The sequence below is a fragment of the Meriones unguiculatus genome, chromosome 21, assembly GCF_030254825.1.
Source record: "Meriones unguiculatus strain TT.TT164.6M chromosome 21, Bangor_MerUng_6.1, whole genome shotgun sequence".
Lineage (NCBI taxonomy): Eukaryota > Metazoa > Chordata > Mammalia > Rodentia > Muridae > Meriones > Meriones unguiculatus.
This window is the reverse complement of record NC_083368.1, coordinates 35,165,861-35,310,039: the sequence shown is the minus strand read 5'-3', so window position 1 is coordinate 35,310,039 and position 144,179 is coordinate 35,165,861. Positions and strand designations below refer to the sequence as shown.

At 39.6% G+C, this 144,179-nt stretch overlaps 2 protein-coding genes across 14 annotated transcripts; one reads left to right on the top strand and one right to left on the bottom strand.

Moving 5' to 3' along the window:
* Nucleotides 1-46,706: 46,706 nt before the first annotated feature.
* Nucleotides 46,707-59,420, bottom strand: Peg10 (paternally expressed 10). The gene is given in 3 exon segments (XM_060374205.1): nt 46,707-51,294; nt 51,297-52,591; nt 59,170-59,420. Coding segments are annotated over 3 exon segments (3,198 nt in total). The 5' UTR covers nt 59,175-59,420; the 3' UTR covers nt 46,707-49,396.
* Nucleotides 59,421-59,604: 184 nt separating this feature from the next.
* On the top strand, nt 59,605-130,302 carry Sgce (sarcoglycan epsilon). Of its 13 annotated transcripts, XM_060374115.1 has the most exons (13): nt 59,605-59,785; nt 76,050-76,157; nt 86,110-86,232; nt 87,506-87,663; nt 93,043-93,115; nt 98,458-98,656; nt 111,708-111,870; nt 114,361-114,572; nt 115,503-115,529; nt 116,226-116,414; nt 126,990-127,033; nt 127,900-127,934; nt 130,016-130,302. In XM_060374115.1, exons 1-13 carry the CDS (start codon nt 59,677-59,679, stop codon nt 130,064-130,066), a joined length of 1,491 nt encoding a protein of 496 aa, XP_060230098.1. In that variant the 5' UTR covers nt 59,605-59,676; the 3' UTR covers nt 130,067-130,302. The 13 variants fall into 13 exon arrangements, with proteins under 13 accessions (XP_060230098.1, XP_060230099.1, XP_060230101.1 ...); XM_060374116.1 differs by lacking the exon at nt 115,503-115,529; XM_060374122.1 differs by lacking the exon at nt 76,050-76,157 and having other exon boundaries at nt 59,606-59,785; nt 86,164-86,232.
* Nucleotides 130,303-144,179: the final 13,877 nt, after the last annotated feature.

Sequence of the window (144,179 nt, the reverse complement as noted above, 5' to 3'; positions counted from 1 at the left end):
TCTTAAGAACCAATCTTAAACTCATAAAAAAATATAAGAACAAAACTTCTATGTTTTAAATTGTGGTTTTATATATATATATACATATATATATATAATTATGTATTTTTATATATATATAAAACCACAATATAAAGTTATATATATATGTATATATAATTATAAAATTATATATTAGAATTAAAATTATAAACATTAAATTTATGAACATTAAAATTTATAAACATTAAAATTATAAACATCATTATATATATATAAAACCATTTTGAATATATATTTCTGTGACAGTAAACACATTCTTATTGTAGTTTAATGATATCAATCTCAGTCTCAATAACTTTTTCTTTAATTTTCTCCATTTGTATTTGCAGATGGGTTCCAGTTTCTAAAAGACCTTCTCAGTGGATGCTATTTTACTATTTTAAATGACAGTCTAAATGGCTGCCACATTATAGAACAATATCTTGATGTTAATTCTCTTGTAATTAATAATGCTGAACCTCTTTTTTATGTACTTTTTGGCCATTTGTGTATATTTCTTGGAGAAATGTCTGTTCAAATATTTAAATAATTTTTTAACTCAGGTTTTTGCTGCTGAGGAGTATAGTTTTGATATTTTCTGTGTATTACTCCCTTTACTAAACATGTGGTTTGTAAATATTTCTTTTCCCTTTATGGTTGCCATTCTGTTTCTAGTGCCTTTTGATACACTAAAAGTTTTTAAATTTTGATACTAGTCTAATCTATCTGCATGTTTCTTTTACTGCTTTCAATATCTTATCCAAGAAATTATGGTCCAGTCATATATGGGACAAAATTTCCTCCATGTTTTCTTCTGAGAGATTTATGGTTTTTAACTCACGTCTACAGTATTTTTTACTGTGGTGGAAAGAGTCTAGCTTTTCAAAAATACTTGTAGAAAAAGAAAGTATATGCTTCATGAATTTGAGTGTCATGATTTCAGGGGACCATGCTAATTTCTCTATCATTCTAATTTCAGTACTCATGCAGTTAGAATGAAGTTAAAGTGTTATTAGAGATGCCAGAAATATGTTACTTAGATAGATATACAGTTCTTAATTAGATCATGACTAAATAGGACAGTCATTGAAATAATAAACCAAATGATATTATTGTATAGATAAAATGTTACTAAAATTTTCCGTGATTATACATTTAAGAGTAGGTTAGAAGCCTCCAGATGAATGTTAGTGACTGATGGTGCATGCAAAGATCTTACCCAAGTTAAAAAAAAAAAAAGAAAAAAGAAAGAAAAGAAAGAAAGAAAACTGAAAATTTTCTATGAAATGATTGTATTCTCTAGCCCAATAGAAAAGATTGTTTCCCTCCATTTTAACATTGATAATTATCATAATGCTTAATTTCTTCTATTTAGTCATATTATTAAGCAAACCATCCTATTGTCTTTGTGGATATAATGGAAAAACTGTTCTCCTCCAGATGCAGGGACTTTATCTTTAAACAGTTCTTTTAAAAATCACGATAAAGTAAGAAAAAATAAACCCACACTATATATAGTTCATGTATCAGTAAATAAGTAATATTCTTTGTAGCATTGTTTTAATTTGTGACAAGATCTTCTGACGAGGCTGAAAGAGCCACATTTGTATTATCAACAACAAGGTCTAAACACCAGAAAACTCAAGCACAGCAACAAGTATAAAAATGAACTACAAAATACTGTACCTATCACAGTTTCAATGGGTATGTTTAATCACATGCCTATGCTGCAACCTCTACAGTAGATAGTGCAAGCAGAACAATCAAGGCCTGCAGATTCAATGGCCGGACCTCCAAGCCTGACGACATGAGTTCAGTCCCCTGCCTCTGTATAGAGGGAAGAGAGAAACTGCTCCTGAAAGTTGTACTTTAACCCCCATACACATGCTGTGGCATATATGCACAGCTCCGCTCCCCATGTAAATAAATAAGATATAATGAAAAATTAAAGCAAAAAAAAAAAAAGAAGTCAGCTGAGATTTAGGCGCTGATCAAACGTTCAAGGTCATGAAAGGTGCTTTTGCTTTTATTTTGATGGATAACATTTAGTTATGTGTCAATATAGTCATAACTAATGTGTATGTTTTAATGTGTCTACAGTCCTCCCCCCAAATATTTTATTTTAAACATTTTTGTTTTAAACATTTTGACTTTTTGACAAACATTTAAGCATTTCGACTCATACAATTCAAAGAAAATTAAACGCTACTGTTTTGCCAAATAGGAAGAAGTCAGAATTTATCTTTATTCAAACATATTTTGTTACTAAAGTTTTAATTTCAATACTGAACTGAAAGTGCCATTTTAGATATATGTTTACTGTATTCTTGGTTGAAATGTTGATGTAAAGTTTTCCTCTTAAACTTTTTTATTGTTCTGTTTTGAGACAGTGTATCTTGTAGTTCACTCTGGCCTGAATTCTGATGCTGCTGCTTCCATCTGGGATGGCAGGCATGGGTGGCTGTGCCGGGCAACACTTTTTATCAGACAGTTACAGAAAGGTGCATAAAATAATTTTTTAAAAATCTGAAGGGAGCTCATAACTAAAAAATACATTGGAAGATACTGGGTGGTATAGTGATGTAGTTGCTCATTGATACATTGCTTAATGAAAGCTGATAATCCTTTCAGCTGCTTCTTAATTCCTAAGCTTGATAATAGGATTGAATTTCATTGGCGGCTCACCACTAATTTGGATTTGAGTTGCATAAGCTTTAGGTAATAAACAAATTGAATGTCACTAAGTGATGCCTAAAGCAACTGAAGAAAAGGATGGAGAGATGTTGTGGGGAATCGGTCCCATGTAGTCTGTACGGTTGGGGGCAAGAACAATTATGTTATTGATAAAATAAATAGTACAAATATTATATTAAATGTTTTGATAGGAAGAACATTGTGGAAACTTCATTTCTCAAACAGGTTTGTAAGAGTAGTCTTTCTAGAGTTCTGTGTCTTCCTGACATTTCAAATTTAGCTGCCTCCGTTATTGACAATAAGTATTGCAATCATGATCCTAAGCCTTGAGTGCTTATGAATTTATTCAGAAGTATTTATACAGCAGTTAAATTGCTGCTACAATACAGAGGAGATAATGAAGGTTTGGATAAGGCAAAAGGAAAAGTAAAGATTAATTTAAAATGCCTCAAAGATGGATGGGAGTATAAGAAGAAAAATAAGTTTGTAGCATAAAGTAGGAAAGAATAATAACTCTCAAAAGAATATTAAATGGATATGTGTTGAAGGTTGGTCTGATGTGTGTTACAGCCCTCAAGATCTGGTTACATCTATCCTTGTTTTGTAAATCTGCCTAAGACATACCTGATTGGTTGATGAGCATGATTAAGGGTCAAGGGTTTCTGGGACAGGGGAATCATGAGAGATATACAGATGGAAGGAAATGAGGAAGGAAAAAGATACAATGGGTTAGCTCGGAGAAGAAACCACGTGGGCCAAAATAAAGGACTCCAATAATGGCATGGAAAGGCCCAGATGACGAATAAAAGCAAGCACCATGGGATTATGCATGGAAGGTAGACCAGATGAGGAGAATTTAGGTAGATGGCATTGGATGGGGGCTGGGAGATGAATGGTGAGAATATTGAGACAATGTAAGAAAAATATCTGCCTGGCCCAAGGTAAAATAAAGCAATTAAAAATCTAACAGGTGTCTGTGTGTTATTATTTGTGATAGTGAGTTAAATAATACTGCTGTGATAATCGCAGGGCAAATAATAAACATTATATAGCCCAACACTCTTTTTTATATTTACATCAACAGACATGTGTCAAAGACTGGGCCTCGCTCATTGGTGAGGGAGCCATAGATGCTACAGTGATTCAAGTCCGAGTTCAAGAATCCCATTGGTGTGAACAGCAAATACTCCAGAATCAGTGTTCACCAGTTTTCTACCAGTTCATTCTGTGAGAAGTCAGACACCAGTTAACTTCCTCCAGGCAAAGTTAATGCATGATATGGAGAACAGTTGTTGCTGTTAGTTGTTTACAATTTACAAGACTCATGACGGAAATGGCAGAAAACCCAATGGAGTCCGGTACCAGGATAGAGTTTAGACAACTGTCTTGCCACCCACTGAAGATGTTCAATAATCCCTCCTTTGTCTCATTTAAAGGGGAGAAGATACAAGTTTACTTTTTAAAAGTTTGAGCTTAAGTTTCCTCAGAGATTCTATATACAGATGAATGTCCCTTATATTTCACACCTGGTAATTGCCATTTGTTTCTTTCTTTTCTAAGAGAAAACTGTAAACAAGGCTCAGAGAATCTTAAATAGCTTTATCGATCTGTTCCTACCAGAGAGGACACAGTAATACAGTGTTAAAAACAAGTTCTCAAGTCAGACTATCCAGATTCACCAACTAGCTTTGGAATGTATGCAAGTTACTTACTTTTTCTCTAACTCAGTTTCTTCATAGCTAAAATGAGGAAAAATAACAGTACTTAATTTGCAGGAGTGTTGAGAGCATTTCATAAGATAATAAATACCATTTCCTGACATACTATTATGGGTAAACATATCTTATTAGCAATTTGAGAAAATGGATACATATTCCTAGTTATCTTATAAAGACTGTATTTTTGATGTAGGCTTACCTAAATCAACTTTTTTTTTTTTCTGATTACAGCATTTCCTGGGTCTCTGTAATTTTCATCTATATACTCCCTGCCCCATCACTTGAAGAAACAATTGTATAAGCAGAAGCTAAGAGTGCTATCAGGAAGAATAGAGATGAGTAGTGGGAGAAGCTATCACCCTCAAGTAGGTCATCAGCCCACTCCTTATTTGGACCTAAAGGCAATAAAGAAGAAATAGATAAAAGAAGAGCTCTCTGTTTGTTTAAGTAAACACTGTATATAAGTTTAGAAAGTGTCACCTTTATTCTTCACCAGAAAAGAAAAGTTTCTGGAGACTCTACCTTGGTTAGCCAAGAGATAGTCCCAGAGCAGTGCTTACCATACTAATTTAGCCCTTATCTTTATGAATTCTTTCATATATAGTCACCTTCCCACAGTTTGCCATCCTAGAAACTCAGTCCTGTGTCTTGTCATACTTCTAAAATTTATTGTCTTACAGCCTATTGTTTTGGTGCTGTGCAAACAGGGGTATAAAATACCCCTGTTGTCACTCATCATCAAAAGTTCTTGTAAGCACCTTTTACTCATGTTCAGAGACCTTATTCTTTCCATTTCTGTGCCTAATTTCTAAAATCTAAGCCAATGATAATGGGAAGAATAAAAAAAAAGGCTGATGATTCCAAAATATCACCTAGAATTTCCCAACTTTAGCCAGGGAACTCTTACCTCATCTTAACATCTTTCTGGCATACCTCACTCATGATGAAAACTTCAGTGTTGTGTTGGTTTTTTTTTTCTCCTGGTTCTAAGCTTCCAGAATAAAAATACGTGAGACTCAAAATATATTTCCAAATACCTAGGACATATACCTATGTAACTTAACTCATAACCCATTTGTTCTAATCTACATTCTGCCTTGTGGCTGGTTACCTGTGTTCAGGTACCATGTGTCTGTCTTCTTTCATGTCTTCTTCAAATCTCCTGCAACTATCTCTATCCTAGAATTCTCTCTGCCTACCAGATGTCCCACCTTCTATTCTACCTTTTCCTATCAATCATAAATTAAATTTTTTATTGATAAGCAGTGTATCCATGCATATAATATTCTTTATGCACTTTAATACTGTGGCACAGACGATTTTTTTTTTGGTTTCTTTTTATGTAGCTATTATTAATTGGTTAAGTAAATTCCTAAATTATAAAAACACAAAGTGCCAGATAGGGAACACAAACATCTTAGAGAAAAAGTAAGACTGTCTCATCAGGTTATGAATGGCAGACAGCTCAGATAAATTCTATTCCTAAAGAGGAATAATGAAGAAAGCCATTGAATTAAAGATATGTGCAATTCCTTTTAGAGTTGTTACTAAAACCTCCAGCAATCTTTGCCAAGTTAAATGCTTAGAAGCAAACACTTAGCTCATGGATCCATCATATTTACTACGTGTTAATTGCACCTTGTTTTTTCTTCCTTATATTATTTTGAATATATAACTTGCATGGAAGGAATCCAATATCTAATTAAAAATAAGAGCCCAAACTCCCACAAAAAATCATATAAATGCCATTTTAAAGCTTTAAGACACGAGAATGGAAAAGATACAGGAGCAGAAGACAATATAATCCATGCCTCAGTTTAACTTTTTCACTGTTATGCTACTGTATCAGAATAACAAGCACTTTCCTGTGTCATTGATACAGAAAATATTTCTCACATATTGGGAATATACTTCAAGGCTTCTGGAGCACATGGTAACAAAAACAAACAAACAAACAAACAAACAAACAGGCCAGCTGTACAAGAGAAGGGCTTATATTCCCCTGGCAAGTGTCAGATTCTTCTTCCAGCTTTATGCAATAGCACGTGAACACTTCCGCCAAAGCTACTAGATTACTTTCTCTTTGGTTTCCACGGTAATGATATTTTTGGGAGGGAGGGGTCTATGTATACAAAACATAAAATTAAGAATGGAGGCTTTAAGGCTGGGTGTAGTGGCTCACACCTGTAATCCTAGCACTCTGGGAGGCTGAGGCAAGGGGACCTTTGTGAGTTCGAGGCCAGCCTGGTTTACAAAGTGAATACAGGACAACCCAGGCTGTACTAAAAAACCCTGTCTTAAATAAAACAAACAAACAAACAAGAATAAAGGCTTTCACTGAAGAAAACTGTTAAAACGTGTAGTTCTCCGCAATTGATGGCTTCTGGCGGTGGTAAAAGATGCAGAGGCAAGACCCAGTTCTATTTCAAGGGCTGGCCACTCAGTGTTTGACCTTGTTCCAGTTGAGTGTATAGAGAACCTAAATTGGATTTATTTTTTAATTCTTATTTTCATTTTTACTTTTTTTTTGGGGGGTAGAGGGGAGGTCACAAGGGTCAGGGGTAGACTACTGGGACGTGAGCGTGATTGGGATGAAAAATGTGAAATTCCCAGAGAATCAATAAAAATGTCATGTTAAAAAGAAAAAAGAATTGAGACTCTCCCCAACCCCCATCTTTAAGTACGCTCCACAGGTCAGGGATCGTAGGTGAGGAGTGCTCTGTGAATCAGCCTTGACACTAGAGTGACACTTAGGTCTCTTTCTGATAATTGTCATGTTTCACTGAACCAGAAGACAATGCAGAAATGAGAAGAAATGGTCAATGAGGAATTTAAGCTCAAAAAGGTGGCAGTATGCCTCGAGCATGCTGATGGACTTGAGCTAAAGGGCTGTTTATAAAAGTACCTAACTCACAGGGTTTCTTAACGGAAAGGATCCCTTGCCTATGGTAACAGCAGCTTCCTCCATGGCAACAGGAAATGGGGCTTAAGGCAGAGTTCAGGTCACCAGGTCTAGGGTTTTACCTGATTCCTGCTCCCTTTTTCACTAGATCTCTTCGTCTCCTGCTCCTCTCTTTCCATGTTCTAACAAGATTTCTCTTCATCTGGATAACATACATACATTAAAATACGTCACTATCGGTTGCTGGGTTCGTATATATCCACAATACGGAATGTACTCATACCCTCAGGAACATAGTTCCTGAGGTGACATCTAGGGCGTAAAAACAAGTCTGGGTGTCGTGATGTACACGTGGGTCCCAGTACTTGTGGTGCTTCCGCAGGAAGTCTGAAACCAGCCTGAGATGCACAGGAGGACTCATGGTCTGGCCTCCTAAAGCTCTGCTGAGTGGAAATTCCTTCCCTTTGGCTGTCTTTTAAAACCAGAAGGTAAATCTCATAAGAACGATTTGAAGAAGTTTTCCACTTTGGACTGTGTTACAAACAAACATGTAAACAAAATAAACCATTGTAATCATTTTGAAGAGAATGGTTTCGGGCATCAAGTAATTTACTCCTCTGCAGTAAAATCCAGTGTTTTCTTCCTCCATCACAAGCGCTCTGCCTATTAAAGAGCTTTATATCCTTTCCCTAAAGCCCCTGTCACCTAGGACCCTACTCGGTCTCTGTGAATTTGACTAATGTGTATAGTTTATAGAAGTTTATGGAATCATGCAAACAAAATAAAATAAAAATCTCTCAAATTAACCAGACTCAAAGCCTATGGGACGCAATGAATTTCTGTATAGTTAGAATGGACATTCGGGATAGAAGCTGTGAAGCTTCATATTTTACACTTTTTGTGCAAAATTTAAATATTCCACAGATAAGTGTAATCCTCTCCCTTCGTCAAGGAAACGACTCTTTGCCAAAGACTGAGACTCTAACGGAAAACCAACCAAAATGCAAAGTTACGGAGGCCAGTCCCAACGGAAACTGCCATACAATGCCTGCACCAAAGGCTCAGGCCTCATGGCAGAAGGTGGCGGGGGTGGAGGGCAGAAGAGTGTAAGAGCCAGAGAGTTTGCTGTGAGACTATGTCTCCTAGGAATGTCAGAAACGATACCCGTGAAATCTCACCCACATGACTTCATAATCCTGAGCTGAACAAGGATCACTAATAGAAATGCAACTTTGGATCAGTGAAAGTCTATAAAGTCTTAACTACAGGCAACGAAGGAACGTTAATAACAAAGAAATAGCCTACTCCAGGAATGAACACAGTAATGGGTTATCAGATACCAAATATTCAGCCATGGAAACATATACATACAAGCAACCTTACACAGACTAAGCAGGATAAATTTATGTATTTAAAAATATGGTATATAGATATATATACATAAATATTATATATGTACATAGATATATATGTATATCTATATACTATATGTATATAATTATGCAAATATAGTATGTATTTTTATATAAAATATATTGTATATCCAAATGTAAAATTATATTATATAAAAATATATACTATATGACACATTTTATTATATGTTGTATATTATGTTGTATTATATAGTAATAATAAAATATATACTATATAAAATATACAGTATTATGAATATATTGACAAAAAAAGCCATGAATTTGAAAGAGAGGAAGAAGGGTTATATGGGAGGATTTGGATACAGGAAAGGGAAAGGAAAACTATATATTGTAATCTCAAAGAAATAATCAAACAAAAATATCCCTAGACACAAATGAAAATGAAAATGGATCCTATCAGAACCCCTGGAATATAGCCAATTCATTCCTAAGAAGAAATTTTATAGTAATAAATGCTCATATTAAAAATCTGAGATATATAAAATATATAATAACCTAATGTAACCTCAAGCTTCTTTAAGACAATAGGAAGCTAATCCCCAACCCAATAGATATGGCATCACTTTGAGACCCTGGCTGACTTGGACATTACTATATAGAGTAGTAGGTTGGCCTTAAACTCACAGAAATAAACTTACCTCTGCTTTAATCCCAAATGCTGAGATTAAGGGAATGAGCCATGACAGCTAGATCACTTTTAATATTTTTTGAAAAAGAACCTTTGATGGTTAGTCTTCTTTGTCAACCTGATGGGATTTTGAAGCACTGGGGAACTCCACCTCTGAATGTGTCTGTGACAGCGTTTCCAGAAAGATTTAACTGAGGAAGGAAGATCCACCCAGAATTTGGGTGGTATCATCTCATGGGCTGGGGTCCAAGAAAATGTGTTGAGGACCAGCATTGATTTCCTGGTTTTTTGTCTGCGGAGACAAGAGGACCAGCTGCCTCATGCTGCTAGCGCCATGACACCCCACCTTGATGGACTGTGCTTTCAGATCTATGATAAGATAAAGCCTTCCTTCTTTGAGTTTAGGTTGTACTTTTTTTGTCAAGTGGTTTTGTAACAGCAGTGAGTCAAATAATAAAACACAACTGTTTTATTATAACAACTGTTGCCTCTCTCTAGTCTTAATATGTACATACAAGGCTCCAGTATCTTCGGGGGAAAAAATGTGTATGTATGGCATCCTAATTTGTGTGAAATAACACCTCAGCACCATTTAAAAATATACACATGTATGTACATTTATACATGTTTGAGACAAGGTACAGGGTATTGTACATAGTCCTGGCTAACTTAGTAGGTAGCTCACTAGGTAGCTGTGGTTTGCCTTACATTCACGGCAATCCTCCTGTCTCAGCCTCCTGAGTGCTGAGGTTACAGGTATGCAGCATCGCATCTGAGAAAATTTATATTTATATTGGTGCTTTGACATTAAATGAACTGATTTATTAATATTGCATACAACTTCACTGAATCACCATAGCAAATCTTTGCAGCTAGTACAAACCTTGGCAAATAGCGCCAAGGAGTAAGAGAACTCGGTGAGAAATACTCACAGAAAATTATTACATGGAGAGCTACGGATCGCTCCTCAGTTTATGACGTCCTGGAAACACAGAGAAATCCTGACTGCCTTACTCCATTGTTGTTTTTATGCTAATGAGTGATAATTAATTCCTAATGTGGATGCCTCCAAATTTGGGGGAAGAATATACAAACTAATGTTGTATATTTCCACACAATGACCTAGGAATTATTTTCTAAAGTCCTTCAATGAAAATAGAAAGAAAAAGGAAATCATTTTGGACTAACAGTAATTATCGCATAAGGTACATTCTTGATAAAGTTTCCTAAAAATCAAAAAGTATCCTAAATTGATGCCAGAGAAGGATGTGTGTTGAAATATCCTAGGAATTTATAATTTTAATTTAATGGGATTCACAGACTCTGTACCTTTCTACTTACAATGTGTTGTATATACACTCTGTGTTCAAAATTATATAATAACACCCAGGGCATTGGTTTTTTAACTCAGTGGTAGAACCTGGTATGTACAAGGCCCAGGGATTGATCCCAAGTTGTAGCAAAAAAGTGATGTAATAACAACCAAGAAAAGTACCAATGTATAGCAAAACAAGTCAATACAGCACATCACAGTATAATTTTCACAAAGTAAACCAAACATGACTGTTATGCAAATGTAATGCAAACACAAGTAATAGTGTTATTGAACTTATTGGTTATTGAACTGATTCTTTTGTTGAATGTCACTGGCAAAATTACGGTTCTCTCAGGTCTTCTGGCAGGCCTAATTTCTAGTGGTTTTTATACATTTGCTCTGTCTTTATTTAATACTGCCAAGTAGTACCATGCCGGGTGAGGAGGGAATAATTCCTAGCAGTCACATGTTCTATTTCACGGTGATTCTCTCGGACACCTCAGTGATATGTTGTTTTGAAGGTCAGCATTTGGCAGGGAAAAACAAGAGGAGAAAGAATGCGTGAAGCTTTAAATTTAGGATTTTACTGTAGAGTGTGGGCACACACCGTCTTACACTGCTTTGTATATTTACGTTTGTTCGTATTCAACTATATACTTTCAGATTTTCTGTTTTAATTTTGGTATTTTTAACTTGCAATTGCTTCCGTGTGAATCTACGAGCTTGTGTAACCTTTCTGAGTGCTAATAAGTTGAAAGAAAATGAAATCAAACACAGTCACTGTCTTAGAGTTTCTATTGCTGTGGAGAGATACTGGAACCACAGCAGCTCATATAAAGGAAAGTATTTAATCTGGGCTGGCTTACAGTTTCAGAAGTCATTATTGTCATGGTGGAAAACATGGCAGCGGGCAGTCAGACCTGGTGCTCGACAAGGAGGTTAACTCTCCACATCTTGATTCATGGGCCTCAGAGGAGACTGAGTGCCATCATGGGCGTACCACCCAGAGCTTTACCTCTAAACTTCCCTCCCCAGACTTACCGCTTTAACCAGACACGACTCCAGCAGGTACTCTCTGGCCAGGGAAGCAAGGAAGCAAACTATACGTCTTCCCTTCTCCGTCTTCCCTTCTCCCTCCTCTCCTCCAAATCCAGCCCTCCAGTCTCATCGCCCTTTCTGTAGCAAATCACCTGCTATGGCCTCCCACCCGCTCTGTCCCCAGATGCGGAAGATGTTCCCCTCAACCATCTTTGCCCTTCATCTGGTTATCCCAGGCCCCGCCTCTAGCAGGCTTTCTCTAGGTACCCTCCGGGTAAGCCTGACAGAGAAGCAAGTAGGCCAGCAAAGCATGAAGGTGAGCTCCAAATGTTCACTTTTCTCCATGTCTAATGCCCCAGTCTCTCTCACAGCTCTGTAGCAGACTACAAGTGACTTCTCCACGCTCTCTGCCCCGATTCCCAAGGGGATTAGCAGATCCTGGTGGAACGCCCTGCTTTCTTTCCTCTGGTGCATCTTCCGGGTCTCCTAGCCCCCTTCTAGCTCATCTCTATACCTAAGTATCAGTTCCTTACTCTTAGAAGCACATTGTACTCAGAGCCCTTAGTGGCCACACTTTTACAGATTCCCAGAACAATTCCTTACCAGGCAGTACATGGCCATCACGTGCTCCTAAGTTCCATAGAGGGCAACATAATCCAAGGAAAACACCCACCCAACAAAAAACAAGACCAGATACTGGTAACTAGGACTACAATCCTCCCAAACCCAGATGCCTGGACATCAGTGTAAAAAGCCAATCAGTGAGTGGAGAGTCCAAAATGGCAGCGACCAGTGTGCACAGTGTCTGAGGGACACAGGATCTGAAACTCCGAAATTGGGGAGCGGAGGGGCAGCTGAAGCCAGAACACGGACATTGAGGCTTCCTGGGTGAGAGGGGGCAACAGGTGAGCTGGGACAGTTTGGATCCAGGTCACGCGTGGTCATCTCTAGAGACTGAGAGTCATGAATATTCACACACACACACCCCCCGTATTTCTCGTTACCCCAAGCACGGGCCTCCCTGCTCAGCAGAAGACAGCTGGCAGTGGCTGCTTCCCCAAGCACAGGCCTCCCTGCTCTGAAGAGATGGCAGTGGTTGCCCCAAACAGGAACCTGTGTGCTCTGTGACTCTGGCCTTCCAGGTAGGCGGCAGTGGCTAGCCGAAGCAGGAGCCTCCATGCGCAGTGACTGAGACCTCAGAAGAGGCTGCCCCAAGTACAGGTCTCCCTGTCCTGTGGGCAAACAGTGGATACCACTGAGCTGACTGATCTCCTACACTCTCATTTGCCCCTGCAGGCCCAAATCTGAGAGTAGAGAACAGGGGTTTACCCCTGTGCTTTCCACATAGGCCTGTGAACCAGTGAGGATACCTTAAAGTGAGTGCGTGTAGAGTCCCAGATTCAAGACCCCTCTACGGTAGCAGCCAGACATCAGATCCCTCCCACCCACACCCCCACTGTGGGCAACACAGGGATCCTTGGAACACCTTTCTCAACATTGAAACCCCTGTTCCGTGGGTCTACCAGTGGAGTCCAGGCAAACAATTCCTGGAGCACAGACAGATCCGAATGCCTGGAGAACGGTACAACAGGCCTGTAGGTCACGGAGGTATTCAGGGCACCAGAACAGGCACATTTCACCTGTGAATAGTACCAGCACCCCCTCCTGCACTTAAGCTCCACCCCTCTGGGCATCTAGGGTATCTACATACACTAGCATCCTGTCCCTCATGGACAACTTCCACACATGCAACCGTGCTTACCCACATGCGCCTAAAACTTTACTTCCTTAGCTACAGCCTAAAACTCCAATATCCACTCTTCAAACAGTGGACCTCTCTCATATTCTTGAAGAATACTTCAGACACCAGAGACAGACGGACGTGCTGTAACATACAGACTCCAGGAACAAACAGCAAAGATTACAGAGGAACAGATGGCTAGAGGTCACCGTAAGAACATATCTAACAAAAATCAGGACATCACGGCTTTACCAGCAACCCCCAAAATCAATGGATATTTTAATTCATCAGAAACAGGAAAATAATTTTAAAGCAATGCTTATCCAGTTATTAGAGGCACATAAAGAGGAAATGAACAAATTTCTCAAAGAAATAGCTATGCAAACAGAGGCAAAAAAAGAGGAAATGAACAAAGCTCTCAAAGAAATACAGACAAATATAGCCACAAAAATAGAGGTACATAAAAAGGAAAAGAATAAAAAAATAGAGGCCATCGTGGAAAGATAGGAAAACATATTCAAACATATGAAGGAAATGGTGCAAGACATGAAAACTGAATTAGAATCAATAAAGAAAACACAAATAGAGAAAACCATGTAGCTGGAGAACTTAGAGAAAAGATCAGGAACCACAAAGGTAAGCATCACCAACAGAATACAAGAGATGGAAGAGAGAATCTCAGGTACTGAAGATACAGTTGCAGAAATTGGTATATCTCTCAAAGAAAAAGTAAAATCGGAAAAGTTCCAAACACAAAACATCCAAGAAATCAAGAATGCCATGAAAAGATAAAATCTTGGAATAATAGAAGTTGATGAAAAAGAAGATTCTAGGCTCCATGGTCCAGAAAATATTTTCAAGAAAATCATAGAAGAAAATTTTCCCAACTTAAAGAAATAGATGTCAATTAACATACAAGAGGCCTGTAGATCACCAAATAGACCTAAACCAGAAAAGAAACTCCTCATGTCAAATAATAGTCAAAACACTAAATCTACAGAACAAAGAAAAAGTATTAAAAGCAGCAAGGGAAAAAGGCCAAGTAACATATAAAGGTAGACCTATCAGAATCCACACCAGACTTGTCAACAGAAACTATGAAAGCCAGAAGGGCCTGGGCAGATGTCATGCTGACTCTAAGACACCACAGATGCCACCAAGACTACTATAGCCAGCAAAGCTTTCTATCAACATAGATGGAGAAAACAAAATATTTCATGACAAAACTAAACTTAAACAGTATCTACACAACACTACAGAAGATACTAGAAGGAAAACGCCAATCCAATGAAATGACCTACACCTAAAAAAACACAGCATATAGATAACTTTACAACAAAAAATTAAGAGAAAACAAGTATAGAAACTCAGTGGCACCACCAAACCCACAATAAAAGGAACATTCATTGGTACTGTTATTTATCAACATCAAAGTACTCAACTCTCCAATAAAAGGACATGGACTAACAGAATGGTTGCAGAAACAGGATCCAACATTCTGCTGCATTCAAGAAACACACCTCTGCAACAAAAATAAACAGTACCTCAGAGTAAAGAGCTGGAAAAATGTTTTTCAAACAAAGAAACCCAGAAAACAAGCTGGGGTAGCTATCCTAATAGCTAATAAAATAGAGTTTCAACCAAAATTAATCAAAAAAGATAGGAGGGACACTTAATTCTCATTAAAGGAAAAATCCATCAGGAGGACATCACAGTCCTGAACATCTATGCCCCAAATACAAGAGCACCTGCATTTGTAAATGAAATGTTAAAGCTTAAATCACACACCTTAGTAGTGGGAGACCTCAACACTCCACTTTCACCAAGGGACAGATCATCTAGACAGAAGCCAAATAGGGAAATAAAGGCACTTACAGAGGTCCCAAATCAAATGTACCTAATAGATGACTACAGAACTTTTCACCCAAACTCAAAAGAATATACTTCTTTTCAGCACCTCATGGAACCTTCTCAAAAAATGACCATGTAGTCTGACATAAAGGAAGCCTCAACAGATACAAGAAGATCGAAAAAATGTGACAGAATAAAATAAATAATGGTCTAAAACTAGACCTCAACACAAACAGAAATAACAAAAAGCCTACATACACATGGAAACTAAACAACTCTCTACTCAATGATAGCTTGGTCAGGGAAGAAATGAAAAAAAAAAGAGAGACTTCCTAAAATTCAATGAAATAGAGGTACAACTTACACAAACTTATGGGACACAAAAAAAGCACTGCTAAGAGGAAAGTTCATGGCACTAACTGCCTCCAGAAAGATGTTTGGGACATCTCATACAAGAAACTTAAAGGCACACCTAAAGCCCTTGGAAAAAAAAGAAGCAGACATACCCAAGAGGAGTAGATGATTGGAAATAATCAAACTCAGAGCTGAAATCAATGAATTAGAAAAAAAGAAAATGATTCAAAGAATCAATGAGACCAAGAGCTGGTTCTTTGAGAAAATGAACAAGATAGACAAACCCTTAGCCAAACTAACTGAAAGGCAGAGAAAAACTATCCAAATCAGCAAAACCAGAAACGAAAAGGGGAACATAACAACAGACACTGAGGAAATCCAAAGTATCATTAGATATTACTACAAAAGCCTGTGAGACACAAAATTTGAAAACCTAAACAAAACGGACAGTTTTCTTGATAGATTCCATTTACCAAAATTAAATCAAGATCAGGTAAATCAATTAAGTAATCCTATACCCTCAAGGAAAGACAGGCAGTCATCAAAAGTCTCCCTTCCAAAAGAAGCCCAGGGCCAGATGGTTTCAACACAAAATTCTACCAGACCTTCAAAGAAGAGCTAACCCCAATTCTCTTCAAATTATCCCACAAAATAGAAACAGAAGGAACATTACCAAACTCATCCTATGAAGCCACAATCACCTTGATACCTAAACCACACTAAGACCCCACAAAAAAGAGAACTTCAGACCTATTTCTCTTATGAACATTGATGCAAAAATATTCAATAAAATACTTGCAAACCAAATCCACAAACACATAAAAAATATCATCCATGATCAAGTAGGCTTCATCCTAGGCATACAGGGGTGGTTCAATATATAAAAATCCATCAATGTAATCCACCATATAAACAACTGAAGGAGAAAAACCACATGATCATCTTAGATGCTGAGAAAGTATTTGACAAAATGTTTAAAGTCTTAGAGAGATCAGGGATACAAGATACATACCTAAACATCGTGAAGATAATATACAGCAAGCCTATAGCCAACATCAAACTAAATGGAGAGAAACTTAAATCAATCTCACTGAATCAGGGACAAGGCAAGGCTGCCCACTCTCTTGGAAAGGAAGAAGTCAAAGTATTACTATTTGCAGATGATATGATAGTATACATGAGTGACATCAAATATTGAAAACCAGAGAACTCCTTCAGCGGTTAAACACCTTCAGGAAATTGGCTAGATAAAATATTAACTAAAAAAATAAGAATCAGTAGCCCTCATGTATATGAAAGACAAAAGGGCTGAGAAATAAATTAGGGAAACAACATCCTTCACAATAGCCACTAATAACATAAAGTACCTTGGGGTAACTCCAACCAAGCAAGTGAAAGACCTGTTTGAAAAAAAAAAAGAAAGAAACAAAAAACAACAACAAAATAAACAAACAACAACAACAAAAAAACTTCAAGCCTCTGAAGAAAGATATCAAAGAAAATATCAGAAGATGGAAAGATCTCCCATGCTCATAGATCAGTAGGATTAACATAGTGAAAATGGCCATACTGCCAAAAGCAATCTACAGATTTCAATGCAATTTCCAGAAAAATACCAACACAATTCTTTACAGAACTTGAAATAACAATTCTCAATTTCATATGGAAAAACAAAAAACTCAAAATTGCTAAAGCAATCCTGTACAACAATAGATCATCTGGAGGTATCTCCATCCCTGATCTCAAGCTGTACTACAGAGCAATAGTAATAAAAACTGCATGGTACTGGCATAGAAACAGTGTGGTGGATCAATGGAATAGAATAGAAGACCCAGAAATAAACCCACACACCTACAGATACTTGATTTTTGACAAAGAACCCAAAACCATGCAATGGAAAAAGACAGCATCTTCAACAAATAATGCTTGTCTAACTGGATGTCTACATGTAGAAAAATGCAAATAGATCCATATTTATCACCCTGCAGAAAACTAAAGTCCAAGTGTATCAAAGACCTCAACATAAAACCAGACACACTAAATCAGTTAGAAGAAAAAGTGGGGAAGAACCTAGAACTCACTGGCATAGGAGGCAACTTCCTGAACAGAACACCAACAGTACATGCTGTAATAGATTAACAATCAATAAATGGGACTTCATGAAACTGAAAAGCTTCTATAAAGCAGAGGACACTATTGTCAGAACAAAACGACAGCCTACAGACTGGGAAAGGAACTTCATCAACTCTATATATAACAGAGAGCTAATATCCAGAATATATAAAGAACTGAAAAAGTTAAAAAGCAAGAAATCCAATTAAAAAATGGGATACAGAGCTAAACAGAATTCTCAATAGAGGAATATCAAATGGCAGAGAAACACTTAAAGAAATGCTCAATGTCCTTAGTCATCAGGGAAATGTAAATCAAAACAACCTTGAGATTTCACCTTACACCCATCAGAATGGCTGATATTAAAAATATAAGTGATAACACATGCTTGAGCGGATGGAGAGAGAGAGAAACCCTCCTCCATTGCTGGTGGGAATGCAAACTTGTACAACCACTCTGGAAATCAATCTGGCGTCTTCTCAGACAGTTAGGAATAGTGCTACCTCAAGATCCAGCTATACCACTCCTAGTCATATATCCAAAATAATGCTCAAGTATACAATAAGGACATTTGCACAACCATGTTTGTAGCAGCTTCATTTGTAATATCCAGAATCTGGAAACAACCCAGATGTCCCTTAACTGAGGAATGGATATAGAAATTGTGGTACATATACACAATGGAATACTACTCAGCAATTAAAAACAAGGAAATCATGAAATTTTCAGGCAAATAGTGGGATCTAGAAAAATTCATCCTGAGTGAGTTATCCCAGAAGCAAAAAGACACACATGGTATATACTCACTTATAATGGATATTAGACATATAATATAGGATAAACATACTAAAATTTGTACATCTAAAGAAGCTAAGCAAGAAGGAGGACCCTGGGTAAGATGTGCAATCCTCATTCAGAAAGGCAAACAGGACGGACATCGGAAGAGCAAGAAAACAGGGAACAGGACAGGAGCCTACCACAGAAGGCCTTTGAAGACTCTACCCAGCAGTGTATCAAAGCAGATGCTGAGTCTCATAGCCAAACTTTGGGCAGAGTGCGGGGAATCTTAAGAAAGAAGGAGGTGATGAAAGACCTGGAGGGTACAGGAGCTCCATAAGGGGAGCAACAGAATAAAAAAAAATCTGACAACAGGGGTCTTTTATGAGACTTATACTCCAACCAAGGATCATGCATAGAGATAACCTAGAACTGCTGCAAAGATGTAGTCCATGGCAGCTCAGTTTCCAAGTGGGTTCCCTAGTAATGGGAACAGAAACTGTCTCTGACATGGACTCAAGGGCTGGCTCTTTGATTACCTCCTCTTGAGGGGGAGCAGTCTTAACAGGCTACAGAAGAAGACAATGCAGCCAGTCCTGATGAGACCTGATAGGTTAGGGTCAGAGGGAAGGGATGGAGGACCTCTCCTACCAGTGGAGTTGGGAGAGGGGCATGGGAAGAGATGAGGGAGGGAGAGTAGGATTGGGAGAGGTCGAGGGAGGTGGCTACAGCTGGGAATCAAAGTGAACAAACCGTAATTAATAAAAATATAAGTAAAAATTTAAAAAACCCAATCAGTAATAGCCAGGACAATGTGTCTTCACTAGAGACAAGCAATCACACCACATCAGGCCCTGAGTATTATAACATAGCTGAAACACAAGAAAAAAAAAACACCTTAAAATGTCCTTTATGAATATGATAGATGCCTTAAAGAAGAAACAAATAAACAGTGGAATGAAATAAATAAAACCATTCAGGATCTGAAAGTGGAAATCAATAAAGAAAATCCAACCTAAGGGAAATCTGAAATTAAAAAATTCAAGGACTCAGACAGGAACCTCAAAGCCTCACCAAACAGAACAGAAGAGATGGAGATAATCGCAGGCATTAAAGACATGACAGAAGAAATGGATATGTCAGTCAAAGAAAATGTTACATCTATAAAAATTCTGGAGCAAAATATCCAGGAAATCTTGGATACATTGAAAAGAAGAAATCTAAGAATAATAAAGATAGAAAAAAAAAAAAGAAGAAAGCCAGTCAAAATCACAAAAAAATCTTTTCAACAAAATCATAAAAGAAAATGTGCCTAACCTAAACAAGGAGATCTCTATCAAGATACAAGAAGCATACAGAATACCAAACAGACACCCCCAGCACAGAATAATCGAAACACTAAGCTTACAAAACAAAGAAAGGATATGAAGAGCTGCAAGAGAAAATGACCAAGTAACATATAAACACAGACCTATTAAAATCACACCTGACTTTCTCAATGGAGGCTTTAAAAGCTAGAAGAGCCTGGAAAAACATTCTACAGCTTCTAAGAGACCAAAGATGCCAGCATAGACTACTATATCCATCAAAACTTTCAGTTACTATAGATGAAGGAAACAAGATATTCCATGATAAACTAAATTTTAGCAATATCTAACTACAAATCTAGCTTTACAGAAGGTGCTAGAAGGAAAACTCCAAAGTAAAGAGTTTAACCACCCCCAAAAGGAATAAATAATGCAAGAGCATCAAAGGCAGAACACACACACACACCACACAACAACAAATTAACAGGAATCAACATTCATTCAATCTCTCAAAATCAATGGTCTCAATTCCTCAATAAAGGCAGAAACTACTAGAATCGAAGCAAAATTAGGATCCATCCTTATGCTGTATCCAAGAAACATACCTTAACATCAAGGATAGACATTACCTCAGTATATTACAAAAAATGGAAAAATATATTCCTAGGAAATGTCCCAAAGAAACAAGCTGGTATAGCCATTTTTGTATCTGGAAAAAAGAGATTTCAATTCAAAACTAAGCAGAAGAGTTGGGGAAGGCACTATTTACTAATCAAAGGAAAAATCTACCAAAAAGACATTAAAGTTCATAACATCTATATCCCAAAAACAGGGGCACCCACGTTCATAAATGAAACACTACTATAGCTTAAATTATTAATTGATTCTCACACATTGATTGTGAGAGCCTTCAATATTCCATTCTCACCAATAGACATGTCATTCAGACAAAAACTAAACACAGAAATACTGGAGCTATTATAAACTAAACAGACCTAACAGATACTTTCAGAACATTATACCCAAACACAAAAAATATTCTGTCTTTGCAGCATCTCAAGGAAATTTCTCCAAAACTGATCATATACTGAATGCAAAGCAAGTCTCAACAGACACAAGAAAATTACAATAACATCCCTCTCCCTATGTGATCACCATGGATCACAACTGGGTATCAATAACAACAAAAACAACAGAAAGCTTACAACCTCATAGAAATTGAACTCGCTACTGAATGAAAAATGGTCCAAGACAGAACTTAAGAAATGAGTTGAGTATTTTCTGAAACTGAGAGGAAATGAATGCCCAGCATACCCAAACTTATAGGACACAATGAAGATGGGTCTAAGCAGTAAGTTCATAGCAATAAATGATTACGTTAAAAATAAAATAGGGGAAATCAACAAAATGGCTCAACACCTGATGATAGAATTGGAAAAATTGAAGAAAACATAAATGAAGGAAATTGTGGAGAGAAAGAACTTAGGAAAGAAAATAGGAACTACAGAGGTAAGCATAGACTACAAGAGATGGAAGAAAGAATGTCAGGTGTGGAAGATACAATGGAAGAAATCAATGTATCTGTCAAAGAAAATGTTAAATCTAAAAAAATTCCTGACACAGACCGTCCAAGAAATCCAAGGCAACATAAAAAGACAAAACCTAAGAATAATAGGAATAGAGGAAAAAGAAGATTTCCTCCTCCAAGGCCCAGAAAATATTTTCAACAAAATCATTGAAGAAAATGTCCCCAACTTAAAGGAGAGGCCAATAAGAATACAAGAGGCCTACAGAACACCCAAATTAGACCAGAAAAGAAAATCCTCCTGCCACATAATAATCAAAACCATAAGTATACAGAACAAAGAAAAAATACTAGATGGGGGGGCGGAGCCAAGATGGCGACTAGCACACACAGTTTCTGAGCTGTGGAAGAGCTAAACTTCTGAGTTGGTGAATGGAAGGACTTCTGAAGCCAGGGAAACGACAACGGAGAGGCTTTCTAAACAACAGGGAACATCGCAGGAGGTGAAAACTTTGGTCTCGGGTCACCCGGGAACTTGTTTGCGGAAGGTGAGAAACGATCCTTTGATCTTGCGGTACTCCCCTCCCCCAGACCTCCCTCCTCCTCCGCACAGTGGGCTCGTCTTTCTCAGTGCAGACCTAACTTCCTGGGGTATACATCCGCTGAGGCGGAGCTCCAAGCCCTTTAGCGGCAAGTGCCAGCAGTACGTGCCCCGGAGTCCCAGATTCGAGCAGCGGCTGCACCATCCTCCCAGGGCGCGAGTCTGCTAGAGCCATACTAGCTCCGCAGGATCGTGATCACTGACGGTACAGCCCGCCCAATCCCACAGTGACAGAGAATACGCTATATACTCACAAAATCAGGCAGAAACGCCATACAAGCTAGACACACCAGGCGTTGAGCCTCCCAAGCTTGGAGAGCACAGTGAAGAGACCCCAGGACTTCCCAGAAAGCATCTGGACTAGCAACCTAGTCTTCAGTTACAGCGGGACTTTCTAACTTGGCGGCGGAGCAGCACTGAGCTGGCGGGGCACAACAGCCCTCCAGGTTAAGACTAACCAGGGCCAAACCAGGGAACAGAGAGCCTAGTTACCCTGATCCCTACTGATGTGACCAATTTGAAATCTCCAGCTGCAGCAAGACCTCATAACCTGGCAGTGACAGCAGCACGGAGCTTGCGGAGCACATCAAAGAAGCAGGGCCAAACAGAGAGCAGAGAGCCCAGATACCCCGATCTCTGCCAAGTGACCTGCCTTTACAGCTAGTCCTCAGCACACGCTAAGGACACGGGACTTCTCTCAGCTTCCTGAAGAACTCTCCAGACTCCAGAGAGAGACAGTACTAGTCTGATCTGCAGAATCCAAAAACAAACAGGGAAGGTTACGGATAAGCCAATGGGCAGGGGTAGGTGAAAGAACACTTCCAACATAAATCAGGACATCATGACTTCACCAGCATCCCCCCAAATCGATGGATACTCCAATTCATCAGAAGCACAGGAAAATGACTTTAAAACCATGCTTGCCCAATTATTTGAGGCTCATAAGGAGGAAATGAACAAATCTTTCAGAGTTGGCCAGTCAATTGGAGGTAAAGAAAGAAGAAATAGACAAAATCCTTAAAGAAACACAGGCAAACATAGCCAAACAAACAGAGGCACAAGTAGAGAAAAAATCAGTGTCATATAAAAAGGAAATGAACAAAGAAATAGAGACCATCGTAGAGAGACAGGAATCCAAATTCAAACACATGAAAGAAATCGTGCAAGGCATGAAAACAGAATTAGAATCAATAAAGAAAACACAAAATGAGAAAACCCTTGAGCTGGAGAACTTGGAGAAAAGATCAGGAACCACAAAAGTAAGCATCACCAACAGAATACAAGAGATGGAAGAGAGAATCTCTGGAGATGAAGACACACTTGCAGAAATGGATACTTCTCTCAAAGAAAAAGTAAAATCAGAAAAGTTCCAATCACAAAATATCTAAGAAATCAAGGATGCTATGAAAAAGACAAAATCTAAGAATAATAAGAATTGATGAAAAAGAAGACTCCAGGCTCCAAGGTCCAGAAAATATTTTCAAGAAAATCATAGAAGAAAATTTTCCCAACTTAAAGAAAGAGATGTCCATAAATATACAAGAGGCCTATAGAACTCCAAATAGACTAGACCAGAAAAGAAACACATCGCGTCACATCATAGTCAAAACACTAAATCTACAGAACAAAGAAAAGATATTAAAAGCAGCAAGGGAAAAAGGCCAAGTAACATATGAAGGTAGACCTATCAGAATCACATAGGACTTCTCATCAGAAACTATGAAAGCCAGAAGGGCCTGGGCAAGTATCATGGAGATCACAAATGTCAACCCAGACTACTATACCCTGCAAAGCTTTCAATCAACATAGATGGAGAAAACAAAATATTCCATGACAAAACTAAATTTACGCAATATCTACACAGCAAACCAACCCTACAGAAGATACTAGAAGGAAAACTCCAATCCAATGAAAACAAATTCACCCAAGAAAACAGGGCATACAGATAATATCCCAACAAAAATGAAAAGAAAACAAGCAATGAAACAGGGTAAGATCACTGACTCCAATACAAAAGGAACTAACATTCATTGGTCACTATTATCTATCAATATCAATGGCCTCAACTCACCAATAAAAAGACACAGGCTAACAGAATGGTTACGGAAACAGGATCCAACATGCTGTTGCATCCAAGAAACACACCTATGCAGCAAAGATAAACACTACCTCAGAGTAAAGGGCTAGAAAAATGTTTTTCAAGCAAATGGTTCCAGAAAACAAGCTGGAGTAGCCATCCTAATATCTAATAAAATAGACTTTTATCTAAAGTTAATCAAAAAAGATAAGGAGGGCCACTATATTCTCATCAAAGGAAAAATCCACCAAGAGGACATCACAATCTTGAATATCTATGCCACAAGAGCACCGACATTCGTAAATGAAACATTATTAAAGCTTAAATCATACATTGATCTTAATACCTTAATAGTGGGAGACTTCAACACTCCACTCTCACCACGGGACAGATCAACTAGACAGACACCAAATAGGGAAATAAAAGCACTCATAGAATCCCTAAATCAAATGTACCTAATAGATGTCTGCAGATCTTTTCACCCAAACTCAAAAGAGTACACCTTCTTTTCAGCACCACATGGAACCTTCTCCAAAATAGACCATATAGTGGGTCACAAAGCAAGCCTCAACAGATACAAAAGGATTGAAATAATCCCTTGTATACTATCTGACCACCATGAACTAAAGCTAGACATCGACAACAACAGAAACAACAAAAAGCCGACACGCACATGAAAACTGAACAACTTGTTACTCAATGACAGCTGGGTTAAGGAAGAAATAAAGAAAGAAATTAAAGACTGCCTAGAATTCAATGAAAATGAAGGCACAACATACCCAAATTTATGGGACACATTGAAAGCAGTGCTCAGAGGAAAATTTATAGCACTAAGTGCCTGCAAGAAGAAATCCGTAACATCACATACAAACAACTTAATGGCCCAACTGAAAAACCTAGAAAAAAAAAAGAAGCAGATACACCCAAGAGGAGCAGACGGCTGGAAATAATCAAACTAAGGGCTGAAAAAAATCAATTAGAAACAAATAAAACTATCCAAAGAATCAATGAAACAAAAAGCTGGTTCTTTGAGAAAATCAACAAGATAGACAAACCCTTAGCCCAACTAACTAAAAAGCAGAGAGAAACTATCCAAATCAGCAAAATCAGAAATGAAAATGGGGACATAACTACAGACACTGAGGAAATCCAAATGATTATTAGGTCATACTACAAAAGCCTATATGCCACAAAATTTGAAAATCTAAATGAAATGGATAACTTTCTTGACAGATTTCATCTACCAAAATTAAGTCAAGATCAGGTAGAAAGACTGAATAGCCCTATATCTTCCAAGGAAATTGAAGCAGTCATTAACAGTCTCCCCTCCAAAAAAAGCCCTGGACCAGATGGCTTCAGCACAGAATTATACAAGACCTTCAAAGACGTGCTAACACCAATTCTCCTCAAACTATTCCACAAAATAGAAACAGAAGGAACACTACCAAACTCATTCTATGAAGCCACAGTCACCTTGATACCTAAACCACACAAAGATCCAACAAAAAAAGAGAACTTCAGACCTATCTCTCTTATGAACCTTGATGCAAAAATACTCAATAAAATACTTGCAAACCGAATCCAAGAACACATCAAAGATATCATCCACCATGACCAAGTAGGCTTCATCCCAGGCATGCAAGGGTGGTTCAACATATGGAAATCCATCAATGTAATCCACCATATAAACAATCTGAAGGAGAAAAACCACATGATCATCTCCTTAGATGCCGAAAAAGTATTTGACAAAGTCCAACACCCATTCATGTTTAAAGTATTGGAGAGATCAGGGATACAAGGCACATACCTAAAGATAGTAAAGGCAATATACAGCAAGCCTATAGCCAACATCAAACTCAATGGAGAGAAACTTAAATCAATCCCACTGAAATCAGGGACAAGACAAGGCTGCCCATTGTCTCCATATCTCTTCAACATAGTACTTGAAGTCCTAGCCAGAGCAATAAGACAACTAAAGGAGATCAAGGGGATACAAATCGGAAAGGAAGAGGTCAAAGTGTCACTATTTGCAGATGATATGATAGTATACATAAGCGACCCCAAAAATTCAACCAGAGAACTTCTTCAGCTGATAAACACCTTCAGCAAAGTGGCAGGATACAAAATCAACTCAAAAAAATCAGAAGCCCTCCTGTATACCAAAGACAAAAAGGCTGAGAAAGAAATTAGGGAAACAACACCCTTCACAATAGCCACTAATAACATAAAGTACCTTGGTGTGACTCTAACCAAGGAAGTGAAAGACATGTTTGAGAAAAACTTCAAGTCTCTGAAGAAAGAAATCGAAGAAGATATCAGAAGATGGAAAGACCTCCCGTGCTCATGGATTGGTAGGATTAACATTGTGAAAATGGCCATACTGCCAAAAGCAATCTAAAGATTCTATGCAATTCCCATCAAAATACCAACTCAGTTCTTTACAGACCTTGAAAAAAAAGATTCTCAGCGTCATATGGAGAAACAAAAAACCCAGAATCATCAAAACGATCCTGTACAACAACAGATCATCTGGAGGTATCACCATCCCCGATCTCAAGCTGTACTACAGGGCAACAGTAATAAAAACTGCATGGTATTGGCATAGAAACGGAAAGGAGGATCAATGGAACTGCATAGAAGACCCAGAAATAAACTCACACGCCCAAGAATACTCGATATTTGACAAAGAAGCCAAATCCATTCAATGGAAAAAAGACAGCATCTTCAACGAATGGTGCTGGACCAACTGGATATCTACATGCAGAAAAATGAAAATAGGTCCGTATTTATCACTGTGAACAAAACTAAAGTCAAAGTGGATCAAGGACCTCAACATAAAACCAGATACTCTAAATCAGTTGGAAAATAAGTGGGGAACAGCCTAGAACTCATTGGCACAGGAGACAACTTCCTGAACAGAACACCAACAGCACAGGCTCTAAGAGCAACAATCAATAAATGGGACCTCATGAATCTGAAAAGCTTTTGTAAGCAAAAGACACTGTCATCAAAACAAAATGACAGCCTACAGATTGGGAAAGAATCTTCACCAACCCTTTATCTGACAGAGGGCTAATATCCAGTATATATAAAGAACTATAGAAGGTGAAAAGCAACAAACCAAGTATCCCATTAAAAAATGGGGAATGGAGCTAAACAGAGAATTCTTGAAAGAGGAACATCGAATGGCAGAGAAACACTTAAAGAAATGCTCAACCTCATTAGCCATTAGGGAAATGCAGATCAAAATGACCCTGAGATTTCACCTTACACCCTCAGAATGGCCAAGATGAAAAACTGAAGTGACAACACATGCTGGAGAGGTTGTGGAGAAAGGGGAACCCTCCTCCACTGCTGGTGGGAATGTAAACTGGTACAACCACTTTGGAAGTCAATCTGGCACTTTCTCAGACAACTAGGAGTAGTGCTACCTCAAGACCCAGCTATACCCAGTATATACTCCTAGGTATATACCCAAAATTTGCTCAAGTACACAACAAGGACATTTGTTCAACCATGTTTGTAGCAGCTTTATTTGTAATAGCCAGAACTTGGAAACAACCCAGATGTCCATCAACAAAGGAATGGATACAGAAATTGTGGCATTTTTACACAATGGAATACTACTCGGCAATCAAAAAGGAGGAAATCATGTAATTTGCAGGCAAATGGTGGGATCTAGAAAAGATCATTCTGAGTGAATATCCCAGAAGAATAAAGACAAATATGGTATATACTCACTTATATAGATTTACAAGATATGATAAACATAATGAAATCTACACACCTAAAGAAGATAATCAAGAAAGTGGACAAGGGCGGAGATGATCAATCCTCATTTAGAAAGACAAATGGGATGTGCATTGAACGTATAACAGGAGTCTACCGCAGAAGGCATCTGAAAGACTCTACCTAGCAGTGTTTCAAAGCAGACACTAAGATTCATAACCAAACCCTCGGCAGAGTGCAGGGAATCATATGAAAGAAGGGGAATTAGTATGATATGAAAAGGATAGGAGCTCTACAAAGACCAAATATATCCAGGCACAGGGTCTTTTCTGAGACTGACACTCAACCAAGGACCATCTATGGATATAACCTAGAACTTCTGCTTGGATGTGGCCTGTGGTAGCTCAGTAACCAAGTAGTTTTCCAAAGTAAGGGGAACAAGGACTATTTCTAACAGGATCTCAAGGGCAGGCTCTTTGACCCATTTCCCCTCCCAGGGGAGGAGCAGTCCTGTTAGGCCATAGAGAAGGACTTTGCAGCCAGCCCTGAAGATACCTGATAAAACAGGGTCAAATGAAAGGGGAGGAGGTCCTCCCCTATCAGTGGACTTGGAAAGGGGCAGGGAGGAGACCAGGGAGGGAGTGTGGGGTTGGGGAGGGAATGAGGGAATGGGATACAGCTGGGACACAGAGTTAACAAAATGTAACTAAAAATAAAAATTAAAAAAAAAAATACTAAAAGCTGCAAGGGAAAAAGGCCAAGTAACGATAATGGCAAACCCATTAGAATCACACCTGACTTTTCAACAGAGACTATGAAAGCCAGAAGAGCCTAGACGGATATCATGCAGACCCTAAAAGAACACAGATGTCAGCCCAGGCTACTATACCCAGCAAAACTTGCAGTCATCATAGATGGAGAAAACAAGATAGTCAATGACAAAAACAAATTTCAACAATACCTACACACAAATTCAGAATTACAGAAGACACTAGAAGGGAAAATACAACCCAAGAAAATTAGCTACTTTCAAGGAAACAAAGGAAATAATTAACCTCACTACAGTAAAACAATAAGCAACCAAGCATACAACCTTATGACCACAGCCAACATCAAAATCAAAGGATCTAACAACCACTGGTCATTAATCTCTCTCAACATCAATGGACTCAATTCTCCAATAAAAAGACACAGACTAACAGAATGGATGTGTAAACAAGACCCAGCAATCTGTTGCATACAAGAAACACACCTAAGTCACAAAGATAGACATTACCTGAGGACAAAGGGTTGGAAGAGAGCTTTCCAAGCAAATGGACCCAAGAAGCAAGCAGGAGTAGCCATTCTAATATCTGATAAAATAGACTTTCAACCAAAATTAATCAAAAGAGATGGGGAAGGACACTTCATACTCATCAAGGGAAAATTCCACCAGGAAGACATTACAATCCTGAGCATCTATGCTCCAAATACAAGGGCACCCACATTTGTAAAAGAAGCATTGATAAAACTTAAACCACACATAGATCCCCAAACATTAATAGTGGGAGACTTCAAACCCCACTCTCAACAAAGGACAGGTCAACAAAACTGAAATTAAACAAAGAAACAATGTCTCTAACAGAGGTCATGGATCAAATGGACCTAACAGACATTTACAGAACCTTACACACAAACACAAAAGAATTTACCTTCTTCTCAGCACCTCATGGAACCTTCTCCAAAATAGACCATATAGTGGGTCACAAAGCAAGCCTCAACAGATACAAGAACATTGAAATAATCCCTTGTTTCCTATCTGACCACCATGGAATAAGCTGGACCGCAACAACAACAGAAATTGCAAAAAGCCTACACACACAGGGAAACTGAACAACTCGCTACTAAATGACAGCTGGGTCAGGGAAGAAATAAAGAAAGAAATTAAAGTCTTCCTAGGATTCAATGAAAATGAAGGCACAACATACCGAAACTTATGGGACACAATGAAAGCAGTGCTAAGAGGAAAGTTCATACCACTAAGTGCCTTCAAGAAGAAATTCGAAACAGCTCATTCAAGCAACTTAATGGCTCACCTGAAAACCCTAAAAAAAGAAGCAGACACACCAAAAAGGAGTAGATGGCTGGAAATAATCAAACTCAGGGCTGAAATCAATCAATTGGAAACAAATAAAACAATTCAAAGAATCAATGAAACCAAGAGCTGGTTCTTTGAGAAAATCAACAAGATAGACAAAGCCTTAGCCAAACTAACTAAAAGGCAGAGAGACGACATCCAAATCAACAAAATCAGAAATGAAAAGGGGGACATAACTACAGACACTGAGGAAATTCAAACAATCTTAAGACTTACTTCAAAAGTCTGTATGCTACAAAATTTGAAAATCTAAATGAAATGGACAATTTTTGTGATTGATTCCACTTACCAAAACTGAATCAAGACCAGGTAAATCAATTAAATAGTCCTATATCTCCCAAGGAAATAGAAGCAGTCATCGAAAGTCTCCCATCCAAAAAAAGCCCAGGACCTAATGGTTTCAGTGCAGAATTCTACCAGACCTTCAAAAAAGAGCTAACTCCAGTTCTCTTCAAACTACTCCACAAAATAGAAACAGAAGGAACACTACCAAACTCATTCTATGAAGCCATAGTCACCTTGGTACCTAAACCTCACAAAGACCCAACAAAGAAAGAGAATTTCAGGCCAATCTCCCTTATGAACATTGATGCAAAAATACTTAACAAAATACTTGCAAACCGAATATAAGATCACATCAAAGATATCATCCACTATGATCAAGTAGGCTTCATCCCAGGTATGCACGGGTGGTTCAATACATGAAAATCCATCAATGTGATCCACCATATTAACAAACTGAAAGAAAAAATCCACATGATAATCTCCTTAGATGCTGAAAAAGCATTTGACAAAATCCAACATCCATTCATGTTTAAAGTGTTGGAGAGATCAGGGATGCAAGGCACATATTGGAGAGAAACTTAAAGCAATCCCACTGAAATCAGGGACAACGCAAGGCTGCCCACTCTCTCCATATCTCTGCAACATAGTTCTGGAATTCCTTGCTAGAGCAATAAGACAGTTGAAGGAGATTAAGAGTATACAGATTGGAAAGGAAGAAGTCAAAGTATCACTATTTGCAGATGATATATTATACCTGAGTGACCCCAAAAATTCTACCAGGGAACTCCTACAGCTGATAAACACCTTCAGCAAAGTGGCAGGATACAAAATCAACTCAAAAAAATCAGAAGCCCTCCTGTATACCAAAGACAAAAGGGCTGAGAATGAAATTAAAGAAACAACACCCTTCACAATAGCCACAAATGACATAAAGAACATTGTTGTAACCCTAACCAAGCAAGTCAAAGACTTGTATGAAAAAACTTTCCAGTCTCTGAAGAAAGACTGATATCTTCTGATATCAGAAGATGGAAAGATCTCCCATGCTCATGGCTTGGCAGGATTAACATAGTAAAAATGGCCATCTTACCAAAAGCAATCTACAGATTCAATGCAATTCCCATCAAATTACCAACACAATTCTTTACAGACCTGAAAAGAAAAATTCTCAACTTCATATGGAATAACAAGAAACCCAGAATTGCTAAAACAATTCTCTACAATAAAAGATCTTCTGGAGGTATCTCCATCCCTGATCTCAAGCTGTATTATAGAGCAACAGTAATAAAAACTGCATGGTACTGGCATAGAAAGAGAATGGTGGATCAATGGAACCGAACAGAAGAACCAGAAATAAACCCACAAACTTATGGACACCTGATCTTTGACAAAGATGCCAAAACCATACAATGGAAAAAAGACAGCATCTTCAACAACTGGTGTTGGTCTAACTGGATGTGTACATGTAGAAAAATGCAAATAGATCCAAACTTATCATCCTGCACAAAACTAAAGTCCAAGTGGATCAAATACCTCAACATAAAACCAGACACATTAAATTGGTTAGAAGAAAAAGTGGGGAAGAGCCTAGAACTCATTGGTACAGGAGACAACTTCCTGAACAGAACACCAACAGCACAGGCTCTAAGAGCAACAATCAATAAATGGGACCTCATGAAACTGAAAAGCTTCTGTAGAGCAAAGGACACTGTCATCAAAACAAAACGACTGCCTACAGACTGGGAAAGTATCTTCACCAACCCTTTATCTGACAGAGGGCTACTATCCAGTATATATAAAGAACTAAAGAAGCTGAAAATCAGCAAACCAAGTAATTCAATTAAAAAATGGGAAACAAAGCTAAACAGAGAATTTTCTGTAGAGGAATATGGAATGGCAGAGAAACACTTAAAGAAATGCTCAACGTCATTAGCCATCAGGGAAATGCAAATCAAAATGACCTTGAGATTTCACCTTATACCCATCAGAATGGCCAAGATGAAAAACTCAAGTGACAACACATGCTGGAGAGGTTGTGGAGAAAGAGGAACCCTCCTCCACTGCTGGTGGGAATGTAAACTTGTACAACCAATCTGAAAATCAATCTGGCACTTTCTCAGACAACTAGGAATAGTGCTTCCTCAAGATCCAGCCATACCACTCCTAGGTATATATCCAAAAGGGCTCAAGTACACAATAAGGACATTTGCTCAGCCATGTTTGTAGCAGCTTTATTTGTAATATCCAGAACTTGGAAACAACCCAGATGTCCATCAACAGAGGAATGGATACAGAAATTGTGGTATATCTACACTATGGAATATTACTCAGCAATGAAATATAAGGAAATCATGAAATTTTCAGGTAAATGGTGGGAACTGGAAAGGATCATCCTGAGTGAGCTGTCCCAGAAGCAGAAAGACAGACATGGTATATACTCACTCATATATACATGTAATATAGGATAAGCCTACTAAAATCTGTACTTCTAAAGAAACTAATCAAGAGAGAGGACCCTGACTAAAATGATCAATCCCCATCCCGAAAGGCAAAGAGGAAGGACATCAGAAGAAGAAGAAAACAGGAAACAAGCTAGAAGCCCACAACAGATGGCCTCTGAAAGGCTTTGCCCTGTAGACTATCAAAGCTGAGACTTATGGCCAACTGTTGGGTTGATTGCATGGAATCTTATGTAAGAAGTGGGAAATAGTAAGATCTGGAGAGGACAGGAACTCTACAAGGAGAGCAACAGAACCAGAAATTTGAACACAGGGGTCTTCCCAGAGACTCATACTCCAAACAAGTACCATGCATGTAGATAATCTAGAACCCCTGCACAGATGTAGCCCATGGCAGTTTAGTGTCCAAGTGGGTTCCATAGTAATGGGAACAGGGACTGCCTCTGACATAATCTGATTGGCCTGCTCTTTGATCACCTCCCCATGAGGGGGGAGCAGCCTTACCAGGCCACAGAAGATGACAATGCAGCCACTCCTGATGAGATCTGATAGACTAAGATCAGAAGGAAGGAGAGGAGGACATCCCCTATCAGTGGAGGGGCATGTGTGAAGAAGGGGGTGGGAGAGTGGGATCGGGAGGGGAGGAGGGAGGGGCTTATGGGGATTACAACGTGAATAAAGTATAATTAATAAAAATTTTAAAAAAGAACTTTACTCAAGTTGTCAAGAACCTTAGTGAATTTGAGACCTTGATATTAAATCAATTATGGCAGAAAGATATGTGCACATACAGAATGTAATTCCAGTTCCTTCAATTTGCCATGGGAAATGCTGAAAAATTAAAAATTTTCCATGTGGAAATTTCATAGCTGTAGAAAATTTTCCTGGAAAAGAAGGAGTATCTTCCTATATTACATTTGGTGATGCAAAAGGAACCCTTTCTGCTAAATCTAGGAATAATGGATTTTAATTCAGTTATCCTAGCAGTAAATATGGTGCTTTAATTGCATTCTTAACAGTCTTATTATTATTTTATTGGAACACAGGTTGAACCTCATTCCTATGAATATTTCATAATAAAAACTGTATATTGTAAAAAAAATAGGAGAGAGTTTATGCTTAAGTGCGCACCTGAAATCTTTAGAACAAAAGAATTCACATCTAAAAGGAACAGGTGGCAAGAAATAATTTCGGGGCTGAAATCAAGAAATTAAAAACAAATTAGAAAACCAATGCAAAGAATCAATGAAATAAAAAATTGGTTCTTTGACAAACCTTATCCAAATTAACTAAAAGGCAGAGAGAGAATATCCAAATTAAAATTGGAGATGAAAAGGGGGACATGAAATCAGACACCAAGAAAATCCAAAGTGTCATAAGGTTTACCTTAAGAAATAGATAACTTTCTCAATTCATACCACTTACTAAGTTAAATCAAGATTAGATAAGCAACTTAAACAGACCTATAGTCCCTAGTGAAACAAAAACAGTAATTAAAAATCTCTTAACTATAAAAAGCCCAGGGCCAGATATTTTTAGGAAAAAAATCTATCAAGCTGTCAAGGAACAGTTAATGCCAATACTCTTCAAATTATTCCACAAAAATAGAAACATAAGGAACACTGCCCTATTTGTTTTCCAAGGCCACAATTATTCTGATATCCAAACCACATAAAGAGCTAACCAAAAAAGAGAATAACAGACCAATTTAACTTAAGAACCAATGTGAAAATTCTCAATAAAATACTTGCAAACTGGATCCAAGAACACTTCAAAAAGATCACCTACCATGATCAAGTAGGCTTCATCCCAGAAATGCAGGGAAGATTCAGTACAGATAAATCAATTAATGTAATTGACCATATAAACAAAATAAAACACAAAAACTACACAATTATCTCATTAGATGAAAAAATAAAAGAAGACCTTTGACAAAAATCTAACATCACTTCATGGTAAAAGACCTGGAGAGATTAGAGATGCAAGGGACATATCTAAATATAATAAAGGAAGTATAGATCAAGCAAATAGCCAACATCAACTTAAATGATGAGAAACTCAAAGCAATCCCACTAAAACCAGAAACAAGACAAGGTTTTCTTCTCTTCCCATACCTACTCAATATAGTTCCGGAATTCTTAACTAGAACAATGAGACTACTGGATGAGATCACGGGAATACAAATTAGAAAGGAAGAAGTCAAAGTATGTTTGCATATACACTGTTTGACTTGTTTGATAAAACCTTGAAGACACTGAAGAAAACCTGAAGAAGATGGAAATGTCTAACATTCTCATGGTTCAGCAGGATTGTTACAGTAAAATTAGCCATCTTACATGTGGTGATTTGAGTAAGAATAGCTGCCATAGACTCACAGATTTGAATACTTGGTAACTTAGCATCATTTGAAAATATTAGGAGGCGTGGCCTTGTTGGTGAAAGCGTGTCACTGGGAGTGGGCTTTCAGTTACAAAAAAACCCACGCCAAACCCAGAATGTCTTTTCTTTCTGATGCCTGCAGATTCAGATGTAGAACTCTCAGCTCTCCAGCACCAAATCTGCCTTCATGCCACCATGCCCCTCGAGTTGATGTGGGATGACTAAACTTGGAAATCGTAAGCACACCCCAGTTAAAATGCTTTATTTTAAAGAGTTGGCATGGTTACGTTGTCTCTTCACGGCAACAGAACATTGAGTCAGACACTACCAAAAGCAATCGATAGATTCAAAATCCATCCCCATCAAAATTCCTACGTAATTCTTCACAGATCTTCAAAGTACCATTTTTCAGCTGCGTATGGAAACACGCATACACAGGATAGCTAAAACAATCCTGAAAGAACTGCTGGAGATGAAATCATCATCAATAATTTCAAATTGTGCTATCAGCTATAGTAATGAAAACAGCATGATATCTACACACACACAAAAAGCCAGATGCATTGATCAATGGAGTCAAAGTTCTAGACATAAACCTACACACCAATGGTCACCTGTTTTTAGACAAAGAAGTCAGAAAAACACACTGGAAAAAAGACATCTTCAATAAATTGTGCTGGTCAAACTGGATTTCTGCCTGTTGGAGAATACAAATAGATCCATATTCATCACCGTGCACAAAACTCAATTCCAAATGGATCAGTGACTCAATGTAAAACACGATACAATGAATCTGATAGAAGAGAAAGTGGGGTATAGCCTCAAACTTATTGGCACATGAAAAGACTTCAACAGAACACTGTTAGTACAGGTACTATTATCAATAGTTAATAAACAGGATGTCATGAAACTCAAAAGCTTCTGCACAGCAAAGAAAAATCAAAATGACTTTGAGAGTCCATCTTAGACTGTCAGAATTGGCAAGATCAATACACAAGTGACAGCTCATGCTGGCGAGGGTGTGGAATAAGGGGAGCACTCCTCAACTCCTGGTGGAGGGGAAACTTGTACAGTGACTATGGACATCAATATGGTGGGTCCTCAAAAAGGCTGAAATCTATCTACCTCAGACCCAGCTATACCACTCTTGGCATAGACCCAAAGGTTCTTTATCCTACCACTGAGACCCTTGCCCAACCTATGTTCATTGCTGCTCTATTCAAAATAGCCAAAAATTGAAAACAATCTAGGTATTCCTCAACAGAAGAATGGATAAAGAAAAGGTGATACATTTGCACAATGGAGTATTACTCAAATGTTTAAAAAACTAAATCATGAAAATTGTAGGTAAATGGATGTATCTAGGAAAAAAAATCATTCTGAGTGTGGTAACCCAGATTCTGGAAGACAAATATGGGGTGTATTTACTTATATGCGGATATTAGCTGTTAATGATAATCAAGCTACCATCCATAGAACCACAGAGCTTAGTATAGCATAAGGGAGTTGAGGTGGGAATACAGACGTCCCTAAAAAATGCTAATAGGATAGAGTTATGGATGAACAAAGGGTAGACATGAACCAGAAGGCTCAACTAAAGAGGAGAAGGCAAGAGGGAGGCAAGGGCAGGAATACGAGGAGATACGGTTAAAACAGTGCCAGCTGAATGTAGCCTAATATAGTAGAAGGTTCCTAAAATATTTACATATATGAAATGCAATCTATATGAAATTGCCAAATAATGGGGGGATGGCATTCCAACTGGACATCTTTTGTCAACAAATGAAGCTTCCAGTATCAGGATTGGGTTACATCTAATTGAGTTGTTGGTCAAGAGAGTCTCATGAAAACCCCCAAACAACCCAGGCTATTGCTATGTCTATAGGTTGCTCCTCACAAACGAGGGCAAGGACCTATTGCTAAAGACAAATCTACCTACATCATTGAACATGGAGGAGTCTAGCTGGTGCTTACAGACAGCCTTCACATCTACATTCTAGCATGTTTGGTAGGGGAAAGTACTCTGCATGTTACCAAAAGGAAAGCATAAACATCAACCCAGCTACAAACCCTTTGATCTACAATGGTGTCCTGCCTGCAAGATACTCTAGGCCAATGGTAGCACAAAGTTTGTTGTAGTAACCAATAAATACTTAATTTGACATAAGGCCCACCCCACAAGACAGAAACCATACCAATAGTGCTTAGGTGACCAAGGACCTGAGATTAGATAGTTCAGGGACCTAGAGCTAAACCAAATATTACTGTACTTAAAAAACAAACAACCAAAACAAAACCAAAAAGAAAATAGCAATAAAACAAGTCCTATGGTGATAATCAGTGCCTTGCTCAACCATCATCAGAGAAGCTTCCTACAGCAGCCAATGCGAACAAATACAATGACCCATAGACAGACATTATGCAGAGAATGGTTGACCTTGGAACTCTCAGCCCTCAGCAGGTGGTCTCCATCAAATTCCCCCCTCTCAGAGCTCTGGAAACCCTTTGGAAAAGGAGCTGTAAAGAGTGTAAGAGCCAGAGGAGATAAGGACACCAAGAAAACAAGACCCTCTAAAATTAACAAGATTGGTATACCTACGAACGTTCAGTTACCTGGCACTTGTTTCATTTCTTTCAGCATGAATATTTATGTTGATTAGCTATTTGTATGATTGGGAATAATTTGTGAATAATGTTCCTTATGGAGTACGTTTATTTCAAAGAAGAGATGGCTGAAGTGTGATGGCTTAAGTATTGGGTAATCACAGTGTGTGTTTATGTGTGTTGGTGCATGGCATGCATATGCATTATGTCTCCTGAAGATTCTAGCTGAAAAAGAGGAAGATAGAACTTATCTTCTCTCTAAAGTGACCTTAGTAACCACGTTGCTGGTTTGTGTATGTGTGTGTGTGAAATGGGTCAATATATATATAAGGAGGTCAACGATGCCTATTCTGTGGCAAGTAAAAAAATAAATAAATAAATAAATAAACTGTTGTTATTAATGGAAACTACATTAAAAAAGAAAAATACAGGTGTTTTGCTGATACATATAACGTATATATGTAAGAGTGCCGAGAGCCTCTGAGGCACTTGGCAACTAGAGCCGGCACTCAGCCAAGTGTTGAAATAACCCACTGGGGAACTGTGGAGAAGTTGGGACAGTCCCAGCCTGAACATTATTTAGCACACTGGCTAGACACCATGAAGAGAAATAGACAAATGGAAGTTCAGATGCATGGAGAATGGAGTTTCAACGTGAGCTCTTATACAGCAGTCTGGCCTTTGCAATGGGCATCAAGAACAAGGACATTGGCTACATGTTGCATCACAGAGACCTTTCATGTCACTGTTTTAGAAGAGTCATCCATACACCCTTCAGAAAAGCTGTCCTCTATCCCCAGGTAGGAAGCATTTCCATAGACTCCCCACTCAAATGGCGAAAGCCTGTGTAATTTCTCCCTTTTAAGGAGTCATTTTCGCTAAGAAAGGTTTGAAAATAGCTGTTGAGCCCCAAACCCTTATAATCATAAATCAGGTCTTATATTTATAAATATAATTAAAAACACAGAAGTAGCAGACATTTTGAGAAAAAGAAAGGACTGGACTAGTGAGATAGCTCAGAAGGGAAGGTCACTTGTCAGGCAGGTGCCCTGAGTTCCATCCTTGGAACCCACATAAAGTTGGAAAAAGAGAACTGATTCCCACAAAGTTGTCCTTTGACCTCCACATGTGCACCTTGGCACACATGCCTATGCAAATATAATGCACCAAACACACATATACATTCACAATCAATCAATATGAATAAGAAAAAAAATGAAAGCCACTAAAATGATTGCACAAATATGGAAGAAAAAACCTTTAAATCTTTTAAATAGATCCCATATGTTATTGTACACAAAATGAAACTGTCAACAGTGGATCCTTAGCAGTCAAATCCTAGCACAATTACATTTTTAAAATAAACTGAATTGTGGGATGAATGAGCAATGTCAATTTTGTAGACAGACATAATAACTACAAGTTAGATAGAAATAAATTCCTTGAGTTTGGGGTCAATCAAAGAGATTGAAAAACTAGTCAAGCAGACTCTAGGGTTGAAGACTACTACCATGGTCTCTGATGCTTGGAGAAAATCTCAGAGTTGGATTCTGGCCAAAGTATGTTGGATTTTAAATTGTTGGAGCATTGATTCCCTCCATGGCTGAATCAAGAAAAAATATACTTGACACAAGTAGATTTTTACAGATATTATGATTCTAGCAAAGGTTTTAAGGAGTGCATGAAGGCTACAATCTTTCAGAATATAAAATGAATTGGAATTTCTTTGTGGGTGTTGTTTTGTTTTGTTTTGTTTTATTTTTTGTTTTTGCAGCAGAGCCCTGGCTATCCTGGACTTCCTCAGTAGGCCAACTCCAGCGATCTACCTATCTCTGCCTCCCAAGTGCTGGGATTAAAGGCATGTGCCACCATGCCTGGCTGATTTGGGATTTCTTTTTTTTTTTTTTTGTTCTTTTCATTATTATTATTAATTACAGTTTATTCACTTTGTATCCACCTTGTATCTTCCTCCCTCCTCACCTCCCAATCCCACCCTCCTTCCCCCTTCTCCACCCATGTCCCTCCCCAAGTCCACTGATAGGGAAGATTCTCCTCCACTTCCTTCTGATCCTAGTCTATCAGGTCTCATCAGAACTGGATGCATTGTCTTCCTCTGTGGCCTGGTAAGGCTGCTCCCCCCCCTCAGGGGGAGGTGGGATTTCTTTAAACAAAGATTCATGGAAATTTTGCCTGTGTTCTTGAACTTTAAAAGATGAATATGAGGACTAAGGAATATTTTTCTTAATAAGTAATTGTCATATTTTAAAATGGAAAAGAATAATATGTAGTAATTTTTATGTGTGTGTGTGTAAGTTTATGTGTGTGTGAGTTCGTATGTATATATGCGTGGGGGGAGAAAGAGAGAGAGGCAGAGAGAGAAGGAGAGAGAGAGAGACGGAGAGAGACAGATGTTGTTTGAATAGGAATGGTCTAGTGTGTGTGAATTCTTGGCCCATAGGGAGTGGCACTATTAGAAGGTATGGAGTAGGTGTGGTCTTGTTGGAGAAAGTGTGTTGTGGAGAGACCGTGTTGTGGGCTTTGAGATCTTATATGCTCAAACTATGCCCAGTGAGGCACACAGTCTCCTTCTGCTGTTTGTGGACCAAGATGTAAAAATCTCAGCTCCTTCTCCAGTACCATGTCTACCTGAATGCCATCATGGTGATAATGGACTAAATCTCTGAAACTCTAAGACCCAATTAAATGTTTTTTTTTTTTATAAGACTTGCCATGGTCATGGCATTTCTTTATCGTGTGGAATAGTTTGTGTAGTACTGTTTCGTTTTATTGGAAATAGATTCTTCTCTCATATAATGCATTCTGCTCACATTTTTCTTTCTCTCTGAGGAGAGAATGTAGACATCAAGAAGGGGCAGAGGACACCAGGACACACACAGGCTCACAGAGTCTGAAGCTGCAAAGGTCCTCTGTGTGTATGTTATAGCTGTTATCTTGGTGTTTTTCTGGGACTCCTAATAGTGGAAGCAGGTGTGTGCCTGACTCTTTTGCCTTCTCTTGGGACCTTTCCTCCTATTGTGTTGCCTCCAGCCTGGCTTTTGCCTTGTCTTATTGTGTTTTGTTTTGTCTTCTCTGGCAGTCATCTCTCAGAGGCTTGCTCTTTCATGAAGAGGAAATGGGGAGTGGATCTTGTAAAGAGGGAGGTAGGCAGAACCTAAGAGGAGTGGAAGGAGGGGAAGATATAGTAGGATGCATTATATGAGAGAAGAAACTATTGCCAAGAATACAAAACAGGATTATACAAACTATCCCATATGATAGAAAATCATACTGCAAATATCTGATATGCGACGCCCAAAGGGGTCACGACCCACAGGTTGAGAACCACTGCTCTAAAGCCAGACCCACATGGACAGGACCAAAAATCACCAGGGAAAACTCTGAATTCTGTAGTTCGGTGTCTGATGACAAAGGGCTTAGATGGCTCAGCCTTTGCACCTTTGATAACTACAATACACTTCTATCTCTTGGGTTGGTTCCATTTCCCAGCTGCACGTCTGTTTGAAAGATATACCATGGCTCTGGCACTTCTAATATCTTGGGGTCTTCTAATATCTTGGGGTCTCCAACACAATACAGGCCTCCCTTTCACAAATTCAGGCAATATCCTCAGGAGCTCCATGTAGTAACCCCCATGCCACTTGTCTGGCATCAACAGCTTTCCTTAACGGTGGAGAAAGACTCCATAACCCTTTACACATGTATCCCTCTTGACTCTAAAGCAGTGGTTCTCAACCTTCCTAATGCTGTGACCCTTTAGCACAGTTTCTCATGTAGTGGTGACCCCGCCCCCGACCATAAAGTTATTTTGTTGCTATTTCATAACCGTAATTTTGCTACTGGTTCGAATTGTAATATAAATATCTGATATGCAGAATTTCTGAGGGTGAAGTTGGGTTTGGTTGTTTTGAATGAGGATGACCCTGTAGATAAATGCTTGCCCGGTGGTTGGTGGAACTGTTTGGGAAGGATTAGGAGGTGTGGCCTAATCCTAAAGTTGAAGGCAGTATGTCCCTGAAGATGGTTTGACGTTTCAAAAGTCCACACCAGACCCAGCCTTGTTCTCTGCCTGCTGCTTGTGGATCAGATGTAAGCTCTCAACTACCACTCCAGTGCCATGCCTGCCTACTTGATGCCTGCCCACTGTTTGGGGAGTGATGGGTGTCATGGTGGTTTGAATGAAAATGGCCCCCATGGCTTCATAGAAAGTAGCAGTATTAGGAGGTATGGTCTTTTTGGAGTAAAGCTGGCCATGTTGGAGGAAGTGTGGCACTGTGGGAAGGCTTTGCGATTTTAGAAGCTCAAGTCAGGCCTAATGTCTCTCTGCTTCTTTGTGGAGGATCCAGATGTATAACTCTCAGCTACCATTCCAGCACCATGTTTTCTGCCATGATGATAATGGATTCAACCTCTGAAGCTGTAAGCCAGTCCCAATTAAATGTTTGCCATGGTCATGGTGTCTCTCCACAGCAATAGAAACCCTGACCAAGATAGGTGTCTTCTTGAAAATACCTCATCCTCCCCATCTCACCCACTAATTCATCCTCCATGGGATTCTATCTCCCCGTCTGTCTTCCACTTTCTCTTCATTGCCTCACTCTGTTAATTGTTGTTCACAAATCTGAAGTAGTCTAAGAAAAATTCATATGGAAAATAAAGCTTATTATATGGCTAACGTCACTATTAACTGATGATTTACTTTATATGTTAAAATTTTGAAGCTTGGATAAATCAGTCAATTTCTTGCAGGGCAGATTGGGATTAAAATTTATACTACGTTGTAATTGACTTCATCACTGTTAGGGTTCTAACTTGCCTCAAGTCCTGACCTTCCTTGCTCTGCCCATTTCTGTGTACTTCCCACTCTCCTATGCTTCCTACCTTCCATGATCCTTGTATTTACTGTCCCATCTCCTAAAACTCTATTGATAAGATCTTAAAAATTTCATGCAAAATTGGCACTGTGCAATGGATTTTGTTTAATTATGTTACGAGAGTCACATGTGGCTTTGGCTTTAATGTCAGAATTTTGGCAGCTAGAATATATAGGCTGTATGGTGACTGTGTTTATAAGTCAACCACCCCTATCCCAAATTCTTCCCACTCACTCACTCTCTTGTCCCCATCCTCTCTTCTCCCAGTTTTTACCCCTCACCTCCTGCACCCCCATCACCTTTCCTTCTCAGCTTGTTACTTAACATCCAAGAAATATTTATATTAAGTACAAAACTTTTATGGTCACTTACTGGAGTCAGTGTTCATAAATTGTATGTTACCTTCATAAAAAAAATTGAGGCGTGTATGTGGGGGATGTGTTTGTGTGTGAGCTTAAGCACATCCATTCTTGGCATCTGAACTTATGGCTTCATGCTTGTAGAGCAAGGTCTTTACCCTCCACACTACCTGCCCAGTCCCTTTGTTTATTTTTTTGCCACTGGAATATATTAGCTATCTTGTGGTATCTTGAGTGTTTTACTGTGTATGGTTAATGTACTCTTTGTATATTACTCCATCCCAAATTTGCCCCCTCTCACTCTTCCCTTGTTCCCCCATCTTCTTGTGATGAGAGACACATCTTTTTCTCTCCAATGAAAAGAATTCCAATAATAATAATAACTAATACTTATATTAATAAGTAATACTTATATTAATCACCACCTTTCTTTACACCACTGAAGTTTGCTGCTAGATTTATTGTATATGTTAATATTTTGTGGTCAGAATGTGTTAATTGGGTTTCTGGGGCATTTTGGGTACATAATTGATACTGCCTTGTGTGACTGATACCTTCTTTATACACCATCTGCTATCTCAGGCTCGTCCCTGGCTACACTTTTCATGCCCGCTTCTGTGTGTCTCTCTACCCTCCCCATCACATTCTCCACTCTCCTACTTTCCTTAATCCTACATGAAGTAGTCAAATAAAATGGGCATTAAAACCAATTCAATATTTCATTAGAGTTCATATTATTGATAGATTTATTATTGGACTCTGTTTTCAGATATAGTAGATGGATTAAAGTTTTTTTTCTTGTTATGTCACTGGTCCTTGGTTGTGTGATTGACATATTCTCTATACATCTCCATCCCCTTCACATCACCCAGCTTTCCAATTCTCTTACTTTCCTACCCCTACTCTCTCTCCTTTTACTCTTGACTTATTGCGTTTAATTAATATTAATATTATATATAGTAATGAAGTCATTATTGGTGGCTTTAATATTAAATGTTAATATTTAACAAGTACAATACGCGTACTTTCTTGGAGGCTGTGGGTGTATAGTTGATCCTGGACTATCACTGGTATGTTCTTTATATACCCTCACGTCTCCCACCTTTCCCATTGGCTCCATCTCTCACTTTCTCCCTTCTCTTCTTTCTTTCTTTTCCCCATCTCTCTTCCCTTTTCCCCATTAACCTCCTCACTCCAATCAATAAGCCTCAACTATTCCAAGCAATACTGACAGTAAAGATAAAACTTTATTATGTCACAGGAAATACTGATCTCTTAGCCGTTCACGGTACTAATTAATGTTTGATAATGTATAAGTCCAATCAGTTAATATCTGGGTATATCCAGATACTGGGTTGTGTGAATGATAATTTATATATTTTTTTCTTTTAATATAAAAACCCTTTCATCAAACTCACCCCATTCTTAATATTCTCTCCCCCTTTTCCTTATTTCACTACTCTCCCCCACTCTCTTCATTGTCCTTCCATCTCCACTCTAATTAATTTCAAGTATTCCATGTAATAGTGTGTTATGATCACTGAATCACTATTAATTGTTGGCCTTATTATATCGGCTAATATTTTGCAGCTGGAATATCCTGATCCCTTGGGTGTCCTAGGCATATAATTGATGGTGAGTTATGGAATTGCTCTTCTTTATGCACCATCCCATCCCAAAGCCACACCCAACACCCAAACCCAACTTCACTTCTCGCCCTTTAGTCTCCCTGTTCACTATGATTCCTGCCCACAAATGTTCCCCGAGTCTCCCTCCCTCTCCACTTATTTTGTGTGGGGGAAGGGGAACACCACTGTCCCACTGTAAGCTTATGGAGGTCAAAGGTCAACCTGTAGGCACTGGACTTCTCCTTCTATGAGGTGTAGTCTAGAGACCAACTTGCATTATCAGGCTTGGCAGCAAGCATCCTATCCGCTGAGCCATCTTGCTGGCCCCCAAATCCACTTAAATAAATCCTAATTATTTAGTGTTGGTATTGAGGTTTATGATGTCAATGGCGTCACTATTATTTGGTGACTTTATTACTATAGATAGTAATGTCCTGTATCTGGAACAAATTAGTTGATTTCCTGGCATATTCTGGGCAGATTCTTGCTACAAGGTTGTATGATTGATGTGTTCCATTTACATCACTCCTCCATTTATCCTTCCCAATAGATTTATAACCCTATACCTTTACTCTCCCTTCTGTTCTTCCCTCCCCATCTCAATTCATAGATCTTAGGAATTCCAATCACATTGAATTATAGCAGTGTTACGTCACTGGTATAATTGGTGGGTTTCTATGTTAGCCTTTTGCAGCCAGAATATGCTTATTTCCTAGAGTATCCTTTATGTCTTATTCATTTCTGTGATTAATGTATTCTTGTTATTAATCTAGTTACTTTACATCTTGATCATAGCCCCCTCCCTCCTCTCCTCCCTGTCTCCCCCTCCCACTCTCTTCCCCCTCCCCCCCTCTATTCCTCAAAAAGGGGGAGCTCCCGTACCTACCCACCCCAGCATATCAAGTCTTATCAGGACTGAGCACATCCTCTTTCCCTGTGGCCTGGTGAGGCATCCTCACAAGGGGGGGGGGGTTGATCAAAAAGCAGGCAACAGAGTTCACATCGGTGACAGCCCCTGCTCCCCTTACTATGGGACACACATGAAGCCTGGGCTTCCCATTGCCTACATTTGTGTAGGAAGACTGGGTCCTTGGTTGGTGCTTCAATCTCTGCCCTTCTGGCCCCTTGTTAGTTGGCTTTGTTGGTCTTCTTGTGGAGTTCCTGTCCCTTCCCCATCCTTCTACCCTTCCCTCTACCCCTTTTCCACAAGACTCCCTGAACTCTGTCCAGTGTTTGGCCGTGAGTCTCAGTATCTACTTCGATCCCCTGCTGGATTGATGTAGTCCTCATATAAAGCCCCAACCCAAGTTTACTCAATTTGTGCCCTGGCAATCACTTCCTATCTCCTACTCTGCCCTGTGATTCTATTGCCCTCTTTGCCAACCTTTCCCACCCCCCATTCATAAATCTCAGCTTTTCCAAGAAATACTGATATTAAGATTGCTGTGTCACTGCAATCACTATTGGTTGCTTTCTCACATGTGTATTTCTTTTTTTTTGACATTAACTAATTTTATTCCCTTGGCATCTCAGCTGTAGCCCCCTCCCTCATTCCCTCCCACTCCCACCCTCCCTCCCTCCCTCCCTTATTTCCTCCCATTATGTGTATTTCCTAAATGGAATAAAGTGGTTTCCTGGGGCCATCTAGTCTGGGTATACCATTGCTATGAGTCTGTGTGATTGGTATGTTGCATACCACCATGTTGATCTCACTCCTGCCCCCTCTCCCACTCTTTCACCCTTGCTTTTCTCTTTCATTCTCCAAGTCCCTCCCTACCCACTATATTAACAAATCTCAAGTATTCCAAGTCATACTGAGATTGAGTCATTGTGTCACTAGATTTGCTGTGAGGTGATAACTTTTTTGTGTTAACTTCACAGCTTGCATGGATTCCTTGATTTTCTGGAGGATAATATGGGTATTATCATTGATAATGCACGGTGTGTCTGATGTGTTGTTTATATACCACCTCCATGCCAAACTCGTTCCCATACCCACCCTTACCACATCTTTTTGTCCCATTTGGCCCCTCCCCAACCCCTTCTCTTTCTAGCTCCCACCCTTTATCATTCCAGACCCATCCCACTCTTCCTCCCTCCATTCTTGATGCAGATGGGCGCTGAAATGATCAGGACACAATTTGCCTTAACCACTAAGTCTTTTTATTGAATTTTTATTGTAACATCAATACAGCATTAGTAATACATTGAAATATAGTAAAGAGAATACAGTAATATTGTTTGAAGGGCGGGTTTGGAGGGGGGGAGGAAAGAAAGGATGGGGTAGGGAGGGGAGGGGGAGGAGGATTACTGACAGGGAAAGAGCAAGTATTCTTATTCATCATTTTCTTATAATTTCCATTAACATTTATCATTTGACATTATAAGCTTTATTCCAGCAACAGTTTCTCAAATGATGCCTATCATCTGCTAATTCTCTCAAGATTTTACTCACAATCTATCCCTGGAGTTAATTACTAGGGCCTTTATTAGATTAAACTAATCATCTTTGAACTTTCACTCAAATTTTATCCATGTCCAATTCACTCATAAAATGTTGATTTTCCTGCAGTTTCCTCTGAGTTGAATGTCAAAGGTACAGTTTGTAGGGTTAAGAGGGACAAATAAGTACACGTGTCCACTTATTGAGATGTCTTATCTAACTTATCCTAACTTATCCTAACTTAACCTAACTTATCCTAACTTAACCTAACTTATCCTAACTTAACCTAACTTATCCTAACTTAACCTAACTTATCCTAACTTATCTTAACTTCCTAAATTACCCACCCACCTAAGATTACTTAATAGTCCCTCCCAGCCTAAAATATCTACCCCCTATTACTTAATTGACTATAGAATAAAGAAAAAGAAAAACAATGCAATGTTTAAAACAACTCAACAATGTTCTACAATCTGAAACAATCAACAAATTCCATTCCAATCAGATGCGTGTTCCCTCTCCAGCTGAATATGTAGTATGATTCCTGCAGACTCTTCTCTTCCGCAGGTGGTCCTTCATGACTGCTCAGGCCTCTCCAACACGGTGCTCTCTGTTGCCAATCTTGAAACGGTGTGGGATGCGGATGTCAGTGATGTGTGACAACGAGATCAATTCAGGAGTCCAAGAGGTACCTGTGAACTTAAACACAATCCTGGAGTGCACCACACAGATGCCCATCTCAAATTACAATCTCAGCCAAACACCTCCTGGTTTAAACTAAACTGACTCTTCATGGTGACCTTCATGACCAGCAATAGGAACTCTCACATCCCCTTCATCTTTAATTAATAAGCAATGAAAATTTGGGCCTACAGCCAATTAGTTAATTTTGCTAGTTTGTCTTCTCCTCCCTTTCTGACTTATTTTTCCTTCCTAATAAATGAATAAAGACATTTTTGTTGGAAATGCCAAAATAAAAGAAAAATAGAAACAATTACTGTAAATTTGATCAACAGAAGCAAAATAAATTGATAAAAAGGAAACTTAACAAAATTTCAGTACTATAAAGTAAATGTAAGAGTACTTATCCTTAACCTAACTTAACCTAACCTATCCTTAGCCTAAGATTTAAGTATATATAAGAATAGAGCATAGTACACAGTGCCGGAAAGTCAATGGCAAGCTTCAAAATACAATCCAATGTGTGTCAGGGATGTTGTCTGTGAGCTGTAAACTCACACCAGCTTGTTCTCCCTGACTGAGGTGGTCAACTTCTCCAGATCTTTGCTTGCAGTGGCGGCAAATGTCCCTGTGTCTATGCCAGGGCTGCAGATGATGACCCATTTCTAGGCACTCTGCAGCTTGAAGATCAAATGAATTTAAAATGTATGAAGGATGGAATTGAGAGTTGAGGTAAACTGAAGTGACGCTTCACAAAAATAAGAAGCACAAATGCACCATTTAAAAGTAATTACTGTAAAATAAAGGATGATTGACAAGCTTTCTCATTCCATTGAGCAAGAATCAATAACTAATTGGGTTTCTTCTTTTAATTTGTATCTCCTTTTTGGTGACTTTTAAAGGCCTGATTGATAGAATTTAAAATTGATGATTCCAAATTACAGTACTGAATTAGAAGAATTGGGCATTACTTTGTAATTCAATGAAAATTCTGAAAGCATAGCCAACACTTTAAAAAAACAACAACCCACTAAACTAAACTATTTAAACATGCAAGGGTAAGGGAGAGATGATGTTGATGGAAAAGGAAACTTCACCATTAAGACTCCTCTTCATGACAAGCAAACTGAAATAAAAACCATGTTGTATCCTACTGCTCAATCTGTGTTTGGCAATTGGAGACTGTATTGAAATACATTCTCCGTTAGGCCTGCCTCTGTTATCTCCTTGCATGGCAGCAAAATGGAGTCTCAGCAATCAGGCAGGAAGGTGACAAACTCTGCAGCATGACAATGGAGTTCGAAGATGGTGAAGTTTCAAAGTTTCATAGGGTGCAGCAAGAGGATCACGGAAGCCTTTCCATACTGCACCAAAAAGCGTGGCTTCCTTCATAAGGTGCCCGTCCAGGATACGGGCAGGTGGGTGTGTCCTCCTCCTCTTCTCCCCCTCTGTAAGAAATCAGCATGGCCTGTGCTTGTATCAGCTTCTCTGTAAAGAAATGTGGCAGCCTGTGACTGAGAGGTTTTAACAGGTAAAACCCAGGCCTTGTCCACTTACTGATTGGCAGTCAAGATGGAAAACTGACTTTTGCCCTGTGTGCTTTGGGGCCTTAGGTGGCTTGAAGTTCAGTAGCAAGCACACAGTTGATTGAGAAGCTGCACAGGCTAAAGTTGAGGGCGGAGATTCTGAAGGACACAGCAGATTATTTACAAGGTACTGTAGGATGGAGGTGGTGGAGGTGGTGGTGGAGGTGGCGGCGGCGGTGGTGGCGGAGGAGGATACTGGGGTACCGGAGGCTGGCGGTACCAATTTGGACACCAGGTGACCACAACAGGTACGACGATCAGTCTTCCGTGTATATCTTGTGCCACTGGGTACCATGCGAACATCACTGGATGGCCCGCATAGGTGGCATAGACAGGCAATGGGTGGAATGCAGGAACTTGAGGAACTAATTCAGCATAGGTGGCCAGGTGTGCTTGGTCGCCCATGTTTGGAAGAGACAGGCGAAGATACTGATTTTGGATGGTGCGGCTCTGTGGGGCTCGGGTGTTGCACGTGACCTGGAGTTTCCACCCTCTTTTCACTTGCAGAACTTGGGCTCCGTTGGGGGCGACGGTGGGAGTCATGAGCCCATCTTTCACGCTCCTCTCCACGAAATTTCGCAGGGCAGCCATCTCAGTTTCCGACAGTGAGTACAGGTGTCCACTGGGAATGCTGTGCGCTCCGGGGATCATCTCTATGTGAGGGTCGACCAGCCGGTGACCTGGGTAGACGTGCTCATCCACGGGCGTGTACACATTCTGGACATAGCAATACCTCACAGGGTAGAAAACTCGGTATCCATCCGTGTGGTAGAAGAATGGTGGATGCGGATGCTGATGAGGATGCTGGTGCAGATGTGGATCCAGATGCTGGTGCAGATGTGGATCCAGATGGTGATGCAGATAGTGATGCAGGTGTGGATCCAGATGCGGGTGCACATGGGGGTGCACGTGGGGGTGCACATGAACATGAGGATCCTGATGAGGATCCTGATGGGGATCCTGGTTTGGATCCTGATGTGGATCCTGATGTGGATCCCGATGCAGACCGTGATGGGGATGCATATGCGGAGGGTGCATATGCGGGTGCATGTGCGGGTGCATGTGCGGGTGCATGTGCGGGTGCATGTGCGGGTACATGTGCGGATGAAGATGTGGATCCAGATGCTCCTGCTCTTGCTCCTCCTCTTGCTCTTGCTCTTGCTCCTCCTCTTGCTCTTGCTCCTCTTCTTGCTCTTGCTCTTGCTCCTGCTCGTGCTCGTGCACGTGCTCATGCATATGCTGGTGCATATGCTGATGTAGATGCTCATGTAGATGCTCATACAGATGATGCAGCTGCTCCTGCAGATGAGGGTGCAGGTGCGGATGCAGATGAGGGTGCAGGTGTGGGTGCAGATGAGGGTGCAGATGTGGGTGCAGATGAGGGTGCAGATGAGGGTGCATATGCGGGTGCATATGCGGGTGCATATGCGGGTGCATATGCGGATGCAGATGTGGGTGCAGATGTGGATGCAGGTGAGGATGCAGGTGTGGATGCAGCTGTGGTAGTGCTGGTAACAGAAGGGGAGGAGGTATCTGGGAAAACACCCGGCAGCGAAAGCGGCAGTAATCAGAGTTGAAGACAATAGAGCGGGTGCTCCAGGTGATGTGGGGATCATGGGTACTCAGCCAGCGCACTCCAAGGACGATGGGGAAGAACGGAGACTGAGTTACATCAAAAGACAGCACTTCACGATGATCTCCAAGGTCGACAATCAGGTGGTAAGTCTCTAGAATGATTGGGCCCGAGGCTATGGGATGCCCATCTATAGCTTCCACCATGATTGGCCATTCTTTAACCCTTAGAGGAATTCTATTTTGGATGACATACTCTTGATCAATGAAGTTGCCGGATGCTCCAGAGTCAATCATTGCCCGGACAAACAGGGTGTGTCTGCCCGGGATATGAATCTGGAGCATCACTTGCAGGTGCGGAGTCGTAGCCTCGGTGGGGGGGGACCTTATTCGTTCCGGCCCGGTCGCTGAAGGTCCCTCTACAGCGGGGCCGGGGAGTTTCCCGGCGGCGAATTTTTGGAGGCCTTCGCTGGACAGGTGTCGGCGTAATGGCCTCCGTTGCCGCAGTAAAGACACAAGTTCAGTTTGCGGCGTCTTTCTTTCTCTTCCTGGGTCAGGCGCATGCGAGCACCGCCCACAGGCTCGGTGGGATCAACCTGGCTGTTCTGAGGCGTCTCCGGGGCCCTCGGTGTGGATTCAGAGGGAGGATTGTCTTCAGCAGCAGCAGCAGCAGCAGCAGCAGCAGTAGCAGCAGTAGCAGCAGTAGCAGCAGTAGTAGTAGTAGCAGCAGCAGCAGCAGCAGCAGCAGCAGCAGCAGCAGCAGCAGCACGTGCCAGCCTTCTCTCGATTTGAATGCACAGGCTGATCATAGCATCCAGGGTCTTGGGAGTCTCCTGGCGAGCCAGCTCCTCCTGAATTTGGTCGTTGAGGCCTTCATAGAACTGATCAATCAGAGCAGGTTCGTTCCAATCCAGGTCCTGGGCGATCATCTGGAATGCGTTGGAGTAGTCCACGACAGATCCCATGCCCTGGCGCAGACGTCTGATCTTGCGTTTGGCAGCTTCGCGTCTCTGAGGGTCTTCAAAGACGTGCTTCATCTCCATCATAAAGGCAGGGTAGTTGTGCATCAGGTAACTGGATCGTTCCAGCTTGGCAGAAGCCCAGCGGGCGGCGCGGCCGGTCAGCATGCTTGTCACGAAGCACACGCGGATTCTATCAGCTGAGAAATCTCTGGTGCTCCTATCCATGAAGATCTGGCACTGGGATATGAAAGGACCCAGCATGTCGGGGTTGCCGTCAAACTTCTCCGGAAGGTCTTCAGAACCGTCATCCTGGAAATTGATTGGAGCAGCGGCTGCTGCGGCACCTTGGAGCTCAAGGTCGTCTTCGTCACTGTCCAGAGGCATAGGGATATGGATGTGTTCAGGTATTGGTTCTGGTTCAACTTCATCTTCGACTGGGAACCGGAGAAAGCTGTTCTCCTCTGAGAATAACTGCATCTGCTCCTGTAGGTTGTTGTTCAGCTCTGGCTGCTGGCCCAGCAGAGCCAGGTAGTTGTCAGCAAAATCCTCATATCTGCGCTGATCTTCGTCATCGTTGGAGCTCTGGGGCTTGTTGTTGTTGTTGTTGTTGTTGGGAGGAGGTGGTGGAGGAGGGGGCGGGCAGTCACCACCACCGGCAGCCGCCATGGTGGTGGTGGGAGGGGACCTCCCAGGGGTCGCCTCACTCCTCTGGGGAGGAAGCCCAGGATTCTGGGCCCCTCGTGGTCGGCGTCTTTTCTTGGTTTTCAAAACACGCCTGTTCCTGTAAATGACAGCAAAAGCACACATTCAACATATGTATTCAACATACACAGTTGGTATAAGCAGGGATTTGGGTTTTCAAGTATCCACTCATAATTATCAGTTGATAATTAGTCAACAGAACAGACAGCCTTAAAAGAAGATGAAGTAGTCTTTCACAAAATAATGAAAAGCATGCTACTTCTTGATTTCCAGATATCTAAATGAGTCTTCTCCTGAGAAAGGCCCCTGCTCATAATTAACAATACATGAACTTCATCAGCAGCACACCCACCTTTATAAACAGTAAAAGAAAGGTGACAATTGGCAAACGAGTAGTTTTTCATGGAGGTCACACAGCAGAAAACTTACAAGGCAAAGATAAATAGGAAACGAATTATGCAAAACAACTTCTAAATTATACAAAATAATTCCAGCATTATACCTTTTACTAAGAAGCACGCTGGGAGATAATAACTAATTTTCTAATCAATAAGAACCCCCCAACACAAATGCACAAGAGGTAGGTATCAAAACCACAACTATACTCATCATCTCTGAAAACAAAGTATACTTGGCCAAAGGTCACATCTGAGGTTGCACCCTTAACACTGAAGGTCTAATTATTAAGTCAGACAACAGCCACTATCACAAAAAACACAAGATGCTCTAATTGCTTTTGTGACCACAAGATAACTTCCCCAGGGGAGTTCTTTATGGGACAGAAAGGCGTTGAACAGCTCAAGGAGATGTCAGTTTACCTTAATAGGCAATCATTAAACAAACATTAATTGATGGAACTTAGGGAGAAATGGGCTATTTTTAAAAGATGCCTGATAACAGTATAATTCAATTTTATTATGCTTTAATTAAATAATGTAGGTAAAAGTCACTGAATTATTCCTGGTAACTGATTATTAATAAGGTTATTAATTAATTAAATAACAAAAGGTAACTTTTGTTAAAGTTAAGGGGAGGGGCTATAGCTATTGCCACTTGGGCATCCTGAATCTTAGAGGTGTATATATATATTAGTCAAAGAAATATAGAACTTTTTTGTACAGGTCACCAGCAAGTAGCCTTTAGTTTTTAATTGAGATTTTTCAGTAAAGCCCCACCCAAAGGCTTAGTGAAATTAAGGTGGGGTAACCCTGAACTCTCAGGAGGTGAGCAGATGTGGGAAGAGTAGTTTTTAAATGTTTTCACTGAGTGCGCTGATAATCACAGCACAGGGTTTACCTATGTACTTTCTGAAAAAGAGGGTTAAATGTTTTTAGAGTGGTTAATAATTATGCATTTGTTAGGTTCTCAAGTCTCAAATACAGTATATTTAAGTAATTATAGTAAAGAATAAGATATTAAAGTGTTAAAAGCTTTAAAACTTTGTAATTGGACCATCCAGCAAACTTTTTAAAAAGTTTGAAAGTTTATTGAAGTTAAAAAAAAAAACAACTTTTAAATAGTTTGAGCTTACAAACAACTTTTAAGTTTAAAGCTTAAAACTTTAAAGTTTTAAAAACTTTGTAGTTGGACAGTCTAGCAAACTTTTTGAAAGTTTAAAAAAAATTACTGAACTTTTAAGACAACTTTAAAAAGTTTGAACTTAAACTAAATTTATAAGTTTCAAGCTGAAAACTTTAGAAAGTTTTAAAAACTTTGTAATTGGATAGTCTGGCAAACTTTTTAAGAAGTTTAACAAAGTTTATTGAAGTTAAATAACAAAGTTTACTGAAGTTAAAAAAACTTTTTAAAAGTTTAAAACTTTAGAAAGTTTTAAAAGTTCTGTTTTTTGAAAGTTAAAAAAGAACTTAAAAAGTTTGAACTTACAAATATCATTTAAGTTTTAAGCTTAAAAAACTTTAGAAAAGTTTTAAAAGTTCTGTTTTTTGAAAGTTCTAAAATTTTCAAAAGTTTAAAACTTTTTAATAGTTATAAACTTTTAATTTAAAATGTTCAATAAGAGTTTTAGAAGTTCTAAAACTTTCAAAAAGTTTAAAACTTTTAAATAGCTACAAACTTTTAATTAAAAAATTTAATAAAAGTTTAAGAATACAAAGTTAAGTTTAAAACTTTTGAACAAACATAAGTTTAAAGACAAGTTTTCTCTGACCACTCAAGGCAAAAATGGACACTAATTAAAGTCCATGAATAAAAAAGATAAAAATTTGTTAATTAGAAAAGTTAGCTAATATTTTAATCAGCAAAATAATTTTAAAAAGAGAGGAAAACTGTCATCCCACGTGACACCTGTTCATCCTCTTTGTCCCGTCCTTTGTCCCACACCCCTGCTTTCTTACCCCCCCCCGCCACATCTTTTAGCCCCCTCCCCTGCCGTAACCCCCTGCAGCCATTTTCCCTTTGTCCCAAGCTGTTCCTGTGGCCTCCCTAACAGGTAGAGCAAACAGGTGACTAACATGTGACTTTTGTCATCTAGAAAAATAACAATCTCAAAATAGAAATTAAAAAATTTTATTAAGATGGTCTCAGCATGGCCTGGTACAGCCTGACCTAGGTCAGAAAGGTCCAGAGCTACTGGAGTGGGCTTAATTAAAGCCAGATCTGGTGGGTATTAACACCTATAAAAGACAACAATGAATACACTGTTTGGGGAACAAAACATCAGTAGGATAATTTAAAGGTAATTAATTAATTTAGGCAATAGGGGAGGAGCTGCACTCATGTGACTTAGAGAAGTGTGCCCTTCCCACCAAGTCACTCAGGGGCTTAACTTCTGTTTTTCAACCATGCAGTACTGGTTAGACAATTTAAGCCCATTATTTGGCTTGTGGGGGTCACCAGTTAAGATCTGTGACCTTTACCTCTCCTAGGCCTCAGGCCCTCCCCATTGGGGGCCTTGCAATTTTGGGGTGGGACTCTGCTCCAAAGCAGAGTAGTTTAATCAGTTAAAAGAGGGTCTTGGGCAAACTGGTTATGGGTAACACTAAGGAACTAATGAAATGTTTAAAGAGCAACTGAGGCAGCACAAATTGAGAGGCAAGGAGCATTGTGACTTAATTTTAGTTTGACTTAAAAATTGTGGCTCCTCAACTTCCCTCTTAAAAGGATGGACTAGGAATGGGGGTTGCTGAGCTTTCCCATTCCTGAAAACCTTAAGGTCACACTGCATAAGCCAAGCTGCCTGAGACAGGAACCACCTTCATATATGATAATTAAGTTTTAGTCAATTTAGGAATAAATAAATACATCTGATTAATTATTAACTCTATAAAATGACTTCTTCAAAGTTTTTTTTATTCCCCCAAACACATCAAAGAGCAATAATAGTAAATAAAATCATATATAAATGTCTCATTAGGAAATGGAACATCATTAAGCAACTTTTAGTTGCTTTAAAATTTCAAGTGTCCTTTTCTTAGTATTACGATTGTTTGTGCAATGCAATTTGCATATATTTTTCCAATGTTTTGAATCTCTTTAATATGTAGATAAAATTCTTAAAGCAAAGCATAAATTTCAAGCTTTAATTATAAGCATATATTTCCCATAGATAATTGTAAATTAGGGAGGGGCATTAGGAAGGCAGGAGCCTGAGGGAGCAAAGCCCCCATTTCTCCCCTTAAAAAAAAATCATGGCTCATAGTCTGTAATATATGGAGCCATTTTTTTTAATTTCTTCATTAATTTAGAAATATTTCTATTTGGCTTCTCTGTAAATTACACAGATGTTTAATTAAGCCAATTGAAACAATCACTGCCTTGCAATGTAACCAGACTGTTACATCACACAAATTTTAAATGTCAATATGTAACATTAATAACCCACTTGCCCCAAATTTAAATTAGCTTTTTATGAAAAAAGCTAATTACTTGGGACAGCAAATAATTAGCTTTTTATGAAAAAAGCTAATTACTTGGAATAACAAATAATTAGCTTTTTATGAAAAAAGCTAATTACTTGGAATAACAAATAATTAGCTTTTTATGAAAAAAGCTAATTATTTGGAATATAGTTTTTCACATTATAATTACAGTTTATATTACTAGAGTTCAAAAACACACTTTAAAACAGAAACTTTTAAAGGGGGTGGGGCCAGCAACTCAGCTCAGGACAGCAAAGCACCATAGGAAAAAGTACCAAAAGCTCAAAAGAATCTTGAAGGCCAGCAACAGGACAATGAACAATTAATTTACTCTGGCCACTTAACACATTTAATGAATGTCCACTATATGCCAAGCCCAACTGGCAGGTTAGCCAGGGCTAATCACCTAGAAATTTTAAGGAAAAAAACCAAAAAAGGAAAAACACTTTCTATGCTCACAAACACCTCCCTCAGAGGCCACGCCACAACAACAGGACCACGAAAAACTCCTAAGAAACACAATTCAGGCTGCGCCTGTCCTTGTATTCATTCACCAAAGCATCCAATTCCAGGAAGTCCAATGGTGTCTTTAGAAAATAATTAGATATAAAAATATTTTTTAATTATTATTTTTAATTTAAATTAAATAATTGGCTTAATTGCTTCAAGGCATCTGTTGGGACTTCTTACAAGTTCCCATATCCCAGTATCAGAAGTTTTAATTGTGGGATCATCTTATTTAATAATGCAAGGCACTTATTAAAAGTGCTTATGCAGGCCAGGCATCCTTCTTATTATTGTTGTTAATTATTCTTATTATTCTTATATTTTCCAGACACCTGTGGACAAAAAGTAAAATCGCGCAACAGAGAAACCGCAGGGAGGCGGGGCTGTACAGCCAGGCTCAGACAGGGTAGAGGCGCACTTGCGCACTAGAGGCAAGCCTGAAGGGAGGGGGGGGAGTGGGGGCCCACACTGCGCAGGCGCAGGCTGGCTGAGGGGAGGCGGGGCTCTGGGCCTCCTCCTTGGAGTGACTCTGGGAGGAGCCGAACATTGAGAGAGGCGGGGCTTGGGCGGGCCACCTCAGAGGAGGCGGGCCTTGGGGGCGGGGCCTGGGCAGCCCACCTCAGAAGAGGCGGGCCTTGGGGGGCGGGGAGCTGGGCGGGCCGCCGCAGAGGAGGCGGACCCAGGGAGAGGCGGGGCCTGGGCGGGCCACCTCAGAGGAGGCGGGCCTTGGGGGCGGCGCCTGGGCAGGCCACCTCAGAGGAGGCGGGCCTTGGGGCGGGGACTGGAGGAGGGGCCTGGGGGGGGCTTAGGTAGGCTGGGCCCGTAGAAGCATGTTCTGGAAAGGCGCGCGACAGACGAGGCGCGCAGACGAGGCGCTAGGTCGCTCTGTGTAGACACTGCGGAGAAGGCAGGCGTGGATGGGCGGGGCAGGTCTGAGACTGGCTGCTCCAGGGCTGCAGAGTGTCTGCGCGCCTCCCCCCGCCCCCCTCCCACCTCCCCGCACCCTCCCACCAGCTCCCGACGACCAGATTCCTTCTGCGCAACAAGAGCGACCAGCCGCCCCCCCCACGCCATCCCCCCACTCTCCCCATTCCTCGCCCCCTCCCGCAAACCAGACTCTTCTCTCCACAAACTGTTGCTGGACGCCAGTTCGCGCCACCGAGTGGGCTGCACGGTCACCTCCATCCATCACCGTTAGACAAGGCGGCCCAATCTGCCACCTCCAAAACCCAGGCCCCCTCCTCCACTCGACTGCCAGAGCAGGAGCGGTGCGGGCAGAATGCTAAACACCAAATTTTGCCGCCCGGGGCTCCATCTTGTCTGCCACCACCATCACGCAGAGAGCCGTCTCGAGGGAAGACAGTGGGAGCCCCCCCACACCCCCCGCCCTGCGAGGGTCGGGAAATGGCGCTTTTTGCCCCCTCCGAGGCCGGGATCTGTACTTTCCCTCGCGTCTTTCCAACGTCGCCACTTTCTCCCCGTAGCTGCGCAGCTCTGACGCCTCTGCAGCAGTTTTTTTAGCGCATCTGCAAATTCTCCAAAGCCCCCCCTCACCCCCCAGACCCCTTGCGCTTTTGCATCTAGGTTCGCCCCGGGAGGATCCGACGCGCGAGGCGCGGATCAGTCCGTGTGTCCGCCCGTCTGTCCGTTTGCCGCGGCCGCGATCCGGCCGGGTTTTTGCTGCGCACGAAGCGCCCCGTTAGCTCGCTGAGGCGCATGAGGCGCCCATTAGTACAGCGAAGGCGCATGAAGCGCCCATTAGTACAGCGGAGGCGCATGAAGCGCCCATTGGCACATGGAGGCGCGTGAAGCGCCTACGAGGGTTTCGCGTGACGCGCCCCTCGGGAGGCTTCTCTTGCCCGTGGTGGGCGCCCGGGAGGGCGCGGGGCGCGTGAAGCGCCCCTCGGCCCGTCTGCAGCGCCGGGGGGCGCCCGGGGACTTTGCAGGGCCACTTTGCAGCTCGCCACGCACCCCGGGTCGGGTCCGTCTGCAGCTCATCGCTGTCCGCAGCTCATGCGTCCACCGACCCCGTCGCGGACGCGTCCGCGGAGACCCCGAAGCCGTGAAGGCTCGCGGGTCCGGCCACTGAAGGCGTGACGCGATTTTTTTTTCTTTTTGCGATGTGCGAGGAGATGCTCTGGGGCGCTACTTGCATCTCCCGCAGCTCCCGAGAGATTTTTGGGAGATGACCATCAGGTCGGATCGCGGGGATCTGCGTGTTGATCGGGATCTTTTTTGGGGGGTTTTGTGGTCAAAAAAAAAAATTCCTCACCGCATACTCACCACGCGAGGACTCCTCTGCGAAGGCAGGAACGGCGACGGGGGTCTCGGACCCGGCCAGGGGACGGGTCCACTGGGTGACCGCGGTCCGGAGAGAGCTCCGGACCGCAGCCCGCGCAGTGGACCTCGGCGCGGCTCGGTGGACCGTCTCCGTCGGCTGCTCTCCTCGGGTCCGGGGTTGGTCAGGATTCTTCGACACACACCAACCGAAGTTGGAAACGCGTGTACCGGGAGCCCGGACCGCTCGCCTTATATAGAGCTGTCCGCGGAGGGGGGGCGCCGAGTCCCAGCGTGCCTCGCGGGCGAGCGGGGGCGGACGGGGGCGCGTGGGCGGGCGCCTGGGGGGATGGGGCGGGGGCGAGGCCCGCGCCTCTCCGGCCCGCCGCTAGGGGCGCCATGCGCTCAGGAAGGGGGGGTGCCGAGCCAGGCCCAGCCGGGAGGGAGAGAAGAAAGGGAGGGGAGGGGAGGATCGAGGACTGACGGCCTAGCCAGGCCAAGAATGCTATTATCCTGGTGGTGGGAGCTGGGAGACCCCTGTGCTTGGACGGGAAAGGGTCGGGGGACACTCAGGATGAGCCCCGCGACCACTGGCACGTTCTTACTGACAGGTTAGTGGCCCGCGCGCGCGTCGTGGAGGTCCGGGGGCCCCCGCAGGCCGCCGCCTACCCCTCCCCCACTCGGGTTCCTGGGTGCCTGGGCGCGCCCAAAGGGTGCTAGTCCCGCTCTATGCTCGACGACCCCCACTGCACCCCTCTTTCAGGACGCCCTGAGGCCCACTCTCTGGGCCCAGTGGGTCCCCCCCCCAGCCTTGACCCCTGGCCTTTTCTTTCTTTCTGCACCCCCATGGCCCCTCCCTGTCCATCAGGGCAGGAATTTATCTCCAGTTTCCACTAAGGAGCGTACCCCCCTCCCCCCCAGGGTGGTGGTGGACATCTTCTGATCCCTGAAACAGACCTGGGGGGGTCAAGGCCCCTCGGGGTGGGGGGTGGGGGGGCTTCACCCCACAATTGAGACTCCCTGGCCAACGATGCTAGCCAAAGGACATGGCTGGCCAGCTGCTTTCTCTCGCAGACAAAAGATGTACATCTTTTCCCTTTCTCTGGAGTCCGATTGAGAGAGCGAGAGGGACAGAGGGACCACCACCAAAACATGACATTTAAAAGGCTGAATATTTCCCCCTCTTTTTTTAAAGCCTATTTCCTGGTGGCCCAAACCTGGTTTTTCCTAGGTTTTACCGAACAAGGAAGCAGGATCCTGAAATGCTGGGAGCCAAACGGTGTTCGGGTCAGGGTCAACCATGGCTGGCGGCCAGAGATGCTGCAAACAGCACCCATTGCCTTACTAAATTCATTATGAGGGGAAAGCAGAGAACAATTGAAAACAGCTGTGGGGGCCTCGAACGTATTTGGCGGGCTCTGGAGGCCCTCAGCTACGGAGTTTGGGTGGTGATTGCAAGGGTTACACAGAGACCTCGGCTTTCTCCCCGCGCCGTTGTTTTTCGAAATCTTGGGGGGGTGGATGAATGTTTTGGGGCGCGGTAGCGGCACGCATAAACCTTTGAAACAGGTCACCGAGGCTCAGCTCCAAGCAGTTGCTTGATTTGATACATTTAAACCGGTAATAATAATAAAAAAAAATTAATGTTAGGGAAATTTGCAAAGGGACAAGACGTTCAAATACTGAAGGGAAAGGATGCGAAAGAAAACCTTTTTGTGGATTCCTACCTAAGCTGCTCATGGTGGCGCTGAGAAAATTAACAATCTGTTGCTAATCTTTGTCAGAAAAGTTAAGGTTAAAAGGAAAATCAAATTGTCTACAACTGAGTTGGATCTATGAACCACAGATGAAAAGTATTTGTCTTCCAAGACTAAAACTGAGCGTATTTCACGACCATTCTACAGCTTTTTTTTCCTTAAAGGAAAAACAAGACTTGGACCCATTGTGCCCGACAAGGTAGAAGGGACCTTGTTCTGTACAGAGCGCTACGCTTTTTAGCATTAAGCAAAAACTCATTCATTTATCGGGAATCTACTTCTTAAAAATGAAATATTGACCCCCCCCCAAACAGAAATAAATAAGTGCAGATTTCCAAGAGCAAAAGACATTTGTCTTTTGGGTGAGCATAGTCATGTTTTGGGGATTTAAAAATGTTTATTGTCTTCTGCAAGGCACACTAATTCCTGAATCTTAAAACAATGTTTATTTAACAGTCCCTGTTCTGGTGACTGCGGGACTGCCATCTGCTTGGCAGTTGTTACTCCTGCAAACTTAATTCACCTAGCTGTTCACTGATAACATCGGGTTTTAAAAGGTGAGATTTATAGCAAAGACAGATTAAAAAAAAAAAAAAAGCAAGGAAAATGCAAGTTTAAAAAAAAAAAAACAAAAAACACCCGTCTTTCAAGGTTTGAACTGATTTGATTTTTCATTTCAAAATTTCAACCAGGATTTTTTGTTGGTTTTTTTTTGGCCTAAAAAGTAAAAAAGGCTTTGTTGGTATTTTTGTAATAATAGTAATTCTACTCATTGTCCAAATTTCAGAGGCGACCTTAGTACAGGGAATGGAGACAAGATCACCTGTGACATCCCTGGCTTGCCGTGGGGCCGGCAAGCTATGGTTTGCGTTTTCAGACTACCCTCTATGCTTAAAGAAGGATCTACAAAATATGCTTTTTCATGGGGTTGCATATATATTTTTTCTCAAAATTGAATATTGAATTAAATTAATTTTTCCCATGTTTTCTTTCCAAGTGGTAGATTTTGAGCATCAAATAACAATAATTTTACAATTTTCTTTCAAATAAATAATAATAAATCAATATTTTCTGACTGATGCACGCGAACAGCCATAACACCTAAGTAATTCAAACTCACATGCTGAGCCATGGCTCCCAATCTCAGTTTTATAACACAGAGCTATACGTCTGATCAAGATCCTTGAGGTTTTATCTTATGCTCTACATATTAAAGAAATTACTTTGCTTCAAAGCATAATTTTCTCAGGGGAAAAAGGCAATAACAGCTGTTTAGGTAAAACTTCCTTGCTATCTGAAAGGACAAAACAATTATTTATGTGAACAGACAAAATTAATAGATACTTGAGATTTTTATTGTTGTTGTTGTTACCCAAACCAAGTTTAAAAACCAGTATGTCTTTCTATTGATACCTAAGACTCCTAAACACTCTTGATATTTACTATCCAGGCAAAATTTAGATTTTCTAAGGGGCTCTTCCTCGTCCGGATTATTTTTGCGCCAGCTTTTCACAAAGGGTCAGTGTGAAGCATATGCAGAGTTACTGTGCGCTGTTTATTTCAGTAGTTACTAGCTGTTCTTTGTATTTGAACGTGTTATCCATTTTTGTGAGAGTTGGCTCTGGAGCTATCAGCCTCTTTCTTTGCCACCATGGTTAGTTTTCAGCGGGGTAGGGGAAATTGCTTTAGCACTGAGTGGGATGTTGACACCGCACATTGTATTTCTCCTGTTTGTACATTTTGTCTCTTTTATGGCAATTTGCCATGTATCTATGAAGCTGTTGATTTATCTCTTATATTTAGGGTATGTCCTAGAGGAGTGGGAGAATTTTATTTCAAAGCAAAGGTAGAATTTTTACAGGTCTAGTAATAGACTACCTATGTGGACATTTTATCCTTTTTAATGAGAATGTGATATGGATGGGAACTTGCTGATTTGCTGCCTGTAGTTGACTTGGCTTCCAGGATAATAGGAGAAAATTATTTTTAAACAATTTTCACTTGTCAAAGTGTAACTAGAGTTTGAATTGCTCATTTTATCTATTTTTATTTTAAGTTTACCATAAATCTAGCAGCTCTTGGTTTACCTTGCATGTATACCATAACGTCTAGTCTGGGGAGTAAATTATATTTCTAAGCCAAATGGAATTTTCACTTGTCTCACAGACTTTGCAGACAGCAATGAACACGCCGTAAAAACAGGCTAGAGATAGCCTGAGAGAGAAAGAAAGATAGCACGCGTCCAGCTTTTAACACTAGTTTTCCATTGATGAAAATTACCCCTAAAGAAAAGTCTGATGCAGTGAAGAAATTCTGGCTTATTGAAAAATTTTCAAGTCAAATATTCACATTCTTTGTGGATCTGATAAGTTCAGTATTTACACATGATGTTTTTCTCCACAATTAGTTCACACTTTGCTTTTTTTCCTAACCAGTTGTCCACACACTTGTATACTACCTGATTTTTTTTTTCTTCAAGCATACATTTTCATAGACCCTATTCTAAAGATCTAAGTCCATTCTATTTATTTCTCTTATCTCCTAGTCTCAGTTTGAAAAAGGACCCTAGTTAACCAGACCCGGGCTGGATTTCTCTGTTCCGTTCTTGGGTTGGAAGGGAACCTTTGCATTTTGCTCTGTTTTAGTCTCTATACTGTTTTCTCCATATTTTACTAACCTATCAAACGGAGGCAGACAGACAGACAGAGGGATGGACAGGACACACACATGCTCATGCATACAAATTTGTGCACATCATCCAGGCTTTTTCTAAACCTCAGTATTCCGTTTTCTAATCTGCCCTTTCCATTGTTATCAGAATATTAAGTCTAAATAGCAATGCAATGTTGAAAAAAGAAAAGGAAGAGAAAGGGAGAGAGATCGCAAGGCTGAAGTTTCTAGGGATCAACAAGTCCTATCAGAGACTATTTTTCTGCTTAGAGTTTTCCGGCTGGAAAGAGATTCTCCATGGTCTAAAGCCATTTTGCGTGGACCGGCTCCAAGATAAATTCTCTGTACCTGATTTTCATTGTTAATTTTTTTTAAATATCATGTAACTGTAGTAGAGACAGCAATGAATTAAACAATAATAACAGTAAACCCCAAACGCTCTCATAGCCTGCCACAGACATTTTCACCAGTGTTCTTTCCTTTCTGTTTTTTTTTTTTCTCTCTCTCTGTGCATGTATATTTTCATAGACTTGTACCTTTTAAGCCGTGTGGGTCCTTTACACTTTATTTTGAAAGCTAAGTGAATCTTGCTTTCAGGGAAGCAGTTTGCAGGCTGTAGGCTGATGTGAGGGAAGGTCTGCAGACTAATTAGTGGGATTGTTGAATGAGCCACCCGGAGCCTGGCCGGGAGCAGCGCCGGCCAGGTGTGTTAAGTATAGGTTACTTGGTCTGAAGAAGGGACGAACCCGGTAGGGTCACAAACCTTTGCCCTGGATCTCCTCATGGTTAACGTTGGCACAAATGATTCTGACAAAGATCTAGAAGGCTTATTTTACAGTTCCTGGGTGACTGGAAAAGGGATAGCTGCTACAAGTAGATAACAGAATTTAGAGTTAAATGCCATTTGAGTCCGGGGCTTGGTTGCAAGCGTAAAACCAGCAATCAGTGCCACATAGTTCACTGAGATGAAGAGAAGGGGGTGACTTTCGTGTGGATCCTGTTCTTTAGGAAGACCAGGAAGAAACAACCACATGATGTGGCTTATAAAAATAAGAATGCGAGTTAGACTGTGGTACTAATTGTAATGTCCATACATCATAAAGACGACTAGGACTTTGCTCTAATCAAGCACATCTGCAGATTTGTGTTCATTTCTGGCTGTCAGTTTGAAGAGAGATGTTGACAAATTAGACAACTTGCAGAACAGTCTGTGGGGTTGGTGAGGACCTGGCGACTCTATCACAGGGGCTATCCTGAGAGGGTCTGAGAAATGTTTAGTTTGAGTAGAGTAAAAGTAGAAATAAACTCCTTTTTGTTTGCTTCAGAGAGCAGAACCAGCCTTGAGTGGGTGAAAGTGCAGATAGATTCAACTCAAGACCTTTCTAATAGTGCAGCCTAACAGGAAAATCAACTTCACTATTCTTTTACAGTATCAGAAACATTCACCTCTTTTGCAGTGGAGAGTCTGAAGACCATTGGAGCATTTTAGTGTAACTGGTATACAAACTTGTCACAGAAATCTTTTTTCTCCTTTGGTAAACTTTCTAAAAAGGATGGTCCTATAAGTTGCAAGTTTATATTTCTCTCCTCTGCGTTGTAAACTTGAAATCTGAGGAAACATAGGATCATTTCTTCCCTGGGTCACTTTCTTGTCTTTGTCCTCCTCCTGGTGTGCCTCGCTCAGCCCAGAGCAGCTGTCTCCTGCAGAGTAGCGATTACCTGGTTGGCAAGCTGTTAGCCACTGGTCCAAGATAGCTTGGTGTTTGCCTCCCTCTTCCTCAGAGGAATGTGGGACAGATCTCCCTTCAGTAACTTTTCTTTCCGCCTGTGGTAGCTAACACTTTATATAAAGTTGGGTTTGCTTGTTTGTTTGCTTGTTTGCTTTTACAAAACCACAACCATCAAAAGTAGCTTCCACCCTATGCTTTTTAAACTGCTCATTAGGTTGAGCTTGCCTTCTGCCTGCCTCGGGAGTGCATTCAAACATGTCTTGGGGCAGATTTTTCTTCTGCATCCGAGCATCTGTCCATTGATTGTTTATTTTGATAACCATATCTAAATTGGAAGACATGTTTGTTCAAAATGAATTCATGGAGGTTACAGGACTTCCATCCAGAACCTCTTTTTTTTTGGGGGGGCGCACTTCAGACTTCATAGATTTTGCATCAAATAAGTGGGGACATTGCAAACTGTGAAGGGGCTCTGTGGGAGATGTGAAGAAAAGGGAGGCAATTCTGTTGTCTTTGCTAACCAACTCTCCCCTACTGCTTTCACTCCTGCCTCAGAGCTGGAACTTTCTTCTCCACCCCAGCGATGAGAAGTCAGCAATGCTAGTCATTCTCATTTTGATTGCCTGGAGTAGATTTTTACTGTTAACTAACTTCTCTCTCTCTCTCACTTACTCATTTTGTAGCAGTGCCGTGCACTTCTGTGAGGTTGTAGTACGCTCACAGCCGCTTGCGGTGGCCGTCTTCCCAGTTGCTGGGGATGCCACGGGCATTCTTTGGCTGAGCTCATATTTCCGAGAGAGAAACGCTCAAAAGTGAGGTTCTGGCTTGGCCAAGCTCACCTGATCCGCAGGCGGCTATTTGCAGTTCCTTGAATGCAGTTCTTGCCCATGCCCCTGACAAAGTAGTAACCCCAGTGTTTAAGCTTTAAAGCTTAGTTATCTTAGGAAATGAGTAGGTTGCTTCTGAATGAACATTTGTGGCTGGTGTGACTATTGTGTTCTCAGAAACATTAATGTGTTATTAAGTCACTCTGGCGGGATTTGTTTTTGCTTTTTAAATCTTCACCTAGGAATTTTGAAGCAACATTTATGCCAGCGGCTTAAATGCATTTTATTATTTAAAAATCATCTTTAACATGGCTCACTTTCTACCCAATTACCTTGGGCTAATCAGATATTTAGACTGGGTTGTTGGCAGCCTGTATCACGGGAATCACCCAGCATCTGTTGTGATATGGAAGGACAGACTTTCTTTTCAGATAAATGAGAGGGCTGGTTTCAAAACTGTTTGGGAGATAGGCAGCTTTGGTGTAAATTCCTTCCCATTCTTTTCCTTTTCACTCATTCATCTGGTCACCACTTTGATTATTATGGAGATTGGGGTTCACTCTGAATTTGAAAGAGATCACAGTTAATTTTCCTAGAGCAGTTATAGTGGGATGTTTCACTTCCCTATTTTTTTCCACCAATATGCAAAGAAATATAGCTTCTGTTTTACCTCCGAATGCAAAAGCAAAGGAAACACGAGCTCTAAGGATTTTTGTTTTTCGTCTTTAACAAATCGGTGTTTCTCACTGGGCGGTAAAATGATACCGGCTTTTCTCTCCCATGCAACGGTTAATCAATGGAGCGCCTCTGACATTTTTCTTTTCAGTAGTTACTGAGTTGATTCTAATCAATGACCAGTGCTGCAGCGGGCTGCTAGATAGCTTATCAGAATGTGAATTTTACATTCTTTTGATCTAGCAGTTTTCCTTATGGATGTTTAGCCTACATGTAAATTGGTGAAAGTGGTCAGAGATGTAGACACAGTTGTGCGTGGTGTTCTTGATAATAATAATAAATAACTAGAAACACCATTGGTAATCTTAAGAATGAAGAATTATTTTATACTTTCTTTGGGGGGATGTTGGGTGTTTTTGAGACACTATAGCAGATGCTGGGTAATATGTAATCTCAGCTATGGAATTTCTTACACTAGTGAATTGACAAAGATGAATCAAGCTTTTTTCTTTTCAGGACTAAGCGTTGTGAAGATTAATCAAATAATTGCACCTAAAATTGTGCTCTTTGGAACTAAGCTAAGTGCTGTAAACACTGACAGAGAATTTGACTAGACTGAAAGAAGGGTAAAAGTTTTTTTTTTTTTTTTCTTTTTTCTTTTTTCTTTTTCTTTTCCAAGGAAGCACTCAGATGGGAAGGGACATAAATATTCGGGAGGTGAATCAGGAAAGGTGCCTGTGAACCAGGCTCTGCTGAGGTCCTGGGGCAGCCAGAGCACGCCAAATTAAAAGTGCTGGGGGAAGAAAGAGATGGGCAAGGACAATGCCAGCGGGGTCAAGGAGCCAATCTTTCCCGACCTAGTAGACCACCTTAAAGGGGTTCATCTTTGTACTAACACCAATGGGAAGTCTCAGAGGGGGGCTAGGCAGGACAAGACCAGATTTGCATTTCAAAGAGTACTCTAACTGCTGTGTGAAGAAAAGGTTAGAGGAGTCTGCATGGATTGCTACTGGAGGCTGTTTAAATCCAGGTTGGAGACACTGACCTTGCAGGCTAATGTTGGAACGCTGGAAAAGAGAGAAGAATATTTTGAGGGGTGAAATTAGACATATGGGGTTGAATTTGGGGCTGTTTGCCACATTTCTGTCATCTGCTGAATGGTCTTTGTAATGCTGGAAGGGGATCAGATTGGAAAGGCAAGATCTCCCGTCTAAATTTGGTCTCCTTGAGTTCATGGTGATAGTAAATAAATTATGACTGAGCCACAGAACAGAGAGCGATGCAGTTTTAACATGTAAACAGGTGCAAGTATGTTCTAAATGAAAACCAGAGCGAATCACTTGTATGGTAGAACATGATATATTCATATCTGTGAACAATTATGTGTTCCATCTGACTAAAACAGAGATGCAAAGACAGTTAAGAGTACATGTTGTAGCCAGTGAGTGGCCTTGGTAGGGTGACAATAGGGATGTGGGAAGACCTATGTAAGCTATGGCTTCCTGGTGACCGTGTCGGTTAGAAAGCATGGTTCCTCTAACATAGACAATTAATGACAGTTTAAAGCAAACATGTGATCTGAGACTATTTCTCTTTTAGACGCTTCCTAATTGGGAAGAGGGGTTAGCGTTGCTGTATTTCTGCTTCTGAATAGAAATCTCCCCTGCTGCTTCCCTCCCCTACCCCAGTGGCTCCTGCGGACCTTCTGCTCTTTAATCCCTTTCCACTAGATCGCACTAGTACTCTGGATTTCGAACAGTGCACGATGTTTTGTATTCGGCTTTTCACCAACTGTCTTCATCTAACAACAGTACCACCTCTTTCAGATGAGGACATTATACGGTGATAATGCACACAGCTCCTGCATGGATTGTAGATGCCTTTTGTTAAAGGTCCCAGCGTATCCCCCTTCCGCCCACTATTTCCCCCACAGCAGATAGTACTGTGTGGAAGAGGAGGAACAAATCTTCTTATTTGAGCAAAGAAGAATTTTCAGCTGGAGAAAAGAGTAACCTCTCGTCTCTCCTACTCTTTCAAATACGGCAATTTAATTTTCACCCAGTCTTGGAGTTATGTTTAGTGCAAAATTGAATCGTGCGCACACAGCAGTTTTTCCCCTTTGGTTGCATTCTTTCCTCAGAACAAATACCTAAGAGTTCAGGAGATCTCAGGGAAGATGAGTCTAACTGGAATTCACATCACATCTGCTTTCTTCAAAGAGACAAACCGAGACTTTCAGTCGCCAGCAGTCTCTGACTAAGGGTCAGGCAGCAGGACTTGCCCTGATATCTTCTTAGCCCTGGGAGGCAATGGGGTGGAGTTTGACAAGCCTGGAGGCAGTAGGCTATGGTGTGTTTTTCAGGGGCTTCCTGAATGTTCTATAGCCCGCCATAGAAATGCAATTATATTTATGCATCATGGGTGTGGAAAAAACAAAAAGAGAGTACCACATAATGCCAGCTGTAGTGATAATATTTTTTACACAAAGGTAAAAAAAAAAAAAATAAAGAAGCCCAAATAGTTCTTCAGATTAGTTTAAAATGAACGATAGAGCTATTCCTTGGTGGATTATCATTTTGTGCTAACTTTCATTGTACAGGTGTTAAGTGTATCCTCCTATTCCGTACTCACAGTACCTCTGGGATGGGAATCTTGCTCTGTTCCTCCCCTACCAGAGGAAGAAACTGAGGCATAGAAACAGTGAATCATCAGTGGAAACAACTAGAATTTGAGTCCAGCTAGCCTCCCTCAGAGATTCTCGTACTAAGCACTGCCTTTCTCTAGTCCAGTTTTATTTCACTTCCTTGTCTCATTATTTGCCTTGCTTAAAAATGATAATTCTAATAAACTTATTCAGTTGTACATAATTAAATTCTATGAAAAACTGTTCGTATTCTGCTGGGATTTTTTTTTTAAGTTCTTGCTCTAAAGTCCTATCACATGAAGCATTACACCCTTCCTGGCACCTGTTGGAGGCTTAGGAGACATTCTCAGCAAAGCCTTTTCCTCTCCTAGAGTCTCACCAACGTGTTGGTTTTCTTCTGTCAATGAGGTGTTTTGTGTTTTGTGTTTATTTTGATGGAAAAGGACATGGCTTCATTTCTACCCCACAGCTGAAGTACTACTTGTTGCTATTTCTAATGCAGGGATCTAGCAATGTATTTTTTTTTTCTCCAGAAGAAAAAAAAATTATAGTTGATATGCTAGAAACAGTAAGGGTATCTGAGATGAGAGCATTCTCTTTACACATTGCGTTCCTTTTAAAACTATTTTGAGGTAGCGGTGATGAGTAGATAATAGTGATTTCACACTCAGCCACAAAGTAGGTTCAAAATCCAATTCTGCCACTTACAAAGCATGTGACCAGTGGCAAGTGACGTTATTTCCTAAGACTTCTTGTCCCTGTTGTGAAATGGAACTAATACTACCTATTTCCCATTGTTGATGTAAGGATTAAGTTAGTTAATACGTTTAAACACCCTTAGGTCAGTATCTAGCTAGCATTGCACTAAAAACATGGGTGCAAATAAGTTAATCTTTTTTACAAAGTGGGGAAAAACAACAAAAACAGCTTAAGAAGCACTTTCATAAGGAGTAAAGAAAATGGCATAAGGAAAGGGAAGAGGGCCTTACAAGATGGCTCCGTGGGTGAATGTGCTTGCTGCCAGACAAGAAAGCCGGAAGTCTGAGTTCATCCCCTGGAGCCATTTACCGGAGAAAAGAGACAACTGACTGCACAGGGTTTTCTGCCGATGTCCGAACACACACTGGGGCAGGTGCGCCCCCCCCCCCCCCATACATCAAATGTGCGCGAGTGAGCACACACGCACATGCACGCTGGTGAGGGTGCTAATAGATTAAATTTTTGAGAAGAGAAAATGAAAGGGTCTTGAAGGGAGTTGGAGAAGGGGTTAGCCACAGGAGACAGAGCTGTACAGTCAACACCTGCCACGTCTTTGAGTCCTCTTGCAGGAGAATAATATGTAAAGAGGTGACCGAAGCAGGCAGCAGAGAGAAGGTTGATAGGACTTGATAGATCACTTGTAAGGTAGGTGTGCTAATCAGATTAAATTTCATTTGGCACATCCTGCTGTTTACTTGGACAGTGATGTCTGAGCAAATTATTATTTATTATTTCTGTCCCTTGTCATTCTGATTAGCTCATCAGCAATCAGTCACTATTCATAGCTCTTCAATTGCTTGTATTAAACAGCAACCCCCCACCCCTGCCCTAGTCTGCAAATTACCCAGGTTGAGGAAAAAACAAGACTCTCTCTTCAGATGAAAACTTGTTATACTGCTACAAGCCTCCAAATGAACCCAGAAGTCTTAAGACAAACTTGAAGTATTTTATGGTTTCTAGGGAAGCCGAGGGCGTGCCAGCCACCTTCAGATTCATTCAGCCCTGACTGTTGTGGAGGGGAAGCAGGGAAGAGCTGGCTGGGCTGTGCACAGTGCTAGCCCAGGAAATTGTGTGAACGGTCTCTGGCTGTTCTGACGCGGAACTGCGGGCTTCTCGGCGCTCTTTGCCTTTGTAGTCTTTCTTTCGAGCGCAGCCTTGTAAGGTGTAATTGTGACAAATGATCAGGAACCGCTTCCTTTAATGATTTCTGAAGACGGTGTGTCACCTTTGGAGTTTGTCCAATAACCGGTCTATACAGCTTGACATTATTTTACACATTAAATTTAATCTTGAAAAGTTGTATACAGGAAAGATATTTTTTAAAACTGAGCCATAGTTTTTTAAAATATATATATATTTTTTCTCACAGGAAAAAAAACATGCATTGGTCTTCTTCTAATAAAAATAAAGCTACCAAACATTACCGTTTTTGTTTTTTTTTTTTTTTTCAGTGAGTAATCCCCATTTGTCACCATAGTGATTTTTTTTTTTACACAAGAAGTTAGTTAAGTGCTTCCATGATGGTTAGCATAAAATTAAAAACAAATAATTACTTCCTTATTATTGAGATTTCTCTTTAAGGTATGTGTGAGGCTTGAATGTCTAAGCAACCACGTTCTCTGTGGTGTTCTGTCTCACCTTTAAGAACATTGCCTGGTGAGCAGAGCTATAATACTTACTCTTTTATTTTGCTCTTTCAGGCTTCAGTTTTCTGAGGTTAGTTCGATATTATACAAATTAATATGAACTTCAGAAAATGAATCTGCATGGATCAATGAAAGAGCTCCACGGGAAAGGTGCTTTCCCGTGAAGTCTAACGACTTGAGCAATACCCCTGGAACCCATATAAAGGTGGAAGGAGAGGGCTAACTGCATAAAGCTGTCCTGTAGTCTCTCTGTGGGTAACATGGCATGCCTGTTCCCCTGCACATAGCAAACACAGACACAATATATGTATACAGACACAATATATATAAACAACTTTATATATATAATATGCATATATTATATATAAATTATATATATGAACAGCTTAGAAGAAAGACCTGGTTTCCTCTTACATTAAAAAAAGAAAAATGTGCTCAAGGCATTGCCGCCCTTAAGATGCAGTGGCATCTAGGAGATGTATGCGACTCTTTCTATCCTGCCTTAATCAGTGACAATTGGGACACTAATCAGATTTTTAAAAAATCCTCTGAAGGACAACTAGGCTATTGCTGTAGAAGACCTGGAAAGTAGTTATATTCGTTTACCACTCAAGGACACAAAGTGACTGCAAAGCTTATGGTAGGTTAGTCAAGTTCTGAAAACAAGAGTGCAAGAAGAAAATCTCACTGAAGTAAAGTTAGTTATGCAGATAAATCCTTTGAATCGCTCATAAAGTACATGCATGTTGTTTTGCATTTCAACTCTGAGCAGGGATTCTCATGTCTCATGTCAGCAGCATGGTCTCAGGGCTGCTGCACAAGAGTGGAGAAAGGAGTCAAGCCAGAGCTATCTGGTCTCTCAACCCATGCTTACCCTGCATTGACTCACCACCCAGTCAGCAGAGCAGCAAGGAGCTCCAGGGCGTCTGCCTGCTGGGTTTACTACCTTGTGCCTTAAGATTAAGCCTCGTAATCTTCAAACACACTGATAGATTCACGTGGGTTTGTAAGGATTGAGTGAGACAATACAGTAAAAGCTCTTCACTCAGGGTCTGCAGATGTGAAACTGTAACATCCAAAAGCTGCTGGGAAGTAGAGCAGAGTTTTGTCGTCTGCTTCCAGAAACGTCCTGACTGTTACAATAGATCAGTTGGACGTTAGAAGGCAGGGGTTTGCAGCGCTGGGTCACTCTTGCTTGGGTGCATACAAACAAATGGGACAAAGTACTGCATCAGACTCACATGTGTCAGTCTTCCAGACCTCATAATTGTTTATGAGAATCACACAATGAAGCTGTGTAGCGCATCTCCCTAATTCTTGTATACAGTCATGGATATGTGTTGTGTTCCTGTTTGCTATAAACCTTTTGGGGCACACGGGACATTGATTCTGAAGGTGCTGCCTAGGTGTGTAAACAGCCGTGTTGCCTTTAGATCCAGTGATGAGGCGTCTCCAGCAGGGACTGCTGGGCCATAAGACACTATCAGCGGTTTTGATTTTGTTTAAAATTGAAGTTTTCGGGAATGCCTATCATGTGTTTCATCTAGTTTTAGGAATCTGTAATTTCAGTTCTAGAACAAGTCAACTAGTTATCAGGGAAGTCACTCATAAGATTGGCCATTCAGTAGATAAAACTGATAGAAGGTTATGGAGTTTAATTGAATGCCAATCAAGTAGAGTGTTAAGGGACTTCCACTTTTTTTCACATAAGACATTGTTTGTTTGATTGTTTTAATGATCTAGGTTTCTGTGGATTTTGGTCTTTGTTTGTTATTTGTTTGTTTTGATACAGGGAGGCTGTCCTTGATCTCCTTATCTGACCGCCTTCACCTACAGGCATCAAAGGCATGTACCACCACAGCCAGCTAGAGCCTACATTTTGAAGTGCATTTTTCCCCCTTTAAATGGGGAACTTGATAAATCTCATCATTTAGTTTGTTAAATAATTCACTGAAAAGTCAATATGAAACGAAGATACATACATAATCTCTGACTTCATGGTGACAAGGCTTTTAAGATTAATTTTGTTAGACTCTGCAGAATGTTTCTGTTCTCAGTGTCCTTACTTTTCCATTCTGGAAGCATTTCCTTTACTTGTGTTATTTATTTCTGGCCCCACGTGCTCTGGTTTTCTTGGATTTATGTTTCACTGAGTACCCTCCTTTTCTTTGTCTCTGCTCTTTCTCTCTCCTTACTTCGTTTCTAGAGCTTATGTGTAGAACTGCAGCTGATCACTGCCAGCATGACTCACTCTCTCTCTACCCTGCCCTCTCATGTGCTACCTTGCTTCCTCACACCGGCTACCCATCTTCAAAGAGTGACTATGCTTGCAGCTTCTATTTCTTGAGTGTGCAGTTTGGTTTCTTCCTTCACCACCCTACTGGAACCTCATTTTCAAGGAGTCACAAGTAAATTTCCTACTTTTGAAAGCGAGTCATGTTTTATAAAGCTCTCCTCCTTGGGCCATTTTGGAGCACGTGTGCATAGGGCTCTCACCCTCTTCCTTGACCTCTCCCTTCACTGGAGTATGTGGCATTTCAGACTCTGTTGTCCGACCTGTGACTATCCCTGTCTTTTCTTTGTAGACTCTTTCTCTGATTTTGCTGGTATGTATGCATATTGACACGCTCTACCTTTACTATCTCTGCTGTTTTTGAAATCCTTCCTTACTCCCCCCACTCTTTTTTTCAGTTTTTAAATTTAAGTGAATGCATGAACTCTTAGGTTTATGTATATGCACCACCTATTCCTATGAGACCAGAAGGTATCAGAGTCCCTGGAATCATGATCTACAAGAGTTGGGTGCTAGGAACCAAACTACTTTTTAAGAGCAACAAGTGCTCTTAACCAAGTGCTCTTAAGCCGCCTCTCCAGGCCCCTGTGTGTTTTTGTTTGTTTGTTTATTTACTGTATATCAGGCTTAGGAGAAAGGACAGAAGCATGGGGTAAGCCATAGGGGATTTTTGCAGCTGTACTTACCCCGGGAGGGGTACTTCTCCGAGATGGTGAAAAAGAAGGGAGGGCAGGTTAGAGAACGGGTGCTGTCAGAAGAATGAAGGCTAAAGCCATGAAATCTGAAAGGCAAGGGTGGGAACTGGAAACTCGGTGGGCAGATGAGCAGTGTGGATGAAAAGAAACAAACAGGACGAATGGGTGGACATGCTGTGTTCCCCGTCAAGTTAGGTTGTAGAAGCTCAAAAATGTTCCCTGAGGGCACGGTGTCTTTAAAGAGCTCCGCTGGGTCTTTGGCTTTTGCTTTCAGTTCTCTAAGAGATTACTTCAAATCTGCACCCGAAGCCTCTTTGTGTTTGCTTATGAACCAGCTCTGTAACCCAGTCTTCTTAGGTGGGTTCACCTGGATGTCCATTCGGTACCCTAGATTTTAGCCATCCCAAACGTGATTCTCACCTTCCTCCTGGAGTTAACCATTCTTCTGGGCTTACTAATGTGTTTCTGGCCAATATCATTCTAGATCAAACCTTCAAAGCCATCTTTGTTTCTCCTTTATCTGTGTCCTGAGATTTGAAAGGTCTTCAGCATTGTCTCCTCTGGGTCTTGCAGCTGGTGCCTCTCTGTCTTTCCCTTAGCTTTGAGCTAGCTATTACGATAGACTGCGGGTATCTCTGAACCCCTCCTGCACCTGTTCATCGGTGCCACTTTAAAGTTTCCAAACCCAACCCTCCGTTGATGAAACGCAAAACTCCTAACCAGAGATAATTGTCTCTCCGCTAGAGTTCCCGTGTATCTCTGAGCCTGATCTAATCCTTTTCATCACTGCCACTTTAATATTTCCAAACTCAGCCCTGAGCTGACATACGCATAATTCTAGCCAGACATAATTGTCTCCCCTCCAGTGTTGCTGTGGCCCTTATGCTTTTGGCCATTCTGTTGACATCATTTATATCATTTAATAGTCAACGTTTCTGTATAGAAGTTACCATTCAATCCTTACAGACTGTAAGCTCCTTGTGGGGCAGGACCTATGTCTTGATTACTTGTTCCTCCAATAGATTCCCCATATTGGCATGTCATAAACATTTGCTGGTTGGAATTCAGCTGCTGTTGTGAGCAGATGTAGCCTGAGCCAAGTTAACAGTATTTGTGATAGTAATTTTTAATTTGACATTAATTTCATTTCTTTGTGTGCATTTGTTTTATTCTGAAAAGCTTTTTTATTAAGCTGTGCTGATGGCATAAATGGAACAGTTAACTGGAAGACCAAACAAGCCAACAGTTTTATTATCAGCAGAAAAATGGCTGCTGGGAAGAAAGATGGTGAGTTTAGGCTATAAATGTAAATCTCCATTTGGGAGTCAGTGTTTGCTTCCAGTGTTCCTTCTGCTGTGTTTTAGTCCTGTGTCAACGAGTGTTTAATAAGTCAGTCTGAAAAAATAAAAAAAAAAATTGTTTTCCTAATCTGCTAAAAAAAAACCCAAAAACCTCCTGATCCTCTTGTGTTCTTAATCTGTTATTTTTGTTTTAAATAAAAACAACTAAAAATCACTCTAGTTTTTAACCTGTGCCCCTTATCTAGTCTCTATCGTGCCACTTATAGAAAATGTCTAAGTGTGCTCATTATAACAATTTATTTAAAACATTGAAAAACACTAAAAAGTACAATTAACAATATCATTTTAAAACAGCCTTTATGTAAACTTAGAAAAATGGCCATAAATATTTCATCTAATTTTGGGTGCTTGGACTGTAAATGAAATTGATGTTTGCTATTAAATAATTACTTGGTATTTGTTTTCTATTAGAGAGATAGCTTCACCTTAATTGATGGATTCATCCTTTTATATTTTTCTTTCTATAAATGTGTCCATTAGCAACATTACATGACCTCTGAAACAGTATATTTATTTAGCGGGAAAAGCCTGACTTAACATTAGATTTGTTCAAAATATTAGTTACCATTGTAAACTTTCACTTAATATTTTTTGTTTATTCAGCTTTATGATGTTTCTCCTTTCCAAAATATTGGCTGTATGTGGTTATGAAGGTTAACCAAACAGTAGCCTGGTTTTTATAACTTTGGGGCCACTGAAATGTTTATATAATAATGCTGGTGTTAAAATATTTTGAAAAGCACAATTTCATATCATAAAATACCCTTTCTGTGAGATAAAAACTTCAGACCAAAGAGTTTCTTTCCTTCATGTATCTTTAAAGTTGAGGTCACTAACTTTTTAACTGGTACCAAACTATTCAGCACCTGGAATTTTCATCCTCCACATCTGTGTCACAGTAGGGCAAAGTTTCCTAGCATCGCTTCTGTCTTTGAAACGGACATATTTAAAGAAATTTCATTGCTCATATCTATGTGGAGATAACAGTTTTATAACAGTAACTTCCCCTGAAAAATTGCCAGGAGTTTATTTTAAAAACACTGGAGTACTTACTCTAGAGCCACTCCTGCTTCCTAGCCTGATGTCATCTTGAATTATGGCCAGTAGATTCTTCCACAGGTCCTTCAAAAGACTCACTCTGATAACCCTTATGCTTAGTTTGGCACAGCGACTCTTCCTGTTTCTTTCTAGGTATGGGTATGATGTGTGTGTTCTTTGTTGCTCTGGTCAGCATTGTACCTTCTGCTCTGTCCTATCCAAATGAATGGAGCCCTCTTTGGCTCCTCAGGCATCCACAGAATCTCCAAAGATTCTTTGTCTGGACTTCCCAGCATTCTGTACTAAATCATAATCATTGTTTTCTTCTTTATGCCCCCTCTCATTAAAACTATGATTCCTAGCACTACTGTCTATTTTAGAATATCCCTCTCTTCCCTGTTCAGTTTGCCAAAAGAGTGTTGCCTAGCTAGCCCTTAGATCCAACTGAGTCACTAAGCTGGAGCTGTTGCTAATCAAGTGCATTCTCAAACAGACAGACAGACAGACAGCATCTACCAAAATCTCCATGTTTTTTTTTCATGTCTTGCTTCCAGTCAGACCTCAAACTAATGCTCAGTGTGTAACTTGACATACACTATCTTCTGAAATAGAAATGAAAATTTCCCTCAAATTTATCTACAAAATCAGTTTCCCAGTCCTTTAGAATCTTCCTTCTTCCTGGTTTCCTCTTCCCATTCAAGTTCTAGAATTCTTCTGAGGGATTGGAATAACTTTCAGAGAGAGAATTGTTAAATTTCATTAACCATGTGAAGAATATTGGTCATCACTTTAAAACTTACAAATACTAGTAGCTTATGTAACAAGGATGTTTTAACTACTATCTCAGATTTCGCATCTCTGCATTTTCTTGACCATGAATCTCAGTCAGTCACTGGCAATTTCAAGGGAGCACAAGAACTGTAAGAATATTTGTATAGTAAAATTAATTGAATGGTTATTTTCAATGCAACTTTTAAAATATTTTAATTCTTAGCTAAAACAGTGGAATAGTACTTCTCTAAATAAAACTCAGAATTTGACTGCATCATGCCAATGTATTTTTGCATTATTCTTTGATATACTGAGTATAAAAGTCATAAAAAGCACTGCAGTTACGGATTTTTTCTTTTACCTCAGAGTGAAAGGAGAGAAAAACTGTAATGTGTATCCTTAGGTGATTTACATGAAAATTTATATATTCATATACTTAAAATTAACTTTTTATTTTATCACATGTTAATTGTAGAAAGTACATTGTTTTTTCATCTAAACTCCTTCTTGCTATCCTTTTTTACACAACCCCTACCCCTTTAGAAAAACTATGTTCTAAAATGTATTAGTCTTAGGTTTACTGATTGACAGACATTGTGGGTCTTTTTTTTTCTAAGAAATTAATATTAAAAAGTTGAGATGATTGTGGGTAGATTCCCTAACTATTTTCAACTGAAAGTTTAAACCGTAACTGAATATTCATGGGAATAAAATGTACATTAGATAGCTTGATCTTCAACTTAAAGGAGGCTTCTTCATTGACAATCAAATCAATGGGAATGGAAGGATGGTGCAGTGGTTAAGAATTGCTTTTGCAGAGCACCTTGGTTTCCTTCCCAGGAACCACAGTAAGTGGCTCACAACCAGCTGTACTTTGAGTTACAGAGCTTATGCATACACTAAGGCACTCATATATACACACAAAATAAAAATAAACCTTGAGAGAATGAGAGGACAGCACGACTAGAAAGAGAAGTGGTTGAAGAACCATGTAGGAGAGATGTGAAGCTTTCCTCCTAAGTTCCAACTGTGAGCCTGAGCTGCCTCCTCTCCTAAACCCTAAGGAGGCTTTTTACTCCTTAAGTTCGTTGATTGTGCTTGTAAACTCATGTTTTCTAGTGTAATTAAAATAACTCTCTGAAAAAAAAATAACTGTCTGAAATCAGAAGCTTTGATTATCTGATCAGGTTCTGATTCTTTATAAATCACAGAGAAATCATTAAGAAAGTTAAGGTGTTATGTAACTCCTTACAGCAATCTTATTGTAGCAGAATGATTAACTACCAAATGTGTTAAAGTGTTATTTTGTGTAGTCATATTGATAAGCTCCATGGCTGTTCTGTTAGTCCTGAATCTATGCTCATGAAACACTCATTTAGCCCTGCCGGGTTCAATTTTATCATATATACAGTGAAATGGAAGACTTAGTCTTTCAGGAAAGCAATGCCAGTCCTGGCTTGAGAAGGAGGCTAAGTGCATGTCGCAGCCGGAACTAGTGCTTTGATCTGCCTTTTAATAAAGATATTTGCATGCCTAGACAGCATGACTTCTAAAACCCTTTTCAGTTTTTTTGGCGTTCTGAGTCCTGTGTTTTATGGTCACTAATTTGCATCCCTTTTCTATTGACATTTAAGACATATAGACACACAAACATACAAAGGGAAAAACCTATTTAATTAGATAATAACCAAGATGATTTTAATTTATAAAAAATAAAATAAGTGACTTAAGTTAGAAGGAAAAATTTTCATGAAGAAATTACTCTGCCTTTTTGTAGAAAAAGATCCAGGCCTTGGTTTCTGCCTCCCATGAGCAGAAGTGTCTGTATTTCTTATCAAATGAGGAAATCTAATGCTGTCCTTAGGATGAATCCCACAGCTTAAGCATGGGCTATCTGTGACTGCTAGAAAAACAATAGCTGCCTAGTTCCAAATGAATGGCCCACCGGCCTTTGATATCCTAAGGTGAAGGGCTGACAGCGGAGAAACGGTTTCAATTGAAAGCCAACCTTTATAAGGCTGGATTGATCAAACCTAGCATAAATCTGAAAGATAGGGGGGAAAAAAACTGAAAACAGGTTGGTACCTGGTTGGAGATTACATTGTCTTAAAATATTTTTCTACAACATTTATCTGGTTTAATAATTAAATTTCAATTTGAATGTTGTAATCACTTGTTAAAAATGAATTAGGAAGAGATTCATACGTTGATTCAGCTCTGGAAACCCCGAGATGAGGTATCTTGATTCAGAGAGCCAGAGATTCATCTTGCAGTCTGTTCCGATACACTGGATAGCTGCTCCTTGCAGTGCTGTGCACGCAGGAGCTCTGGGTCTCGGAGAAATGCTTAAGCCCGTTAAAGCTGTAATATGGGGTAGAAAGGGGAAATGCAGTCTCATTTCCCCCATTTGTACTTAAAATGTTGGATTTTTAGGATACTCAATACTTGGTTGCTTAGGTCAAATTTTGCTTTTTAAAGTTGTATTAAGACAGGTGGGCAGCTGGTATTCTCTCTATAGCTTGAACATCTTAAAAAGTTGTCTTCATAATTGTTTTTTATCTAATTTCTTTCAGGTAGTACTTTCCAGTAAGATATTACTGTGAATAGCTGGAAATATATATATACTGGCTTATTTAAATGATTTATCTCCAAAGTACTAGCCAATGAACGAATAACCTGGTATCTTAAAAACTGAACATGAATAGTGCATGGACAAAACTGAGAGGCTTTGAAAAAGAAACTTTTAATTTCTCCTATGAAAGCTATTCATTATAGTATCTTGGTATTTTTTTTAGGTTGGTTAGGTTGCTCCTGCTAAGAGCCACATCTAATCCATAAATCTCTGCTTAAATTGTGCAGTCCGTTCCCCACCTAGCAAACCTGAAGCTTCTTCACACCTTACGTTCATTTTGATTTGATGGCTGGTGTTTACTTCACATCTGGAATGAATTAAGACTGTCAATTGTACATTTATTTGTCTCTGAATGCATTAGAATGTATTAGCACAGAGTTTATACTGCTTTTGCCTCAAAAAAAATGACACCCTCCCAAGGGTAGCCTGTTCACGGCATACTGTATCAACTAAGAACCAGGAAATACACCACAAAAGGGTCCTTGGGCAAGCTAGTGCTTCACATGCGGGCTTCTGGTTTTTCCCGTCCAGCAGAGCACTGCAGACACTGAAACCGCACGTATCTTCTCTTCATTTAGCACGCAGTCCTATCTCATTTGCTAGTCTGGTTTTTAAACCTGCAGTGGTTTAATAATGGCAAACTTAAAAGGCTGGAGAAGCTGCTATAGAAACCATACTGATAGCAATGAGAAATGACAGCTGACAACTTGTCTACAGGGGGGAAGAAAGCAAAATCTATAAAACACACAACCTTAAAATGTATTAGCCTACTGGGACCCACTCGTGTGATTTGTAAATGACAGGCAGCCAAACAGTCCATACGGCCCCCTGTATAATAGAGCCGTGTGTGGTAAGTGATGTGAGAAATGATGATCTTACAACGTTAGCAAAGAGGGTCAGCCGCTGCTACCTTAGGAACAGCCGCCTTCTTCACGTTCATTCTGTGGGTTACCCCATCCTCGTAAACCTCAAAAATGAGAAAAATGACCATAAAAGAGGATCTTTTAAAGTCATCAATTTGTTGATAAAGCACCTATAAAACAGACATACACATAATTGGTATCTTGCAAAGGCTACTCGGACATGCTTATTGATGATAATTCACGACTTTCTTTTCAAAGATTGCAAAGACAGACAGCTTTAAGATTAAACGTAGCTGGAACTTTCCGGCCTCACACTTAATGTCTGTTTTATCTTTATGGCCATGTCCTTGTTCTTAGTGACGAAGAAAAGGGTCCAGTGATTGTTCTTTGGACTCTTTGGAAAGATGGGACGGCATGTGTGTCTGTTTACATTTCAGCAATATCCAGAGCCATTGTGAAGATCTGCTATAGGTTCCTCAGCAGCGCAGTGCTTTCAGATATCAGTGTTTGTGAAGTATATCCATGTTTGCTTTTGTTTTTAATGTAATTGTAAATAAGCAGTCTGATGCACACGCTTATCTTTTTCTTCACACACAGAGAAAATTTCTAACAGATTCTTAGCAAAGGAAGACGGGCACGGTTTAGCTCCCACAAGCCCCCACTTTATTGCTATTGCTGTCAAGATCTATTATTTGATTCTTGGCTCTCCACTGTCACATAATATAGAGTTGTTGAAATGCCCTGACCTTTCTGTATACTCTGTGACTAAAACATGCAATGAATACTTCTGCGAATAAGATTTTGGCCGTATAGTAATGAGAGACACAGGAGCTTAGGGAGGGTAAAATATTGAAATCATTATTTTCCAGCACGATTTCCCTTTTGGCTCTTCTTTATTCAGACATGAGTTTTGTTTTGTTGTTTCTCAAATAAATTCTATTGCTTATGGCAGTGTATTTTCAGAAATGTTAATTTTTATGAGTGTAGCCGTCTTTCCTACCTGAGCTTTTGCTTCACCGTGGGTTGGACTTTGGCTTTAACTGTTTTGCCCACTGATGTTGCTAGATTTGCGGGGATTTAACCACACAGTGGTCCTCAGTTTCATTTGCATCCAGCGGCAATGTTTGCAGAGGTAATAGATTTGCAGCTGTACAAGATTACAGAAACATGCGAGACGCAGGGAGGCCAGCCCCTGTGACCCTGCTTGATTAGCACAGTCCCGTACACATGTATGCTATGGAGATGATCGGCTCATAGCTCTGTGGCTGTCTTAGGGTGTTTATTTACTTTTCATTGTTTTAGACTCATTACGAAGGAAAATCATGTGTATCAAGTTTGCGGTTTGTATCTATACCACCCGGGCACCCGTGAATGTAGCACGTGTTAATCCAGGGAGCAGTCTTTATGGGTAGTTGGTTTAGACCCCGTGAGCATTATTGACATAGCTCATGTTTAGAAGAACAACAACCCAGGCTTCAAATTCTCTATGCCATTTTGTTTTTGAAAAGAAGCATAGGTGTAAATACTGCCCAAATAGCCGCTCTTGAAGAGCTATTTGTTTTGCAAATGACAAAGGGACAAGGAAAGGGCTCTTCGGTAAAAATGTTGTGTGGGTGCCCATAATTTAAACCCATCATACAGAAAGGAAGTGTTATTTTCACAAACAAAACATCCGTGGCTTAGTCACTTTCCATTTCTGGATGAGGAGTATGTCATACATCTGTATCATGTTTTTCTCGAGTGAACGGCATACTGTACTTAAAGCGAAGCAGGCTTTATTGTGGAGTTGCCAAGGTAACTGACCAGCAAGGATGCAGTTCAGCAGACTGCAGAATGGCAATTGAGTACACATGGATAAAAAAAAAAAAATTGTGCATGTTATCTTAAAGCCCAAGAGGGTCACGGTGGATTGCGGATTAACTCTGTACATTGAAGGAATTTGTGTGAGTGAGTGAGTGTGTGTGTGTGTTGTATGAAAGCAGAAAGAGGTGTTCTATACTAGTCATGGTGGGGTGATATGGAATGATAGGTACCCTTTAATGGGTTCATGAAGGCTATATAGAAAATAGAATTATTTCAGTGTTATTTAGCGTGAGAAACATTTCTTTTTTGCTTCTCAAGCTGACATACATCACTTTGCCATAGCAAACACTAAAAGAGGCTATTACTTTATGATGAAAATGGAGGACAGTAATCTATAGCAGACTATACCTTAAATTAAGTGTCATATATATTTAGCTCCCTAGCATGAAACCTGTGTCTGTCTCTGCATTGCTTTGTATTAGAATGCATTCATTCATTCCACAGGCATCAATAAACCTATTTAAATATGCTCAACACTCCTCAAGGTATTAAAAAATGACAAGGAAAATAAAACTCAGTATTGCACCATACAGTGTTTTTCATCTCTAGAAAGTTTAATAAATCAGGTAATTCAAAAGAGATTCATTTAGATTATTCTAAGTATCCTATACTTTGGATAGAAGGCTGTGATCTGAAATTTTAATATCTTTAATATAGAGAAAAATAGCTTTTTAGCGGGATCTTGAAACTGTCCACAATTTGATTCTTTTCCTCTCAACTTTGTTTTCCTCTGACACAAACTGGAGGACTGGCTTACTTCATTCCTTTAAAGGGTCCCTGCAGCCCCAGTATTACATGTTTTCATTGCTTAATGCCTCGTCTCTGTATTATAAATACCTAGTACTGAGAAAAACATTAAGCCTATTAATTTTTTTCAGCTCTCTCCAAAGTCAGCCCATTCATCCAGGCATTGGCAGAATGGCTAAAACTCTGGGGAAATACCAGTTGAGATGTTGATCTCCCAGACTGGATGGTGACACCTTGTGGGAAGCAGGGGTGGGGGGGTGTTTGGTCCTCACCTTTCCGATATCATCTGCTAGTTTGGACACATAGTGATATTGAACTGGAGAAAAAAAAATCAGACTATCGTCCTTACAATTTTTCTCTGATTTGGGGATTATTATTTGGAATGCAACTCTCATTCCCACAGGAGAGCAAATAGTCCTTGAGTAGAAGAGGGCAATAAGAACGCCAAGGGACAAACATGTCAGTGTCTCTCCGCGAACCCTGTTTAACTATCTTGCAGCTTCTATTTATCTACCTACCTACCTACCTATTTGTTTATTTATTTGGTTGCACAGCCTTGTGTGTGGTTCCTCTGTTTTGAGACAGGATCTTTCACTGTAATCCAGGCTACCCTGAACTTCATCCGTAACCCAGGCTTGTCTTCAACTCAGCCATCTTCCAACCAGTTTCTTGAGTGATAGAATTACAGGTCTGAGCCACCACAGCTAGTTGGTCCAGAGACTTTGAAGTTGTGGTTTTCGTAGTCAAGGTTGATTACATGAAACTACAAGCCAAATGGTTTAGTTAATTCTTCTTGGGGGGGGGGCTGCTATTCACAGAACATGGGGACAGGTTTTCTCAGAGGAAGAGACTTTTTTGAGGGAGTTCTCTCTCTCTCTCTCTCTCTCTCTCTCTCTCTCTCTCTCTCTCTCTCTCTCTCTGAATACTAAGAACTTTACTGCCAGTAACCTAAACTACTTTAGAGCTTTTAGCAAGTTTGTGAGCTTGGTCTGAGCAGTCATGGGGACTGAGGTTAATTACCACATTTGCAAATCCATCAGTGACTAAGGGAAAGAACTTGGATGATAGAGTTTATCCGTCTAAAAATTACAGCGATTGGCCAATCACGAAGCTAGAATCCCAAAAGACATTGCAGAGGTGACAAGGATGATGACAGTAATGTGTTGGTGGAGATGATGATGTCAGAGGAAAAACAAGAGATAGAAACTAATCAAGCCAATTTAGGCATTTTCTTGCACTCACATATTATGTCCTAAGTCATAGTGAATCATGAAATTGGTTCTATTTCGCCTAAAGAAATGATTTGTCCAGAATTGCATCATGTAATTGTTGCTGTTCATTTAGGAGGTAGCATAATGGGATAGATTATACTATTTTAATTATTGGATGCCAAAATCAGGAGACATGAAATAAAGCTATAGTTTTTGGTTTTAATAAAGCATGGAGAAAGTAGCAGAATGCATATATTCTAATGAGACTTATGCAGGCTGACTTGCCTCTGTTTGGAAAGCAATTATTATTTTATTATTATTATTTGGAACCTACTTATTTTTTTAAAAGTACTGTATGTGTTTGCTTTTTTAAAAGGGAAAAGGGAAAAACTGCAGTACTTAAGAAATTTGTCAGTTCTTTTTAAATGTATTTTGTTGATAATATTTTTGAACAACTGTAAATCATAAAAATGATATGTATGTCTTTATGCTTAATGGCAATTAAAAATACTAAATATAACATATGTCATTTTATTTGTGTAGTATTTTGATGGTTTCTAAACACAAGTCGGAAGAGTTTTCTGAATCTTTGTCCTAAAATTGTTTCCCTTTCAAACAAATATGCACTAACAGTTCTCTTGTGTGTTGTTCCGGTTTTCTCAGCCATTTCTGCCCAGTGAGATTCATCTGTGCTCAGTTATCGAGGGCAGTGCTCATTATCGTCCATCTCTTTTCTCTCCCCTTTGCTTTCAGTGTATGCTCTTTTCTCAAAGGTGCACTCTGATCGGAATGTATACCCGTCTGCAGGTGTACTCTTTGTCCATGTCTTGGAGAGAGAATATTTTAAGGGTGAATTTCCACCTTACCCGAAGCCTGGTAGGTTCTCTGCAGCAGGGGAGACGGGATAAATAATTTCTTTTTGTTCATCGTGCAGACCCGGGTATAATCAAAGATGATTAACACTTTAAAATGATCTGAATACATGAAAAATTGATTGTTGTAAGATATTTTGCAGTTTAAGATTACAAATTTAATTAAAAAAGGAAATAATTTTTTGAATTTTATAGTGTATATTTCTGGAGTTTTAGTGCTGACTGTTACATCCCTGCCTGGCAAACGACCTACCTCTAGTCACACAAAAATAGTTATAGCTTTACCCAATTATGATTTTTTTATACTATGACTTATTTTCTTACATAGTGCACTGATTTTTAAAGAAAACTATACATTTATTGTGTAAGAAAATGAAATAAAGCATTAAGTAACAGTTTTTAAAAGCTTTAACTGTATGAGATGATTTGATAAAACTTCATAAAAGTATAATGATGATTAATTTTCCTTCAGAGTAATAACAGTTCTTAAAACATTTAATTCACTTTTTGGGTAAATGTGTTATTTTGAATTATCACAACTGCTGTCATATTAATGAAGATATAGAAAGAATAGCAAGAGAAAACATTAAGTTATAACTCCTAAGTAACAAAAATGACTTCTGAAAATTAAATTTTGAAAGAGTACATGTTTAATCTTAGAATTAATATAAATTTTTATAGATTACATAAGGAGTAACAGTTTATCTGACAACATTAATAAAATGAAGTTAGAACTGTTTTAATAGTAAAAAGAGGCTTCATCAATTACTTTTAAAGTGTTTTCTTTAGAAACATTCCATTTTAATAAAACCTAATGACTAAGCCTTTGGACAGCCGTTGTTACATTTAAGAAAGGGAAGTAGTAATGACAAATGATGTCTTTATGATTACTTGACTACTCCTTAATATTAAAGTGATAACCTTTGGAGACTCATGAACAGAAAGCCTCTCATTGACAGGTGAATGAGTTTTGGGAGCTATTTGTAAATGGTAGTTGTCATTGGTGAAACTGTCCTGATATATTCTCCTCAAAATATTTCCAAGATTTTGTTTGGATCTACTATATTTATTAGATCGCTAGACAATTTCAACAACCAAGAGTTTTTTTCATTATATGGATACCTAAGTCAGAAATTTCAGATTTTTTTTTTCATTTGTGTATTTAGTTTGCTGCAGTTGTCAAAAATTTTTTTCAGGAGGAATGTTTTGACTGAAACCACCAAAGATTCATGATGAAAATAACTGTTTTATGTCTTAATTCTGTGTTCCTTATCTAGGTGAGGTTAGTAATGATCCCATAACATTTAACACAAACTTAATGGGTTACCCAGACAGACCTGGATGGCTTCGATACATTCAAAGGACACCATATAGTGATGGCGTCCTGTATGGGTCTCCAACAGCTGAAAATGTGGGGAAACCAACCATCATTGAGGTAATTACTTTTGAACAAGTAATACTATGGGTTTTTTTTTTTAATCACTTGTTTTAAATGTCAAAATTAAAGTTACATGGCAGCATTTTTAAGTTTTTTTAACATACAAATGTACTTATTAATGCTTAGACATATAAAGTTTGCTATTTCAACATTTATATTAAATGTTAAAATACATTAGAAAAAAGGAAATGATACTTAAAAGAAATAGGTTAATATAAATTCTATTTTAAAAGATAAATGCAAACTTAAAACATTTCTTTGTTCTATATATTAAACAGTCATTTCAGTTACTCATGTGTGCTTATACATGTGTGGACACACATGTGCCACGATGCATTTGTAGAGATCAGAGGACCACTTTCAGGAATCTCTCCTTCCACTGTGTGTGTCCTGAGGATCACTCCCAGGTTTCCAGGGTTGGCAGTAAGTGCAGTTTACCCACTGAGCCAGACTGCCAAGTCAACACCGAATTTCTTATTCAAATTTCGTGCTTATTGAAATGAAGTCATTCATTGGAAGTCTTAATTCCCAAACATTGGGAAAGGTGTAGGGTAAAGAGGATGAATGGCAAGCGCATCAGCCATGTTTTATAGTCTCTGGGTGAAAGATCTGGGAAAGAAAGGCATACGTACCGAGTGCTGGAATAACTGCTGTAACCAGAAACTGCTGAGTAGTCCAGTTCACACAGTCCAGTTCTTCCTGGGTGGAGAAAGCAGCCCTTCCAGATTTTGGAAATAAGATTTCGGGCTCCACTTTAGTGGTAGAGAAGGTGACAGACACAAGCAAGTTCATCTATAGCACTGAAAAACCAGTCAACCCAAACAACCAACCAACCAGCCAACCAACCAACCAACCAGCCAACCCAACCAACCAACCAACCAACCAACCAGCCAACCCAACCAAACAACCAACCAACCAACCAACCAGCCAACCCAACCAACCAACCAACCAACCAGCCAACCCAACCAGCCAACCCAACCAAGCAACCAACCAACCAACCAGCCAACCCAACCAACCAACCAACCAACCAGCCAACCCAACCAGCCAACCCAACCAACCAGCCAACCCAACCAGCCAACCCAACCAACCAACCAACCAACCAGCCAACCCAACCAACCAACCAACCAAACAAACAAACAAATAAACAAATAAAAAAGACAGAAGTGCACATGTGCAAAGGCACACACACACAAATCAAGAAGGTATGAAAAAGTATATGATCTCAGATAGCTATACATGTAGTTAGAAGTTAGGGTGCATTTTAGGGGACAAATGATAGGAACACGAGTTATCAGTGGTGCTACGGTAAATCCCCAAGAGCTGTGTAAGCCATGATGATAGAGTTAGCTTATATTCTAAAGCCTCCAGCATTTTTCCTCTAATATCTCATAATATACCTAGAAGACATTAGAAATTAAAATTGTGACAACAATGATAAATGGTAATTTAAATTAAATTAATACTTCCTTTAAAAGTTACAATTAAAGGACAAAAGTGTCTCACTGTTGATATGGTACCTGGGAACCAAGTTCAGTTCCTTTGCAAGAGTAGGAAGTGCTCTTAACTGAGCCATCTCTCCAAGCAAGGAACTGACGAGATCTACCTTAACTTCATAGGCTTTCCCCAAAAGAAGAGCAAAAAACATCATTCTCAGTAGAGAAACATTAGAGAAATTTCACTTATGTTCAGGAACAAAACGAGAATGGTGTCCCCTATGTTTTATTATACAATATATTGAAAGTCATAACTGGTGAAGGGAAGGACATGAAATAAATTCCCTGATGATTTGAAAGAAAAAAAAATTGAATACTCAATAGTATAAAGTCTGTGGACTATTAAAAATATTATAAAAGGCTAGCAATCAGCTGTGAGATAAGTATAAACGTGGTTACATTTCTGTACATGAATAAAAAGTACTGAGAAAATAGATGTTTCAGAGAAGTGTGTATTTTCAATAGAAACAAAAATTATAAGGTACCAAGAGTAAATATAACACAGAGTACATAAATTTGCATAAATAGATGGCAATTTCAGTAATAGGAAGATAGTATCATAATGGCATTATTTCCCCCTAATCTGTGATTCTGTGTAATGCCAATATAATTTCCACTGGATTTTTAAAATAGAACTTGACCATTTCTAACTTGTATGGGGAGGGTTATATGCTTGAAATAACAAAGCACTAGTGAAGAACAAAGGAGAAGGTTTATTTTCTCTCCTGGGCATCCAGATTTCAGTAAAGTGATGGTCATTATCACAGAGTTTCAGTGACACAGGATAGGAATGGACAAATGGGCTGAAGGAGTGAGTAGCAAGGCCAGAAACACAGACTGTGCAAGGAAAAGGGATGGAAACATGAAGAGTTGGTGCCACAGGTCACTGGGAAAAGCAATGTTCAGAAAAATTGTTAGCTATTTGAACTCGATCCCTCAGACCAACCATAGAATTAGATCCTTCATACCAAACTCCAGGCACAAATCAAGGTAGATTAGGGATTAAATGTGGATAACAAAATGTTAAGTTATTATATTAAAATATAGAAAGTTCTCTTGTTGACTTAGGGCCAAGAATAGATTTCTTAAATACCACCTGCTTATTTTTTGAGAGAAAAATATATAATTTGAACTATAATACTTATGAACTGATCATCAAGAGATTCTTTAAAAGACGGGCTGTAAAACAGAAGATATTTTTGTTGCATGTGCCTGACTACAGGGAATCTAAAATAGAAAGGAAACCCTCAGTTCAATAAGAAAAAGATATTTCATTGAGAAGGACACACAAATACCCTTGAGCATAAGTCAGATGTCTATTCTTACCAGTGATATTGAGACCATAATGAGACTTTTTCCATTGGTGAATATGGGGGTTTACAAAACCACTGTGGGGATCAGAACGAAATTATATCCCATCGGTAGGAATTAGTGAAGTCTTTCACTAAGCAGTCCCACTTCTGAGTGTCTACCCAAACAAGCACGTTGCAAAAACTCCCTGGAAGGCATGTACAGACACACTCTGTGAACGATGTTCCTAAAGCAGAGCACGGGAACCCCACAAAACAACAGAGATCCAAAAGGCTGTCAGTAAGAACTAGGTGAATACACTGTATCGTGATTGTGGTGAGCATTGAGAGCAAAAATGAACTGAGGCTTGCCCAGAGACATGGGTAAGTGTTTTTAAACAAAGTGTTGAACTGGGAGGTGCAAGCAAACTGAGGAATATGTTTTAAGTCTACAAGTTTTTGTAATAAAACTACTTTAAGTAAATGATATTTTAAACACCAAGCTCACAAATTCAACTACGCCTTGGAAGCAGCCTTGGGCTAAAACAGGCGAGCGGTAATGCATATCCAGGTGAGTTCAAGAAAGATCAAAGTGTTCTTGTAAGTCACTACAGAAATGTTAGAATCTGTATCAAATAATATGCTAAAAAAGTACTGATGAAAATTTAACACAGCCTTTCATAGAATACAAATATATCTGCATAGTATAACAAGCATAGTATGTTAACATACTCTTATGTTAATTTAGTCAAGTTTTATATGTCTCAAACCATTATTTAATTATATAAATTTATGAATTCATCCACTCAGTAACTATATATCTGAAATATTTAGATTTTAAACATCTGCAATTGGGTAGGCATTATTTTAGAAACAGAATGAAAAAGAAGGCATCCTTTCTCAAGCTTTGAAGTTCTTCACATCTTTGCAGTAAGTAAAATTTGATTGCTGTCATTACAGTACTTAAATATCTTATTAGAAGAAAAAGCATACTACTTTCTGCTACAACTGTTAAAATTAAACATTAGATATACATTCATATAATAAAATTCTTCCTTTTAATATGAAATATCTTTCATTCCCCAGGTGTCCTATGATTTTAAAAAAAAGTGAAGAAACCTACTAGAGTATACAAAATTTACAATAATGAAATTTGTGACAAATAGGGAGGGTTAACCAGAAACATCATTAATTTAAAATACCTATTATCTTTTCTGAGACAAAACCTCACTTAATAACACATTGGAGAAGATCAGTCATCTTTTGTTGCACTGAAAATACGATTATGATTATTTGGGGGAGTCATGCAAATTAATTAATTAGTATATCTTAATTGTATGAATTAATGGAAACAGGCTAAACTTTTTAATCACAAAAGCTCCCAAGTACAACTTATTTTTTATATTTCCATTTGCTTTCTTGGAAATGTAACTCAAACTTATTTTTGTTAGCTAGTCTTATGGTTACTATTTGATAGGAGCCTCACCAGTCATGTGTCTGTGAGGAAGGAGGTGGGAAATCCAACGGCATTTTGACAAGTTGGAGAGAGAGAAACTCCCTTAACTCTATGGGTCAGTGTGGTGCTCAGAATAAATATTGCCAAAGGTTTGAAATTATTCATCCTCCAACTCCGCATTTTACTGTTTTACCTCTCAGTGTTCCTAAGGCCTGTGCACTGCTTCCCTAAAGGCTCCTATTGATATGTAAATGTTTCTGGTGCTTGTTCAGTGCACAGGGGTCTCCTAGTAGTTGGAGCCAGTTTTCTCTTCTGTTTTGTTGTCACCTCCTGCTGCAGTCACCACCAGAAACCTAGTGCTAGGACTCTTAAGCCGTTGACACAGTCATTTGATTTTGTTGAGGTACCACAGATGTCTCCCATTGAACACCTGTCACAAAGCTTGACCCTTGAGATCGGAAGCCATGGTCTTCGCTTGGCCTGTCTCTGGTAGCCCTTTCTGAGTTGACTTGGATATAAGCTCACTGACCCTGAAATGTTTACTAACATTTGACTGTAATGGAAATGCTGATTTTGTGGGTTTTGAGCATGTACCCTAAACTATGATCCTTGTTGCTTTCCTCCTCGTGAGATGTATTTACTAAGCATGAAAGGGTTGTTTATGAAATCTTTTGACTGATTGCTGTGCCGTTTAGCACTAAATGCACCATAGGTATACTTGGCTTAAAGTATGCTTTTTTGTGATGATTCTTAAATTTGCAAGCATGAGCATACATCTTTAGGGACTTTTGTTGTTGTTTTAATCTTAGCACATTGCCAGTAAGTCACTCCTAATGGTTCATCATCTTCTATTGGCACCTCTACATCCCTCTCATGCCCAATGGCTTTCTACAAAAGAGTCTTGATTTATTTCACTTTTCGTTTTAGTATGTTAAATGGACCCAGTTAAATAATTATTTTTTCTATAATATTGATAAAAGTCCTGGGTCCTTATTGCCCAAGAAAGGAAATTTTCTAGATATATCAACAAATAATTTTAAAAAATGGAAATAATAGTGATTTGTTTTCATTTTGCCATTAATAAGTTGGATTTTATAAAACATTTCTCTTTCTAAATATGCATTTCCTTTCTTAATAGATAACTGCCTACAATAGACGTACCTTTGAGACTGCAAGGCATAATTTGATAATTAATATAATGTCAGCAGAAGGTAAGTATGGAAAATATATCGATGATCATTTCTGATTTATAAGAAAGGTTTCACTGTGTTTATAAACATGTAGTAAGTATAATAATAGATTGTAAAGTACCACAAACAATATAATTGATGGTATAGTAAAATGTAAAATTTTTTATTTTATTATTTTTTTTAGTTTTTCGAGACAGGGTTTTTCTGTGTAGCTTTGGCTGTGCTAGACTTGCTTTGTAGACCAGGCTCGAACTCACAGAGATCCTCCTGCCTCTGCCTCCCTGAGAGCTGGGAGCCGTTGGAACTTTGGTGAAAAACAGGACAGTTCTTCACCAGAGGCCCTGCTGACTTCTTCAGGCCTTGCTTCCTCAGTAGTGAAGTGGCACTGAGATGAACCAAATCCAGTCTAAAGACTGAGAGTGAAGTCTAAGAAAACAGGGTAGCTATTAGCTAGTTTTTTTGTTTTGTTTTGTTTTTGTTTTTTTGGGTTTTTTTTGTTGTTTTTTTTTTTATTATTCAACTGTAGAGCAGTAGGAAGTAGTTTAGCCACATGTGAAGATACACTGTGATCTGGGTACTTGAGGTGCACAATTTGCTAATTAGCTAAATTTGCTCATTATGTCAGTAAATGTCAGAGCCCATCAAGAATATAGAGGAACATGCTCACGCTAAATGATTTCCTGAGGACCTTGAAGGTCAGGGACACAGGAAATATTCTAAAATTTATGCTCTCAAATGTTTGGCAAAGAATAGAAAACATGTCTAACACTGAAATGTTTTAGTGAGGCTACTAACAGTAGAGGGAGGAGCCAGGGGAGGGGTTCATGGGAGGAGCTAGAGGGAGGAAAGGGGGAAAATATTACTATCCCATTCTGAAACTTGAGGCTTAAATGTGTGTTTGTTCTTGTGGATTTCTCTGGCTGTCCTGGATCTTACTCTTTAGACCAGGCGGGCCTCGAACTCACAGAGATCCACCTGTTGAGGTTTTAACAATAAATATTAAAAAGAAAGAGAAAATATTTTTATCTACCCTTAGAAAACTATGGGATAATATTCCTCTCTATACTTCTGTCGGTGAAGGCACCGACGGGAAGGGAGCTGCTACAGATCTTTTCCTCTGAAAAAGAGCAAGTAAGAGTATATTCTTCAGGTTAGAAGACTGACAGGACATGATAGGCTAGGGTCAGACAGTATGGGAAGAAGACTTCTTCTATCAGTGGACTGGGGAAGAGAGATAGGGGAGGAAGAGGGAGGGTGGGACTGGGAAGAGGTGAGGAAGGGGGCTATAACTAGGCTCCAAAGTGAATAAATTATAAATAATAATAATAAAGAACATATTCCTGATGGGGAAATTACTGCTTCTGTTTACTGGTAGAAAAAAATCTGGCAAACAAAAACATTTTGCCAAAACTTAGCATTGTGAAATTCAGGATAACTCAATCTGGATTAAAAATTGCCCTTAGACTGTACAAAAGAAAGTGATATCTAATAATCTGATAGGCACCCAGGGAGACTGCTGGAAGTCCTGAACCTCCTTCACGGGACCTTTAAGATGTAAAGAGCCCTTTATATATGAAAACAAGTACAAGGTGTGATTTTATGGGCCCAGGCCTAGCAACCCCTGTGTGCACTCCCAGCCTGTTCCTCACCTGCTCTCTTAGGCATCCATAGATTAGAGAAGCTGATTCTTGCCTTTACCAGGTTGGATGGTTATATTTAGCTTAAGCTATTTCTGTGGAACTGGGAACTCTAAGCGGGCAGTCATTGTCTTTTCCTTTCCATTTGTGGATTCATGGTTGGTGTCACATAGTTACAATGTGGTGTCTTTGGGCTCCTGGACCTTACAGTTACAGGCTCAAGAGACCAAGTCTTTGTCAGATATGACAGACTGGAAGAGATCCTGGTCTACAGTTGGAGCTCTTTCCCTAGACCGGTCTCTCCTGTAGAAAGTGAATGCCCAGAACCTATTATAGGTGTTATTCCTACAGGGGGATTTCTATTCATGTGGCTCCTGTTGTAAGAATACTGCACAACTGGAGGGTCAAAAGTAAGCACAAGGGACAGCTTACCTGCATCAAGTAGTTCAAAGTTGCAGTAGTGAGGGTTTAGGGACCCCAAACAGTTTGAAAACCATGAAACTAAAAAGGTCGTGCCTTTGTCCTTGCCAGTCTAGACAAGATTCATATGCACTTGAGAGTGAACATCTTTGAACATGGCCTTCACTTAGGCTATTTATCCCAGATAAGGTTTAGAAAAAAGAATAACAAAGTTGTAAATCAGGGTGATCACGCTCAGCCCAGCGCATTGGCCAGCTGTGTTCTTCTCTGGGTGACCTAATGGGAAATTAGTCATGTAGCCTCATACAGCATGGTGCTCCAGGAGAGGACATAAAATGAATCCCTACGTTGGATTTAGCACCTCAGAGGCCTGCCACCAATCTGTTGGCCTACTGTTCTCTTGGCCTCTTTGATTTCCAAATATAGCAAGCATGGGATTTCCCCAGAGTTAGAAAGCTCCTGTGACTCATCCCAGAGAGACTTGGCAATAGTTCTTGGCCCAGGAGACAGCAGGCAAACTGCACAGCCCAGAGCCTTGGAGGGATACTGTAGCAACCGCAGGCTTGTAGCAGAACCACAAAGTGGTTCTCCAAAAAGTAGCACTGAGTATAAGACCGCTGGGGTGGGGTGCAGCGAGCTGGAGGCTTTCTATGTTTTCACAGAAACATGAATGTAAAAACATTGAGTGAAAAGAATAACTGCATACATGTGGCATATTCAAAACTATGTTTTCTATTACTTATAAATGTTATATCACTTACTAGTTACACACTCTTCTTCATGATTCATTTGTATGACTCTAGGCATGGGGGGAATTGTCACATAATTAGGCTATGATAGTATGTCAAAAGGAAATGCATTTGTATAAACTTAAAACTTTCTTGCAAGGAAGAATGAAGAGACCATGTTTTAGAAGACTACAAATGGGCTACACATTGAGTAAGCCTAGCAAAATCATAAGGCAAATCAGTGCCTGCAGGAAAGGAGGAAAGGATTTTCTATGTGGACGGCTTTACAAAGCTGGTTCTTTAGAAGTGTTCGCTACCTGCTACCCGGCTCTGGAGAAAACTGCAACCAGAGCTGGCTCCATCACCAAGTCTCCGGTATCTAGTGTCCATTAATACCAAACCAAAGAGGCCGCCAAGAAGTGAGGTCATCAAGGTGCTTACTGTGTATTTTTATCTCCCAGTTACTAAACAAGAGGGGGTTAATTTACAAATTCATAAATTTTGCTGAAATCAATTAGAGAAGGTATATTGTATAGTTAATATTAGAGACATTAAGTCTGTTTAGAACTCAAATATTCATACAACCAACCTTTTCGTGTTCAAATTAGGACTAATGTTTTAGTATTTTATAAGATTTTACCATATGTCTGTAATCTGCTGAGCATATTCATACACAGTCTCTAACTTAGAGAAAAAATGGATGGGATAAATTCAAATTACTCTTATTTCTGACCATATCTAAAGATGATTTTCTACTAAAAGTATAGGGGGAAAATAGAAGAGCCTGTTTACCTTCTCACCTTTAGTCTACATGAATTTCTTCATTCGTTCTGCTTTATAAACAGTTATAAACTAACTAGTTATTGCAGAAATAGTATTGTATAAAAAGAAAATATTTTTAATTTTAAAAGAACAATCATAGTATAGAAAAATTGTGAGTAACACTTGAGAAACTGAAGTTTATATGAGGTTTGTTTAAAATATACATTTAAAAAATTTTAATGGAGAATTTTAATTCATTTTTTGGAAGAAAAAAAATAAAAAGCTCACTAAGATGCTACTGTGAAAGTGCACGAGAATTTTTTTTTTTTTTTACTTTCCGAAATACTTATTACACAGTAGTAAATAGAAGTGGGGTAAACTTTAGAATTCTCACTAGCTGTCTAATTAATATTATAGAAAAAAGCAATGATTTTTAGCATGTTCTAAACAATATCACAAAATATTGTAAATTTAAAACATAGGCTTAGTTGGTCTTTCTGTGGCTAATTCTAAAGTCGTAAATTACCTTCATGAACCATTGATTTTATTATATTGTAGATACAGTTCAGTATCTAATATATATTGTGTTTTTAGACATATCATCAGTTACAGAGAGTCTTTGAAGTCCCAGTAATCTGTCAGTATCCACCAGGAACTGGCTCCTCGATCCCTTTGGCTACTCAAACCTGAATACTCACAAATCCCCAAGATAAAATGGCATAGTTTTTACATATGACCTGCACATATTCTTCCATATATGAATCATCTCTGTATTATGTATTATACTTATGCAATATAGGTTCTATATAAATACTTGACATATTGTTTAGGGAATAATGATGAGAAAGTTTTTATCTATTGAGTACATGCACACACACACACACACACACACACACACACACACATCTCAGCCAGGATAGCCCTGGATATTCTGTGTTGTAATAATTTTAAAAATGGCTGTTGGGCTATAAAATGTTTATTTGCCCTAATATTATCACAGCAGTATTATATAACCTGCTATCACAATAAGACAGAGGCATCTTTTAGGTTTTATAATTGCCATATTTACCTTGGGCCAGGCAGATAGATCTATCTACGCTGTCTGAATCACTTCACCATCCATTTCCCAGCCCCCATCCAATGCCATCCTCCTTCACCATCCTATCGTCCGTCCATAATCTTATAAATACTTGCTTTTATTCTTCATCTTTTCATGCCATTATTGGAGTCCTTTCTCTTTGCCCACATGGTTTTTTTCTCCCACACTAACTTGTTGTGGCGTCCTCCTTCCTCCTCTCTTCCCATCCATCTCTGCTGTGATTCTCATGATTCTCCAGTTCTCAAAAGCCCGGGAACCTAGCCACGCTACTCCATTCTGCCCTGCCCAGGTATAGGCCGTTTAATGAACCAATCAGGTATAATGTTTTAGACAGTTTGACATAGACAAGGATGGATGTATCCAGTGGACAGTAACCAGATCTTGAGGGCCAGTAATTAGCATTAGACCAACCTCTACCAGTCCTGGAACTCACTATGTTGACCAGGCTGTCCTCACAGAGATCTGCCTGCCTCTGCCTCCTGAGTGCTAGGATTAGAGGTGTGTACTACTGTGCTCCGCTCAGATGTAATTTTTTAAAGAATGATTTTGGGTCATGGTTTGTTGAATCCAAGTAGCTGAGCCCATACAGATGGAGATCTGATTGTTTTGTATTGCTCTCTACTGCCAGGACTATGATGACACTCAACAAAACTCAAAATGTTCTCTTTAAGAGACTGTTTCATTAAAGATATGTGTATCCCTTTTCATCAACACTAGAATTCCCGTTGCCGTATCAAGCAGAATTCTTCATCAGAAATATGAATGTGGAAGAGATGCTGGCCAGTGAGGTTCTTGGAGACTTTCTCGGGGCTGTAAAAAATGTGTGGCAGCCAGAGCGCCTCAATGCCATAAACATCACGTCAGCCCTAGACAGGGGTGGCAGGGTGCCGCTTCCTATTAACGACATGAAGGAGGGGTAAGACAACTTTTATCTCTTTGCCTTAAATGTGGATTTTTAAAGTATGGTGACTTTATCAAACTTATTATAGATGGAAGATAGCCTATTGCATTTTTCTTTTTAATAAGAAATAGATATTATGAAGATATGGACATATAAGCAATTTTCTATATTGACAAAGAGATAGTATCAACGGTTCCTTCAATCACAGTACCCCGGTCCTGTGAATCTAATTGTAGATTGGGATCGACATCATAAATTATAGCACTAAGCCTTTTGTACCTTCGGAGACAAGCTGATTATTTAGGGCCATGCATTTCAAAGGAAATTGACGCCCAGTTATCAGCTGGAGGACTCACCGCCTGCCGGAGCTTTATTCTAGGAAACTATTTCTTCGCCTTTCACATTCTTTCCACCATGTGTTGGTGGCTGATGGCTAAAGTGGATTTGAAACCCATTCCCGTGACACTAGAGCCAAAAGTTTGGCCTTGTCACTCACGAGCTGGGTGACATTGCACAAATGCAGAACCCCTCTGTGCCTCAACTTCCTTTTCTGTTCCAGTGGGGATGGCATCCTCTCTCAAGCTTCTTAAAGTGATTAAATGAGACAGTGCAATTTGAGATGGATGTGCCAACTCTCAAGCAGTACAGAGTGTGACCTGTGTAAGTAAAAACACTCCTGTTGGGTAAATCGAAAGCATTGCTGTCAGTATCACACCAAAACTTCCATCTTTAATTTCTTATCTGTAGGTCGATAGAGAATTGCTTCTCACTCAATCCTGTGAAAGTGCAGTACGTGGAATAAATCACAGTTTACACAACATATATCTGTCCCCAACTGTCCCTTCTCCCATAATCCTGGGAACACTTCTCTGCAGGTGATATCTAGAATTAACCAGGATAACTGGATTCATAAGAATCAGATTTCAGGGCAGCTTAATGGAGAACTTGTTTGGAAATAACAGAAAAGATCACAAATACACATAAATGAGGTCTGAGAGGGTAGGCAGGAGATGGCTGGAGGAAGCAGCGGTCTGTGAAGTTCAACTTAAAATTTCAGAATTAAGTTTTATCTTGAATGTTATAGCAATGGGTTTCGAAGTCAGTCAAGCACACACAGAAGTGCTTTGAGGAAAATGGTGGGCTTATCTCTTGTCTAAGTGCTGGTTGGCTTTTTATATGAAACATAACTCTAGAGGTTAAATTTTCACTGTGGAGTTGCAATGTGGATCTCTTCCCCACCGAGTAAATTAAAAAGCATAACTGTGGAACAAGGTGATCAGGAGAGTTCCCTGAAAACACTCTCCTAACGTACACCACTTTTTCAGCAGCCCCCTTAATGTTTTCCAAGATGATTGTTAAAAAAAAAAAAAAAAAAAAAAACAGCCAGAAAGAATTTGCAAGCAACAGAGGGAGCCCCAGGCGCTGATAGCCCTACTTCTCTGTGCTCACCCCTTTTGTAGTCAATAGTGCAGACCCTACTTTTAAGATGGAAACTAAACTCAGTTAAATTAAGCAACTCTCCAAACCGAACACCAACCTGAAGCAGAGCTTTCCCACTGTGTCCTGCCTGGGAGTGACTGGTAAAGTATTATTTAAAATGTAAATGATAGATAGGTTACTGGCCTCTGATACCCTCTAGAGTTTTTGAGCTGGGCCTGAGCATGTGACTCTAAATTAAGAACAGAATTTTGGCCCTCCAAGTCCTTGTTGAGAGTTCAGTCATTAGCTAACTGACCCGCAACACCTGCTTGAGGGCAATATACACTGTCAGCTATTTGAGAGAGCCTGCCCTGTGGCATTTATTTAGAATCTTGTCTCAGATCCCTGCCCAACTTGAAATGCTTTCCATGAGCTTTAATTTAATGTTAAGCCTTAACCTTTGCAAAGTATGCATAGGAGAAGTCTTTCAAAATAGTGTTTCTATAAATTGTACCTAATGCCAGCTCTGTCCCTCTAGCATCTTCAAGCAAGCCCTAGTGAAATAAAATCCTACTTGAGTTATAGTACAGGAGGAAAGTGTGTCCCTAGGAATGATTTTGTATATTTTCTTAAGTTGTTATATAAAGTTGTGATAACCAAAACCTTTTCACCCACATTGCCTTATGATTACAAGTAAATCCCATACTTTTTGCAGCTCTATGCCTTTCTTTCTTTTTAATGATGTATAGTGTATATATGTAATTCACTTAATACACTTTTAAATGATGTATACTGTGCATATGTAGTTCACTTAATATATTTTTAAATGATATATAGCATGTATATGTAATTCACTTAATATACTTTTCGCTTTTGCATTAAAAATAATGAACTATAAATTTACTTAAAATGAAATATTATAAACATAAACAGGGAAGGACAGATTTAGCCAAGGAATTTCAAATATTGCTTTTCTAAAATCTTATTTTAAAATAATGTGTATGCTTCAGCAATAGTAATTAAGAAAACTAATAAATGTGTTCTCTCAATACTTACCCTAAATCGTACTCCAAGATTTAAAGGAAAAAGATAAAGATCTTTACGAAAAAAAATTTTTTTAACTCACGGCAGCCAGCCACAATCTACTAGTGACATATATTTTTCTGTAGCGACCTAACCAACACGTGTCTTAGAGTAGCGTGTCAGAGAGGTAGGCCCTTTTATGCCCTTCTACAGCCCAAACGGCCATTAATTGCCCAGTATTTGGCATCCCAGCTCATCCTTCGTGATGAGCATTTTCGCATCTCTACAGAACTTGCTGACAGCTTTCAGACTTCTTCTAAATAAAATAGAAAACAATTATAAAGATTGACTTCAAAGTGAGTAAGCTTCTGCAAAGGAAGGCTGAGCCCTCTGAAAAGATTAATTTCACTTGCCAGACTCATAACCCCAAGGCAACTGTGCATGGACTCGGTGTCGCTTTTGCTTCTGACATGGAGCCAAGGGCTGAGGACTCTTCGATGTATTTAGCCTGGGATAAAGCTGGTGGAAAGAGGAGCAGGGTCATATTTCATGCTAGGCATATTGTAGCTGCCAAGCACGGCTGAGTGATGTGGTGTAAACGGTGACTATGAAGGGAATGATGGGGTGTGAGGATTAAAGAATATACTCACTTTTCATAAGAGATTGTCAAACCTATTTCCTCTGGTGACCAAAGCGTGCAGATCTAGCCTCAACCAGTGGCAGAAAAACTATCCTCATTTATTCTCTGGACCATGTCACAAAATTCTCTATCGAAGTAACTCTATCAAAAGCCTCAGTGAGCAGTTGAGGAGGAGAATTCAAGTCAGAACTGCTAGATACTGTTGTGATGGAAAGTTGTGATGTTGGGCCAAGGTGCTCAGCTCTGAAGTTGCCTCATCTTTTCCCTTGTCCATGATTGTGTATGTGTGACCATTCCTCAGGAGCTGTTCGCCTCGCTCCTTTGAGACAGGGTCACACTGGCATGAAGCTCAGTGATTAAGCTAGACTAGGTAGCTGAGCCCCAGGGTTTCTGATGTTTCTGCCTCCCCAATATTGTGATGGTTACGATAGAAACTGCTGAAGACTGAACCACGTAAGGCATTGTATTTGTGGAAAGTTGGGTGGATGTTGTCCTGAAGCAAAGGGATCTTTGCATAAATGGTTGATAGGAAAGTTTCTGTGTCAGGCTCATCATATGCAGTGTAGAGGCAAATGAGAGAGTGACGGGGCAGAGATAGCTGTGCAGATTTTAGTCAGCTCAAGATCATCATATGTGGAACTTGGGCCATACAAAATCCATAGAGCATCCATCCTCCTTCCCTCAGAATTCCTTTACTCTATACCAGTTCTCACAGAATTTACAGCAATCCTGTTTTCAGGACTCTGAGAACTAACCACTCTCCTCCTTTCAGTAATAAGAAGGTAATATTTTTACCTTTTTTATGGTAAATTTTTTTCTATTTTTAATTGATATGAGAACGTTCACAAAGCTCTGGATTAAAATGGAATTGTTAATCCCATTATAATTTTAATGCCTGGGCATTACTTAGTCATTTGGTTATATATCTTATAAAAAGTTTTATAAGTCTTTAATTTTCATTTTATTTTTAAATTAATTACAGCTGTATACAGAAGAAGTGGGGTGAGGGGCAATCAAGGAGATGCTGCCGCTTCTCCTGGAAGCTCACATTCCAGGCTGACATGTGGCATACATGGGTATACACTCAAGTTGGTTTGTCTCTTCTGGACACAAGATCAAGAGGCAAATGTATTCCATGAGAGGGACAGTTATGGAAAGCATATATTCATTTGTAATCACTGTCTTGCTCTTGCATACACTTATTTTTCTGTTTGTTGATTCCTCACATTAAGTGTTTAAATGCCTCGACAAAAACATTCTACCTCAAGGGAAACTGGGTTATTCAAATTGTCCTAAAAACTGTTAATAAGGAGTTTTATTAACTCCTAGCATTTTGAAGCACCATTTATTCACCTAGAGCAGTAGCTCTCAACCTGCGGGTCATGACCCCTTGGGGGTCTCGTATCAGATATCCTGCATATTGGATATTTACATTATGATTCAATACCCTAGCAAAATTGGAGCTGTGAAGTGACAATGAATAATTTTATGGGGAGGGTTACCACAACATGAGGAACTATATGAAAGGGTTGCAGCATTAGAAAGGTTGAAATAATATGTGCCCATCTCAACTTTTTAGACACATTTTAAACATTTGATTGGGTTCAAGATAACAACTATCTTCATTAATTTTTTTAAATTGTATATTCAAAAGATAGCTAAAAAGAAAACACCATGAAAGACATGACATTTTCATGTACAGCATCAATTGATATTATTAAGTATGGTCTCATACAAATTTATATTAGAAAAGCCAATGTGTCCAAACTTGCTTATTCTACAAAAGAAGCAACAACAACAACAACAAAAGGCTTTTTTTGTCCCATGAGACAAGTCTACTGTCGACTACTGTTCTTCCTCCTGACCTTTGTGCTCTGTGTTTTTAAGTGGTAAATGCTAGCTCATTTATTCACTTAGCAATGGCAAGGACTGGGTTTCAGAACAGTTCCAGGGATGTTGCTTTGCCCCTGTGTAGGGTGTTGGTGACTCAAACTAAAGTGGTGGCAGTGAGGTGGGAGCAAGTGACACTTGTGTTTGCAAGTTATTTCAGGGCAACTGTCAGCAACCGATGATGGATTGAGCTGTGAGAGAAGGAGAGGAGTCAAGGATGATGGTGCTGGAGATCAGGACTTGAGCATCTGGGGTTGCCAATCACTAGGAAAAGGAGATAGAAGGAGGAACAGGTGGAGGTGGGGTGGGGTGAAGATGAGCTCAGCTCGGAACATATCAAGTTCGAGGAGTTTATGGATCGTACTCACAGAGATGAAAGTAACTTGGCACAGTGGCAACTGCCATAAAAATGTTTCCACTTCTGGGCATCTCTTTTAAGACAGCAACAGCAAGGAATATACACAGAGGTGGGCTTTAAGGTCTTATTTATAACATCAAAAATTAGAAGCAACTGCATGTCCAACTTAGAAATAATTGCTGAAAAATCATGTGCACTTAAAAAATTATATTGCCATAAAACCATAATTACAAAAACTACAATATGGAAAATGCTTATGACGCATTAAGTGGAGAAGCAGGATACAAAATTAAATTTTAGAGATGACTGCAATTAGGTTAAAATATATGCATTTGAGAAATATTCTACAAGGTACATTGGAAAATGAAAATAGTTACCTTGGTAATATAAATGGGTTCTGTTTTTATATTCCAAGTTTTCTATAATGTTTTTATATTACTTTTATAATTTAAGTGAAAAACACATTCCAAAGTAGCAAAACTTCTTCTGCTTATTTATATAAGTTTAGCTGAATTAATCTAAAATCTTATTAATTATAAATGCAAATCAATGTTGTGTTTGAGCAAGAGGGCTCTTAACAGTTGTGAGAAACATCCCTTTATCTCTATTCATGGAAATATTTTGCAGTTATCAAGAGAAAAATGTACGGTGTTAATAAGGAGATGGAAATTGAGTTTTGTGAAGCTGTAAAGCAGTGAGCTTTGTAAACAAAATATGTATGCGATCGTGCAGCACTTAACTTTCCTGGTGATTTCTTAACATCTGCTTCCATTCTGAATTTTTAGTTTGATTTTAACTTTGTGCATTATTCACTCCTATTTCTCCAGGGCTATATAGTTGTGGTTGTTGTTTTTAATTGTACCTTACATGACACTTAAGACCTAATGCGAATTGATCTATTTGAACAAAATAAAGAACAAATAGATTTGTGCAGCTGTGTTCTGGAACCATTGTGTCTGTGACATCACACTTACACTGACACAGTTTTGCACTTTTATTTTACATTTTGGTGTATTTCACTTTAAAGTGCAGTAGCATTGAGCCAGAAGTGGTGGCTCGTATCTATAATCTCGCTACGTGGCTCATTGAGGCTAGGGGATTACTCAGTTCTCGCCACATAGTGAGTTCCTTAGCATGTTCGGGTTGTAAGAATGAGGTCTTGTCTCCAAAAAAATTAAGGAAATAACGTCTTTATTAAGGTAGACTTCACATATTGCACATTCTACCCATCAGAACAGATGATCATTCTAATAAAGTTTAGGGGATTTATAGCAGCTCAGCTGTCCACTCCCAGCCCTGTACACATCAGTGGCCACTCTCCACCAACCACCTTAGTTCTCGGCAAACTCTAGCTGATGTGGCTGTGTCATTACATTTACCTTTGCTTGGGCATTCCACAAAAATGGAATGGTGTGGTGCATGGTTGTTATGACTGGCTTCTTCATCACTTACCATATTGGTTTCAGGTTGCATTCATAGTCTATAAAAAAATACTTCATTTTGTCTTTTTAGTGAATAATACAATATTTTGTGGCTGTAGTCTTTTGTTTGTTCATAAGTTGACAAGCCTTTGAATTATTTTCACATTTTTCCTCTGAGAAATGCTACTGCTGTGAACACCAGCCATACATTTTGCATAGATATCTGTTTTCATTCCTCCTAGGCAGATCCATGGGAATAGAATTTCTGAGTCATCTGGTGAGCCTGTGTGTAACCTCTTGAGGAACTGTTAAGCTGTCTTCCCAAAGCCTTGAGCCGTTTCACATTCCATCAGCAGGCAAGGAGGGATTTGATTCCTCTACATTCCCCCTCACACCAGCTTTCATCCTGCTCTCTGATTATCATCATTCTAGCAGGAATTAGGTGTATCTCCTTGTGGATTTGACATCTCCTTCCTTAGTGACCAATTGAGTATCTATCTTTCCATATGCTTTTTATGTGCAATGCAAGAGAAAATTTCTGTTTCGGATCTTCTTTGGTGATAGATCTATTCAACTTCTTGATAGTTCTTTTTTTTTTTTAACTGGGCTGTTTGTCTTTTTACGACGTGAGAGTCCTTTACATATTCTGGATGCAAGTCACTTATCAGACATGAGATTTGTAAATAACCCCTTTGTAACTTATCTTTGCTTTCTTGCTATTTGCTCTTTGAAGCATGAAATGTTTTAATTTTGATAAAGCTCAGCTTATCTAGTTTTTCCTGTCACTGCTGGAGCTTTTGATGTCAAAGCTAAAAACACCATTGGTGAACCAAAGGCCACAAGGATTTATGCCTATTTTCTTCTTAGAGTTAACCACTTTAACTCTTGAGTTTAAGTCACTGTGTGTATCTTTAAGTAAACTGATTTTAGAGAGCTTTTAACTTCATAGCGACATTAAAGAGCAAGTTCAAAGATGCTGTGTGTGCCACTGTTCCCACACGCTTGTAGCTCCCTGATTATCATTGTTTTTTCCCAGAGTGGACAAGAGTGATACATCCATCGTCAGTCCATAGCTGAGATGAGGGTTCTGGGTTTAGATAAGTGCACATGACATATGTATGCTATGGTATATCACACAGGTCATTTCACTGCCCTGAAAATCATCTACATTTCATCTCTTCATCTTTATTTTTCCTCTGCCCCCTAGCAACCATCTTTTTTATTCTCTCTGGAGTTTGCTTTCTCTGGAATGTCATTATAGAGCAAATAATTGGTATAAGAATGCATTTATTCTTTCATTTAGTAAAGCTATCGAGCTAAGTTTCCTTAGCTTGATAGCTCATTTTTTTCTATATGTCCTGAATGATATTTCACTTCCTGGACATACTAGAGTTAACTATTCACCCAGTGAAAGATGTACAGATCGCTTCTTTGCTTTCCAATTGTAAAGATTCTGTATTCCTTATTCACACATCTACAAGTTTTTATGTGGATACAAGTGTTGGCTCCTTTTGTTAACAGCTGGACCATAAGGTAAAATATGCTTAATTTTGTAAGAAAACTTCAAACTGTCTTCACATTGGCTGTGCCACATTTTGTTACTCCAGCTAGAAAGTTCTGGCTGTTCCAGAGTTTTTGTTTTGTTTTGTTTTATGGTATTTCAATGCTGATTTGGTAAGTTTTTCTCTAATAAATATGTGATATGGAAGACCTTTTTACCTTTATTTGCCCTCTGTATGCTTTTCTTGCTAAGTTCTTTATTAAGGTTTTTCTTTTCTTAAAAAAGTGTTTACTTATTTATCTATCATCTATCTATCAATCTCTATCTATCTATCTATCTATCTATCTATCTATCTATCTATCTATCTATCTATCAACAGTCTCAAACTGGTCTTGAACTCACTAGCTGGGAATGGCTTTGGATCCCTGCTCCTCTTGCCTCCACTTCCTGAGTGCTGGGATAACAGATGTCTGCTGTCATGCCCAGTTTACGAGGTGCTAGAGATGGAACCCAGCAGTGCGCAAACACTCCTCCAAGTGTCCTGCCTCCTTCAGCCCTGGGACACTTTTCAGTCAGCTTCATTTTATTATTGGTTTATGTTTGACAACAGCTCTTTATGAGATAGGAGGTTTGCAAATGTTTTTACCCAGGCTCTGGAAAGTTTTCATTGACAATTTGTTTGGTATGAGAGAGAACTTAAATTTGTCTATTTTACCAATTTCTTTATTTCATGACTAAAACAGTGTTTGGTCTTAGAAAATCATCTAGTATTTCTCTGTTACTTTCTCAAAATTGTACTTATGTTTGTGACTCATTTTAAGGCCACACTTGTGAAGAATACGAGGTACATATGAAGACTTAGTTACAGATTTTTTAAAAAATCTGGACATTCAATTGTTTCAGCAGCATTTGTTGAAAGGACTAGCACACCTTAGTGCGTTAGTGCATTTGTCACCGACTAATCAGGTAGCTGTGCTCACCTAAGTTGTTAGATAACAACTGTTGCTAGGCTCTCCATTCGGTTCCACCCTCTTGTCTATTCTTCCACTGCTCCCATTTTGTTCTGGTCACTAACTTTGTTGTAAGGCTCAAGGTGGGGCCGTTTCAGTCCTCCCAGCTTGCTCTTCTGTTTCACTATTGGGTTTGATATTCGGAATCTTCTGTCCCTCTCTGTAAGGTTTAGAACCAGTTTGTCAAGATCCTCAGAGCAACCAGCAGGCTTTTGATTAGCATTTCACTGAGATTATGGATTAATTTGGAAAGAACTGTCATTTTGACAATACTGAGTCTTCCTCTTAATAATTTTCCCCATTAATTTTGTTTTTTATTCCTTTCATAGAGTTTTGTTTTTCTCATATATATAGTTTGAATGTACTGTTAAAGATTTCTATTTAGTTTATTTTTGGTAGATTCTAATGTCAGTGGATAGTGGTTTTATTTCAAGAATCATCTTGATGTATGTAGAAAAATGATTTTTAGTGCTTTAGTCTTTGTATTCTGTTGTATTCTGTAAACTTACTATAATGAATCATTACTTCTGCGAGGCATTTTGTCCACTATTTTGGATCTTATTATTCATGAACAAAGATATTTTTTATTTCTTTCGAATCATCATGCCTTGAATTTCTTCCTCAGCCAGAACTCTTTCTTTCTTTTTTCATTTTAAAAATATAACATTAGCTATTTTGATTCTAAAAGATGGCCCATATTGAGATTATGAAGTTTCCTCCATTCATATAAGTGATTTTATAATTTGTGAGTGTTTGATTTTACCAAATGATATTTTTTAACCTATTAATAAGATCATTCTCTGTAATTCACTGATGTGATAATTTATTTTAAATTTTAATTTTTATAACTGGGTTAATTCTACATGGCTACCTCTTATAATTTTATTTATACATTTTTGGATTCAACTTGCTGGGTTTTTTGTTGTTGTTGTTCTTTTTATTTTGTTTGGATTTCAGATAACTCTGAAACTCACTATGTAGTAAGTGAGGCAAGCCTAAAATTTCTGGTTTCCCTGCTTATACCTTGCAAGGGCTAGTCTATGGGAACCATCTAGAAAATTCCCTATTGGCTTCTGTATTCTGAGGACATTCCAGGAAACCAGCTCTATTTTACTCAATGAGTAAGGAAGTCCAGAGTGAGAGTTTGCAGTTTTCCACACCAAGGGTTGATTACTGATCGGTTCCTTTTCTAGATTGTGGGTCTACACAGATTGTTTCTTTTTTTACTGCTGTGGAAGATGGGTCTCCTCTGTAATTGTTAAATTTCATCAACACAATCAAATTTTGGGTATGGAGATGATTGTGGTATTTCTTGGTTATCTGTTTCTGTCCATGAAATCTCTTATAATGTGTATTATTTATTTCTTGCATTACCAACTTGTAAACAACCTCCCCATTTGCCTGCTTTATCAGTTTTTGAAAGAATCATCTTCTCATTTCTTTGATTTTCCTTATCAGTCTTGTTTCTAACTCATTCATTTCTTATTTTTTTGTTACTGCTTTTTATTAATATACCTAGGATTTAGTTTGCTGACTTTTTTTTTTGTCCTAATGTGGATGTTTGTGTGATTGATTCTAAATCTTTCTCTATTTTAATATATTCATTCAGCACTATAAATTTTTCTCTAAGAACTGCCTTGGCTGTTGCCCCAAATTTTGAAAACCTATGGCATTCTTTCTGTTCATTTCAGAGTAGTTTTAAATGATTCTTTAATTTTTTTTTTTTTTTAACTCACGTTATGTGTTGCTGGGTTGGTTTCAGATACTGTTCTGTGTTTTTCATGCTGTGATGTTTGCCTCCAACTTTTTTTTTTCTTGGCAATTGGACTGATACTGAGTAAAAGGAACTGCTATAAGTTAAGTTACCGTGTAGTTAAAATGCGGGGCTGGGCCCTTGTGAGGAGCTACCAGGTGGGCCTGTGCCTGGGAGCTCATCCTCTGTAGTTTTCTTTTTAACAGACGTTGGCTGAAGCAGAGGAGTGAGCGCTTCCCTCTTGGGCTCGTACATTATTCCCAGCAGTTGCAGTTCTGCCTAGTCTCTCCTGAAGGCAGGCCTTTTGAACAACGGAATTGTTTATTTCTCTTTTTTTCCTGCCGACGACACGAACATCTAGGTTTCCCAGAGAGAAGCTGAGCCAGGTCTACCAGTGAGAAAGCCCGTGCCAGGGCCCTCCATGACCAGACTGCAGTAGAGCTGTGACTCAGGCTTGTCTGACCCTCCAGCAATGCCCTAATGCTGCTCCTGTTACCTGCTCACCTTCTCGCAGGACCCCTGATGGGCTCTGGCTTGTAAACTTCTTTTCCAGGTGGCTGTGATTATCTGTATGCATCTGTGAGTCTGTTCAAGCCCTGGAACACCAGTTTGCTCTAAGGCCTTTTTGTCTTGCAGCTCTCTTTTCAGTTCTTTTTTTTTTTTTTTTTTTTTTCAGTTTGTTCAGTTTCTGTTTTCTTATTCTGTTCATCTTTTGTTTTATGTGGTGGTGATCGCCAATCTTATACTGTGTTAACTAGACACAAAACCAGAAGTCTTCAATCAGTTTTGTGGTTAATTTTGTATTTATGGCATGAGGTGGTAGTAATGGGATTTAATATTTTTTTCATCTTCATGTGGATACCTATTTGTTCTAAGACCATAAGTTGTAAATAGCTATTCATCTGCCGTCATACTTTCTTGTGACAATAATCCACTTACTAAATCTTAGAGTTGATTTCTAGATTTTTGGTTCTATTTCATTGATTTGTATATCTAACTCCATGCGATACACTCTGTCTTTATGTTGTAGCTTTGAGTACATTTGCAAGCCTTCATTGTGCATCTTTCAAATTTGTTTACTCGGGTTTTTCTTTTTTTTGCTTTTCAGTTTTCTTGAACTTTTTTGAGTCTCAGGATCAGTGTTTAAAATATTTTAAAGGACAGCTGCATCCCTGGTAGACTGGTCACTTTTTGCAGATACCTAATTCTTATCTCTTAAGAAAAGAAATTATAGTTATTTAGATAATTGCTTTGTTTTTCTCTTTTCCTTTGGAAAGTCGATAAGATTCCTATCTTCGGCAGAGTCTCTGGGATTGCCCCTGTCGCTGCAGTCCCTGTCCTCTTTATTGTGAAATCCCGTTTCTCAATTCAGTACCATTCTTTCCTCATAATGATAAGGGCACCCTTCAAGAAAACATGTTTTGCTTCATTTGTGCTGAACAAACAATGATTTTCTCTTCTGGTAACTTCTTTAGCTGAAGAGTGAGAGATCTGAAATGAAACCGAGCACAGAGGGGCCTGTGTGCGTGAAACACTGACAGAAATGTCCAGTTGAATAATGAAGTCGACAGAGAGCTCGGCTCCTCAAGGGTGTAATGTCATAATTGCATCATGAGAAAATCAAATGAAGAGCCACCACTTGCAACTATTATTTTAGTGATAGGGTTATTTTCTTAACAAATTTATGTGAAGGAGAATCTTAATGGAAGTAGTCTACCAAATACAATAATCAGGCTATATAAGCACGTAGCTGGTTTGAATTCGATTAAAAAAAACGGGGGGGGAATGAAATACAACTTCCCAGCCTTCTCATGGAATGGAAGGGGTGCCCCGTACACCTAAGCACTTAGTAAATATTGGTTGAATAAAGGAATGGACAACGGGAGGCCCCTCCATGAATCAGTGCTTTGAGAGCCCGGGCTCCTCTCTCAGAGATGATTCTAGTTAATCCCTCAATTCAAAGGGATAAGTCCTGCTTTCAGGGGTAAATTGTTTTTTTCAGTGTTTTCAATTTTCCTAAAGAATAACTTGAGAGTTTCACATTTTTGCAGCGTTTATGTCATGGTTGGTGCCGATGTTGCATTTTCTTCTTGTTTACGAGAAGTTGAAAATCCACAGAATCAGTTAAGATGCAGTCAAGAAATGGAGCCTGTGATAACGTGTGATAAAAAGTTTCGAGCTCAGTTTTACATTGACTGGTGCAAAATTTCACTGGTGAGTTTTTTTTTTTTTTTAAACTTTGCTTTTGCAAATTTAATTAGTAGTGATGTGTTTGGATATAACGTTTGACTAGAACGTGAATTGCTGTTGGAAATAAGTCCTAGGTTTTCTTTGTTGACCCTGTGGGCTTCCTTGGTGTTAAGGATTGAGGGCACATCCATTTGAGAATGAGTCTCGCCACCTTTGTGCTCCGCACTTGATGAGATGCTGAGGCTGGATTAGCTTGGCGGGTGGTCCAAATGAAGCCCTTGGGCATCCGGGAGGCTCGGCAGACACCAGGGAGCCGGTGTGGTGGGTGCAGAAGGCTCCCCACATATCCTGCCACCATCTTACTTTGTCAGGAAGGAGCAGAGCACAATTAGATAGTGCAGATAAAGCTGTGTTCTGCTGTGAGCCAGCACTCCACGAACTCAAGTGAGATAGGGGGAACAGCTCTAAGGGAGGGTTGTTTTGCCCACAGCCTTAAAAATAAATGTACAAGTTTCTCTTAAACCACCTTAAAACTGCGTTATTGATTACATTCATTCCTTGACAATTGCAAGCATGTTTTAAAATTGAATGCTTAACAATTGTAAGTGGTTTCACACACATATGTATAAAAGATGTATAGTGCATGCCCTCTTTGTCTTTCTAGACAATATTTCGATCTTATTTAGATTAATTATTTTATGGCCTTCAATTCTTTAGTGACCTTTAGATTTAACTTCTGTCAACTTTTTATGATTGATAGTGAGTGATTTAGATCTAAGTTTAAAACTGACGTTTGAACAAAGTTACTTACACACAAACACAACTGTCATGTCATGTCTTAGAGAGGCAACTACAGGTGGCTTTCCAGGCCTGGTGCTGGCATGAGAACACATTTCTCACGTTGCAATGCCTAGCACTCCCGTGGCTTTTTGCCCTGAATGCTTTTTTCCCCCCTTTCTTTTGTATCTTAGAAAATTCTACCCTTTCTTTGCCTTCTTAGATCTCATAAAATTATTATTAATTATTATTTTTTTATTATTTTACTAAGGCTTATGTACAATGCTGAGTAAATATTAATACTGTAGAGCTCAATATTTCTGTCTTGGTGCTAGGCATCTAAGGTTGACAGGGAGCAGCTGGGATCAGGACTTCGTTCCTCTCACCAAGCAGGAGACCACGGGCCCTGCCAGCAGCATTCTGCTCATGGCTATGCGCTGACGTGAACTTATGTTTAGCAACTGTGTCTAACTTCTAAAGGTTAAAAAAGTGTTCCAATTTTGAAAGTTCTGATGGCAAGGCTTTTATAACTGAAAATTTTGGGAATTTTCATTTTATTTTACATATATATGTGTGTGTGTGTGTATTTATCTATTTATATGCCACATCATTCTGAAATGTATTTTTGATATTTAAGGAGGTTTAAATAGAAGAGCCACTGGGCTGGGTGTGGTGGTACATGCCTGTAATTTCAGCACTCTGTGAGTTTGAGGCCTGCCTGTTCTATATAGGGAGTTCCAGGCCAGCCAAGTCTATATTCTCCCTTAAAATAAAATAAAGTAAGGATAAGATAGTCACATAACAAATGCAACAAATAAGCTGTGTTAAATGGAAAAATCAGGACTTAAATTTTTAAAATAGTATATGGTTGTGTTGAACAACCAGATTTTTGTTTTTGTTTTTGTTTTTAAATTCTACAAATCCAAACTCCAGGAAATTGAGTTATTTACCTATTATTTGGAAGGAAGCAGAGCACTGACTCCTGTGCAGGTGCTGAAGGAGCTTGCTAGCAGGGCATAACATACAAGCGGAGTTTTCCAGCAGGCAATGTTGAATAAAGCCAAAAGTAATCCTCCCAACATTTAAATCATCAAATGAAGCCAATTTCACGTGGCTACGTTCTTAGTGCCCTTCAGTGAAAGCCGAGGAGAATTACACGCAGCACCGTGAAGGCGGGCGGACGAGGGGGTTAGCGGAGGGGGTGCAGTGTGCGACACTGTGACCCTGGAACAAAACGTGGTAGTGCCACAGCACGGGGGAGTCTGCCTTCCGCGTCTCTTTCCAAAATTGGTGTCAGCTAAACAGAAGAAAGATAGAGTAGTCCACTGGAAATTCTCTTCGCTTTGTATGTTCCCTTTTTGATCCCACTAACCTTACAAACCATCCCTGTGTACTGGTTTACCAGCTGGTTGGTTAACATTTGCACATCAGTATTGTCTGCTTTGCAAGCAACAAGCAAACTCATGCACACACACATCATGCATATATGCAGATATGTGTGTATGTGTTTATGTAGCAAGAAGGCTAGAGAAAACAGGCCAAGATAGAGTCGTCACTGCTTCCATTCTTACTTTCCCTAACTCTAATAAAGAATAACAAGTCAGGATGCTAAAGCGATGAAAACTACTCAGCTTTGGAAGATAATTTTTCACAGACTGCTTTGGCGTGTCTAGATCTTAAAACCTCATAATGTTTGTAGCTGTTGATCTGATGTGCAATTGTCTTCTTTTATATCAGGTCGATAAAACAAAACAAGTGTCCACCTATCGGGAAGTGGTTCGTGGTGAGGGGATTTTGCCCGATGGTGGGGAGTACACGCCCCCTTCTGATTCTTTGAAAAGCAGAGACTATTACACGGATTTCCTCGTTACACTGGCTGTGCCCTCGGCAGTAGCGCTAGTGCTTTTCCTAATACTCGCTTATATCATGTGCTGCCGACGGGAAGGAGTGTGAGTACTTTCAAACACTAATAAAGAATTGGCAAGCCTGTTAAGACAATGACATAGATGATTCCATTAAAAGCAAAGTCGCATCTAGTTCATAAAACACACTATAAATGAATTGAAATTTTGTTCAAATCAAACAGTAGTGCTTTATTCCTTTAAAATGAATTAAAGTAGTTGTGAGGCTAGCAAACCAAATTAGGGGCCAAAATTACTTTATTCAGAAATGATTAAGGCTAGATATAAATTCATGATGGAAAAACATTCCCAAGAATAATGGAAGCTAGACACCGTGGATAGGCAAGCCATCTTGTGTGAGCAGAGACAGGCGTCTATTGACATGGTAATTGCATTTAAATAAATAAATTGTCTTAGTCAGTGTGATGAAAAGTGATGGTCAAAATTCTTCTTGAAGTCATTCTGCTGTCAAACAGGGTGACACAATCTAAATGTTTAAAATATATTAAAAAAAATAACCCAGGAGTAAATTAATGAAAATAAGGTATCATTTGAGTAATGAGTCTTCCCTTCATGAATAGTTAGCACTTTCAGGACATCTATGTCAATTAAGATAATCTCCCGAGATTACTTGGAAGTCAGGGTAACAAAGCCGAGGCTCAAAAACTCATAAAGCAGCAAGTCACAAATTCTCCATTCTTCATGTAGCCTGATTTCATTATGTCATAGAGTTTATTTCAATCAAGAGCTTGATTCTTAATCTCCATTTTTTCCATTTTCTGTGTGTTTCTCATCAGTATTCCATCGCTGTATGTCTACTCATCCAAGTAATATATAAACTCGTTGCAAACACTGCCTGGTTGCATCTGAGTCACGACATCAGCATTTCCACATCACACAAGGTCCCATGAGCATATAGTCTTAATGTTCCAAATATCAATGCTATTATTTAATTCATAAATTTTGTTTTGTTTCTAGGGAAAAGAGAAACATGCAAACCCCAGAGTAAGTGTCTTCTTTCCTGTTATTTTCTTTATCATTGTTTTTGTCACTTCTCAGTTACCCATCATGCTGCGCACATGTGTCTCATGCCTTCTTTTCATTCACCATTGTTCATTCTTGACTTCACAAACTTGAAAGCTGCTTTCTAACTAGAGATGTTTAGGATGGGTAGACAATAAAAAAAAAGGGCTCAAAACCTAAGGTAACCTAGATAAAAATTCAACCTAAACGATTTCAGATTCAGAATATTAACATGCCATTTATATTATGTGATTTCCCAATCTGCATTTCTATAAACCAGATGACAGATGACAAGGCCTTTCATACACGTTTTCCTGAATCTGCAGTAATAACCCTCCATAAAATGAAAGTCCCGTGAGTATTTATAAATGCCCCTACCAGAAACAATCATATAAAAGCTATCATAGTTTTATCTTAATCATAGAAATTAAATAGGTAACTAGTTTGTGACTTGGGCTGTAATATTAACATAGCGTTCCCTAGCTGAGTTTAACCTGAGACTTACATAAAGGTGCGCGAGATGCATGTTATTCTGAGCTAGTTTATAGAACACCCCCAAAGCAATAATGTCTTATTTTTAAAGAAAAAAAAATGACTTTTTCAAATTGGTGACACATTAGGGCTAGTATATGATTTTAAATACATGTTGTTTTATTTTATTTTTTTTCTTTTATGTAGTATCCAACTTGTCCATCACAGCTCTATTCAGAAATCTACTAAGGAGCTTCGAGACATGTCCAAAAACAGAGAGATTGCCTGGCCTCTGTCGACACTGCCCGTGTTCCACCCTGTGACCGGGGAGATCATACCCCCCCTGCACACAGACACCTATGACAGCACCAACATGCCGCTGATGCAGACACAGCAGTAAGTGTCCACTTACGTGGAGGCAGAGCAGCCCACGCGCATGGGTGGCGCACTGATATCTGCGCAAGCCATAGCGTGAGGCCGTTACTGGTCTCGTTCATTTATGATTGAAGAACATCGTGCCGACATATCATGACTTGGTTTGATGTAAATGTGCTTAAAGTCATTTCAAGATTTTTTTCATTAGTAAGAAAAACACGTCAATATGCGGGAAGGTAACACTGATTCAGAGGTATATCCCACGATGAACTCACTGTGGCAAAGATAGGCCTAGATGAAAAAATAAAAAATGACAGTTTCCTTGTTTGTAAGAGATGATGGATTTGGTTAGTTAATTTTTATTTTCAAGTGCCACAACCTTTATAATCTAGACTTTTTCTGTATAAAAGATTTTAGGTTTTTTTTTTTTCTCTTTCTCTCTCTCTCTGATCTGTTTGTATATAAAACAAGCAACTCTGGGCTCTGAACACGATTATTTTTGTTTGATTTTGTTCTTTTACAGCAGGTTTTCATGTAGCCCAGGTTGTTCCAGCTTCCTGCCTTGTTGGGAACACAGGCATGTGCCACCAAGTGCCGATGAACATACGTGTAATTACAGCCGGTCTTTCACAGCCGGTCTTTCATGCTTCAGGGACAGCGTTCAGGAAGCCGGGAGGGGGGCTTGTGGGGGAAAGGAGAAGGAGATTGCATACACTTAGGAACTAGATTTTGATATATGAAGCGGTAGGTAAAACCGCCATTTATTCCTTTAGAATGTAGGGGTTTTTTTTTTTCCTTTTTTTTTCAAACCTTATATTGGAATGGGTTAAATTGTGTTGCCCCAAGAACTGGAAGCCACAATTGTATTTTTGTGCTCCTTCCTATCTTAAATGTTCATGCAATGGATATGCAAAAAAAATCTCTCTCTTATTTCCCTTACACCTTCACACACACACACACATACACATGAGAGAGAGAGAGAGAGAGAGAGAGAGAGAGAATTTTATATGAGAATTGTGTTGGACACAAGTACTGTTCCATTGAGAGTGCTTATTAATAAGATCAGCTAATAATCATGTAGAACAGTCTAAATTGTCAACCTCCCAAATACTTTGAAAATATAACATAGTTGGAAATGGTTTCTTAAATTTCTAAAATTATCTACTTAGCTTTGTATAGGCCAAGGCTGTGTGTGTCCTTCAGTGATAGTGAAACGTGGCACATGTGTTTGAATTCAGGATTTTGGAAAAAATTATACCGACAATGAGCACATGTAAGTTTCACAATATATAATTTTAATATAGAGAAAATGTATACATTTATACTTTGTTTATAAAGGCTAGTGGCTTATTGGTATAGGCTAATCTAAGACCCCATTTACTAGAATTAGGGACTGACAAGAAAAATCAGTAGTTTAAAGAATGTTGTAATAATACACAGCTTATACATCTATCCACATTTTTAGATGAAAATTGAAAATGATCCTGTTCCTTCTCAGAATCATACTTGAATCACACTGTTTCTTACATTGTAGAGGGTGCCAAAGACATGTTCATAGTCTTCAAAACATGAAGTTAGTAAGTATTCTCAGAAACCAGGTTTTTGTTCGTTTAATTTTTTTTTTTTTATGTTTATTATTTTCGGGAGGGTTCCATGCAGGAATGCTCAAGCAGTGGTCCTGGAAAACCTACAGGAGTTGCTTCTCTCTTTCTGTAGAGCACGTAGGTCCTAGGCGCCTAACTCAGGTCACTAGCCTCTGTGGCAAGTACCTTTATCCTCTGATACTGTAGCACCTGGAGAGAGGGTGAGAATGGCTAATTCTCCAGAGAACTAGGTCTGGGAATGTCTCTAGTCATGATGCTATAAAACTTTTAAATCCAGCCGTAGTTACTTATTATGGTGAGCTGAGGAACTTGGGTGCGTGTAAATGCAGTTAGGCTGGCGTCTGTGAAGTCTAAATGCGGGGGAAAAGACTGCTGCCGCTTTTAGACACCCTTTCTAGTCCTGTGTGCTGACAATGAATACATCTCCTTAAAAAGCCCTGATTCTCCTGAGTGTCCAGGATTTTAGCCCATTGTTACTGATATCTAAACACAACAAAATTGTCTGTCTAGTTTGTCTGCATTTCTCAGACCTTTCAGAACCTGACAAGACCACTGTTAACGCTGATCAGCTCTTTGCAAATACAATGGGTTATTACATTGCGCTTGCAACAATTTCAACATGTATGTGTTTTGAAGTCCAGAAAAATCTTTGTATTATTTCCATTTCTGCTAATGGCAAAGCTCCATTAACTAGCACTTCTATATAAATAGGGTCCGCGGATAATTGATGATGTTCACAGTGATTGTTCTGAGGCACCGTGGGATCATCAAGTGCGCCTGACTCATCAGAGGAAAATTAAATTACATTCGGTGGCGTTTCGGTGTTGAGTGTATATTATCTTTCTTTTATTCTTGGAAATGGATAATATGTGCATGGTCTCTATGGAAACTCTCTATAAGCCAGAATGTGTGATTAACCCCATTTTCCAACTATGCCCGATAATAGGGAATTTATTGTGTCAGAGTCATCAACACTTTTTTATTATAAAAATTCAACTTTTAGACTTTAGCTGAAAAAAATCATTGTTTTTTTTTAAGTTTTATTTTAGCATCAAGTGGACAAATAAATATTTTGGTCATTTGGATGGAGCAGAATTTTCAAGGTGAAAATGAACTATTTCTTTGGGTAGGCATATGGTCTTTGTCGCCAGGTGTATACTCGGATAATGCGGCTTTGTGTTTGCTCATTAGCCCTTTGTGAAAGGGCTAGCGTTTCAGTCTCACACATAGAAGGGTGCTAAGCCCATCATTCGTAAAGAGGTTGATCAGCTACAGGATTTCATGTTTATTCCTCAGATTTGACAGCAGAGATATTCAGGCCAAGGCAATATGGCAAAACTCTTACGTGAGCCTAGAAGTAAGACCAGAGGCCATTCAAAGCTTTCCTTCAAGGCTGTATAAAAATTAATTTGGTCTTTTAAGCTAGTCAATCCACTTGAGATGTACAGAAAGCTCACAACAGCTGTGTCACTAAGGGCTGCCCCTGTTATCTCTTACTTAGAAATATTTTCTCTTTTTGGCACAATACTTCACAGGGCTCCAGACTAACACCATAAATTATCCAGCAAAAAAAAAAAAAAAAAACTAAAGAAAAAGAAAAGAATGAGCATGATCTTTAGTGTGTGATAAATTTAAGACACCAACAATAGACAAAAGTAAATAAGGTCAGCGTGAAGATTAGGGTATTTACCAATTTGGATAGATAGTATGTGGACATTGACCTCAAAGGTATCTCTGAACCAGCTTACAGAACAGAGACATTAAACGAAGAAGGAACACAGGGGCTGGATAGGACTGGGAGACACGTCACGTGCTCAGAAAATGGGGATGTTTAGAACATGATTTCTTTTACCTTTCAAATCGTAGAGATAATATGAACATGGGATGACATTTTCCGGTGGTGTTGAGATGGAAGATCAGTTTAATTTGATCTTTGCTGATGTATTTACTCCTTCTCTCTATATGTTTGGATCGACCTTGGAGGTATGAGGAAGTTGCAAAGATAATGGAGAGTATGCAGCTACTTTCGGTCAGGTTTTCTTGTTACCACCCTGTGGTACCCTGAACGCATATGGCCAGGGTGAGGTTATTAACAGTGGTTTCCCAGTCACCTCCTTTTTCTCTTCTAACATTTCATTAAGGGCATGTTTCCTTGGTGTCCTCTGCCCTGGGCAGTTTCTTAGACCTGCCAGTGTTTGATTGCCTTGACCGTGTGGAGATGTAGGAGTCAGCTACTCTGAGGCAAGTGGTCCCTCTCCTATTACCCACTCAGGCTCACTGCGTCCTTTCTTTGTCATCTGTGTCTCTCAATGAATATGTTTCTATTGATGCTTCTTCCTTCTCCACCCAGATTTTTTGGTTCTGTTGCTCTCTTTGTGGAGCTCCTGTCTCGGGTGATGTTTTTAAACTAGAGGCTTACCCAAAACTCTAGAAGATACACTCTTTATAGTTACAAGGTTAAGTTGTGAGTCATAGAATTTTATGTCCTTAAGGTGAAAGATAGTCTAAGGCCTTCTCCAAACTCTGGTGCTCAGAATCTTTGTGGAGCTTTTACAGGACTAGGAGGCAGGCACAAGTGTGTGCCATGAGAGCAGGACTGTGGCTGTGAATCCACACTTAGAAGCTTAGAGAATTTAGGTTTCAGACCGAGAACTGCAAAGCCTCCCAGGCCTTTCTAATGAGATGCGGTAAGAGTACAGACGGTGTAGACACTTCTCCTCCTAGAGTTTTAAAAGACAGTTGTTGTCTTTTCTTGGTCCCCCATGGGGCATATGTGCAGGTGTGAAGTAGGAGTCCCGGTAGATTTTGTCTATAACATTTGGGCTGTTTGTAAGTATATGTAGCGAAACATTTGGACTTTTCATCAAATTCTTCAACTGCTTGAAGGAAATGCTGTGAGGAAGTGAGTGACTGTTACTGACTTGAAAACAGTGGCCAAGTAAGAACGAGAGGATGTTGAACCTTGAAAAACTAAAATAAATAAAGGGATAAAAATACCTTAAGACATGTAGTCAATATATATTTTTACTCCTTGGGAAGCAGGCATTGACTGGAGGATCCCAAATATTGAATTTTCTAGAAAAACATTGATGTATTTTGTGGTATTTATGAGCTACATTACCTTCCAGGGCCATGATCTACCACCTCCTTATTCTTTTTATAACAAGCTCCTTAGCCAATGACTTTTAGGTGGAAGCATCTTCCTAGAGGACCATTATGTAATGAAGAGCATGTTTAAGGAAATGCCCCAAACATTTTCTCCTATCACATTTTAAACTGGATATGCAAAAATTGTCCTTATTCGTCCTACTAAACCTAACGTCTAATCTAGGATAATTGAGTGCCCTTCAAACAGGAGGTAGGCTACACTTAAATCTTTTTGCAAATCAACAACTGTAAGAGTGCAATTAAGTCTTATAATGTAAGCCAGTAAGCTAATTTTAGCTTTTATTTGAGTATTTTCCATTTCTCTTCTGTTCAGTAATTACAAAAACCAAATGTGAGGTAAAATTCCACATATAAAAAAATTAAGTTTTAAGGAAAGTAACTGTCAGTTGAAACTGACCATTTCAGAAGACCAAGACAATAGCTCTCCTATTGACAAGAACTGCCAGCTGCAATAGTACTACAGAGTCATTCATTTTATCTTACTTTTGTAAGCATAGACTAAGAGTGATGCTCACTGTTACCTGGTAGATTTTGGTTCTATAGGTCTCTACTGAATCAGGTTAAAGATGTGATGGGTTTGCTTCTGGCCTTACACAACAAAGAGAGAAAAGTAGAAGAGAGAGAGAGAGAGAGAGAGAGAGAGAGAGAGAGAGAGAGAGAGAGAGAAAGAGAGAGAGAGAGAAGAAAAATAAATTGGATAGAGGGTTCTTCTTCCTCCTCTATATATTATATAGACTATAGTGTTGATTTTAATTAAAAGTAAAATTTTTACATTTAAAACCATAGCATTGTTTTCAGGCTCCGTGTGACTCTCCCTTCCAATTTCCCTATTTCTCATCAAAAAGAGTAGTAAGTCCAAGCCATCATTTTAAAAGGGGAAAAATGCAGGTTTTGGCAATATCAACTTTGCTGAAATAATTGGCAGCTTTCCTAACTAACGCAACTACTGCTTGTTGCTAAAGCCTCTATGTTATTTAAAAAGACCCTCCACACACTGAAGCCCTGCGCCCTCTTCTCAATTCTGGTGTAGAATCTGTGCTTTTAGCAAATCATTTTGGCTTTTGAGTCTAATTGGATGATAATCATTCACCTTACCAGTAGAATTACTCTACAAGGTAGCCAACAGTGTAAATTACCTTGAAACAGTTGTAGAAATAATAGAATAAATGTGTACTCCCCCAAATCACTTACTTACTAATTTGCAAATTATTACCTTTGCTTTCTTAGAGTATGAAGCTTGTGCAATGACTAATTCACACAATTTTCTATTTAGATGCAGGTAATTAATGGCAGTAAAATTGGGAAATAATTAATGCTAATAATTTGGAGAATCGCAGTTTTTCTATATAATGCTACAGTTTACATATTATAACCTTTCCATGTGATCACTGATAACATAATTGTTTTAAATCGTCTTACGACTTTATAAAGGTCTCCTTTCTCTGAAGGCCTACAGGTACTCTGTTGTCAGAAGTCAGCCCTACTCGCCTGTCTAATTGCTTTAGTGGCCTATGTCCGTGGAAGATGGGCATGCTCCTGTCCCGCAACGCTCTCTCTTCATCGCAGCTCCAGCATTGTGAGCGGCAGGCATGCCATTCAGTATGCCTGCAGCGGCGCTTCCCTAAGCACCTCCCTACTCACATATGACCTCATGTAGACCAGGTGGATTGAAATTTGCTGTCTATTCCAGTCTGGTCCCTAAACCACAATTCCACCCCCCCCCACACACACACACACATACCTTAGCTTCTCACATGTTCACACAGAAATGTTCCCCCACAAGTAGATCAACTTTTTCATTGTCATTTAACCTGTTTGCCTATGTGAGCCCTTTGTAAAACTCATCTGAAGTTTCATTTGTAGGCGCGGGGGACCATGAACATCACTGGGACTTAGCTAGATGCAGTATTGGTTGTTTTAAATCCCCAAACAAACTCAAGTGTCCAAATAACTTTCTCATGTACCTTTTTACAAATTTCTTGTAAATCTATATGTTCTTTAAACATATACATCACTCACTCAAGACCACTGTGATTGTAAAAGTTCAGTACTTTAGCTGAAGAAAAGTTTCAGGAAATGACAGGCATGGATTGACTTTGATGGCCATATTCCTAAACAATATTTCATCAAAGAACATGTTGTGGGGCCCAGCAAGGAAGTGGGGTTCCAGAGGCATTATTCAAACACTGATTTTGAATTTGGGATATCCTTCATTTAAGGCTTTTGAAAAATTGGTGTATTTGAGTTAGCCTGCCTGTGTCAGAACACAGACATTCTGGCTTTTCCCCCTCTTTCCTTGTTGAGTTTTGTCAAAGTGTATTGGTTTAATTTGCTATTAGGCCAGGTGTAGATGTGCCTGGAGCTAATGCAGAATGAGGAAGTGCAATGCGGAATGAGGGGAAAGTGTTAGAGCAGTCTCAGATGGAGCAGTTCACATGGCAGTTAGGCCTCAGGGACTGAAATGGAGTTCATCCCCACCCTTATCCCAAGGGCGCACGTAATTGCATTTGGACTTCTGTAATAAAGGTCTTGGCTTTTCCATTGTTAAATGCACAGCTCATCTCTTTATGGTTTTTAAATCAATCCTTCTACCATTGTGACCAAAACCAATATAAATTCATTGTGTGAAGTTCTGAAAGAACAAACCAACCAAAGGAAAGAATATTCCCTAAATAGCCTAAGTATAGCTAAAAGCTGATAGCCAAAAGAGGGTGTAAGCATTGGGGTAAATTATCAAACAATTTCCTTAACTTGAGTGAGAATGGATTTTGTTATTTACGCAGTGATGTATTTTAAGTGGGACTTGATTCTTTCAAATCACTCAAAGGCATTTAGTATAGAGTACGAGTTTAGGCTAGGCATGCTTCTTTAATCGTAGCACTCAGCTGGCAGATCTCTATGAGCTGAAGGCCAGCCTGATTTACATAGCAAGTAAGAGCTTGTTCAAACCAACCAACCAACCAACCAACCAACCAACCAACAAACGAACAGTAGAGACTTAAACTGTATTTAGCTAGCAGGTGCTGTTTTCCACTTCGATCATTATGTGTATTTTTTTTTCTTTTTTGTCTGTGGCATGTGCATGTCCTGTATGAGGAGGTGTGTGTGTGGGGGGGGGGGTGCACATAAGTGTTCAGGTCCAAGGCTGACATGGGACATCTTTTTAAATTGCTCTCTACCTTCGGTTGAGGCGTGGTGTTCCTTGGAACCTGGTGCTTAGTGTGGGGTAGGCTGTGAACCATGGCTGGCCGATTTGCAGCACACTTTCCTGGTTTCCATCCTGGAGTCCAGGCCCTGAATTGTAGGAAGACTGAGACTGACATTCCCAGCCAGCATATTACGTAGGTTCTGAGGATCTGAACTCCGGTGGTCATGCTCTCGTGGCAAGCGCTTGACCTTCGTAGCCATCTCCCCAGCCCCTGTATTTGGAGCATATGTTTCTTGCTGGAATGATTCAGATCGTTGCCTGTCAACCTCTGTGACCTGGAGGGTTGCTAGCCATATCTTAGGGCTTCGTCTGAGGCAAAGAAAACAAAGAATACAAGAGGACTGGCTCCTTTGTTCATTTCTGTTTCTGTGGAGTTTTATGTGTAGTTTCGGCTGAAAAGGATTACGCTGCTAAAGAGAAACAAAAAACTTGGACACTCCATAGTACATAGACCAGCTTGGTTCTGGGCTTTATTCCACCTACATTCTAAACTGTATATTTTCAAAAGCTAATAACACATTTAAAATCTGATATAAAATTTGTACACCTATACGTTAATAAATATGTGCATATGACCTGAATTGTCATAAGCATATGATCATTCAAAAATTACTGTATATTTCTTCCCTCAGAGTTACTAACAAAATAGCATGGTTCTTAATAAGAAGGCAATTTGGGGCAACAAAATAGCCTTAACAATAACAATAGAGAAATATAATAATGGCAGTCAGCACATGTCTGACTCTGTTTCAGACATGCATACTAAATGGCCTCGTTATCACCTAATGTGGGGGTGCTTAGAAAGGGAACACATGTAGAAGAGGCTTCGTTCCTTTTTATTTTCTGCACGCATCTGTGCACAAATGTGGTGCTCACATTTGTGGGTGCATGGAGAATGCAAGTGTGTACATGAAGGCTTAGGGATGGCGCAAAGGATCTTCCTGGAAGACTCTGCCATGTTTGTTGAGGCAAGGTCTCTCAGTCAAAACCAGAACCAGCTGGTCCCTAGACTAATTACCTGCCCCTCTCCAAGGGGAGCCCCTTGTCTCTGTCTCCCTAGAACTGGAATTATGAGCAGGCCGACACCCACTAGCATTTATGTGAATATGGGGAACCGGAATTCTGATACTTAGGCTTGCCCAGCAAGTGGTTAATCTACTGAGCCATCTCCCCAGACCCCAAAGAGGAGGTTCCTAAGGTGTTATTTTTTAATTAAAATAATATTTCAGCATTTAGTACATTCATATGGAGTCTTCTACTCCTAAGAGTAGTATGTACCTGCTCTCTGCAGTTTTTTCTAAGGGCCAGTGAGATGATTCAGTAGGGAACCATACCTGTTGCCAAGGGTCCTTATGACCCACATGGTGGAAGGAGAAACCGGCACCTGCAGGTTGACTTCTGACCACACACATGCCACCACACACACACACACACACACACAGGGACACAAACACACAGACACACGTCTTTAAGTAGTGGATACGTGCTGTGATAAGCTTAGTATCGAATTCTCAAAGGCAGCTGAAAGCTCACCCGGCTCCCCACTCCCCCAACAGGTTGTGTTGCAGACAGATGAGGTTCTCATGTAGGGGGCAGATTTGTTTATATATATATATATATAAACAAATATATATATAAACAAATATATATTATATATTTAATATATATTTATATATTTATATAAATAAATATATAAATATTTATATATTTATATAAACAAATATAAATTATATATATTATATATATTAGCAAGGGGAAAGAGAGTTTTCTGACTGCCTAAGACATACTGAAGAAACTAGAACTGTAACTGGCTGATAGATAGGAAGAATGTTGAGATTTGTGTTACAGATTTGTGTCCTAGGGTGTCATCTGACAGCTGTAAACATAGTGGATTTTAAGGGAGGGAGAAGGTGAAGAAAGAAATCCATCAGGGCCTGTCAGAGGCTGCAGGCGGGGAAAAGGAAGGAGTAGAAGGGGACAGACTTAACTAAGACTGAGAAACGTCCGGAGAGCCCAGTGAATGACTCTGGGAAGGGAAAAGGGAAGAAAGGTAAAGGGTGACTCCCAAATTCTGGCTAGTCCAGTAGGGGAAATGGCCTTCCTTGGCATGAAGATAATAAATGTTTGCAATACTGAATAAAGGCGCTGATGTGCCTTAAAAGCTGTTACAGCATGCTACTGATGATGACATGTCTCCATACGTATGAACATATATGTATATGCATAGAGACACACTATGATCTAGACCTGTTTTGAAAATGTCCAGGTCAGGAATTTGATTGCTGGAATCATTGTGTTTATATCTTTTCCCACTCTTACTAGTTGTCTCATCTTCAAAGTCTAAGGCTGTTTCCTCCTGTAAGAAAATGGAAAAAAATAGTAAATATGTATGTGTTAGACCTGCAAGAGCAGGTGAGGTGAGACATGGATATTGTCAGGAGGTTGCTGTTGATCTTCCTTGGACTTGAGTTTCCTCATGTATGCTCCCAGAGAGGGGAGCAGGAGCTGAGACCATGATCTCGGTGCTATCTCTCCGAGCAGATATCCATCGTAATGTGACTTGTTCTCTGTGCAATGATGTTAATCATTTTACTCAATAATGTTCATCATTTCTAGGAACTTGCCACACCAGACCCAGATTCCTCAACAGCAGACTACAGGTGAGTCCTAAAATGCCAATTTGATGTTTATGGGGGAAGCTAATATGTTAAAAGATAATCATAGCCCTCCATAATTGATGACACTGTTATCTTCATCAAGGGACGCAAAACAGTTGTATCATTCCTTAATTAGACTTAGAACCTCAGAATAATGGCTTCGACTAGTGCATAAATTGGCATCCGAATGACAAACAAAGAGTAAATGATCTTAAAGCCTAGCATCCACGGAGGTCCTGTCTAATTAAGGAGGACTGAATTCAACTCCCTTTCTACAGGGGCACTCCCTATTCTTCCCCTCGGTATAAAAGATTTTTGAGCTTGGATGGGTCCGGGATTTGTCTCAGTAAGTGAGCAGGTTGAAACTGATTCTCACAAAGGGAAACCATTGTGACTGATCACTCACTGAGCCTTAGGGCAATCAATGAGAAATCGCTGGCCTGGTTAGAAAGCCGCTTTAAAAGGCCCTTAGTATATGACCAGCAACCACAAGATGGTGGCCAATTCTCCCTGGGTTGTTCTGTTTTCCCCAAGACTTGCTTTCTTTACGTTTATTTCTTTCAAGTGTCCCTAAAAATTTTCCACAGCCAATTATTTCATTCATTCCTAACTTATTCATGATTGTCTACTAATTAGTGGTTGATCCCTGGTTCTAATTGCCAGGCAACCAGTAATGCCTTTGTTCCTCTTTTGGAAAAGCAAGAGAGGTTCTAAAATGTAAGTTGAGTGTGGAATTCTAAGTATGAATAGTGGCTTTGTGGTAGGAAAGCCATTAAGTGAGCCTCCAGAAAATGTCGGCCACAGGTAGAATTGTGTCGGATGTTTTCATTCAGACTTATCTTCTCTATTACTGCTTTCTGGAATTTAAGGAGATTTTCGTTTGACAACTTTTCAAAGATTTGAGGCAAGTATAATAAAGTTTTTCATCTGATTTTAATTATAAGATGATGTTTATCAGAATTGTTCCTAGGGTTTTGATTGCTTGTTTTAATTAAATGCTAATGGGATTCAAGCAGCCCGTTCGATATATTGATGGGTGGTGCTGTTCTGTAAACACTCAGGAGATTGATGAGGAAACAAACTTACTTGGAAATATTCGTCGCTGAAAGAGGAAAAATTTCAAATTCTTATTCCTAATTACGTGCCTGGCTTTTTAAAGAGGAAAAAAGAAATTAAAGGAACATGACTGTAACAAAAATGATACAGCACCTTCCTCCTAATTCCAGGTCTGTCTGTCCTGAGATGTCTGTTCTCTGATTCCTGCTTATTTGAAGCATGCAATGAGTCGAAGTCACATAATTTCTAGGAAAATCATAACTATTTTTTGAGACTTGTAAAAGTCTAGATATTTTAACGATCACCTGCTAGGAGAGTAGACATCCTGAATAGATGCTGTTCTGGAGGATATCAATAGAGGATGGTACTTGCTTGCCATGTTGGGGTGCTGTGCTCAGTACTGGGGAACTTTCCCTGCTAGCAAAAGCATGTAGAGCTGAGTACAGATGATAGAGAAGGTTTCACCTTGGAGGTCTTTGGCTGCTCATCCCCATTTTTTAAATTATTTTTTAAGAAAAGTTTTGGGGAGCAGGCATTTTGGTTAAGAAAGATTTCACCTTATGGGCCAGACCATCCTACTACCTGCTACCCTCCTGCACTTGGACTCACGTTATTGGCTAGAGGGCATGGTCTCCTCTTGGGTGTTTTGTTGCTGTTGTTTCCTCAGTGAACCTACAAAGAGTCCAAGTGCTAAAGGGAGAGGGACCACCATTTTGTATAACTATGTGAGATTGTTGTTTCTGCCTCTCACACACTTAAAACTAGGTGGAGCTAGGCCTCTTGGGTAGGGAGCTAACAGACAGTTATATGCCTTATTCTCATTCTAGTCATTTGCATTAAAATGTTGTTTTTCTCGGCTTCCAATTCATTCTGTTCTATCTGTAAATGCATGGATTTGTGTATTTTCATGAGCACAGTTGAGCTGTTCTGTTCCTTCACCCTGCTCATCCTAGCTCGGTGTGAAGGGGCTGATCTATGCATGATTATTATGAAACAGTGATGGGCTTTTTCTCCATGAGAGTGATTGAGGCATTCAGGTGGTCTCTTGGAGAGCAAGTCATTTTCTTTGTAGCTGCCTATATGGACTTTATCAGCCAAAAGGAGATTTGCAGCTTGTTTCATGCAGTTAGTTGTTTTCTTTTAAATTCCCATCACAAGTTTAGCAAGTGAAGTAGCTGGAGCTGCTGTATTGCTGGGCTGGAGCCCTGGCTGGGATAATAGAGCAGTTACTGGCAGACAATAGCACTACCTTCTGGACAAGGTCCAAGGCAGTGGGCCTGATGCTCTTTCAGGTCGTCTCATTTTTGCTGCCCTTCCAACACAGGTGGTATTTTTTTAAGCCACCATTAAAAGGTACAGTCACATATCCCACAGTCAACCTCATTCTGCTTGTTTATTGTGGGAGAAATTTTCAGGCTATACCTTTTGAGAAAAGAAAACATTTTAGCCTGGTTCAGGAAAAGGGGGTGCTAATTGAGAATTATTCTCTTCCTTTTAAAACCAAACAGAAAAAAAACAAGGCAATACAAACATTTTAAATTAAGGCGATAGAAAAGTTCTCCTTGCAGTCTAGATTCTTATGTATGTGTGCACGATAACATGTGTACATATAGGTGAAATGTCCTATATAAAAGCAGAGGTGGGTCTGCTTGGGTCAAGGAAGGGGATGGCTGGTATGAAGAGGACCAGAAAGAAGAAAGGAGAGTACAAAAGAAGGTAATAAAGAGCCACGAATGAGGCATCTGCATGTGTGGAGGCATCACAAAAGCCACCCTTTTGTACGTTAACTAAAAACTTTAGCAACAATGTAATATAAGCATCATACACATTTTAAAAAGAGGATTTCTTCTTGTAATAATTTCTTATGCTCAAAATCCAGCGGTGCCATATTCTGCATAACTCACGTGCATGCTGTCATCTCTGTTATAGGTAAATGGTATCCCTGAAGAGAGAAAACTGACTGAAGCAATGAGTTTATAATCAGCAACTCAGCACTTATCTCCCACTTCCCTTCTCTCCCAATAATGCATGAGCTTTTCTGACATCAGTTGTGCATGTTGACTCTACTCAGTATATACCAAATGCTACAACATATCTTTCATTTACTAATGTATTTTTTTTGTACTTAAAGCATTTTTGAAAATTTATAAGACATCAATGACTTTATATTTGTTACAATAAAAGTGATCTTTAAAATAAACATTAATGAAGCCTAATGTGTGGTAAAATTTTTCTTCAAAAATATATGTGATCGCCTCCTATGTAGTAGAAATCTAGTTAGTTGCTAGGAGCAGGGTCATTCAACAGGATTTTTATTAAGTGCTTCTTAGGAATTTATAAATTGTGTTCCAAGTGAGCAACCCATTTAAATAATGCTTTAACTCCTGCAGGCTGTAGATCTGTGGTTTCATTGTATTTTATAGAGTGCTTCAGAGTGAGCATAGTGGATTTTGATGGAGAATAGAGCACACCCAGTTTATGTAGGGCAGCCCGGGGTGTATACTTGGCTTTATAATTGGATGTTTGCAAGCCAGGGCCTGATCCATACAGAGAGAACAGTAAACTTGGAGAGCCAGAGTCCAAAAGTTTCCCTTTGGTTGGTAATGCCCTAATGATTCTTGCTTTGAGTGGTTTTGTTTTGTTTTGTTTTGTTTTGTTTTGTTTTGTTTTGTTTTGTTTAAGCTCGGATTCTGCCACATGCTCAAGATCTATATCCATCCTTGCAGTGAAGAAATGACTGCATGGTGGGTTTGGAGTTTCAAAAAATAAACTTAAAACACCTTTCAGTTCCGTAAATAAGGCTTTGTCCTGAAACTGTAGTGTTCTGTATTTGTGGAAATTTAATTAAACTTGGATTTAGAGTCCAGATTTCCCCAGACAGTATGTGTCTTCTGCTCTCCAAGTATAGTCATCAATATAAGAGATCAATTCTTCTGAGTACAGCTCTTGGTTCAGCGATGCATATATAGTTGTGAGATTTCCCATCATTCCATGGGTGCCATGTCTACAGCTCTCTAAAATTGACTAAAGGAGTATGACCCATGAAAACACTGACCCTCCTAACACTGTTTCCCACTGAACTTCTAAGCTTGTTTCTGAGGCTATCACTTCTTTCTGGACACGGGACGCTGCATAATTAGTGGAGCTGGGCAGGTAACAATGAGGATCGTTAACAGTGATTAGAAGTACCACATGATAAAGAAGAATACTAGGCAATGATAAAGAAGAATACTAGGCAAATGTGTTAAGGCTGGGTTTGGGTTAACAGAATAATTAGAAAATGCAAAAGTATCTAAGACAATACCTTCGAGTACAGCTATAGCTGTAGAAGCCATGTGACCTTAAGGACCCACAGCCCATGATTTAAATATCACTTGTCATGTTTGACTACCCCAATGGAAAGGATGGATAACACTTAAAAAAAATCGTAAGATGAATGTGCATGTGAAAATTTCTATGGAACATGCTTATCATTGCTTATTTTGTTAATGACTAATAAGTTAGAGTGAGGGAGTCAATGTTCTAAAGATACAATGGTGACCTTGACTAGACACTAACCCTTCTCATGCCGCTTACACTTTAGTAGGAAAGACAAGTGCTAATGGAGGAGTCTCGGTGCACAGAAAGGCCACAGTGCAATCATAAAGCCTCCTCTATGGGAAAGTGACTGGTCCTATAGGACACCCTTATCTCAGGGACACCTCATGTGCTCTGTGAGGGAAGACCTGCTTCCATGAAGAAGTTCCTGGTGACATCAAAAGGCCTCTGGAACTTCATGATGAAGAGAGGCAAGAAGTGGGTGAAGCACACAGATGTCTGTGTCTTATCAGAAGACGTACCAGTGAGCATTGGGTCCTGCCCGAGACTCCCCGAGACTGTAGGGCTGCTAGGGTGAGGAACAAGGAATGGATGTTGGTGAGGTGTGGGACAGACTCAAAAAGTCTCTCTAAGATTGAGTTTTGTGTGACTCTAAAGGTAGGAAAAGAAAGCCTGAAGGATTTTAAGACTAAAAGGGGATAATGCCATATTTTGCATTCTTATTCAAGTCTTCAAACAATGGTGTGGCGAACAGTGGGCAGAGTGGGCGTGGACAGAACAGTCATGTCTATTAGACATGCAATTGCAGAAATAATAGCTTCCACTGTGACCGTGAGAGGGATGGGGCGTTCAAGAGCTGCTTAGGAAGTAAGGAGCAGGAAGAGCAGCAGCTGGTGGTACAGCTGCGATTTGGAAATTGTGTTCTGGAACAGGAAGGGGCCAGTTCTGACATGATACAGGACAGTAAGCAGCGCCGAGGAAAGAAATGTGAGTTCTGGCAGTGTGAATATAAGGCCCTATCAAGAACAGCAGGCAAGTAAGGATGTGAATTTTAAGTTCAGAAGAGAGGCGAGGACGTGTGCTGCAGGTGGGAGAGGGGGAGCTGAGGTGGTCGTTGGAGGCAGTAAGAAGCATATTCTCTGTGTGAACGTTCTCGGTGTTGTTCAGCCAAAGAGTGTTATTTTTACTTCTCCAAGAGAATAGGACGCACACAGTCGGTGAATGCTTTCAAAAAGGTAATAGCACAGCACCAGTAAAGGCCCATTAAAGGAAAACTAATTCTTTCTGGTCAAGAGGATGAAATCTCTAGCCTGGGTAGGGACTGACATTCCAAGCTATCCAAAACATTACAAAGTTACTGCAGTTTGGCCTGTCCATCACTTGAAGGGCACCCCTAGGGAAGCTGGCTCTCCTTAAGCCACGCTGAAGAGACAGGTGGTGTAATTAATTATCCCTTTCATCATAAAAGGGATATTTTAAAATTATTTTAAATTTAAATAATTCTAAAATTTAAAATACTTACAATATAAATAATTCAGGTTTGGTGAGATGATGTACTTTTCCTTACCCAAATTTCCACCCCCAGCACAGTCGTTCAGAGTCGCTTGCGTGTGGCTTGGCCGGCTCTGTCTACCTTTCTGAGTGCTGACTCCTAAAGGCCTCTTTGTTCTCCTTTTTTGGTATGTTTCTTTCTTTTTTTTAAATAATGTTATTTATATATTTATTTATTACAATTTATTCACTTTGCATCCCCACTGCAGCTCCCTCCTTTGTCTCCTCCCAGTCCCACTCTCCCTATGCCCTTTCCTTAGTCGCCTGATAGGTCCTATCCTCCTCCCCGTCTATCTGACCCTAGCCTGTCAGGTCTCATCAAGGCCTGGTAAGGCCTCTGTGGCCTGGTAAGGCTGCACCCTCCAGGGAGAGGTGATCAAAGAGCCAGCCTCTGAGTTCATGTCAGAGACAGCCCCTGTACCCCTTATTAGGGAACCCACTTGGGAACTGAGCAGCCAATGAGCTTCCTTTGAACAGGGGGTCTAGGTCCTTTCCATGTATGGTCCGTCATTGGAGTATCAGTCTCAATAGAGGAATGGATTCAGAAATTGTGCTACATTTACACAATGGAATACTGCTCAACAATTAAAACCAAGGAAATCATAAAATTTGCAGGCAAATGGTGGTAACTAGAAAAGACCATCCTGAGTGAGGTAACCCAGAAGCAGAAAAACAGATATGATGTATACTCACTTATAAGTGGGTATTAGCCATATAATATAGGCTAAACATACTAAAATCTATAGTCCTAAAGAAGCTAAACAATAATGAGGACCATAGGGAAGAGGCTTACTCCTCATTCAGAAGGGCAAACAGGATAGACATTGGAAGTAGGAGAAGACAAGGAACAGGACAGAAACCTTCCACAGGGGACCTCTGAAAGATTCTACCCACCAAGGTATCAAAGGAGAGATACTGAGACTCGTAGCCAAACTTTGGGCAGAAACCTTATAGAAGAAAAGGGAGATAGAAAGACATGGAGGGGACAGGAACTTCACACGCTCTGTTTCTTTCTGATGATAGCCAGAGCCTAAGTATGTTTTTGGTAGTGGTGGGGGTGGTGGTCCTTAACCTTCTTTTAAAGTTCTCCCCACTATGTGGCTTTTTATCCCCATGTGGCTGACCTCTATGTTGGCTTAACTCAGACAGCAGAGCTTTTTGCCTTCTATTCTCCATTTTCCTCCTGGGCAGCTGCCAGATTTACAGTTTCACTGCCCTGGGGCCTGTCTTTTAAACTTGATTTTTGTCCTGTCTAAATGAACTTAAGCTTTGCTTGAGTTTCAAATTTTTCCTGCTTTTTAATTCTTTAATCCATGGAGAAAATGAACCCATCTCTCCACTCCTAGATAATATGAACAATACCATTTTGTACTCTAAATCATGTAGAGATGGATTGTGAAAAATAAAATCCATTGCTGGCACTTGTTCCAATGAGTCAGTCTTTTCTTCTTTCTTTATTTTCTACTTCTTGTATTTTTAATGTTGAGTATGTGGCTTGCTTTCTTCTTTTGGCTAGTGTGAATGATGTGAACCAGCATTTTCAACATGCCCCATCCAGAGACAAAAGTACCAAGTTGTCCCACTCCTAGTCATGTCAACATTGAACAGCTTGTTAAAAATAGGTGCACAGATACCTGCACAGGGAAGGTATTGTGGTTGTATGCCAAAAGTGCCTGAGACTAAGCAAGAGGAAATATGATAGTAGCAACTTCTAAACAGGCAATATGATAACCAGTCGTATCCTTCAAAACTACCAAGCTCATAGAATCCAAGACAAGAATTCCAGAGTACCGAAGAAAATAGAGGCCTGGTGCAGGTAATAGGTGTTCTCCATCTGAATTCTTAATCAGTAAAAGTACCTTATTGGGACAATCTATAAATAAAAACAAGGTCTACCTATCAGACAATAGAATCCACCAATAATAAATCCCTGGTTTTGATGACGAAACGAAACAGATAATGTAATAAAATGCTTACTTGTTTTCTAAAAGGATTTACACTAAGGGACTTGGAAGCAAAGTGAAATCATGTCTGCAACTTTGCGTCAGCTACCTTATAAACCTTACAGTATATCCGGATTGTTAGCTAAATTAAAAGTTTTTGGAACTCTTGAATTACCCCAGAGTTAAATTCTCAAAAATAACACTGTTGGGAGCTTGCAACATGACTCAGCAAGTGAAGGCACCTCAACCCTGAAGACCTGAGTTTGGTTCCTGGCTTCCCCATAAGAAGGAGAGACCTATTCATTCACAGTTGTCCTCTGCCTTGTCTCATGCACACTGTAGCACACACACACATACACTATACCAAGTTATTTGAAAACATTGTGACTACCATATGAATCCTGGGTGAAAGGCCAAGAAGTTAACGTAGAGGAAGATGATCCGCTGGCTTTGTTCAGAGGACGCTGAAGGAATGGATATGGTTGTCGTTTAAAATAGTTTGAACACAGACTTGGTAGGCTTTTCTGATGAACTCTACCACGTGAATTAGAGAAAGGATGACTCAAGATAACTTCCAAAACCATGGCCTTAGTTTGTGAGTATATTTTTGCTTCTTTCACTGTGTTGGTGAAGACATAAAGGATAAATGCAAGATTAGTTTTGAGTATTTTTATTCCTTGTTACAAATATGAATTCTTTCTAGGGAAAAGAACAGGGTAAATGTGCCATCTTGGTAGTTTTCAATGCTATCTGCCAAGTTTTTTGTCCATCTTCGGAAACAAATCTTAAGGGCTACCTCAGATGGTCAAACATTAGCTAGTCACAGTAATGCCTAGGTCAGACAGAGAGCACAGGGCGTTCAAAGGTTCTACCACGGATACAGATAGTGAAGTCCAGGGGTCTTTTTCAGGTGAATGTGTAACACAGGCTGTCTTTGCGGAGACCTCAAGAGCAGTAAACACATTAGAAAAGTAAATAAGAGTGATAACCCACTTAATCTCCAGTAAACTCTAGTTATTACGTTTGCTGAAATTTGCGGCAAATTGAAATGAACTGAAGGAACCTCCGTTTTGTGTTCCAATATCTGAGTGTTGAAGACCAAGAACTTACTGATGATTATGGCTATTGAGAGAGAGAGGTCTTTGCTTATTGTTCATGCAGTTCCTACTGAGACATGGCAGCACACACTGCTGCTTCATCTTCATAGACGGGAGCTAAGAGCTTTCCTAACAAGAAATCAAATCATCATATCCACTCACTACACCAGAATGACTCACAAGCTTGTCAAGTCTACTTTGCGAGAAATTCTAAAGCACTTATAATTTAAATTGAAGCAGGGGGTTGAGTATCCTTCAAACAGTTTCTACTGTGTAGCTTATTTCTTCATGGGTACACAGTTTTCTGCTTCTGTAATTCTGATGTGAGTAAAACCACTTTGAAACTTAGTTGACTGAAGTTAACTTTTTAAAGGTCTTTGTGAGGCCTCCATTTAGTTATAGTCAATCAGAAGATGCTCCTGACACCAGCTGGATCTCTTCTTACGCCTTGTGTTGGATGACTACTAAATGCATGGCAGATATACAATGGTCTCATCTGAGATGCTGGGGTTACTTCATTTCTTCCTTGTTTTTGTCTGGATTAAGCTGGCAGGATGTGTTCTCATCGTATGGCAGAGATGGGCGTAAGAAAAATGTGCAAAGTGTACGCCTCTTAAGTCACTCTTGGGGACACCTTTGCTAATACCTGACCAAGCAAGTTGATTAGCTGAGCCCTGAATTAGAGGGGGTGACATATGTAAGACTGTAGGACAGACTATAAATGTAGGAATATTATTTAATGATGTTACCAATGTAGGCACTTTACCAGTCAGTACATTGATCTTAAATTTAGTTCTTCCCACCTACAAATCCACAAAGGCCTCGTGGAGGCCCCCAAATTTCCTCAAAAACATGGAAGCAATCCTCAACTAGAGAGTCTACTATAGTCTATGCTAGGTTCAGACGGGGCTCTTTGGTTGTGTCTCCTTCAGAAGAGACATACTAAATACCTGAATATTCTGCCCCCTCTCACATTCCAGCAGCAAATGGACAGAGAAGAACAGGTTTTTAGGGAAGACACTTCTGTTACAAAGCAGATGCGTGGAGAATATACAGGCAGACAAGATGAAAATAAATAATTCGTTTACTTTTGAGTTCTCTCTAGTGGCAACCTTAAAAGGTGATATTTCCACTAAAAATCAGATCCAAGAAATAGAAGCCTTCTGTTATTTCCTTCGTAACTTTTCTAATTTGGGAGGGGAAAAAAAAGCTGTCAATGCGAAGGTCTGTGCCTAACAAAGCTAGCCATTAATGATGCAAAATAAATAAATAAATAAATAAAATAAGACATTCTCAGAAAAACAAAAGCCGAGGGAGTTTAAATATAATTAGACCTGACTGACAAGAGATGCAAAAAAGAGTCCTTCTGGTGAAGACAGACAATAGGAACCTGAACCCGTCTGAAGCATAGTTTTCAGTGCAGGTGAGTACCTGGGTTAATCGAAAAGCCGGTTCCTTTGTGATAGGTAAATGTGAAAGCCAGGGCTTTGTAGTTTTGATGTGTAGACAAAGATTTAAAGGTAAACGATTTAAAAGATAAATTACTAAACCATGCTATTGAGAACTGTATCAGTTTCCTTACTCATTGCTATGAGAAAATACCTGACAAAAGCCGGTTAAGGAAGGCAGGTTATTTCTGGTGGATGGTTTGAGGACACCATTCCTGGGGGTGGGGAAGAGGCAGTGGCAGGAGAGGTGAGTGTTGATTCTCCAATCAGTTGTTCGTCCTTTTTATTCTAGGACCCCCAGTGGCACGAAGTGGGCCACATTCAGTGTGCCCTCCTCTATTAAGCCTCCCCGGCCTGTGCCCTCACAAACATACCTCAGAGATGTGTTCCTTGTTTTACTCCAAACGCAACTGAGCTGATGATAAAAACTGTCACCCACCGCGTGTTCAGAGTGTATAAAAATGTGAGCCACGACATCAACAACACAAAAGAAGACAGACACATCTGTCAGTTGGTATCAGTGTGAGTTTAGAGGCTGTGTGTTGCTGGGACCCTCCGGCACAGAAAAGTAGTGCACAGAAAGGAGAGAGAAGGTTGTGTTGTGTGTGTGTTTGCATGCGTGTGTTGTATGTGCTGTGTTTGTATCTGTGTGTTGCTTTGTATGTGTATGTTGTCTGTGCATGAATCTGTTGTGTGTGCGTGTGTGTGTGTTGTGTGGGTGCAGGTGTGTCTGTGTGTTGTGTCTGTGTGTGGTTACAGTTGTTTGTGTGTGGTGTGTGTGTGTGTGTGTGTGTGTGTATGTAGAATGTACACAAAAGGAATAACTTAAGCTGGGCTTAATGGCAACGACTGGAATCCCAGCACTCAGGGAGTTCGAGGCCAGCTTGGTCTACAAAGAGAGTCCAAGACAGCCAGGACTACATTGGAAAACCCTGTCTCAGAAAAAAAAAAAAAAAAAAATCAACTAAGCACAAAAGGCAAGAATGAGGAAATGAGGGACCAGAAAACTATGACACATATTAAATAGTTAGCAATTAAATAGTTAGCAAATGTAGAGCTAAGTTAAGACTTACCAGAACTTACTTTTAAGGTAAATAGGTGCAAAAATTATAGTCAGAAACAGAAATTTGCAGATTGATTTGCCTGTTTTAAAAATACCCTTATGCCCCACAGACTAGATTTAAACTTGCTAGGTAGCCATGAATGACCTCAACCACCTGACCCCCCATCTCCACAGCCCCTCTGCTTGATCACAGGTGTGCACCACCACACCTGCCTTATGTGGGGCTTGGAAATGAGTTTGGGGCTTCAGGCAAGCAATTTGGCAATTAAGCTGTAATACGTCCCTAATTCTGGCCAGTTGATATTTAAAAAAATGATCCAGATAGAGCCAAAGATCTAAATTCATATCTAAATACACTGTAGGTGATTATCTGATTTTATTACTGTATATTTGATATTCAAAATAATGGGCTTTGTTGTGCCGTTTGCTAAGTTTGTGTAGTGCCCTTTGACCATAGCCCTCTGCACGTAAACACATTATCTCTTCATAGCCTCTACACACTAGCCCGCATCCTCTTATCAACTGATTGTTTTTGAAAGGGCTCCAAAAGCCATCAGTGGCGAAAGAAAGCCCCTATCAAGTGATGTTGGGAAGATAAGATAGCCACAGGCAAGCAAGGTGGTTAAGGACTAAGTGTGGTGCAATCACAGGTGCTGTTCTAGGCACCTGGAAGTCTGAGGCAGGGAGATGGCATCCTGCGTAATTGAGCAAGACTGTCTCAAAATTAGGGGAGGGAGGCGGGTTAGGGCCAGGAGAACGATAAGGAAGTAAAGTGAATAAATAAATGAAATGATTAGTTCATTTTTTAAAATGGAAAAGGGACAGGAATTTAGTGGAGTGGTAGAGTACTTGTCTATCACGTGTGAGGACATGGCACCAATCTTCCAAATTGAAAAAGAGGGTCAGAGGTGGGGGAGGAAGAAAAGAGAATGAATATATTCTGTACCATATATGAAAAAATCACACATGAAAGGATAAAGAACATGGGACAGGTTTTTCAGTCATCAAGAACAAAATTATATCATTTGCAAGAAAATCTAGGTAAATGATGATTATCATATTAAATAGAATAAGTTAGACTCAGAGAGAGAAATACTGCATGTTCTTATTTGTGGATCCTAGATTTTATAGACACATTTTTAAGTCATGTATGCATACAAGACATGAGGCTAGAAATGAGTCTGGGAGAATAATTCGAAAGAAGCTGCAAGAAGGGGAAGAGTGAGGGATGAATACGGCCAAAAGCCGTGGTACACTGGAGTGAAAATGTCTTTATGAAACAAGTCACATATGTGCCAATAACATTATATCAAAATAATAATTAAAAATGCATCAAAGCTTCAACTTAAAAACTATGAACTCAGGAATATGGGGAGGGGGGGATGACTTTGTTAAGATTCACGTATCGAAAACCGCCATCAAGGAAATAAAAAGAAAGTCTGAAGAATGTGGGAAATTTCTGCAGCTCCTTTATCTGATGGGAGGTGCTCTTTGCCCAAGGAACTTCGCTAGCTCAGCAAAGCAAGGACCAGATGCCGGTGCAAAATGAGCGGCCTGAACAAACACCTGTCCAAAGGAGACACAGATATGGCCAGGAAACACGTGAAAAGATGCAATTCCAATTCACAACTGTAAACCCTATGATTCAATACATTAATTAACTTGTAGTTTGAAATGAAATGGTCATCTCCATTGTCTCTGGAAAAGCAACAACAATCTTGAGTCACATCTTAACAAATAGAATCCAGGACTCTGAAACAGCACCCAGGAGGGTGTTTGCTTAGCAGGATCTCTGTGGCGATAGGGAAGAACAGGGATGTTCTGACCCAAGCAGCTTACCCATGAGACACTGAGACAAGACAACAAAAGTAGCATGACAATCTGACAATGCAAAGGCACCAGAAGCAGAAAATAAAAGCAAATAAAAAGAATAGGCTGAACTGTCTATAGCAGAACAAGCAAAAATATTAACACCTAAGAGAGTCAACTAAACAATTAAAAATGAGTAAAACTAAAATTACTTTTGAAAAATTATTTAGTACAATGGGATGGAGAGTTGACACTACACACACACACACACACACACACACATATATATAAACACGTGTTAGAATATATGAAAAACTCACTTAAAATAGCAGACCAAACCAAAAACAAACAATAAACAAACAACAGTCACTAAAACATCTAGTAATGAATTGGCCTGGGAAAATTTTATATAATTGGAAATTTCAAAATGCCACTGTAATTGTCACAAAAGAGGCTTACATAAATAAAAAGGCCTATCATCTCCTTAAATTTAATAACCAAAGAATGTAATTTGTTCTACAATTGTTTACAATTAGTAAAGTTGGTGTGATTTGCATGTATTTATCTATACATATATATGTATATTTATCTATCTATCTATGACAAGGATATTTTTGATTAGACAAGCTAACTTTGAATTTACTTGGAAAAAATACTCATAAAATTGTTATTTGGCTTCTTATTAAAAAAAGAAGGAAAAGAGAGAAGGACTGTTTCACCAGTAATACATTTTATCTTCTATTGTCAATTAAGGAAACTGGAAGCCTCTATAATTAAAACTGTGGGAAGCTGTTATAAGAATGTTAGTGATACAATATGAAAATATTGCTTCATTTATACCTAGTGGTCTAGATACATGTTACAAGCAACAGGAAGTCACTTATGAAAAAGATGGAATATTTAAAAATTGATTGTGGTAACAGAGTGGTCATCTGAAACAAAATTAAATTGGATTTCTAGCATACAGCACTCAGGTCTACACGACTGTCAGTTTCCCTTTATTACCCTCCTTTGTTAAAGAAGAATGGAAAAACCTATTTATTCAAAAAGTATTCAAATGCAAGAGCCATAAAATGGCAGATTGACACAATCTATTCTTTGAAAAAAAATTCTTTTCTTGTAGAACAAAACAATAAACAAAAGGCAGACTGAGGAAAAGTATATTTTACATCATTGACAATGAGCTAATCTCCCAATTATCTAAAGAATTATTAAGAATTTGCAAGAAAAAAAAAATAACAATGGATAAGCAAGTGCTTAGGTCTAGATGCCTGTGCACCCCACACACATCTTTATATACTGAAATTTGTGTTGCAAAGCATTGGTATAAGAAGGTCAGGACTGTGTGGAGTAATGGGGGAATGTGGATGGATTCCTCCTGAATGCGGTTAGCAGCCTACATGAGGGACTTTGGAAATGTGCCTTGTCCTCTCCACCACATGAGGACACAGCGAGAAGATGCTGTCCTGCAGGGGTCATCAGGACCTTGTAGATACGGCCTGCCAATGTCTTGATCTTGGCCTTCCCACATGGACTCAGACAGAGGGCAAGCAATAGTGGCAAATTGTTCACATGGAGAGAAATATTAATCACACCCTGTTTTTGTTTTTTGTTTTTATACAGGGTTTCTCTGTGTAGCCTTGGCTGTCCCAGACTCACTTTGTACACCAGGCTGGCCTCGAACTCACAGAGATCTGCCTGCCTTTGCCTTCGGAGTGCTGGGATGCCATCGTGCCATCGTGCCTGGCTAATCTCGATGCCTTTTGCATACGCGACAGAACATGAGGTGATAATCCTCGGGTTGAGGGAGAGCTACGTGCTGGGGAAAGGCCAACGATGCATTGCTATCGGAATGTACCTTCCCAGGGTCCCTAAGGGGGGCAGTCTCCCTGGATAAAATTTAAAATGCATATTCCTCCAGGCTCAGTAATTCCACATCTGATAATTTCTCTTACACAGACACTCTTAGTAGTGGACAATGATATGCAAGCAAAACTGTTTGTGCAGTACTGGTTTTAATATTATTTGTTCAGAGATAACAGTATCAGTAACTAAGGAATATGACGGTATGTCACCCATGCCAAAGACTTACATCTACACTCTGCAATAAGGAACAAATGATAGAGCAGGCCATGGAGGACGGTCCAAGAAATGTAGTACTTGCTTTCTCAATCGTGAGGACTTGAGCTCAGTCCCAAGAGCCAACAGAAAGGGTTGGATGGTGCTATTTTTTTCCTCAGTAGTTCTTAATTTTTTAAGTATCCGAACTGTGCTTCCATATGAAAATAGAGACATGAGAAAATATTCTGTCCTTGTAAGAATTGGTTAGTGGGCAGGTGCTGGTTTCAGCATACATTCCTAAGTCTGCTGACTACGTGGTGCCTCTGGAATTTTAAAGATAACCAGAACGCCCTGACTCAAGGAGGAATGTCAGTCCTTCCGGACCTGCTTTCTGAGCTCACTGTAGGATTCCACTGACATTTTCAAGGCTAGATTCTTGCCACAAATGGAGCATGCATTTGCTTCACGTGTGAAACATTAGGATCACTGCAGTTTAATTTTTTGACCCCCTAACAGGTCTGCTCTTATTCACAGCCCTGCACAGATACTGTTGAAACGGTGAAGAAAGAGAAAAAGACAACCCTTGGCATCATAGAAGCAATGTAGACAAAAAAGTAAAAAGTAGATGATTACATCTACTAAGAGAAAAATAAGTCACAATGTTACTGAGAGAGAGAAAAAGGTAAATTAAGACAGAAGTAGTATGGCTCGAAATAAAGCTATCAGAATAAATGTGAAAGTGTAAAAGCCTCCTCTGGCCATTTTCTGCCATGTGGCTTTTTTTTTTTTTTTTTTTCCTTTCTTTAGTTCAGTGACACTGGAAATTCAGGCATTATCTGCTAGGGGAGGCAGAATGACAAGAAGCGTCTCTGCATACTAAAAAGCCAACCAGAAAAGCCGTCACACTAGCACACTGTGAGGAGCTGAGGCCATCACTGAGGTCCAGTAGAGAGTTTCTACTGGCAAAGTTTGCCCTTGGTCGTGGACAGATGAGGCCCTGAACATCGAACTTCCACACAGAAGGTGTAAAGAGAGACCAAATTGCTGGAATGAACTGCTGTCCTGGGTGATAGAAACTAGAAAGAGGCAGCCATACACTGGAAAATACCTTGTTTACAAAAAATAAAAATAAATTAAAAAAAATCCTTTCTAATTCGCCTTTTAATTTGTTTAGAGCATTTTTTGACCAAGAGAATATTTCCCTTTTGTGAACGGTATAATCACATGAACTTTATTTTCTTTTGTTTGTATGGTTAAACTCTTCTTTCTACTCAGAGATTAAAATTAAATTATATTTTGTCTCTGTTCTTTCTGTGCTTATTAAAATACTGTGTTCTCTGTATTATTAATTTTCACATACATAAGACGGTTCCAATTTTTCTTCTGGTTTCTGGATGGAGCATGAGAATTTAATTGTAAATTCTCAGTTATTATTATTAACTGTAAACGTTCCTTGTTTTTTCTTGTGGTTATCATGGAAGTGTGCTACTCAGAGATGTCTTTTACAAATGCTCTACGAGGAAGGCAGCGGACAGATAACCTCTCACTGTGAACGTTGGGATCAGCCTCGGTGTTCATTAAAAGTTCTGACTGGCTGTGGCTACTGATCCCAGCCATGACTAGGCACACGTGTGCTAAGTTGTCATTTCCAGCACCTTCACCACAATTTCTTGACACTGCTGTGCCATGAGGTCTTTCTAATGAGTGACTTCCTCTTCAAGAGCCTGGCATATACACTCTGTGTAAATGCCAGACATGCACCATGGCTTCCTCTGCTGACCCCTGCTGAGTCTTTTCTCCCTT

Excerpts from the sequence above, each read along its gene's own strand:
- Sgce (XM_060374115.1), top strand. The coding sequence starts at position 59,677 with ATGCTATTATCCTGGTGGTGGGAGCTGGGAGACCCCTGTGCTTGGACG. Across the intron at positions 98,657-111,707 it reads ATTAACGACATGAAGGAGGG|CGTTTATGTCATGGTTGGTG; the intron begins GTAAGACAACTT and ends ACATTTTTGCAG. Across the intron at positions 115,530-116,225 it reads AGAAACATGCAAACCCCAGA|TATCCAACTTGTCCATCACA; the intron begins GTAAGTGTCTTC and ends TCTTTTATGTAG.